Source organism: Silurus aristotelis, assembly GCF_946808225.1.
Source record: "Silurus aristotelis genome assembly, chromosome: 15".
Taxonomy (NCBI): domain Eukaryota; kingdom Metazoa; phylum Chordata; class Actinopteri; order Siluriformes; family Siluridae; genus Silurus; species Silurus aristotelis.
This window is the reverse complement of record NC_139588.1, coordinates 14750515-14886182: the sequence shown is the minus strand read 5'-3', so window position 1 is coordinate 14886182 and position 135668 is coordinate 14750515. Positions and strand designations below refer to the sequence as shown.

Below are 135668 nucleotides of genomic sequence, written 5' to 3'. Positions count from 1 at the left end.
GAAATCCTTTTTACAAAGTATGAAACAATTCTGAAATGGTCAGTCAGAAGGTCTATAGTGATTTCACATGGACTGACCACAAACAAATATCGTGTATACGGCACAATAGGCATCATGCTGCACATTGGCAGCGAAGTCGCTCAGAATGTGAGGATAATGTTGATTACTTTTAGTTAAAATACTGCCAGACTTCTTCTTCTTCTTCTTTCGGCTTTTCCCATTAGGGGTCGCCACAGCGGATCGTCCGTCTCCATACCCCCCTGTCCTCTACATCTGCCTCTTTCAACCAAACTACCTGCATGTCTTCCCTCACCACATCCATAAACCACCTCCTTGCCCTTCCTCTTTTCCTCCTTCCTGGTGGCTCCATCCTCAGCATTCTTCTACCGATATACCCCATGTCCCTCCTCTTCACATGTCCAAACCATCTCAATCTCGTCTCCAAACAACCTACATGCGCTGTCCCTCTGATAAACTCATTTCTAATCCTGTCCATCCTCGTCACTCCTAACGAAAACCTCAACATCTTCAGCTCTGCTACCTCCAGCTCCACCTCCTGTCTTTTACTCAATGCCACTGTCTCTAAACCATACAAACTTTTTCTTTCACTCTTGCAGATACTCTTCTATCACAAATCACTCCTGTCACTCTTCTCCACCCACTCCACCCTGCCTGCACTCTTTTCTTCACTTCCCTAACACACTCTCCATTACTTTGCACTGTTGACCCCCAGGTACCCCCAGGTACTCCTCCACCTTCTCCATCTCTTCTCATTGCAACCACACCACTCCACTGCCCTCCCTCTCATTCACACACATGTACTCTGTCTTACTCCTACTGACTTTCATTCCCCTTCTCTCCAGCATGTACCTCCACCTCTGTAGGCTCTTCTTAACCTGCTCCCACAAATCAAAATATCATCCAGAAACATCATAGTCCATGGAGACTCCTGTCTGACCTCGTCCGTCAACTTGTCCATCACCGCTGCAAACAAGAAAGGGCTCAGAGCCAATCCTTGATGCAGTCCAGCCTCCACCTTGACCCAGTCTGTCGTTCCTACTGCACACTTCACTGCTGTCACACTGTCCTCATACATGTCCTACACCACCCTCACATACTTCTCTTACACACCTGACTTCCTCATACAGTACGACAGCTCCTCTCTCAGCACCCTGTCGTACGCTTTCTCTAAATCCACAAACACACAATGCAATTGTGTCTGACCTTCTCTATACTTCTCCATCAACATTCTTAAAGCAAATAATGCATCTGTGGTGCTCCTCCTTGGCAAGAAACTATACTGTTGCTCACAGATGGTCACCTCTTCTCTCAGCCTGGCTTCTACTACTCTTTCCCATAACTTCATGGTGTGACTGATCAACTTTATTTCCATGTAGTTACTGCAGGTCTGCACATCTCCCTTATAAAAATAAAAAAAAAACAGTACCAGCATACTCCTTCTCCATTCCTCAGGCATCTTCCCACCTTCCAAAATCCTGTTAAACAATCTTGTTAAAAACTCCACTGCCATCTCTCCTAAACATCTTTATGCTTCTACCAGTATGTCATCTGGTCCAACCGACTTTCCACTCTTCATCCTCCTAATTGCTGCTCTTACTTCCTCCTTACTAATCCTATCCACTTCCTGCTTTACCATCTCCACACCATCCAACCTTCTTTCTATCTCATTTTCTTCATTCATCAGCTGCTCAAAATACTCCCTCCATCTTTTCAACACACACTCTTCACTGATCAACACATTTCCATCTTCATCCTTTATTGCTCTAACTTGCAGCACATCCTTCGCAGCTCGGCCCCTCAGCCTGGCTAATCGGTACAAATCCTTTATTCCATCGTTAGTCTCCAACTTCTCATACAGCTCCTCATATGCCTTTTCCTTGACTTTTGCCACATCCCTCTTTACCTGCTGCTGCATCTCCTTGTACTCCTGTGTGCACCTTGCTCCACTCTTATAGGTCACCCTGTGATCCTCCTTCTTCTTTTAGCAAAATCTACCACCATCTGCCCTTCCACATTCCTCTCCTTAAAGCCATATCTACCCATCACCTTCTCATCACCTCTGTTCCCTTCACCTACATGCCCATTTAAATCTGCCCAAATCAGCAATCATTTTGCTTAGAAACCCCTTTCATTCCTAGGTACCCCTTCTACCGCTTCATCTAACTCAATCCAGAATTTTTCCTTCTTCTCCATCTCACAACCCACTTGTGGAGCATAAGCACTTGGTCTCCTGAACACACAACATATCTACCTTTCTCCTCTCCATCATATCAGCTAACTCTCTCCCTTTACCAGTCATAGTATCAACATTTAAAGTACCAACCTGAACCTCCACCCTCCTACACTTCTACTTTCCCTGCCGTCTCTGTAGAAATCTTCCTCCTCTCCTTCTCCTCCTTCGGCCAACAGTAGCCCCATTTCCACAGGTACCCTGTTGGCTAACGATACCTGTGACGGTCGTTGGTAACCCAGGCCTCGACTGATCCGGTATGAAATTCTCTTTTGTGATTCACATATTTGATTTGGCACATGTTTTACACTGGATCCCCTTCTTAACGCAACACTCCCCATTTATCCGGGCTTGGGACCGGCACTAAGAGTGCACTGGTGCAACCCTAAAGGCTGGATTTAAAATGCTGCCAGACTCATATGTAAATATACAGTTTATAAAATATAATTACAATGTTGTAAAACATTATATTAGGTTAATAAACTGAAAAGGTAATATACACAAATATGTTGTTGTTATTTTTTCTTTTTCATTTACTTTTTTATTTATAAAAGGTGAAAAAGTAAAGTCTGAGTAAAGCTTTTGTTTATTTGCTGAAGAAGTCTGTGCTGTGTATGAACATCATCTTGAGGATTGAGAGTTATGTAGCCGATTACATTATGACCCGTCAGGCATCTCTATATGATTTATTCAAGTACTACTAATGAGGATTTCTCTATTACTTCTCCTGTTTGTGTGTACGTGCATGCCCTTAAACCACCACTGAAAAGTGATCAAAACCGAGGCCGACTTGAAAACCCCAGAATTACATAATTGTGAACAAATGTGGTTTGAGCCAGTGAGCATGAGATCGGAGAATGATTAAATATTTAAGCTTCATCAGTGGAGTTCAGAGCATCTATCAGGGCCCACGGGGTAAGATCCGCTGTGCTGTGCTGTGGCTTTTGAGTTTTAAAGCTCTTTCTTTTGTAATTCTTGAGTAGATGAAGTGGTCTTTCTTTTTTTCTTCATTCCTTTATGTGCTGAGATGTTATCTGTGTTAAAGGGGAATTCTGTGAAAGGGAAAAACAAGGCAACTTTAAATGTGTTTTTTACATCTTCCTTAAAAAAAACGCTTCTGGCCTGGTTACTGCTGTCAGCTGGGTTTTCTGCTGTACTGTGTTACATCACACAGAATAAATGGAAAATGAATGGCGGATTGATTTCACATTCTCCTGAAGCCATTTGCTTTTATGAATACCATAATATGCATATAAAAATTATTGTCTCGGATGTACTTGCTATCTGCAAAGTTCCGTTCTGTAGTCTATCTTATCATGCAAGTTATTGAATTCCTACACAGCTGCAGAATTAATCTAATATCTGAAACTATAGTAGGTACAGTATAATAGAACATCTTTGTAATATACAAAAATAGGAACTGCAAATTTAAGTTTAACAAGGAAAACTTTAAAGGTATATATTCAATGGTATTAATGGGTGTTGGCTAAAGATTTCTGGTTTGTAGTTGAATTGAAGTCAATGAAAACACCACCCTATAGTGATCCTTCTTAAACCATATCATGACAAACAAAAGGGTTTATAAGCACACAGTGCTACTTAGCTGTCCTGGTTGTTTAGATTTTCATGGCCAATTTGATGAGTATCTTGCCTCATTTTTAAATTCTTGGGTAACACAGAAATGTCACAGAGGCTTTCTATTGTGAAATGTATTGTCATTTTTAAAATTTTGGAGAGAAAAAACCAATAACAAAAATATCATTATATCACAATTAAAATTAGGAAATTCTGTATTATTTAAAATATAATAGTGCATGTTTAAAATTGTAGATATCAAGGAGTTTTTAAGCAACATGCCCTGCACAATCTGTTCCCTGACCTTCACTATTACATTAAATCTTGTGAGATGAAATAATGATTATCAATTGACAGATGTGAATGCAGTTATAGAATCTTAGCAAAACAGGTGAAAAAAAATCGCTCAAAATCATTCATCAATCAATCATTTCATTGGTTCTGACTAAACCTGGTGACGAGCCCATAGTGCACATCCAGCTGTGGAATCAGAAGAGGTCATTGTGTAGGGTGCCAGATGTGACCACTAACCTGTTCCATCCCTAGACAAGGCTACATGATGCACATGTTAGCAAGCATACACAGAGAGCAGAGCCCCACTTGCTTAGGGCACACACAGGCAATGTGGGACATCATGGCTCTTGAGTTTATTGCATAAGGCATGGCCACAGGTTGGGAATTGGATTATTATCCTCTGGGGGAAGTGGAGCAAATGCAAATGGAACTCATGCTGTTCCTGTTGTGGGAATAGAAGTGTTTCTAATGCACATACTATTACGACCCTCCTGTCTTAACTGGTTGCTACTGAAATAGTACATTGAAGGTTGACATTTTGTTGTTGTTTTCAAGGTTAGATCAGGTCAGCTGTATGTGGTCCTTTCTACTGCCACCTTATTTTCACTGTATATTAAATAATCTAGTTTAAAATGGACTATAGTCCCTCTATCCTTGTTTGACAGGATTGTGTCCATCTGGGTAATTCGATAAGAGCCATTTAGGCCTCACACACAGTCTGTAATGGAACACCTAGGAGACTTGCTGAGGATTCATCCATAGTTATAAGTGGGTCAGACAGAAAGAGAGAGAGAGAGAAAGAGAGAGGGGGGGAGTGAGAGAGGTTGGGTGAAAGAAACAGAAAAATACAGAAAGACACACATTGACATGTTGAAAAAAGGAGAGTCTGCCTGCCTCTGTCTGATGCAGTTCCTGCCCTTTTCCTTCTACTTTTCCTAAACAGGATGCCTGTATTTATTATTCCCACTCACTGACACCCCCCCTAGAAATCCCCTCTTGGTCTGAGCAAGGGTCAAGGGAGGACCATGATAATACATTTCCCTTGCTTAACTTGTGTCAGTGAAGTGTAGATTTCTGAAAATACACAATATTTTTTCCCTTTTCCTTGTTTCTTTTTATATGCATGTACAGATAAACCTTTCCTTTTATAAATATACTTTAGTGATTGATCACAGCATGCAATGCCAGCCCAACTAACCTCCACTCTCAGATCTTCAAGACTGCAGTGCAGCAAATACATACTCATCAAAGACCAGCACTGATCCTAGCTCACCTCAAAAGAGTGTGTTGAGGTCATATATGCTGACCCGTGTTTGGAAAAATAAAAGATTTCCAGCACTCTAAGTAATTAACAGTGACTAGTCAAGTCGTGCCAAATGACAGAATGTTAATTACAGTGTAGTGGAAGAATCTCTCTGCTCCTATCTGTGATCACGGGCAGTTTGCATATTTGCAGTGTACCTGAAACAGCCAAGCAGCAGCTTTCCTTATCACAGACTACTTGGCAAATGAAAGCAACACCAAATTGGAGTTCTGTGCATCTGTTGGATCTGTGTATTAAAGGTTAAGACTGTTAACTCATGTATTCATGTATATGAAATATTATGTAACATAATTACTGTTTAAATACTTATATAGTTTTAGCTTATTTAACAGATTAATATTTGTCAGAATTTTGATGAATATTTAAATTTCAAGTTTACTTATTAACAAAGCCCTGGTAGGATTGCACATTCAAAATTGGTTCAGCAAGATCATCTTTGCCTTTTAGCTTTTTTATTGAATTGAACAAATTAGCTTGAAAAAGAGATTTTTTGTGTTTAAAACAGTATTCTTAGGCACTTAAAAAAATAAAAATAAATACATCCCTCGTTACAAAAGATTTCTTTACATTGACCATTAAATTGCAAAACCGTTTGTATTACAGATCACCTGTCTGAGGGCCTCATCTGGTCTTAGAAGGTACATCATGTTCCCTCAGACAGATCTTCAGCTAAGCAATGCTAGCTAAACGGAACTAACTGTGATTAACATAAAAATGAACACGAGTATGGAAATAATTACACAGCTTTCATGTTCTTTGATTAGGGATCTAATCAGATCATTTTCCAACAGCAAGCTATAAGAACCATACTATGTGGAAAAATGGTGTGATAACATCGGAGAATTCCTCAGGCTTCAATGATTGTGGGCATATATTTAGCTATGCAAAAGCCCTAACAGCCATTTGCTCCATGTGACACTCTATATAAAGTGTTTTTTTTTTTTTTACTTTTACATTCCCTTATAATCAATTGTTGGTTTAATTGGTTACCTTGTCCCTCAGCCACATCTACCATACTAAGGAGATACACGTTTTCCTACAAAAGATCATATAATCATAAGGGACTAACGAGGCGTGCATCAAATCTGGCAGCTCAGTACCCAGAGCAGTAGATTACATTATAAATTATGTATTTTTTGATATCATGGGTTTATTATAATATAAATCAATATACCATTGTATACAGTATGTACTGTATTTCTTGCACAAACTGTACATTATACAAATACAAATGTCTAGTCTGTCTCACACTTGATTTTCAGCAGAGCTTCAGCCAGAGAGAACATTTGGAATGGGATAGGGCAGGTTGTATATGCATGTATTCATCTGTTTTGAAGAAGCTGAAGTTAGACTTGCATTGATGTAGCAGTTTTAATAAGATTAGCAGATTAAAGTGAAAACCCAGAGGTCATGATCCAGAATCAGCTGATCAGCAGCATTGATCCAGTTCTAATCAATGGTGCTTAACTGAATGTGTCCAACAGACGAAGCTCAACTGGACTGTTTGTTCATGTTGTCCTCATCTGGTCTTAGAAGGTACATCATGTTCCCTCCTCAAATGAGCAGACTACCAGCATGTGGGTGGGACAGACAATAGATGGTCAATCACCAATCATTGCAAGAGCCAAATGCAAGAGCTTTCTTTCAGTGTTGTGTGCAAATAATTCAGGGTATCACTTACTAAGCTTTGGGACTCTGAAAAATGGAGCAACTGTCGTGCAAGAAGTGGACTAGAGAAGCTCAGACGGGTATTTGTTCAGTTACTCATATTAACAGGAAGCTGAAACCTAACCTAATGACCTAATGAACCATGTATTCTCAACATTTTTGTAGCCATAGTAATCTAATCATTCCTTAAATATGTGTAAGGCTATTCTGTCTATATTTTGCAGTTAAAGAGCTCAATGCTCCTGTACTTTTTACTGATAAAACACATTATGTATGCATTGACATTATTTGTAGATCAAACAAGCAGCATATTAACTATAAGGCTTTAATGATAAATACATCTTTGGCAATGATTGTGATTGGTTTTCCACCCCCAAGGACCACTGCAATAAACATGCATTCAATAATATTTCCTTGGTAGGTTTATCAGTGTTATGACTTTTGCACTGTGCTATTTTATAACTGTGTGATCTCTGATAATGCAATGATGTAAAAGCTAGTGACTTGCTAGACAGTATTTGAGAATCATGATTCACCTGTTTCCTGAGTACAGATGTTGTGAACAGCGTGTAAGTTTGTTATTATTTTTTTAAACTGACAGACTGATAGGGCATGACTCATTGGCCGTCTGCTCGCGAACATGCCGATTATATCAGTGTGCTCATGCAAAGTGCCCCACGAGCACATAGCACTTTCACACCATCCGTCATGTCCCCGTAGCAACATGATAACTGCATAATGTTACATAAACAACATTGGAGCCAGGCGCTGGTGTGGGAGGCCAGCGGCTATAAAAAGCTTCAATGAGTGATCCACCTTTTAGCACTTGTGTTTCTGGAGACTGGTTATTAGGCGTGGGAATATGTGGGAATTGTGAAATCATGTAATGCCCACCTTCCTGAGTTTATGGTTATTGCTTTGATCATAAAAATAGCTTTTGTTACAGTCACTGATAGTTATTATGTAAGTCTAGGTGCATCTCATTGCCAATATACTGTATACCTGGGCCTTAGAAACCTGATGTGCCTGAGTGTGTGGTGTTGAAGCTTAAGAGATGTGAGAACTGGAAGTGGTCTCGTTGCCTTCTGACAGAAGTATGATGCTGGTTTATGCTCTAAATGCTTAAAAGCATAAACCACTTGACTCATGGATCCAGAACAGCAACATACTGTATGTACTGGATCACTTTTCTGGATTTCATTACTGCCCCCTGCTGGCTGTGGGAGTCCATAAAATGACCTTTGCACATCTTTAAATCATATTTTTTATTCTTTTAAATGCCAATAACACACACAGATAAGAAAATAAGGTTTGTTTTAAATATATATAGTTCCAAATTCTGTATGTATATATATTTTTAACTTATACACCTAATAGGATATTCAGGTAGACAGTAGTGGCTCAGTGTTTAAGATGTTGGACTTCTGATTTGAAGGATATGAGTTCAAGTGCTGAGCCCTTGAACATGGACCTAAACCCACAACTGCTGGGTTGTAAGTTGCTCTGGATAAGGGTGTCTGCCAAATGCTATAAATGTAAATTTAAAAGTAGTAAGACCTGGTATTTCAGAATATTCCTTTCCAACTGCTTGCTTAATAATAGTGTCCCAAAAGCCATAACCCAACAATGGAATCATCTACTAATTCTTTTGGTGCCAGTGTCAGACTGGCATAATTTGTCTTATAGAGATATGTTTATTTTGTTCTTAAAATAAATCTGATTATCATGCCTATACACCACACTCTTTTCCAGCCATATGTGGTTCATTCCCATACAAAGTTGGAGGCACACAATTGTATAGGATGTTTTTGGAAGTGGTAGCATCAAATTATTCCTTCACTTGAACTGTGTGACCTAAACCTGTTCCAACATGACAAAGCCCCTGTGCACAAAGTAAGCTCCATTAATATATTTTTTTTTTTATCAGTTTACATGGGTTAGAGTGAAAAATTTTAAATGGCCGGCTATAGAGCTCTGATCTCAACCCTACTGAACAACTGAATCAGAATGATGACTGTACCCCAGGCCTCCTCACCCTACATCCATATCTGACTATAATAATGCCGCTATGGATGAATGAGCACAAATCTCCAAAAACACATTTCAAAATCTAGGTGAACTTTTCAAAATTGTGAAGGTTATTATAACAGCAAATGGAGACTAAATGTAGAATTGGATGTTATGCACATATGAATCTTATGATCAAGTGTCTACAAACCTTTGTCTGTGTAGTGTACCTCCTACTGTCAGTACATTTACAAAATCAATCTCAGAGTTGGCATCCCACATTGAGATGTGCAAAGCAAAAGCAAATTTAAACCGTATATATGCTGTATTACACTCTCAGTGTTCGTTTGCATGTGTGATGTGGTGCTTACTATCTCTATTAAACCCTTAGGGTGTATCCGAATAACATGAGGGTAGGAAAAGTGATTATCTCCTTGCAGAGCCCCATCATGCAGCACTCATTTTGTCTGAGCCTCTGGAGCTTCCCTTTTTCGTCACACCCCTAATCCAAAAAGCACCTCATGTTATCTGGGGCCCATGTGTTGCCTGGCACTAAAGGACCCTGGGGGGCACCACACCCGTTCTGTCCAGTCCCCAGCGTAAAGGGATCCTCTTGCTTTATCTTTTCATCACTGAGGTTAATGACTTCCCAAAATATTATACGGTATACAGACTCATAAATTCATCATTAAATAAATCAATCTTATTAGAAAGATCTGACAGTATCTTTAGTTCCATAACACTAGAAATTAAAGAAATAAAAGCATTACTCTTGATCCCAGAACTGTTCAGAAGTTTTATCCCATGCTGAAATGGTTAATGAAGCCTGCATACAGAAATAGGGTCAGGCGAGTTGATAAGGAAATTACCTCATCCAAGCTGTGCAGGAGCACTTCCTGGGCTTCACCCTCATCACCGCTATGCCAAAAAGTCTGACTGCATATCACTCCCTACCTAAATGGGTCGTTTTCTTTTTTTTTTCTTTTTTTTTTATTCATTCTCACCATTAGTCATACCTCAAAGAACAGATGTTATTCCAGATGAAAAAATAATGCCTGAATTTGTTTTTCCATTTAACATTCTGAGATGATTAAAAAGCACTTGATCCTCATCTCTGCAGCATGCACACACACACACACACACACACACACACACACACAAGAGCCATGCATCAGCATTAAGAGAGTACAAATAGCAGCATGCTAATGGTTGGGTCCCAGCTGTAGACACCTATAAAATGTTCTTGCGTAATGGACATGAGCCCATAATCGAGCTATCATTAGTCCCATGCTCCTTAAGAAACTCTTTTTCACTCTCACACACACTCACACACACACAGAGAGAAACAGACACTAATGCAGCCAGAAAGAGAGAGACCATGAACCTTTTACCCTTTCACATTTGACGAGACAGATGTCCCATAACCTTAGGATGCAATTCTATTACATTCTAGTCACTGTATGGACTCACTGTGTAAAATAATAATTTAAAGTGCCTTACATTCATTTTTTTTTTCATTTTCATACAATGGAAAGGTCAGGCCAAAATGAATAGAAAAATGAATTCCTGATAGGGTTAATGAGAAAGATAGCAATTGTTCCTCTCATGCATTATCTGTATATGTTTCCAGTGCAGCAGGACGTCTGTGATTCATTTACTGTGAATAAATGTTTTGGATAAAAATCAGAACATCCTAATGTAGCAATCTATGAATAGTTTTACCAACAAAATGGTTTATAATATTACATTGGAATTGATTTCCAAAGAAACTCACCCAATCTATTTTTTTTCTGCAAATGAACTTGTTAAACTACAACATCAGACTTTGAGACTACACAACATTAAACACTCAAATGTACCAGTGTAAGCACTTTAGGTAGTACAATATGTTATGCAATGCATACTGTTTAATAGTACTACACAGTATGTATTGCTTATTTAATATAGTAGAAGTACACTATGTCATATTACAGTAGACGAAAGCTAGGCTTGAGGTGTCAATTACGCTTGAACTATGACAGTTGGAGATTTGAGAAATTTCAGCATCACTAATTGTGAAAGATCATCCACTGTGATCGCTTATGGAGACTTGGTGCCTGTGCCTGTGCCTGTGCCAGTGACTGTGAGTCATCCTGTTCTCTATTCAGTAAACAGTGACTGGCCCTGAAAATAAAGATGTTTTATTAAACGTTAATAATGAGCTATAAAAAGTTTAACAGCATTTCTCTCCTTGAAAACATTTGAATGTTTAAATATCCTCAATTAATAGCTAGCGGGTTAGTTAATCGGGTATCAAAAAAGCTTACTTATACTACAGGTAGAGTGGAATCAGTTTATTACTCAAATTTTTATTTGTATTATTCCAAATTTTAAGTGAATTTTTCAACAGTGCGAACCATATTGATTAATATTAAATGTAGGATTAGATAGCTAGTCAATCTAGCACACATTTGTCACAGAGACAGAGGTTTGAGTTGTTGAGTTGAGTCATGTTATCTGACATGATATGCATCTTTATATTTTAAAAATGTATTTAAAATTTGGCAATTTTAAAAGTTGTCAGGAATACAAATAATATTTGATTTTGCTAACATAGCCATTAATCTGCTAAAAAAGTAGTATGCCTTTGTTTTATTAGAGCACAGTGAAATATCCCTGCATATCCCTGATTGTTAGAAAGCTAGGGTCAGAGCACAGGGTCAGAGCCATGATTAGGTTAAGGGCCTTTCTCAAGGGCCCAACAGTGGCATCTTGGCAGTGCTAGGGGTTGAGCCGCAATATTCTGATTAGTAACCCAGAGTTTTAACCACTGAGCTACCACCTCCCCTAATTCTATTCTATCCCTATCTTATATAGCAGTAGCCAAGCCAGTGAAAATACGGGCTAATAAAATGGAAGCTTAATTTTATTACTAAAATGACCAAGTTTAAGTTGCTACCAAGTTTATTTTTTCAGGTACTATGCCTTAATAATATACATATTAGGCATTGCAGATGCAAATCCATTGAGCCTATTTTACTGAGCTAATAAAAGTCCTCCCCAATAACATTTTTATGGAAGTGATGAGAAAGTCACTGTTATAAATGTGAGACGAGTAATAATCTTATAATCACACTCTTGATATCATCCAAATGATGATGGGCTCCCCTTTTGAGTCTGGTTCCTCTCAAGGTTTCTTCCTCATAACATTTAAGTGAGTTTTTCCTTGCCACAGTCACCATGGCTGCTCATCAGGGATAAATACACATCATTCACCTTAACTGTTAAATTCTGTAAGGCTGCTTTAAAACAATGTCTATTGTTGTCTACTTGACTTAATCTTTGTAATCAAAAGAGCACTTTTTAAACATCACATAAAAAAGTATGTAGTGTGCATAATAGATATTGTAGTTATACAGAATATGCACAAAAATATTTCAACTATATTTCATCATTACATAGACTAAATGTACTCAGTGTAAGTTGTTTCTGTTGCAACAGTGTGACTCATGTGTCTGTAAACTAGTTATTTGAGTGTGTGTGTGCGCATGTGTGACTCTTTACTGAAAGTAAATATTCCCAGTTGTATGTAACATGTATGTCAGCATGGTATTTGGCCTCTCCTCATTAAGGCTGTGCTGGAGAAATAAGCAGCACTAAGATTAATGTGACTACTCTCATTACTGCCTTTAAGCACCCCCTTCCCCAGCTATCCATACACCTTGGATTTCTGAGGCAAATTGTTTAAAATTGTCTCCATGCCATTAAGCATGCCAGACCTTGAAAAAATTGGACACTTGCTTCCTGGAGGGTGAAAAGGGCCGTAGAATAGCATTAAGATGGCCATCAGCTTCAGCCCTCCCACTGTGAGATTATTAAAGTGAGGCTAGAGCTATTTATCTCCCACATTTCAGACCTGCAGGAAAGAAAGCAGACCAGAGCATGCATCAAAACTCTACAGTTCAAGAGAGGGACATATTGTAATATACAGGGGTCAACAGGCAACTGAATGCTTAATTATCTTTACACAGTATATTATCTGAATTATGCTTAGGGGATAATGCATTCCTAACTTTTTATTGTGAAATAAATATTGTGCAATAGCAATATTCCTACCATGTTTATTAGTATACCGTAATGGATCCTGTAAATATTTGGTGAAATAAAGCAAAGATTACTGTGACTTTAGTCTCCTAAAGTGAGAAGATGCACTAGTGCAAGGGTGGACATATTATGTAGGTTTAGCAACCATAAAGCAAAAATAAATATACTCCTTTAAATGTTTCAAATGTATGTACCTCCCATTGGTGACATTTTAGTGCTGTTATTATAGAACAAGCTGATGCTGCATCCCATTAAACATATTTGTCAAGGAGCTATCTGGTTATCTGTAAAATCATTTTTATTTGGATTAATTAGCATTACCCAGAGATGGCAAAAGATCACACATCCTTCACTCAAGTAGAAGTACAGATTCCTATGTTTTAAAAGACTCTGGTAAAAGTACTGACTACACTTTTTCCACTCAAGGTAAAATAAAGAAGTTTGGGCTCTGACATGTACTTACTGTAAGTAAAAAGTAACCATTACTACTACCTGTTTTAGTGTCACGCTGTTAACTGCACCTCACATCATATTAATATATTAATACAAAAGAATTTTAAATGTTGTTATCTCATGAATGTATCCAGGCTGAACAACCACCATATAGAACACAAACAAAGAAAAGATGATGATCAGGAATGTCTCTGTTCTCAGTCATGTTTATATCACAGACTCTCTCTGTCTAATCCACATTAGCCCCAAACTTCTTGTTGCCTTCTGTCTTGCTTGTTGTTAGCTTCATAGGCTAACCTACGTCTGTGGTGCATGATAACCAGGAAATGATACACCAGTGGTTGGTTGAAAAAGCCATGCAATTACAAGAAACAGGTTGATGAGATAAAAAATAGCGATGAAAATCACAAAATAAATTAAAACTAAAGCAACGAGCCTGGTTCAAAAATCTAAGAAGTAGAAAGTACAGATATTTGTGTAAAAAAATTTAATGAGTGAAAGTAAAAGGTAAAAGTGAAGTACGAAAAATCCACTTATGTACTGTAATTAAGTATTTGTACTACGTTACGTCCCTTCTCTGCCATTAAAATATAACTTTTCAGGAGCATGCAGGTATGTGTGAATACTAATCAATCTGAACAAAATAAGCCACCTGTGGACAAGTCTTGACTTATTATTTTCTTTTTTAGCTAATTTCCCACATTTTATTATGTTACAATAGCTACCACTATTAGCCTGGTCAGTTTCTACAGCTAAAAAAAGGGACTAGGCAGCGCAAGGTCGTACTTGCCCTGTAGACAACCTAACATTTATCCACCACTACATTGGTAAAGTATAAACTTGTGGTATTCAACAAAGTCATGGCACTTTAATAGACAGCAGATGAAGGACATTTCTATGGATAGGGATGAATGTAACATAATTGGCAAACTGTTCCCAAATGCACATGCTAACCTAGATTTATTCCTTCTGTTAAAAATATACCCTCATAATCTAAACCCTCTGGCCCTCAAGGAAAATTGCCAATCCTTCATTTCATTAATAGATACAATTTAGCTTACAGGGTTTATTTTTATTGTCTGATCTGTGGTTTGGTAGTCTGATTAAGCAGACAGACTGACTTAACTTTGTGTGTAAATTTAGTCCTTACAAAGTTATTTTGAAAACGGTTCATCAGGTTCAGCATGCACAGCAATGTGTAGTTAGCATGCAACTCTGCAGTTGTCATGACAAGAAAATGTATACAATTACCAGACATAATAATGTATATATACTTCTCTTACTGTAACTGCACTTTTGATATATAGTGATATTCTTGTAGTGTAATTTTGTCCAAACTGATTTCACAACTACAGTTGAGCCCAAAGTGGCCCTTTAGCATGATCCTAAGCAATACCAACAGTAAACTCACATGACTCCATGACAAAGCTCTCCTCCCACTTGATGGTAGCCCATGTGCTCAAAGTGCCTTTAAGCCTGTAACAGTACTCCAAAGTGCAGAAACTTTTCATGTTTTGGTCAGCTTTGCCGTCTGCAATGAAGTTGTCAGTGTTCTCTTGTTTCCATGATCAATAGGTAAGCAGTCAGTTCCCCGAAATGAAGCCACAACTTCCCAACTAGCATCCAAACTGAAGCAGCTACAGACAGATGCACTTCTATTTCTGGAGAGATGATATTGTCCCGTCTGAGTTTTCCATTTATGTCTGGCTCATTAAAACCCAGGGAATATTCATTTCATCCAATTCTTCAGTTTTAGCACAACCAGTCTTTAAATATGGAAACAATTATGGAATCCTGCTAATGGAACTTGAACATAATTAAAGCTTTGAATGTTGTTGTTACATAAGTTTCCTCAATCCCTATTAGCATAGTGTCTCTGTGTCTACAGCACATGAAATTGCCAAGTGGTGGGATTTAACTTAAAAACAATTACACTATATAAAAACAAATTCCACACCAGTATTAAGCGTGTAATTTCTGCCCAACACCTTAAGGTAAGGCAGGCTCCACACACATATTCATAGGCAGGGACTTCACTATATTTAACAGAATTACTGAGGTAAACATGGTGTGTGCAGTCTCAGCAGGGATTTGGGGCTTGGAGTGCTGTAGTTCTCAATATGCCCCTAGAGTAGCACTTCAGGAATCTGGGAAAATGGAGGCAGAAAGACAGAGAAAGAGAATAAATCTTTCAAGTGCCCTGACTTTGCAACCATCTATTTGATTTCATATGATGCAGGCAAAGTATGGAAATAAAGCTGCCTAGAATTGCAAGGCAACAGTTAATACTGGAGGAGAATGGGTTAAGATTTCAAGATTCTGTCTCCCCCTACTGTTGCTTGGGTGCTGAGTGGACTGTCATGCTTTAGGTGTTTCTGAAGTGTTGTTCTCAGTAAAATGGCCTGCCGTCAGTTTAGGCTGCTGGATTTGGTATGCAAATAAAAAAACCAGACACACTTTCCATACACTGCCCTACCTTTTCCACATAAGACCAATGTCAAACTATAACTATAAATAATTAATACTCATTATACACTGTGTGTGTAGATGATCAGTCTGTGGCACTGCTGAGATGGTATGGAAGCCCAAGTTTCTTTAAAAATGACCTTCATTTTGCATTTGCATTTTTTGGTCTCTTGTTTCTTATTTTCCTCTTGATAAAACCATAGTGATAAATAGTGATAAATACAGTACCCCTTGCTGAAAAGCAGCCCCAAACCATGATGCTTCCACCCCCAAACTTAACTGTTGGTATGGTGTTCTTGGGGCAGTGGGCAGTGCCATTTCTTCTCCAAACATGGTGTGTAGAATGACTGCCAAAAAGTTCAATTTTGCTTTCATCTGACCATACTATAGTCTCCCAATAATCCACAGGCTTCTCCAAATGCTCTTTTGCAAACTTTAACCGAGCCTCAACATGCTTTTTGTTCAGCAATGGAGTCTTGAGTGGTGAGCGTGCATGGATGCAATGGCGGTTCAGTGCATTGCTTATCGTTTTCTTTGAAACAACAGTACCTGCTGATGCAAGGTCTTCCTGAAGTTCTGCCTGAGTGGTTCTTGGCTCTTGACGAACTCTCCTGATTATTCTTTGGACTCCTCGGACAAGGATCTTACGTGGAGCACCTGATCCTGGCCGGTTTATGGTGAACTGATGCTCTTTCCATTTCCGGATAATGGCCCCCACAGTGCTCACAGGAACATTCAGCATTCTGGAAATGCACCTATAACCATTCCCATCAAAAAGCTTTTCAACGATAAGATTACGAAGATCTCAAGAGAGAGTTCTTTGCTTTTACCCATGATAAAGTCTTTCCTGTGTGCCTCCTGGGTAATGAAAAGCCTTTATAGGCCATCAATTAGGACTAAAGCAGCTGATATCAATTAGTACTGATAGGGGGCAGGGTTTCCCTCTCAATACTGACAGATTTCAGGTGATCTCCTGGTTTTTTATGCCATTTTGCACCTTGTTATCTTAATGTGTTCAAGACTTATTCCCTGTGTCATTTCACTTTATTTATTATGCCTCAACTTGTATACTTAAATGTTCTGATTTCTTTGTATGAATTCAATATTTGGCTTGATGGCTACATCTGGTGGAAAATTTGTGTCAATAGCCCACTTAGAAATCCCCTTACTGATAAAAATGCTGATGTGTCAAATATGTATATTTTCCATATATATATATATATATATATATATGTGTGTGTGTGTGTGTGTGTGTGTGTGTGTGTGTGTGTGTGTGTGTGTGTGTGTGTGTGTGTGTGTGTGTATGTTTTTTATTATTATTGTTGTTTTACTACCCTGCAAAAGACTGCCATCCCAGCCAGGCTGCCTCACATTAAGTGTTCCTGGGATAAGCTCCAGATCCACCACAAACCTGACCAGGATAAAGTGGTTACCGAAGATCATTAAAGAAGTTCATTCGGTTGTTTATTTATTCATTTTCATTCTTTTTTTAAGGGCAGTAGTTACTCTATGGTTCAGGCTCTGAGTTACAAATCAGAAGACTAGGTCACTGCCAAGTGACCACTGTTGAGCCGTTGAGCAAACACATTAACTAGCTCTGCTCCAGGGGCCATGTATCCTCCTGGCTGGCCCTGTGCTCTTACCCCAACTTCCAAACAAATTGAAATATGCAATGAAAACAATTTAAGCTTGATGTAAAGCATAATTTGACAAATAAATATCTTTATCTATTTTTACTTGCACACTATACTAAACACAACACAACTTACACAACACTAAATCTTGTGCAAAAAAAATAAACTAAAACCATGCGAGGGCAAATGAACTGCAGTCTATAATCTGATTAGACAATCATTTTGCACACAATTTGCTGACTAATGTTTTCTTTTTTACTGTAAAACATATTTATATGGGGCCAAATGTGTGTTTCTTAAATAACCATATAAAATGTATAGACTTCTTCTCCCTTTGTTTACAAAACTTTAGCTTCAAGCTTTTCATGCTGATATTTTCACTAAAGAACATGCCAGTCTTTCTGTTTCTTCTTCTTACTTTCTCTCACATTGTTGGATCATATTGCTGTCTTAAATGGACTGACCCCCAGAGTGACTAGACATTGCACGGAAAAATAGACAGAGAGGAAGAGAGGGAGTGTGCGTTAGAGAGGAACCGGTTGTCTCTCTTTCGAACACTGGCCCTGCAATCTGGGAAACAGTATCCATCACGACCCTGCCCATGCTTTGAAGAGACACCCCTGCTAGTTCTGGCCAAGGGGCACTGCATTAATAATTGAATAGAAGGTATTCGACAATGCCACACTTCCGCTTCTCAGAAGCATGCCGGGACTTCTCAGTTACAGTTTATTAGTGGTGAAAACGGAGATGTGTAGCTGACTCAAGTTAAGGTAACAAAGACATCGAGTTAGCCTGGGGTTCAGTTCATACAGATATAGGAGTGTTGTGTTCTGTTCATAGCTCATGCCTGCAGCAGGCCACTGGGTCTGGCATTGTCTGGTGCTGCTGCCATCGATCAGGAGTCTGAGTTTCTGAATTCCACACTCTGCTTGTCATTACCTGACTCATCCATATTGTTTGGCTTTTGACCATGAGCCAAACCAGAGGCCACCCCTCCAACAAATACAGACGCACACATGGAGTAATAGCCTATTATGTGTCTACTGACCTTGAAAAAGCATGACACTGGTAAAGTCTCAAGGCTCTGAGTAATGAAAATGTGTTCCACGGCCACCGATAGGTCTTTTTATTGAGGGGAAAATGCTTCCATTTATTATTTCCTTAGATTCTTTGTTTTTATATTCAACCTCAAATGTCAACACTACTGTCAAGAGCAGTGCAAATCCGCTCGATAAACTGATTGAATAGTCAAAATCTTTTTTTTTTTGACATTGTGACATTAGAGACGTCAGACATTGTGAGAAGTGGCTGCAAGACAGTGTTTGAATTAAACGTGATAGTTCTTAGCTCGATGCAGCTCAGTCTAGCCCTGAGGTCTTGTGCTTGGTTTGGCTCTGATTTGATGTTGAACTACATGCAAAGAGATGATTGCATGCATTGACTGACAGCCTCTTTATAAGTCTCTGTATTCTCATGCCACTTTTATTGTAAAAGAAACAAAAGATCCATTAACTAACTAAGTGGTTGGAATGAGTAATAGATAATGCATATGATTAGACATAATTAAAGTCAATAATGCTATAGGGTTTTAGAGTCAGATTGGATTAAGTTACAATGTCTACTAAACGAGGAGACACAGAGAGACCCAAGATGACCCGTGCAATTCTTTTTCAATCTCTAAAAAGGGCAGTCAGCCTGCTATGTGAAGCCAAAGTCATGCTGCTATCAGTCCACATTTGCATTAGGAGTCTATAGTGCATGACAAGAGCTTGCCTGCAGTTTCAGTTTTCAGTCACAAATCTCTGCAGTGAAAAAGAGTCGTCTGTGCTGCTCAGTGTCATGCTGCTGCCTCTCTGTCAAAGCCTTGTTAACAGGGAACCCTGCCAGTCTCTTTCAGCTTCTGTCTCCTAGCAATTAAGTGGGGGCACACACACACACACACACACACACACACACACACACACACATATATATACAGTACACATATACGGTGTCTCACAAAAGTGAGTACACCTCTCACATTTCAGCAACCATTTTAGTATTTCTTTTCAAGGGACAATTCATAGAAATAAAACTTATTTTACAGTAGTCAATGTGCAGGTTGTATAGCAGTATAGATTTACTGTCCTCTGAAAATAACTCAACATACAACCTTTGTTGTCAACATAAGTGAGTACACCCTAAATGATAACAGCTGTACATCTTTTAACCGTGCAAAGCCACATGTCCTGTTCATCATGTTCGTGTTTTGTTCTGCTTGACAGGACCATGGAAATGTATGTATCTTGTATTAGAGCAGTTAAAAGTTGGTGCTTTGGGTACAATTCTCTCATACTGAACACTGGATGTTCAACATGGCACCTCATGACAAAGAATTCTCTGAGGATTTAAGAATAAGAATTGTTGCTCTCCACAAAAATAAGAGGATTGGTAACACCCTGAAACTGAGATACTGTACAGTGGCAAGGGTCATACAAAGGTTTTTCAAGACAGGTTTCACTTGGAACACTTTGAACAGAAGTTGAGTCCTTGTGCTGTGTGCAGGTGCAGAAGCTGGCGTCAAAAAACGGACACATGATTGCTGGCAGCTTTGCTTTAGAGGTTGCAGAATCGGAAGGTCCACTTGTTAGTGCTCAGACCAAACACCACACAGTGCAGACACTGGGAGGACAGCCAGTCGGTTTGCATGGCTGTCGTCCCAGAAAGAAGCCTCTTCTGAAGAAAATTGTGTCTTGCCTATAGTTAAGCATGGTGGTGGTAGCATCATGGTCTGGGCTGCATGAGTGCTGCTGGTACTGGGGAGCTGCGGTTCATTGAGGGAAACATGGATTCCAACATTTACTGTGACATTCTATCGCAGAACATGACGTCCTCCCCTCAGAAACTGGGCTGAACGGTGGTTTTCCAGCATAATAATGACCCCAAACACAAAATGCCAAAATGACAACTGCCTTGCTGAGCAAGCTGAAGGTGATAGAGTGGCCAAGTATGTCTTCAGACCTGTGGAGCACCGGTGGGGAATCCTCAAGTGGAAGGTTGAGAAGCACCATGTGTCTAACATTCAGCAGCTCCGTGATGTCATTATGGAGGAGTGGAAGAGGATCCCAGCAACAACCTGTGCAGCTCTGGTGAATTTCATGCCCAGGAGGATTAAGGCAGTGCTACATAGAAATGGTGCTCAGACACAATATTGACACTTTGGACACAGTTTTGACATGTTTTCTAAGGGTGTCTTCACCTTTGTTGGCAGCTATTTTGACAATAATGTCTGTATCTTGAGGTTATTTTCAGAGGAAAGGAAATCTGTACTACTATACAAGCAGCACATTGACTATTATAAACATATCCAAGTTTTATTTCTACAGTATTGTACCTTGAGAATATACAATAAAAAGGTTGCTGAAATCTGAGGGTTGTACTCACTTTTGTGAGATACTGTACATGAACTGAAATAGAGAGAAAGAGAGAGAAAGAGAAACACAGTCATGTGAAAATGAAAGTACACCCTCTGAATTCTATGGTTCTATTTATCAGGACATAATAAAAGGTCTTTGTCAGGTCTTAGGATTAAGAAAATTTGGGACAAACTTATACATTCTTTTATAACCGCTTTATCTCTGGTAAGCTGCTTTGAGACAATGTTCATTATTAAAAGCACTATACAAATTAAAATAAATGTAATTTATTTTAATTGATTATAGCCTCAGATAAACAAAAGCACATAACATATTACACTTTATTTTTTTGTCTTTTTTTTTGTCTTTTTTTTTTTACAAAAATCAAGCAGGAATGGAAAAACTGTGTGTAAAAAGTAAGTACACCTTAAAATTCCAGTAGCTTGTAGAACCACCTTTATCATCAATAACGAATTAATTGTGTTTTGTATGACTTCGTCACTCACATTATTGTGGAGGAATCTTTGGCTCACTCTTCTTGACAAGGTTTGTGTTCATTTGTTTATGCATAGCTCTCTTCAGGTTCTGCCACAGTATTTAATTCAAGTTAAGGTTTGGCCATTACACTTCTTTGATTCTGTTCTTTTTCAGACATTCTTTTGTACATTGGCTGGTGTACTTGGGACCATTGTCCTGTTGCATGACCCAATTTCGGCCAAGCTATAGCTGCGGGACAGATGGCCTCACATTTGACTCTAGAATACTTTGGTAAACAGAGGGGTTCATGGTCAACTTAATGACTGCAAGTTGTCCAGGTCCTGTGGCTAAACACAAGCCCAAATCATCACCCCTTCACCAGCGTGTGTGACACTTGCTATGAAGTGTTTGTGTTTGGTTATTGTCAAGCATGAAGCATAGTATTGTGGTTTGCTCAGATGCAATTTTGAAAACCTGAGCCCTGCTGCCATTGTTTTTTAGAGAAATTATTCTTTCCCCTAGCAACCCTTCCAGACAAGCCTAATTTTTCTAATTTTAGTAACATGGACAGTTAACAGGCTAACTGAGGCTTGTAGAGTCTAAAAGGTAACTCTTGAGAGGTAATTTCTGCAGTTTCACTGAGCATTGCACAATCTGTGTTCCAGTGAAGAAAGATGGATTTAAAATTGTTTGAAAAGGGCCTTATACAACAATTGCTTCTTCAAGATTATTGCGGATGTATTTCCTCCATAGCGTGGTATTAACACGTTGTATTGATCAATGATAAAGAGAATTTGATTAGCAGCACCTGGCTGCTACTTAGCCTCTTAAATTCTATGGAAGCAGTAAAGTACTTAAAACCATAGATTTTAAAGAGAGTGTACTTTCATTTCCACATGACTGTTTAAGGGCAGTCATTAGGAAATTTAATTAAATTCATGAATTCTAACACTATTATTTAAGTACAACATAATTAAATGCTGCTATAAGTGTAATATATATATATATATATATATATATATATATATATATATATATATATATATATATATATATATATATATATATATATATATATACATACACACACACACATGTATTCTTATCGAAAAAGTTTGGTACAAAGGCTTTCAGTTTGCTAAACACATTTACCGAATACGAGCCTTTTTTATGTTTGGAACAAAATACACCCTCACAGATGTATAAAAATGCAGACCGCAAGTTTGTTTAGTCTCCACCTGTCATGCAAGAAACGCGAAGGCGGAAGCCGAAGTACTCGCAAACAATGTTTATTAAAACCAAAGGCAGAGCAAACACAAATACTCGCTATATCGGGGGATAATCAGGTGGTGCGCTCCGGGAGTGCTGCCCACAAAGTCCCGAACTGGCGGGAGGCAGTCCGTAAGGTTATTCCACTGATGCGCGGAGGATCGGGGTAATCCCAGGTGCACTTCGGAAAGGAAGCGCAGCCGTGGAGAGAGTGAGGAGTCCGAGATGGAAGGTACGCAGCTGGATAAGCACACGCGATAACAAAAACCGACATGAACCTATAATAACCGACTGGGAGTGCGGGTGAATGAAGGGTTTATGTAGGGGCTGGCGATGAGCGGGTGAATGAGCCTTAGCTGTGCCCAATGAAGCCAAGAGCTCAGGAGCACGTGAAGGCAGTGACAGCCACCGAAGGTGGCATGGCAGGTGGATTCCTGACACCACCTCGCACTTGAGGCATTTTTTTTTATTCTTTTTAAACTTAAAAAAAATACACAACAATGCCAGGGGTATAAAAAGAAATAGACTAGAGTGTCATTCCGTACCAGAAACATTTGTTCTCCGCATGCATGAAAACACTATCAAGATTTTTTATTTTTCAATTTTTCATTTTACTGTGTTTGTGACAAATAAAAATCATAAATCTTGTTTTTGTTCCATGTCCAGCTTCAAGAATTTCTCTTATAAGGAGAAAATCCTGACAAGTGACTGAACGAAGGATGGACGGAATGAAGACATTTATTAAATGTCACACAAAATACACACACACACACACACACACACACCAATTTTACTGATTACTCAAATTAATCAATATAGTCAAATGTGTATTGCATTAATCTGAGTTATTCTATTTTTATAAAATATTAATTTATTTTAATTTAATTAATTTATTTATTTATTAATTATTTAACCAAGCAAGCATTTTATTTAAAATTGCTTTCAAAATGTAAACTGTTCAAATGTTGACGATCACAAATGTTAATAATAATAAATTACATTATTAAAAAAATGACAAGATAGATAAACCCGAGGTACGTACTGTGAATTTTGTGTACCATTACCTAACCCTATATATATATATATATATATATATATACTGTATATATCACTCTCTTAACGGAATTGGGGTCAGAGAGGACCCCAAGGACTGCAGTGGGGTTTGAACTCTAAACTTTTCAATCAGTAAAAAGCCACTGCTGCCCACAAAGCCATAGAGATATTACAGCATCCCATAGAAAAGGTTATGGGGCGCAACCTTTGTCCATCCATTGTCCAATAACCAATAAACATGTCTACTGCTGTCCCTCTTCTTAAATAACATTGTTCCTTTGCTCTTATAACCTAATCTTTTCATTGTGTACACAGTCAAGCCCTGAATATCCATAGTAAACTGAGCCACAGTTTAGCTGGCCTTAATAAGGAACTGAGCCTTTAGGCAACCACATATGTCCCTGAAACAGATCCAGAGCTTTCACTCTTCCAGCTGCTAATAAAGCCATTTCCAGCTTTAGTGATGAACACAGTCTGACCTCTGTCCTGAGTGGGGGGTCCAGCAGCTGGATGGAGAAAAGCAAGGTACTTTCAGTGCGAAACAAACTCTCACAAACATAGCCTCTCATTCTCTCCCCAGGAGTCTGCCACTGGCTGTGAAATGGTCCACTTCATAAGGCAAATAACTACACTGTAATACACAGGGTGCCTTTGCTGCTGCCACTGCTGCTGCTGAAGTCATTAATTACTCCAAGCCAGAGTCGGGTGCTCAGAGTAGAGACTGTGTGCCACATAAAAACCCTTCAAGCTAAATGAGGTCATGGCTAGGACCTTGTCAATATCCAGTGACACCCATGATGGGCATTCTCACCTTATATGGGTATGCAGGAGCTGGGAACTGGGAATTCCAACAAGAGCGCCCCACTATGCATAGATGCGTAGACGAAATCTTTCAGGTGAAGGGTAATGCTAAAAAAAAAGTAATAAAAGTGTCCTCTGGCCATTGTCTGGCTGTCAGCAGTTGCCTAAGTCTAACTTTTGACCCTAGGGGTTTATTAGTCTGCACCAAGAAAAACATGTAGGGGGTGGGGACTCACGGTGGTCCACTGTCAGGTTCTCTGTAATGGATAGCAGAGCAAAGCTGTCGAGTGCCCTATTGCTGAGCGCCTGTAATGAGACTTCCTCAGATGAGAGGAGGTTTAGGCTCTATTAGTCTGGTGTCAAAGCTCAAAACACCCTCAGGCTCAGAATCTCTGAAAAATTAGTCCATAGTTAGCCACTATGGACAACTCAAGCATTGTAAGAGACTGACTGGATTTTTTTTTTTCAATATAAGGTGCCGTGAGGTCATCCATCTTTTCTGTCTTTCATAAAATTCAATTTAGGTGCTTATTGGACATAGTTTCAAACAAGCCTGAATGTTTTTCAGGCCTTTACCACCCAGGTCCAGAGTTTAAAGAAGAGGCACAGAGGATTTCTGGGTAAATAGGCATCTCCTGTCAACTCAACCATGAATTCAATCTGGATTTAAAAAGATGTATTGATTGAAAGTAATGAAATTGGAATGGGAATGATGCAGGTGCAGACGGTGCAAAGTCTGAGCAGGTTGGACATGTGGACAGCCTGCTGGGACCCTGCATTATAACACCTCTTGTGTTTGTGAATGAGCCCCTGAGCAGAGAAGCTTGGTAGACTTTCCTGGTGCCAGTGGACTTAAACAGATTGTTAGGTGTACATGGTACTGTGTTAAGGTAGCCTAGTTTCATTTGCTTAGAAACTCTTTTTTTTTTTTTTTTTTACTTTACATGCCATAATTTATTGATGTATTGACAGATTAAGTATTGCTTCCCAGACTTTGGTCTAACAGGTTAAAAGACATTTCTTTTTTTTTTCTTTTTTTTTGTGGCTATGAATATAAACTTGAGCTGTAAAACAATGAGCATTTCTTCGAGTTTTTTAAATGTGCTAACTCCCTCTCCCTCTCTCTCTCTCTCTCTCTCTCTCTCTTTCTCTTTAAAATTACTCCTTGCCATCAACTCCAAGCAGGGGAGAGTTTTAACAAGCCTTCCATGAGTCCTGAAAACATTGGACATATGCCTTTCATTATAATATATTAAAAAAATATCCCACATTCTGGAGGGTTTTAATTACATTACCTCCCTTTTAATGAGACATTAGTTCTAGGAGATGGAGTTCGTGCCACTGTAGGGATTGTCTTAGAACTGGAGGTGGCATTTATTTGCTGTAGTGCATGCTATTATGCTGGCAGAACATGAAACCAAGTACAATTCCCAGTCACGTAGGAAATACTGGATGTCATATACTGATCCACTTAAAAATGATGGATGTGAGGTGATTGGCTCTTACTTATTAGATCTTGGCATATAAATTTCCTGTTATGTCATTAAACATGGACACTTCAATGCTGTCATCCATATGCACCAAAGATTACACACAGAGGTTCAGATCAGTGTAATATAGTTTATTAGTTAGTCTACAGCAGAATTGTTGTGTCTCTTTTGTATGTGATGTTGCACTTTGATAACTTACATGATACCGTCCTACTCACAATACTTTACATTAATGACGAATCCAAATTTTAAGACAATGTCTTACTTTTTACACACCTCTGAATTTATAAACTAAGCAAATCTCTGCAGTCTGTCCAGCTTCCACAAACCTCGCCCAAGTGGGATTGTTCCTCAGTAGCAGCACTCATGGGGCCTCCCAGAAAGGCTGCTTGTGTGGGGGTTGGGGCGATAGACATCGGGTAATATGATATCGGACGTGCAGGGACTTATGTAGGAGGAAGGAGCAAAAGAGGACGAAAGTAAAAAGGTGACATGTTAGATTAGTCTGGCAGATGTGTGTACATTTCAAAATAGTTTAACATTTACTTTCTTGCATTACAACCCCAACATAATTTTCCCAAACCAGTTATAACAAAATGGAAACTCAGTTAGGCATGTAGACACAATATACATATTAATATAATCAAATTGTAGGTTTGGAAAGCTATTAGGCCCAGCAGCTGTGTTTTTGTACTGATAAAAACGTGTCCACCCATGAAATATGGAATTTTATAGTTTGCGTTCCACCATATTTATAAAATACATCCAAGCTCAGCATAAATACTTTTAGCAAATTCCCTGTTCAAAATGCATAGATGTGCTAGCAGGCTAAATTACAATACCTAGTTTAATTTATGTTACTTTATTCTAATTTATTTTACTTATTTGATATTTCTGGTTTGAAACAGTCATGGATGAGTTCTTTCTTTGTTATGATTTTGTATTAAATTATATGGTTGTGTAAGTTTTGTTCTCTTATTTAATTCTCTCAACCATTTCACAGCTCTTTTGGCTTATATTCTTAATGACATTACACAAGACATTAGCCAGAGCAGTTCCCCAATATTTTATTTCTGCGACTGTCGCAGGCTGATATCATGTGGTGATAATGTAAATCATAGTATGGCATAGTGATAATAATGATGATGTAACACAATTTCACAGAACTTTACACACAGAGAAATGCTTTCTTTTCACATTTGTAACATACATATGATGTTTCCAGTCCCGGAAACTATACAGTTAATCATTCATGAATATTTTCTTTATTTTGTTTAAAGGCTTTAGTGTGGTTTGTGTTTGTTACTTTAAAAGAAGCAGAATAATGTGAATATAATTTTGGTTGAAAAAACCTCCTAAGAAATAATAAAAAAACATCCAGAGCCCTTACGAATTTATTAAAGTGGAAATATAAACATGAAAATATGTTTTAATATTTAATTTTTTATTATTTAATATTTCAAGTTTTTACATTAGTGTTGATTAAATAATGCAATAAACAGTAACAAGAGTGGTTTAAAAACATAAATAGTTGATCTCGGATGACTAATATTATAATCATACTGTAATTATTTTATTTAATTTTTTTGTCCAAATTGCCATATGGCTCTCCAGATCAAACAGCAAGAAACTTTTATTCATATATATGCAATGATTGAACTGCATGAACCTTGGTTCTGACATGTTCCTCAGCACTGATTATTATTTTCTGGTGTATGATGGTTGACAGGTTAAAAGAAATGCTGGAAAAGAACATGTCATAACATGCCCCAACATGTTGAGTAGCATGTCTGCTCCTGACTAAATAAAGCAAGGCGAGATCTTATTTTCAGAGGAGCATGAAAAGAACGTTACAGTCAAAGCACAATATGCGCATCTTACGGATTATGCTGACATCTGCTGGAGGTCACAGGCATTAACAATATTATTCATCTTTCTCATTCAAAGGTTAGCAATAAAAATATTGATGGTGCTAATAAATATACAAACAATTTACACAATAATATAGTTTAGGAACCCCTAATATATAGGTATTTAAACTGTGACATTATACAACAGTCATACACATTATATTTCCATCTGAATAATAAACATAACAAACTAATTATTTTAGAACATAATTTATCTGAATATATTGTGTATAATGTAACCCGATCATCATCTATTTATGGCATAACTATACAATACACACATACAACTTTTCTACACAACTTTTACACTTTCCTACTGACTACCTTCCTATTAATAGGAGGTTATTCCCAAATCACAAACTTTAGGAGATAAACTCACCTGAATATACTCTAGACAGCTACCTGAGAATGGCACACAATCGTATTATTTGTCACTCAGAAGTGGATGGGTTCTCCATTTAAGTCTGGTTTCTCTCAAGGTTAGTCCTTCATATGAGTTACTTAGCTGCCGTTGTCCCCTTTGGCACTCAGTAAATGCTGATATTCACCTACAAATACATGTCAACAAACAAAAATGATGTGTTGTCTGTTGTTAAAAGCACTATAGAAGTAAAAGTGAATGTTGTTATTATTATTATTATTATTATTATTATTATTATTATTATTATTATTACTTTGATTGGTTATGTCTATTAATAAAAAAAAAAAAAACGAAGTTACATTCAGGTTAGTTTACAAACAACTCAACAGCAGGACAAGGCAAAAGCATAATTGACATTCTTATATTTTCCAGCAGATGTCGCTAAAATACATCGTCTGTGAACTGGTGTGTGTGAGCTGCTTTTTAAATGTCACAAAACGTTCAGTTTTTATTTCTTTTTTCTTTTGTTGGCACTTTGTAATGTCCCAGGATACTGTGGATAAACGTGTACTCTGTGCTGTTGACGGACAGCAGCTGGGTAAATCAGTGATAAAGAGGCAACTCACTTTCCCAGCTTTCCTGTAAGATTTACTTAACATACATTTGTACTTCAGATACACTGCAGTAATGTATCTAAATTACATTGTACAGCAAAATTACATTGTACAGTTATTGTACAAATTAATTTCTTTCCTACATTTTGGATCAATTATCTAGAGTGACTTACAATTATCCTATTTTATTTTATTCTATTATATTTAGAATATATCATAAATATATTCTTATATTATTGAGGAGTTGAGATCCTTGCTCAAAGGCCCAAGACCAGCAGCCTGATGGTGCTAGGATTTAAACTCACAAACTTCTATGGTTATTTCTCAAAAGTAGCCTATTACTGTAGAAACCTGGCTGGTTTAAAATTATTAATAAATTTTGCTTTATTTTATATTAATAACTATAACCTAGGTTTAAAACAGTATATGCCTTTTAAATGCCTCTATTCTTCTGAATGTAGTTAGCATGATTTTATCACATCCGTGTGAAAGTCTATCAGCAGACACAAGCTGCTATGTACTATAGCAAGGACCGGTGTAACTTTATAAAAGTGTCATGTCAGTGGGTCAATAGCTTAAGCTACAGTTACTTAGAGAATGTTAGAGCTTAAGAATGTGTTTAATGTTAGAGCTGGCTAGTTCTCAATAGTCACTCAGACTATTTGCATCCACAAGAACTACTCTTTTAAAGCTGCTGACTTGCAGGGTATTTTCTCTAACATTACATTTTCATTAACTGTTCAGTACATATAAATATATAGAATGGTTTAATTCACGAGAGATTCAAGGCGGTTACTGAAAGGAGACTGAATTGTGTCTACCTTAAACTGTTAAAATGTAATAAGAGTGAGTTAAAAAGTGTTTTGCTTATGTCGAATCTATACAACAAATGCAAATTGGTCAAAAAGGTATCAGATATTCAGAATTACACATCGTTTCCCTTTAGTCATATATTAATTGTTGGGGTCTTTTTAATGTTTATTTTATTTTTATTTAATTTGCCTCTTCTTTAGTAGTATTCAGTAATAGCTGCAAATCCTGTAATCCTGGCCATAAATATAACAAACACAGGTTCCTCTTTTCAGGTAGTTTGAGTTAATAATCTCACACGACAGGAAATATCAAGACAATCACAATACTGTACACCGAACTTCATGTTCCAACTTTACGCATGAAAGATGACAGGCTGCACAGAGAGAGAGAGAGAGAGAGAGAGAGAGAGAGAGAGAGAGAGAGAGAGAGAGAGAGAGAGAACCAGAGACAGAGAAAGAGAGAGAGAGAGAGAGAGAGAGAGAGAGAGAGAGAGAGAGAGAGAGAGAGTAGTAATATTTTGAGGAAATGGATTCAGACAAAGTGGAATTTTGCCTTTATTTGTTTGTTGTTGAACAAGTATGGCATTTTTTTGTTCTATATATAATGGTGGGAAGCTGGTGAGTAATAGTTCTGTGATTGTGCCTCCAGGTAAATAAAAAATAGATGAGCAATAGATGAATAGTTTTAATGAATTGTTTTTAAAAAAAAATGTATTTTTTTTCATTTCAAAGTTAGTTATATTTTTTTATCAGTATTTGTTTGTTATCGATCTCTGTCTTTTGGCAAAATCTGATCATTTTGTTTTCTACAGTAGATTACAGCAGAGTAGCTCCACCCTCTTAAGCAAGAACAGAACGAGTTTTAAGTGAAACTGTAGACTACAGAATCACAGTTACTGTATGAGCACAAACTAGCTGATTATTACTAAATGACAAGCTCTTGCTAAAAGTAAAATATCATTTTATTTATTTATTTATTTATTTATTTATTTATTTATTTATTTATTTATTTATTTATTTATTTATAATTCTAATACACAGTGACTGTTACAGTATCATTGATTATTTTATATGGATTTTCTTTAGTAACAACTTTATCCTGAGTCAGAATCCAGTCCCAGTAACACTGTAAGCAAGGTGAGAATGCCAGCATGTGGAATTTCATCACAGGGCACCAGTCACACCTGGGGCAAATATAGTGCAGCCAGTATGCTTGTTTGCATGTTTTTAGACAGTGGATGGGACCCAAAGAAAACCAACACAAAACACTGAATTCGTGCCAAACTCATTCAGGCAGTAAAAAGTGCTCAGGAACCCTGGAGTTGTGAAGCGATGCAACCCTCTGCATTCTATCAAAGAGGATCACATTTTTAAATCATACATTTATATGCCAGTCTTCAGAAATACAAGCACGGTTAAGTGAGTGTTTGACGAATAACCCCATCCTTCCCCCCGACATGCAGTTTATGTTGGATTTGGATTTGATTCAGGCTTGGACAGGATGGATGGATTTGCCGGCACCTGGTGAAGGGCAGGTACTGTAAAAGATGCATGGCAGTTTGCCAAATGCTTATGTAAAACAGGAAAGTTTTGATTAATGCCATATTGTAATAAGTATAGTATGTATTTTCATGATTAGATCAATTAGACATTAAAAACATCAAATGGGGATAAAAAAGCTTAAAATGAGAACAAGTGATTTTGTAGCTGATTACAACTGTGAATAGTGAATCACAGGTAATTTATGTTTTCATGTGTAAAAAAAATTACAGTAATTGCTGCCAAGCAATAATGGATTAAATGATAATATATAATCAATAATATTTCTGTGGCAGACCATCAGGGCCAGCAAGACCTTCTCTGCTGGCCTAAACTCTATCAGAATCACTGATTTATTTTTTAAGATATTTTTGTCCATGAATATTTATTAAATTGTTTCCAATAGTCTATTTTCATTACATAGCGTTTCTCCTAGGTGTGTGGCTACAAGTAGACATGAAAACATATATATATATGTGTGTGTGTGTGTGTGTGTGTGTGTGTGTGTGTGTGTGTGTGTGTGTGTGTGTGTGTGTGTGTGTAATCATTTGTATTTACCTCCACTTAGCATTATTTTTGGGATGTGAATAAGTTCATTGACTTTTTTGCACTTTGTTGCTGAAGTATAGATCTGCTTTCCAGTGTAATGAAAGTTCGTGGCATTACAATATTTGTAAATATTGACACTTCTGGAAGAGAGTGTTAGTGGAAGCAAAAAAGTGTTACACACAAGTCTCCCAAGAATAGAGGAACTGAGAAAGTGCTGATTTATAACATTACAAAGGCAATATTTAGTGCTAGTCTTGATTTACAGGGCACTGCATGAACTTTATCAGATTTTGATCTACCGTGATATTTGTGGAGGCACAGCATGAGCCATTGAAATCTCAGACTTCTTACATTCAGTAAGTCAGCTCAGATGTATGTTATCCAGCGGTTTTCTGTGGTGTACAGTGGGTTTCTGGATCTTATTAATCAGATCATTTTAAAGATACTTCAGAATATCTGTGAGTCACAATGTAGTAGCAGAGCCTGCTAGTTTCCTTGATTAGGGGCGTATTCATTTTTCTAGTTATGAATGTAGCTTTGTTCCTATTTGAAGTAAATATGCCACACCTGCCTTTTTGTTTGGAAAGCATCACACAAGGCATGTGTAGTTTTAACAGAGTGAAAATGGGCAGCTGAATAGGTAGGTGAATTCTTGTCAATGTTTTCATTGCAAATACAAGATGCCCTTGTGAACATCAGAAATTTGTAGACTGCTTTCTTCAGGTAATGCAACAAATGACTTCCTAATCAAATGCAGTGGCAAGGAGAAGGTTCCAGGTTACTATAATTTGACTTTTGCCTGGCTGGAAATTAAGCAATTACAGTGATTATATTGTCTGTGTGCTTCAGCTCCCCAGATGCAGGCACCATGAACAGCCCGCAATGCAATAGGCATACAGAAACCGTGCTGCCCCGTAAGCTGTGCCTTGTAGACTACCCCTGGAGCAGATGACCACCATGTTGCAGTGCCAGCGTGTTTTCTCCATTGTGGTGAGAAGATCCTTTACACAATGACTGACTTGTATAGATAAGTAGGTGCCAGTGTCCCAATAATAGTCACTCATGAAAATAATTACTTTGTATTGTCATATGTAAGGTTAATTATTAGTAATGTTGATCCATACATTAAAAATGCAGAATACTGAGATAAAATGAGGGTAGTTTTTATAAGGTCAGATTCAGTAGGTTGCCTGGATCATGGAAATAATGGATTCAATTAGTGGTGGGGTTTTTTTTGTTTGTTTGTTTTTTTATGGTTCAAGGCAACCCAAAAATAATTATGCTGTGTTTCAGATGTTTGCAGCAGACCAGAAAACCTGAACCAGGCTTAAAACTTGGAATATGATTATTTCAGTCTTTTTCTCTAAGTCTTTGAGTTCTAAATCTTATAGATGGAAATCCTAACTAGGATTAGGAGTCATTTGTAGAATTCATGTATGATTGGAAGATAGTGAGTTCAAATCCTAGCAGCACCAAACTACCATAGGCTCTTAAACAAGGTCCTTAATCATCAACCAATCAAATTGCATATATGAGATAATGCTATAAAAATATATGTAATATCATTGTGTCATATATAGTTCTATTGATCGCAATGTTGTGTCAAGAGTAACAAACTGGCAAAAACACCCACCAGCTTATCAACATATGTGGGTAAAGGTTTGTGAACACCTGACATCAAGCAAACTGTAATGCGACAACAAACGTGCTACACAATTGTGTGATACCAAAATTGCGGCAAACGTTCGAGGAAGAACTACATACTGTAAAGGTTTATTATTTTAGCTGTCTAACAGTGTGTATTAGACTTAGGTTAGGTTTATGTCTTTTCCTTAGTATTTCACTTCCAAAGAGCTGTCACTGTCACTGGAAAGAGGATGCAACTAAAGGGAACTCTTGAGTCTGGTTCCTTTCAAGGTTTCTTCCTTTTGACATCTCTGGGAGTTTTTCCTTGCCACAGTCGCCACTGGCTTGCTTATCAGGGACAAACTTACATATAAAGAACATATAAATTTTTTATCACCACATTATCTGTGTAAAGCTGCTTTGAGACAATGTTCATTGTTTAAAGCGCTATACTAATAAATACATTGAATTGAATTGAACTGCTAATGATTCGAAGCATACTACTTCACATTAAGTCGTGAGAATGTTTAACTGCCAGTGGACACAGGTGTCTTGTATTTATTAATTACGGGATGAATTCTAAAGTGTATAGGCTTATATTAGCTGCTTAGATTCAGACAAATGCTTCAAAACCCATTGGATGCTGCTTCACAGTCCAGATGGACCACCTGCAGCATACTTCACAAGCCACCCAAGACTTTTTTAAGGCAAAGAAGTGGAATGTTCTGCAGTGGCCAAGTCTGAATCCAATTGAGCATGCATTTTACTTGCTGAAAGCAAAACGCCCTAGGAAGAAGCAGGAAATAGAGACAGCTGCAGTAAAGGCGTTGCAGAGCATCGCTAGGGAAGAAACCTAGCATCTGGTGATGTCTGTGGGTTCCAGACTTCAGGCAGTCATTGACTGTATAGGATTAGCATACCAAGAATTGAAAATGACAATTTAATTTATTACCATGTTAGAGCCTCTATTCATTATTTAATCAATTTCAATTCCACTATCCTGTGGTAAGCAACAACTCATTTATCAAAGTCCAAATAGTTATGTACCTGACTTTACACAAAGTAGAAATTTTCAGCATATGGAGCATATGATATACATGCTTCCCTTAGGAAATATTATTAGAATATATGTCATATATCTCATCAAAACCAGATGAAACATCTCACTTGACCAGGTTACACAGAAGCTATTTTAGACAAGTTGCTATCTAAAATAACTTCCAGGTTTTTTACTGTTAAACTAATAGTTACAGTACATCCTTCTAAATGCAAGTACTGTAACTATTAGTTCAACAGTAAAAAAAAAACCTATTTTAGACAGCAACTTGTCTTGTGAAAATCATATCACCTATATTTCAAAAACAGCCTTCTTTCACCTTAGAAATATTTCTGTATGTCTATATCTGTAGAGAAGCTCGTCCATGAATTAATGATTAATGTGGTTGTCCTGCATCAATAATAAACAAGCTACAGTTAGTTCAGAATGCAGCAGCCAGAATTCTCACAAGGTCGAGAAAATATGACCATATAACCCCAATATTATCATCCCTACACTGGCTACCTGTTAAGTTTCTAATCGACTACAAACTACTGCTACTTACCTACAAAGCCCTTAATGGTTTGGCTTCCATGTATCTATCCAGTCTTCTAACACGTTACAATCCGTCACGCTCTCTGAGATCTCAAAACTCTGGGCTAGTAGTTCCTAGAATAGCAAAGTCCACCAAAAAATGGTAGAGCATTCTCACATTTAGCTCCTAAACTTTGGAATAGTTTTCTTGCCAGTCTTCAGGGTTAAGACACACTCTCCCAGTTTAAGTGCAGATTAAAGACGTATCTTTTTAGCGAGTCCTACACATAACACACATCACATCATAACCTTGTGTTTCAGTACATCTGATCAAATGCTCATGATCAATTTGTGCTTGCTAATATTATGAACAGCAGCTACGCTAATTCCTCCCCACCGCTTCTCTTTCTCTATCCATCCTGAGCCATCCCAAGGTTCTCTCTAGTTGTGTCCCACCTCATAAAGATTTTGGACCTTCAAAGAAGTAAATGCCGCAAACATCCCGACCATTTAGAGACGTACCAGCACCATTTGGATCCCACTTAATGTAGAGTTTTGTATTGGACCTCTTTGAGTGTTTAAAGGCTCTGGCATGAAGAAGCTAGTGTTGGATCTATGATAATCTCAAATGTTGAGCTATTTTATGAGTTGCTCAGTAGCTCCAAAATCAACTGACTGTATAAGACTGTAGAAAGCACATTACTCATAATTACACACTCCGGTACTAATGGTAGTACTCACTCTCCAGTGGTTTGTATTGTTTTAAGATTTATAATCACACTCTTGATATCACCCAAATGAGGATTTTGAATCTGTTTCCTCTCAAGGTTTCTTCCTCATAACATATAGGGAGTTTTTCCTCCCCCCAGGAAGGCCCCAGACTGCTCATCATGGACAAGTACACATAATTCACTTTAGTTCTTAAGTTCTGTAAAGCTGCTTTGAGACAACGTCCATTGTGAAAAGAGCTATAGAAATAAACTTGAACTTAAAGGGGTTTTGCAGACCACCCCACACATACACATGCACACACCTAAAGCACGTGTTAAATAATTCGATCAGCATTTCTGACTATTTGTCAAAACATCATTTGCAGCAGACTTATTTTTTGTATTTTTTTTTTTTTATAAAAGTAGCAAATGAATACAAAATTTATTTCACAGAATTCCTGTAACGTTTATTTTAGTGTGAGCTTCTTCAACAACTGTAGCATGTTGCCTTTGAAAAGTTAAAACACAGGGTCCATTATCACTTCCCTTTCCTGTAGAGCAGATCACACTAATATGACTACAACAAGAAAAAAGTTTTCAGTTTTCAAAAGTTCAGTTAGTCTTCATCTTTGATGGCATAATAATTGTAAAGGATGTTTAACTTTGTGCCAGATCACACAGCAACAGTTTATTTTGCTTTCAGGTGTTAACAGTATTATCTTGTCACTTTAAGTCTGTAACACTCTGGCAGGACACAGGCAAGACATAAGCAATAGTGACATATTGTCTCCTCATGACTCATGATACTCCAAGCTTGTAGCAATTACTGGTTTTGCATAAATTAAACAATGTTATGTTGCATGTTACAATGATGTAATTATATATGCAGTGCAGAGGCATAGTGGGTAACATTGACACCTCATATCTCCAGAGTCCCAGATTAATTTGGAGTTTAGGTTACTAGTTAGTGTATTAGACTGGTCTTGCTCAGTTGTTTTTGTTGTTGTTGTTTTTCAGGATTTCCTAATACACATTTAAAATCTGTTAGTAGGTGGATTGTGATTTAATTTGCTGATAGATGTGAATAAGTATGTAAATGTATGTGTGTATGTGTACAGTGCACTTTTGGGTGCATTCTGAACTTACACAAAGTGTTTCTGGGATAGGATGTCAAACCACAACACCCTTGATCAGGATAAAGCACTTAAAGATGATGAATGAATGAATAAATGAATGAATGAATGAATGAATAAATTAATGAATGAAAGAATGAATGAATGAACGAACGAACAAATGAATATAGACAGAAACAGAAGCATTGTTATCATTAAAGCAGGATTCTGAAACTGTTTTCTGTCTCTGAAAGTTGTGACCAGATTGTGTGTAAGAACTATAAGCATGCCTTCTACTGTACTGCCTGGAGTAGCTGTATGTAAAACACACTGACTAACAATCACATTCACAAGGTTCTGTGTTATACACTAATGCTTCATTTTATTAGATATACCCTTCAAAGCCTTCTCTGCTGGCCTAAACACTATCAGAAGCACTGCCCCTCATTTACAACCTAAATTCTAATATTTGTTCCAAGAAACTGTATTAATTGATTTCTAACAGTTTATTCTCTTCATTTTGTAGCGTTTCTCTTGGTTGCACTGCTTCCAGTACATGTATGTGGATGTTAGAGCTTTTGTCCAATCAGATTTCACCCTCTATGTGCTGCCATGTCAATCTAATCTGCACAGGGCCTTCAAAGTCTGTACTGCTGGCCCTTTTACCATAGTCTCCTCAAGAAATAGCTCTGTTTCTTTATCCAATCTGATTTTAAATTCGTCTCACAGAATAGTGTCAGCATTTTTCCGTCCTCTGATTGGTTGGTCAGAGGGAAACTGTTACAGCCAAGTTCGACTGTGTGTAGCGCTCTTCACACATTAATACATCTTAGTTAGACTTTTTGATGCCCACGGAGGAAGAGAAATTGAATTGGTCTCGGACATACTTAAAAATCCAGTTTCAAGAAAAGCTAGACATCGTGAGGAGGTCGGCCAAACCCAAAGCTAGCAAGCTTGTCTCAGCCCGGGAAAGGGTTTGTTCACCACTTCCAGACCAGTAAATACGAGCAATTCCACTGGCTTACAGCCTCTGTAGAGTGGTGCAAATTATGAGTATTATTATAAATTATGTATATAAATTATGAGTAGGTTGTATTTTATAAAAAATTTTGTTTTTGTCATGTTATTAGAAAAATATTGATTCTGAACTGCTCCAGATGATGTAGGTGCACAGTTGCGGTTGTAATGTAGAGGTTTGGAGCTTGCTTTAGTAAAATGGTATTCACCTTCTATATGTGAAATGCGTCTCTCTCTGTAATGCCACACGTTGTTATATTGTGTGTTGTGTAGTATTAATGGTTTCTATAATTGCGGCGTGATGGTGGTATTAAGAGGTGGATTAAGTCGGGTAAGTCCTCACTGAAGGCCCAGGTACCAAATGCAAGAACCGCCACTGTATTATACTCAGGCTTAACATGAAAAATTCCAGGAGCAATATGTAAGCATGTGAAATTTCCAGCATATTTTATTATTTTTTTTATTATTTACTCCATTGCATTCACTGCAACACATTTTTTACACATCTGTACTTAAGCTCTGTAAATTCTGCATGTCATTCTAAGTGTACAATGTGTATAAATCATTCATTCTTATCTTTTTAATTTCATTATTTGTTTTTCCTAGAAGTATCTTTCAACAAAAAAAAAATCATTGTGAGAGCACACCTGGCAAGAAAATCCTTTCTGATTCTGATTGATGTTAAAATACTCACGACATTCTAAGTCATTCAGTGAAATCATTTTCCGAACCAGCATACTGCCAACATAGTAAATATATGCTGTTCACATCAAATTTATTGTGGCCAGTGGAAAGGTTTCTTGTTCTTTGCCAATAATGACAATTAATAACAGGACAGTTAATAACAGGGTTGACAGGCACACTAAATTGGACTAGTGTAAAAATCCTTTGTGGCTGCCAAGATCTTAATTTACATCAAATAATCTAATACATTTTGGCAAAGCTAAAGTGTAAGTGCAGTGTATCTATTGAAGAAGCATCTCTATTATAAGATATATTACCTCAATTTGGAGAGGGAAAGTGGGATTATGCAGTGGAGCAGAAATGTGTGTGCCCAAGCAGAAAGAGAGAATAATATGTCCCAATTTCTAATAATCAGATTTAGGGGGTTGTTTTAGAGGCTCTGGCGTTATTGAGGTTGTCCTACTTCAGCTAAATCTATAGTGACAGTATGCTTCTTTACAGTATACATATATTCTGGATATACATGACTGTTAACATTTCTTCATTTATTATTATTATTATTATAAATGTTTTCTTTTTCTTCCAGGATGACTTATTGATTCACTATGATAAGGGACCATGTCAGAGTAAACTGCGTCATTCCAGACACTGCACACAGGTATGTGGGGTGCATGGGCACACAACTGTGTAAATGGCTCTGCATGATTCCTTTACTGGCCAATGCTTTAATTATCGAAAGTAGAAAATATATAATTCTTTTAATCTTGGCTAAAGAAGGCTCGGTTAATAAGATTGATAGCGGAAATGGAAGACAGGTTTTTATACCGGTTTTGCAGCTTAATCCCCTTCTAGTCACCTAGCTGTCTAAAATAAGCCTTATCATGTGTGTCTAATAGTTTTTAGACAGTATTTAGATCCATTCCATTTCAGTTATTGGACACAATGTGAAAACACTGCCAAGAAAAATCAAGCAAGAGGTTTACAGAGTCAAGAGGGTCTTTTGTGCTAGCCCCCTTGTGGTACGTCATGTTCTTGTCTGGTAGTTATATACATTTCTATCTGTGTATACTGTTCTTAAACAAATGCTAACAAACCATTTCCCCAAATGCTGGTAAAGTAAAAAAGGTAAAGTAGCTGTGTTAAATTCTGACCTATTATTAAACACAATAATATATTTTTTAATATAATTTTTATAGTTTACATATAGTTTTTACTGTTTGTTTAAAAATATTTACAATTTCTTAAAATCCTTTTTACTTAAACATAAAAGACTAATTCTCCAACATTATCTCTGGTTATGGAGCTTCAGTAATGTTTAAGGATTGTTCTTCCCCTTTTGCTCTCCATGTACACTCTCATCAGGAACATGAGAACATGCTGTTAAAGAGGAGTCAAAAACTTCTATCACAGGCAGAATGGAAATGTGAGGGTGAATCTCTTTTTCTTTTTAGAAGACACTGTATTCTAGGAGAACTGGAGCTCCTGTTGACTTACATTATGCCTTAGTGTCTAAGGTTACTTCAGCAAGCTTAAATGGCTGAAAATTAAAAAAAAAAAAATTGTTTTCATTTGCTCCTCAGTTTCTTTTTTCACATGTTAAATGTGAGTTTGAGTACAGTCTTTGGTAAGAATCAGAAGGATCAGAAGTTTAGTCAGTTTGATTTTCATTCCCAATTGTCACAATAATCTACATTTTTACAGTTAAATATGCTTATTTATTCTATCATCAATATAATACCATTATGCTAACTAATATTGGTATATAAGTGTTAGAGTTGTTTATATATTCACATGTTCCTGCAATTAGGGTTTGCTGAAAGGTGAATATCATTCAGGTTATAAGGTAGAATGTTTAACATTTCTGTCAGGCTGGACTTTTTCATGAGTACTGGTTTACTCTTGAAGACTAATTAGAAGAATAATTTGAAATGAAACTAAATGAAACTCAGTGGATAAGTGAACTATAGTACTTACCAAACAAACATTTTACTGCTTGTCTTAAATTCAACCAAATAACAGAATTTGATTTGCTCAGTTAGTTTAGTTTGACAAAAGCGTGTAAATAAAATCCAGAATACTGAATAAAAAGTGATTTCTTTTTTTTTTAATTCCTAGTTCTGGCAGCTCTTTAGACTTGAAATAGGAGGTTTGGGAGCTGCATCATGGGGAGCATGTGGCTGAGATGTGCTACAGCAGCAGCTGGCTGTACCGTAAGGGCTCATGGCTGCCCGCTCAATAGGCCTCTCATGGGGCCAGTGGGCATCTGCCTCGACCCGCACCGCTTCACCCTACAGCATCAGAAATTCATGTGCTGCTCCACCCAGGCCATCTGCGTCTGCAGTCACCATAAGTTTAGCAAACCCCAATGGTCACTCGCAAGAGATGCCGGGGCCTCTAAGGTCAGGCAGCGCTGACACTCTGAGCTTATTCACTCCAGACCAAAAGTGAATATCTGGCTCTAAATCTTTCAGTGTTAACCAACTAGGTCAGGGGGAGAAACTGTAGGAGATGGGGTTAACCACACTGATAGAGGAAAGGGTACTGCCCCTGAAGCTATGCTACAAAAAAAAAAAGAACAGATGAATGTCAACTTCAAGAACAGATAAATCAGGCTTTTTTAATTGCAATTTCCAAGTTTATGCCAAGCTACACTACAGAGATTATATTCTAGGGATCATATATCATGCCCATCATATTTACCCAGTGATGTTCTTTTTTTTTTTTCAAGTCACCATTAGAGACCCAGTCACCATTAAAAACCTAATTACAAGTACAACAATGTAGTACAACTAATTTCAGCTGTTTTTCAGAAAGATTATTTGAACTTAACACAATCATCTAATAAATAAGCAGACTATGCAGATCAATAAAGTCAGTCATGAATTACAGATTCTTGGTCAAGTTGTTTCTATACGATCATAATGGTGAACATTCAGTGTTACCCAGATGGGGATGGGTTCCCTTTTGAGTCTGGTTCCACTTATGGTTTCTTCCCATTTCAGGGAGATTTTCATTGATACTATCACCACTTGTGTAAAGTTGCTTTCGGACAATGTTTGCTGTTAAAAGCACTGTACAAATGCATTTGAATTGAATAGAAGGGGCTTTTCCTGCAGTACCAAAATGCAGGCACTAGAGGGAACACCTGCTGCATTATTCTGTAAACTTGGGGTTATTAAAAATCGTAGACTGTGTAACGATTGTTCCTGGAGATTTGATGAGCATGTGATGACATACCTAAGAAGGGAAGTTCATGCTTGTGAAAGCTAAAGTATGCATGTCCAAATTGCATCAGGTCACCTGTTCATACTGTAACAGTATGAAAGATTTTGCATGTGCTCGAACGCTGTGTGTCCGTCTGTCGTCGTGGTCGTCCGTCGTCCCTGCCCCTCTCTCTTTTTGCAGGCAGTGTGGGCCCGGCTGTGGCCCAGCGGCTCACTGGCAGGTGTTGATGGCGCTGTTGGCCGAGGCCAAGGGAGCTGTGCTGGCTCTCGGCTCTCGCTGCAGTCTGCCTCTGCCTGCCCGGGCAGTCCCACTAGCAGCTGGCATCACGCTGTGGGCATCTCTCCCAACTATAATTACCAACTCCAGCTGCAGATGGAGACAAGCAGGCGCACCAGCCCCTGCATCCTCCACGGCCTTCAGCCACCTCCACATTCCACCCCACAAAAAAACCTAAACACACCCCATGCTAGGACCCGCTCATACATCTAACTAGCTACTACCAAAAGCATTATGAGGAGTCTACACACTCCTATACATGTCGGCTTGTGTCCGTTAAATCTCTGTTATGTAAATGTGTCGGAATCATTTTCTCAGCAGTCCTACATGGTGCTCTGTCAAAGTGTGCATTTGTCAAATCAAGAAAAAAAATCTGTTCTCTCACATCTTTCACACATCCCCTCACTCAACCTGTAGATATGTGTATTAGCTCACAGATCTGCAGACATTAAAAACCGAGTATTTAAAACACCACCAACCTAGAAATTATAAATATCTTTTTAAAGAAACGCTAGAAAATCCCAAAAGAAATTTCAGTCCACTGCATCATCACTGTGTATTACCATTTATCTGAGCACCATGAAAAAGAATCTAAACAGGTAACACATTTACAACCTTTATTTCCATCAGAAATCATAAAAAAAGAATATGTCATACCAAAGCTAATCTTATTTAGTGTTATCTTCTTAATGGTTGTTTTAAGTGAATTTTTGTTAGCAGTAAGTTTGAATAAACAGGTTTTCAGATCAATTCATCTAAAAACAGACCATTTGTGCAATGCTGATGGTACATATAAATGAAAAGTGCTGTTGGAAAAAATTATTTTAAAAATGGGTAAAACTGAGTTTAGCATATTTAACATTCAGCAGGATGTTGCATCACCTTTATTTTCTCATGGTCATGGAAAGTAGAAAAGTAAGTACTTTTCATTCTTATTTTTTATATCATGTTATTAACTGATAAAAATCCCGAACAGTGGAATCTTTTATCCAAATTATAGATAGAAAGCAAAAGATTAATTTGTTTGAATAGATCATTAGAATGTCCCCATTCCATTAGCATGGATGCTAGTTATTAACGACATTTTGTACTAATTTAATGCTAAAATAAACTCAACCCTGTTACTTATTGCAGAATGAAATGGTGTGTTTAGATTGTGTTGCTTGAGATGAGCTACACAATTTTGAATGGTGAAATGCAAGTTCATTGATGAAAAAGGATTTTTTTTTCATGGGTTTAAAGAGACTTATCTTCATTACATTTGTGCCACCAACCTGTTAATTAATATACTAAGATTAAACAAAACATTATGATCAGTCTTCTATGTTTCTCCACTGTTGTGCTTGACCACAAAAAAAGAAATCATCCAAAATGTTTGGTTCCCTATAATAAGTACATGTGCGTGCGTGTGTGTGTGTGTGTGTGTGTGTGTGTGTGTGTGCCTGTTTGGTGTGTTCAAACTGGGTTTGTTCCTGGGCCCATGCATCTTCTGATTCAGACATGGTGTTGCAGTGACAGATGGGAACTCCAGGGAGACATAAATAAATAAATAAATAAATAAATAAATAAATAAATAAATAAATAAATAAATAAATAACCCCTCACATAGCCAATGTTTTCTCCACGTTTACACTGAAACCCTTTCCAATATACAATAAATATATCCACTGTTCAAAACTATTTAGCTCTAATCTTGCTCACTCTAAGCACAAGCGTGTTGCATACATGTGATTACCGCAGACCAAATAATTCTACACATTTCCCTCCAATGAGGAATAATCAGTGGACAACTGCAATTTGCAAAAACAGCAAAAAAAAAAAAAAAACACCTTCATATGTCCCATGTCTCATTAAAACAAATTCTATCTGGGAAAAACTTGGCAGTAATAAAGCCAACATTTATTGAGAATCATTTTTTTAAATATTAGATAATGCTAAATTACTGTTTTGTGGAGGAAAGAACTATTTTACTGGCAACTAACTGGGTAGCAGCTACACTGTTAATGCTAACAAGAGTTACACAAGTGAAAAATATGAGACGTCTTGCACCTTTACGCTGTGCTTTGTATTGGCTTTGACCTTGAATGGTCCTCTCACACCGTTTTTTCCTCATGAAGTCTGTTCCCTCTGGCTTGTTCATTAAGGATTCTAATTCTACATCTGGATTTTTGCAATAAAGGATATTGTGGTGGACATCTCCCAGGTTGTCCTCTTTCTTATAAAACTGGTACGTGTAATCTGTGAATTGGCTGTTCTAAAATTGTGTGTGTGTGTGTGTGTGTGTGTGTGTGTGTGTGTGTGTGTGTGTGTGTGTGTGTGTGTGTGTGCGTGTGCACGCAAAATCAGGAGCTGGGCAGCTTTTAAAAGAGAGGTGACCTTGTTACTGTATCACTTGGGGCTGGTCAGGTTGGTGCAGTAGGAGGTATGTGTCCATGGGGAAAATCAGACAGATGCTGCTTCTCTCGCGTTCTCGCTGTCTCTTTCCCTGTGGGTGAGATGCTGCAGTGTCGTCGGTGCAGCTGCCACCCTCACCATCAGGCAGCACAAGAGTGCGCACTTGCTAGCGCTCTTCTGTGACCTCCACTACCTTCGCAAAACTTTATTCAGACAGCTGTAGAACACACACGCAAAGCCAGTGCATCTATGACTGACCTGCGTACCAAGATGCAGTCAACTGTCTAAACGTTTTATTTTTGTTTATTATGACACTGTGTCAGTGTGTGTTTGTGTGAGGATGTACGTATATACATTTCTGTTAAGTTTGTGTGTGTGCACGCACAAGTGGAGAGAGGAATAAGGGGACAAAAAAAGCGGAGGCTTCACACCAGCTGCCGAACATGACATTTTCTGGCTGGGCCAGCACACCCCAGCAGGAGCAACATCTGTGTTCCTGCCTTTCATCCCCCCTCCGCTCCCCAGGCATTATGGCTTAGATATCTGCAGCCTAAGAACCACAGACAAACAGCCATTTTCCACCAACAAGATGCAAGTGCTGCTGTCTAATCTCAAACCGTTTCACACCTTCCACCTCAACAGAGAAGGAGACAGCTCTTACCGAAATCATACTAGCCCAGAACCAAAATGTGGGAAGGTCAGGAGCTTGACATCATTACAGCAGGGTTTGGTTTTCATAACAGCAACAGGAGCAGCTCCATTCATTCATCTTCAGAAACCACTTTATCTTTGTCAGGGTTATGGCAGTTCCACCGCCAATATTGGAAACTACAGTAAAGTCACTAAAGTCAGGAGAATTCACCACAGATCACAGAGCAGTACTATAACTATAACCATGATGATAGCTAGATAGATAGATAGATAGATAGATAGATAGATAGATAGATAGATAGATAGATGGATAGATGGATAGATGGATAGATGGATACATTTTCTTTGTTCATCACAGAGGTAAATTCACATATCCCAGCAGCATAGAGAATTAGACATGTGATGTGGGGTTGTAAACATTGCTGATACAAGAGCAAACCTAAGGTGAATTATAGTGGCAGTTCAATGCAAACATAAAGTTTTGTTTAAACGGTGTACTAAAAAAAATGTGAAAAATGTTTTATTTTGTGAATAGAATATTTATTTTCGAGATTTGCAAATAATTGCATTCTGTTTTTATTTACATTTTAGACAGTGTTGCAACTTTTTTTAATTGCCGTTGTTCGAATTGGCGTACATTGTTGGAGAAATTTACAAAATTGAGAACAGTATTGCATATAATGATCTGCATTGCTAAGATTAATGCTAACAATAACAATTTTACCCTGTACTTTAAAGAGCTACACTCTCAAAATAATAAGAACTAAAACTACCTCACTTGTAATTGTATTCCTTTGCAATATTCCCATGGATGGATTAATGTAGTTTTGAAATCTTAAATGTGTTTTTGAAATCAGAAGACACTGTGGCAGTGGAAAAAAGGTTACATACAGCACCATACTGTAGAATACTCTAGAATTAGAAACACACAGCAATATGGTTCTTGTAGCCCAGAGACACCAAGGTTTCCAAACTGCAGAATCAGACCTGCAAGTCCAATACAAACAGTACATAATGCTCACTACACACTCAGAATTAACTGCACAAGAACACACACACACACACACACACACACACACACACAGAGAGAGAGAAAGTTCCAAAACATTGGAGAAAAGGAGTGTTTTGCTAAAAAATTTTGTTCCTAGAAGGAGATTTATTGGTGGAGTTGAACAATAGGAATGGAATGGAAACAGAGATGTGTATAAACTAATTAAAATGTTGGTATGGGTTTTTCCAGGAAACGTCAACCAAATCTCCAAAATGGTTGGATATCCACAAAGCATTCAAAGTAACTGGCAAACCTGGGAAAAGAAATGGATCAGTGATTGGATGCATAAGTAAAACAACAGCAAAATTAAATTTGTAATACTTAGACGGATACTCCAATCATTTTTATACTTAAATGTGTATGATAACAATAGACAAGATATATACGGAAAATGGAAGGCAAAACGTTTTTAATCAAACCAGGATAAAAGTATAAAAACATGTTTATACCAATAAATGTAATGCCAGCTGATGAACAGTATTCAGTCAAACTGAAAACATATGCTTTGCTAAAGGGTTTGTACTAAAACCTTCCCTTTGAAGAAAGTATTTCTATCACTAAATAAAGCTTATATGCTTAATACTTATGACACTTTATACAAAAATCCATAAGCATCTATTTAATGCTCTAAACATTTCTTTTTTTTTTTAAGTAAACAAGAAGATTAAGTTCTCTTCTCTTTAACAGACATCATTTTCCAGCATGCCTGAAAACAACTGCCAAGGTTCAGCTGGTTTCCCATTTTACACAAGATTACATGTAAATACAAACCATAGATTTGATTAGAACAGGCTCGTGTTACGAAATCTGATTGACTTGATCTGATGAGTCATACAGATGCATGGCTCTGACAGTATTTATTTCTACAGATCGGACATACCAGTAAACCACAAATTGTGCACTGCCAATGTTAGTGAATATGAATATATTTTGCAGATTGAGTAGATATTGTGATCTTAGGGAGCACAAATTATTAAATGAAGAAGCATATTATTTAGAGATTAGAGATGTATGTCAAGACTGGGCTCTCCCAGACAACAAAAAAACAAAAAGGTTATACAAAAGTGGGAGGTTTTTCTTTCATGTATGTGTGAACAGCTTGTTAGATATGACGCTCAAATATAGACCGCGGTCATTATCATGAATGAGTGGAGGTCCTTAGTAACTGCATGGTTGCTTACTTTCTTTATATTTAGGCAAATGGAGGCAACTAAACTAGATAGACAATATTGCAGATCTGAAACAAAAAATAATATGCCCAACTGGTATGAGATAGGAGTACCGTCCCAGAAAACTATTCACACCAAACAGCACAGGTATTTCTTTCTTTCTTTATTTTTTTTTTTTACAGTTTTCGGTTTGTAAATATACAGGTGCATCTCAATAAATTAGAATATCATTAAAAAGTTGATTTATTTTAGTAATTCGATACAAAAAGTGAAACTCGTATATTATAAAGACTGATATATTTCAAGTGTTTATTACTTTTAATTTAGATGATTATGGCTCACAGCTAATGAAAACCAAAAATTCACTACCTCAGAAAATTTTTAAACTGTGAAAAAGTTCAATAATGGAGACTCCTGGTGTCACACTCTAATCAGCTAGTTAAATCCAAACACCTGCAAATGTTTCCTGATCCTATAAATGGTGTCTCAGTCTGGTTCAGGCTACACAATCATGGGGAAGACTGCTGACTTGACAGTTGGCCAGAAGACGATCGTTGACACCTTGCACATGGAGGGAAAGACACAAAAGGTCATCGCTAAGAAGCCGGCTGTTCACAGAGTGTTGTATCCGAGCACATTAATTGAACGTTTAATGGAAGGAAATAGGAAGGATTAATTGCCTCCATGCCACGCTGCATTGCTGCAGTAATTTATGCAATACTGAGTATTGAGTTCTGTACATACATGTTCATACTTTTCAGTAGTCCAACATTTCTTTGTTAAAAATCTTTTTTTATTATTAATTTTTGTTATTAGTCTTAAGTAATAAAAAATAATTTGTACAGTAAGTATTATTAAGTAATAATTTTCTGAGATACTGAATTTTGGGTTTTCATTAGCTGTAAGCCGTAATCATCAAAATTAAAAGAAATAAACACATGAAATATATCAGTCTGTGTGTGATTCTATATAATATACAAGTTTCACTTTTTGTATTGAATTACAAAAATAAATCAACTTTTTAATGATATTCTATTTTATTGAGATGCACCTGTAAATATCGATACAAATATTTAGACTTGTAATGCAGACATTACTAATGGAACTGCTCAAATCTTCTGTGTGTCCTTGCTTAATCATCGTGTCCTGATTATGGAGGACGTCTGCAAAACAAAAAGTGATTACTTATTATGCCAAAAATGTGAAGCTGACACTTTCTCATAGCGCATACATGTGACGCTGCATCCAAAAACAACTCCACATTCCCTGTGGTCACTCACATATCAAAGCCACATGATAAGATCTGGACGGTGTTGTTCACAGAAGCTGCCAATACAAAGCCATTACCAGCGGAGAACATTCAGCTACTGGACTGTTCGCTCTAATTCAGATTGCTGCCGGCATATTACTCTACATGTCTCTCATAGGCGAAGCCATTTACAACCCATGCAAGCACTTTGATTACCTCAGCCAAGACTAGTGCCTTCTCTCTGTGACTTTGTGGAGCAAGCCAATAGCCCGTTCTTAATGGAGGCGTTTATGCGTCTCTGTTCTCCTTTGAGCTATGATTGCATCCTCATTAACCCTGCAGTTTATTCATCTTCTGAATGGAATTCTGTCCTAACCGTCACTATAAGGCATTTACAGGGCTGTAAAAATTGATGTTGCAGCTTGGGAAGAACAGATTTCCCCGTGTCACACGTCGAAGAATAAAGCGAACTTGGCAGGAAGTAACAGAATAGAATAGTGCGGCGATGTCAGCCGAATCTGCGGCCTGTGAAGAGCAGGCACTCAGCCAGGTCCTTTTATGAGCCACAGGGACATATTTATGCTCTACTTCCACTAATGGAAGCAGATTGAGGAGGAGGACACTCACCAGATTAGGGCCGTGTTCCCTTTTTCCTTCAAGACTCTGGTAAAAGTTTTGATTTGTATTAACTTTTAACATGTTAGGTGGAATAAACCATAGATTTTTTCCTTTAATAAGTACATTATTCAGCTTTTCAGTTGGCTAAGGTTTTTCAGTTTTTCACAGCACATTGAATATTAACCAGTTCAATAAAACTTTATTTTCAATCACATGCATACTTCATTCCTTTTATTATTAGTATTAACATGGGCCTTTTAGATGCATGCTAGATTATATAGTCATGTAAAATGTATGGATAATTTATGCATATTATTTATTATGAAGCTCTGAATTATTTGTTCAAATCTCTTTCATGAACATTGGAGGTTTGCTTTGTTACCCAAAGTGCTGGAAACTTTGCTAAAATTTTACCTAAAAAGACAAATGTTCTTAAATCTTTCAGTCTTCCCAGTTCTCTCCCCTACTCCTCTGCACACTCTGATTTTTCCAAAGCTTTAACTTTCATGCTAATGCCATCAACAGCATCATGCTAATCATCATGTAGCTAAATCCGGTCTCTGCTGTATTTTTTTTACTTTGAGTCCACTGTCTCCTCTCTTTTGCTGTTATATGAAGTATCTCTTGATCGTTTGTGTTTTATGAGATATCACTGAAAAACTGAAAATTATACCTTACATGTGAGATATTATATATATATATTGCTTTTTTAGTGCACATCACTGAAGATTTGCAAGCAAAATCCCACTATGACATAACTTCTAGTGTTGTTGTATTCGAGAAAACTAAAAACAATGGTCTCTGTTTAGCCATAAACTCAGGTAAACTTTACTCACCTTTGTCTCAACCTCTGCCTACAAAGTGTCAAAAATGTTTATTTTTGACCCTAACATTATTTCAATGAGCAAAAACCACATATGTATACTGTAACAAAAAAAAATAATAAACAGCTGTTCCAATATTTTAGTCCATAAAGTGTTTCAAAGTCCTTTATATCTTACTTTATGTTAGAAAATAATACAGCACAAGTACTTCTAGTGCACAGCAGTACTGTATTTGGCATCTGAAAACTGTATGAGGAAGAAATTGATTTTACATTTACATGCTGTGTGCTTAAATCAAAGGAAATGTGCTTTCGATTTGCAAATCTTTACATCTGCTGTACCAGTTCCTGCTGCCTTGTATAACAGATAAAAAACCATGTATAAACAGCAAACTCTGTGTCATTTTATTTACCTCACACAAGCTCCCTAACCACCACACCAAGTGTGCTTTATGTAGTAATTAAAATTTCAATGCACCACTTGTTAGGACAGTTGTCTGTATGTAATATTTAATTTGTGCTTATTTCTAGAAAATGTTAGTAGAGTACGGTAGAAATTAGAATAACTAGCAAGTATAGTAGTATAACTAGCAAATTAAGTCTTAACATTTATGTGATTTTGGTTTTGTCTTGGTCTTGCCCTCTTCTCAAACTCAATTTTGAATCTTGACTCTGACTCCACTATGGTCTTGTTCTTGACGTCTCACAGGAATAATAATAAAAAAAAAAAGCACAGAAGCAAAATATCAAATATAACACTAAACCTGATACAACTATTTCAATACATACATTAATGTTGACAAAAGTTTTTTTTTTTTATCAGTAGTGAGAGTGGAGTGAGAATTCTTGTAATGGGTGGGTGTTCTTTACAAAATGATTCACGAATCTACCTCAGCACACCTCATGACCTCTTCATTTTTGCACCATTTTCCTACTTTTTCAGTTCTACAGAAACATGAGTGTGTTAATGACCTGCTCACTTGGATCCAATCCAAGTTCTCAGCTGCTCGTTCCACATTTATCGGACACATGAATGAAAAGCTTTGAACACCTGCTTTTGCAGTTTTAGGCAAAGGAGCTCAAACATTTACCTAATGAGCGAGTTGCACCTGTTAGACAATGAGACTTCGCTTGTGAGCAGCCCTGTTTGCATGTTATCCCATGTATCTGCCCTCCCAGCTACACACAGAACCTGCTCTATGGTCTACTGGCACGCACACATGCAAAACATTGCTTACTGTCTGTAGATCTCAGTTGCAGCTCCTGCTCAGGGTGTTTCCAAACACACACATGGGCAGGGGGATATTCAAATGTGCAGATAATCTGTAATGGTAAGCAACACAATGTTGTACAGTTAGGAGCCATAAAAAGGTCTTGCTGTGCATATTTAACAGGAGACGTTCAAGCAACAGACACCAGTATTGTTGTTGGTTATGCAAATTATGAAACTCCAGCCATCACATTGAACAGTATAACAGTATCATACTTCAAAGCTTTATAGGCACAGGTTTACAAGGGGGGAACAAAAGAAAATTGACCAGGTGAACTTCAACCATTCAGTTACAGTGATCTTGTGTCCACTGATGCCTCAGATTCTTGTTACTTGCTGACAGAAAAAGGAACCCAAACGCTGCTGTCATTCTGACATGTTTTGTTGTTTGTGTTTTTGATATCTTTCTATTAACTTCAGCTATTCTCCTCAAATTTCTCCTACCAAAAATATTTTTTACACTCTTAGAACTTCCACTGTAGATACTGTTGATGGACATGGAATTTGTATGGCCAGCAGCTTCTTAACCATCTCACCTGTCGCAACCGTGCCGTGGTTTAAATCACAGATATATTTTTGCCACCACTGATATTTAATGTTAAAATTAACAGAAACTTGAACTGCACCTGCGTAATGCATTTGTATGCAGTATTTTAAATTAAATGTCACAAAAATCCTAATTTGTCAGTTATCTTTAATTAAATATTGATCTAATTAATCCTCTTCCTCACAACATGAAAAGAATATTTGAGACTGTTAATCTTTTCAGCTTTTAAATTAGTTTATACATTAAAATTATGCCTAACAGATCAAATTAAGCTGTTGTTTTTTATGTAATATTAATGTGATGTTAAAAAATATAATATAAAATGTTTAATTCACATTTATCTATGAAACCGATATGACAGAGTGATATAAAACTGAAAAAGACTGTATTGGTCTATTTTTGAATGTTATTGTGAATTTCTTATTTGAATGCCGCAGTACAACATGATGTTTTGCGGATCTGTTTCTGATTACTTATAGGAATATTCCACAAAATTAAAACAGATTGTTTACTCTGGAGGAACAGCAGTTACTCATGAGAGCCAACAATCATTATACCTTTTGAACAAAACAAGCTTTGGTAGTGGTTTTGGCATTACAGAACTGAGCGCTGCTATGTAAAAAAAAAAAATCACAGTACACTCAAGCATATAGTGCTCTATGACCATATAACTCGTATGTTGCTTTCTGCAGAGTTTCTTTTGTTTGGCATATTTCATATGGAATGCATTCTTCTTTCTATCCTCAAGTCAGCTTTGGAAAGCCACAGGATGTGAGAAGAATTATAGGAATTCCTCCAAACACACATAAAAATGACAAGGCTCTGTAATTAAAATGACAGGTTTTGCACATAATACATACTACAGTGTTTTTTTCAAAGGTACACCCATATCTGTTTATCTTCTAAAAACCAAAATCAAATGTTTGCTTTGGGCTAGGACCAAATATCCAGACCTGAAACACAACCTCCAATGTCTATTGTAGGAAAAATGTTCCCTGTTTTGGGTTTAAAACACCAGCAATGTTTGTCTGAAAATCAACACCAACACCGGCTGCAAATGGCGCAGTGCACTGGGACCTTTACACGCAAACAAACATTGATCTTTCTTCAGTCCTGGCTTATCTTGTCTCTGTTTGCTGCTGATGGCAAGGAGAAGATGGCTCCAGCGGCCCACTACAGCAGCTATAATTAACCAGAAACAGATGATATCTAAGGTCTCTGGAGGACAGTGGAACACTTTCCCCATACAAAACTCCCCAAAGACAATGTGTTGCCATTTAGCAAGGCACCGAGCCCAATTGCTTTTGTGTTTTTTTGCCATTAATTGTTTCTGGCATGCTTGCTGTGGGAGTGCATTCTGTAATTAAACATAATTGCATAAGTGAGCTTGAAACATTATCTCCCATTTGCTGGAGCTAGATCAGTTTTGCCAAAGCAAGGATAAAAGCACAAACAAGTTCAGTGGAGTGGTGATTTTAGCATTCATACATTAAAGAGGCCTTTTATAACACAGGAAAACATTCAGGTGATCCTATTTAGGTTATAGAGACCGCTTTTACATGATGGAAAGCTCCGGTGCCAGCTGTGGTCATGAGGACTGGAATACAAACAGAGAAAAACCACATGAAACTTAAAAAATCACAAACAAGACCAAAATTGAGGTAAAAAAAAAAAATGATGCCGTGTTAAATTATAAATAAATAGGTCTAAAAATAAATAAAGTAATAAAAGCTGTGAAAATATTTTTTAAAAACATGGAGTGCATAGAACATTCACTTTGAAATAAAAGATTATCATAGAGAGCAGTTGTGCTGCATGCCACTATACCATGTAAATTCAGGGTTGAAATTAGAAATTAGAACTTCATTTAGAGTGTTATATAATTATTTTGCCAAAATTGCAAGCACACAAAAATCAACAAGACCACAAAGCTAGAGAATAAGAAGCCTTTGACTTTGTTTAATTTAGTTTGCCTGCTCAGATCTTCATTTTGAAGCTAGCCTGAGAGGCTGTTTTAGCACTCATTGTTTTGTATCTGTTAATTCTAGTTATGTCTATAAAATATATGTTAATATAATATAATTATCACTATAATAATGAGTTGGTTAAGTGTTTTGTAGATTTACAGCGAAATAAATTCATAGACAAAAGTGCATAATTTATGTGAAAGTGCTCACCTACTGCACTGACCCTGTCACAGCAATGTCCATAGCAGCTCTTTTTTTTTTCTTGGGTTTGTGGCATGATCTTCATGATAAAAAAAAACAAAAACAAAAAAAAACAGCTCTGATTTTAAATGTGCATTAGGTAAGATAGATTCAAATAAAGTTTGTGCTAAACTGAGTCTGGATTTTTTTTTTTACTTCTTGGGAAAGACCTTATTCTAGCACATATACATAAATCTCTACCTTAAGATCAGTGGTTTAGCTTGAGCAAAGATTATTAGGATGTCACTTTCAAGTAAAATGTGGTATAACTAACTAAAACTCTAAAATGAGCTTTAAAAGCTTTTCAACCAAAAATACACTGCAGTTTAAACATGTTACCATTCATGAGGTTCCATGGGTCTGTTTTGTGTGTTTTGTATTTTGTGTGTATATTAATTCTTTGCCGAATCACTTATTCCAGACCTCCAGTCCTAAACCTCTTCAGACTAGTAATGCTGCTCTGCCCCCAAAGATGACAACTGATAACAGTACATAGACAACAGCTTGCTTTGTCATGTTCTGTTGTGAATTTGCAGTTTTGTTTTCCTTAATATCCTGGATTTGAACTGTGGCCAACCTACAGCAACATTCAGACTGATCTCTTCTTTTTAATTTCTAGTTCACCAGATTGTAAATAAGGACTCTTTTTGTAAATACAGTAATCCTCCGTTTATCGTAGTGGTTACGTTCCAAAACCGCCCACGATAAACGGACGACACTCCAAAAAAGCTATTTTATGTGTACAGTACTGTACTCTATTAACATTTTACTTCATTTTAGAATTGATATATATATTTTTATTAATAGATTTCGTTATTTTAACATGAAAATCATTCAAAACAATTCTCTATAAGTTTTTTGGTCTATCGTGCTCTCCGCGAGAGACCGGGAAAATCAGCCAAACTGATTCATTATGTTAATTAGTTACTGTATATGTATATATTTGGATTCACCGGTTGTTGGGGTATGACTGGATTTTATGTTAAATGTGGATTTGTCCTTGTTTTTGAGTTAGGGTCGATAACAAAGTATGCCTTTTATTTATGTGTAATTCTTGTAAGTAGTTTAGTTTTTTAAAAAAAGGTTTTGTTTGTTGTTTTGTCAATATACACCATTAATTTTATCCGCTTGCACTCATATGCAAATATTTGTATATTACTCCAATATATCACATTATCACCTCTGTGCCTTGTTCCTCATTTTAGAGTACCATATCCTTTATCTGTCTGCTCTACATACTACCCTATGTCTCAAATTATTTACAGCTATTAGCATCAATAATTCAGTGAAAACCCATGGTCAAATAAACAGTTTGGTTTTAAGGTGAGCTTTGAACATATTCAAATGCATGTAAATGTGTTCCTCCATCGTATCCCAAGTTCTTTTCCTGTGAGTGTCTCCCAAAGCAATGTGGGGCAAATATTGTCTCAATATGTTATTTCAGGCTTTCTAATGAACATTTTTTTACAACGTTTCCATTTATTACACGGATATTCATAACAGGTTTCTCGAATATTACGACACATGCAGGTTTCACATGTTTTACACACATATTTGTTACACGATTCACATATATTACAAAAGCAAACAAATGGCGTATAACCAGAATCTCAAGATTAAATGACTGTTTTAAGTTAAATTACTGTTTCGCATCATGCTTATTGAAGGATGTCAGAGGGCTCAGGATTTATCACAAGAAACACAGGTAACATGGAGACCTCCTGTTTGAGCTCAATAATAAAAGCCGGTGGTGGTGGCTGTATGGTTTGTGTAATGTTTTAGCACTGAATTGAATCTGAACAACATTACTAATCCTTCAAATCTACAATTTACTCATACCCAGGATTATAATAATACATTACAATTATCCTCATTGAATGCTTTCAGTGTATTATTATAGTTCAATAAAGATGAAAAGCATCTTTTATAAACTATGTCCTGATGAATATCTTGAATTGTGTACCTCATGTCTTTCACAAAGTAACTTCAGCAGAGAAGAGAAGATTTGGGGAAAAAAAGGCAAACTACAGCTCACAATAGGGATGAAATGCAGGTCCCTACCATGCTTCCCATAAAAACACAGGTTTGGCAGACAGCTTACTTTATCATGTCTGGTCACCTTCTCTTGTCATCCATTTCCCCCACAGGCTAAGTGAAGAGATGCATGTGGTTGTCTGATGGGAAGCTGCTGAGATATGCAGTCCCTGCAAATCCCACCAACACACAGAGGCGTGAAAGTGGGAACGTGCTGGTGCTGACCAACTGAGATTACACAGGCCGGGAGAGGAAGGAGCGAGAGTTTTTTTAACAGAGCCTCTGTTCATAGGGAGAAAGAGATTATCTGTTTTCACTTTCTATTTTTACTTCAGTTGTTATTGTAGTGGGTATACCACAGACTGACAGAAAAACTAAAATTTACTGTGTGCATGCTATTTTCAGCATAAACAAAGTGAGCACTGGCAGACATGAAGAGCATATCAGAGTGTAAAGAAACACCCTGGGATGGAGACCTCCCCTCCTTTACAGATTAGATTATCAGTATCTGGGTATGCTGTACACACACATATGCGGATGTCCTTGCCCAGGGAAATGAACACACCATTCCAGGGTGGAGGTCCAATTGTCTTGGAAATAAAAATACAATCGGGTGTTCTGGCCATTTTCAGTGTGAATTGAAGCTGTCCTGAAATCATCAGAATTGCAAAATCTCGGTAAAAAAAAAAATGTCTTATTCAACAATGCATGTAATGAAATCAGAACCAAAGTGATAGCTAAATTATCCAAATGACATCCGAACACCTTTTTTTTTTTAAGTAGCCATGGGCAGTACAAAGCTGCATTTCAAATTATGCTTCGCCTATCTTTAGACTGCGTAATCAGTGATTACTGGTGATTTTCATCAAGGTTCAAGTGGCTCTTGAGAGCCCTGGAGCGCAGAGAAATGACCACCTCCACATCAGAGGTTGTTGATTACTGCATTCTCCAGCTGTTTCAGTAAGGGTCTACTGCTGAATCGCAGCTATTGTCTGCTCTCGGCACAAGATTCGCCCCCATCTTCACATAAAGTTTAAACCCTGAAACGCTGTCGCTCTCATTTCATCTAATCACTCACAATGCCACTTTTGTCTCTGGTATGTATTCTGATTTTATGCATATTTGGCATTTCATCTTTTGTCCTCGCGAAATTAAAAGTCAACTTGGTGTCTATTTTATCCCATGCTTATAGCAGACTCTAAACCTATAACAGTGTGGCATAACCTGAATGACACTAGTGTCTGCATAATAGCACTGGGACAGACCTGATTCTTTGGCAAACACTTGGTGAGATAAAGGGCTTTGGTGATTAATAACACCATGTCTTAAGTCATGAATAAAAGAAAAAGAGGGGGAGGACAATTTAGACACTTTGTTGAAGAGATAACAGAGTGCTTTTTAGTGAATCCATTTAAGATTCTTTTAGCATTGTGTCATAGTTTAGAAATGATAGCACTTTGTGTGTGGGTGCTAATTATACATGAGAAATGCAGCAAGCGTGAAGTCAGAAAATGTCATATTTTTTTAAAGTGTTATTGCATGGTCTCAATGGCTTTAGTGTTTGCTTTTAGGAAGGGGATGATGCATGTGAGGGAGGTACTAAAGCATGGCCTTGATTTGTGAGAGCTGAAAAAGGAGGTCTGCTGCTCGGCTATGAGAGGACAGATGGCTCGTGATGGCTCTTTTAGCTCAGCGCGAGAGTCCGCCGCTCCATCATCATCATCTCCACAAGCATTAACAGATGATTGGACTGGATAAAGCGTTACAGCCCCTTACCAGGGTAAAGATCTGAGAATATTTGTTTTAATAAAACAAGGTAATGGGTGCAATCAAATCAGACCATGAGTAAGATTCGGTTAAAATTGAAAATGATCGATACTGATGAAAAAGTTTATGCTTCATGAAAATGCTTTAGGTGCTCATTAAAACCCCTTCAATTTACTAGATATGTTTTTGTTTAGCTGATTAAATAAATAATTAAACCAGTTTGTTATTATTTACTAATCATTATGAGTATATTCAGGAGAATCATCTATATTGTTACTGATGATCTGAAACCTGTGCTCTAGCCTGGAAGGGACGTTGCAGAGACATTGCACCCTAGAGTGGAAGAGGAAATGTCATGGTAACGGTAATGAGAAAAATTACTGCGTCTATATATCATGACCAGCTGCAGGTGATCACTACTCAAGGACCGATCCAGTGTAAAAAGGGCTTCCTAGCTTCCTAACACATTCATTAAATGAATTTCCTACAAATAATTATACCGCTGTCATGCTCCTTAAAAGCCTTGTTTTGATTTTTTTTTACCAGCAAAACAGTGACTTACAGGCTGGGGATGGTTTAATGGGTTATTGCCTTCTCCAAAATACACTCAAGGGGCCATGTTTGAGCCTGAGCCCTTTGTAATATCAGTTTTATTGTTTCCAGCTGCTGGAATGATGAGTGAATGTCAGAGAGATGCCACATATTCCCCCCGAGTTTGACGTTAATGGTGTCTCGGCAATCATTTCTGTTTATGAACTTGGTACTGCAGGCTGTGAGACACCACTATTCTGCCAATCTGTCCCTCCTACCTGGTTATTAAAGGAATGGTTTAAGAAAATATCAGGTTTATGAATTCAACTCAGCATCAACTCAGCAAGTAACTTAATTTGACACAGAATTTAAGCTTTCATTGCTTGTTAGCTACTTTGTCTCATGGCTACCAGACAAAGATAGAGAAGCAAGATTTGGACCACGGACAAGTAGGAAATGATTGACTACATTTAAGATAAGTAGGATGTTTGTGTAAATTCTGAGTTTTCTACAAATCGTTCCTGAAATCCTGTTTAGCTCGAAGAGAAGTGGTGCAGCTGCTCAAAGTACACTCTGCTGCTTTGTCCCTCCCAGCTGCAAATTTCAGTCCTTTTTGTGAAACATCTTTTGCTGTAGGTTGATTTGAAGCCTTGCAGAGAGGTGATGAGTGGCACCGGGATTGTAAATGGCAGCCGTGAACTGAGGTGTGTGTGGCAGGGCATTGGTGAATGCTTCGGAGACCAGCTTGCTGCAAAGCTTTCACTTCAAATACCCAGGTTCAACAATTCAAGGTGGATGCCCATCTGTTCAGTGACCTCTGCTGCAAGTGCTGAAGGTGAACAAAGCCATTGTGTGTGTGTGTGTGTGTGTGTGTGTGTGTGTGTGTGTGTGTGTGTGTGTGTGTGTGTGTGTGTGTGTGTGTGTGTGTGTGTGTGCATGCATGTGCACACAGATGCTGCTATTCCTGATGACTGTTTAAAAGTGTATTACACTTCTTATGTCAAGCAAGAAAAAAAAAAAAACATTAGACGGGTGCACACTGTCTTGCCTCAACAGGCCGGTCTTTAATTACACATCTTTAGCCTTCCGCTGACCCTGTGAGACTGCATTATTCCCCAGCATGTGGACGGTGGCCAGACTGAGGTGACCCCTATCTGCCAGCACTATACTGCAGCAAATGCTGCTTCCATCAAAGCCACTATTGTATCTACCATTTGGAGGGATCGGATGATGCTCCTTTTCCCTCTTACTCTCTTTCTTTCTTTCATTCTTTCTCGCTCTCTCTTTCTCTCTCTCTCTTTCTTTCTCTCTCTCAGTCTCTCTCGCTCTCTCTCTCTCTCTCTCTTTCACACACACACACACACACACACACACACACACACACACACACACACACACACACACACACACACTTCCTGCTGGCAATCAAATCATCAAAGCTTCTTGCTATATTTCCTGCAGGTGAGTGAATACAAAAGAAACATAGTAGTCACCCTGCAACAAACATGGCTAACTTTCAAACAGCAATTTTTAACATGTGAAATAATCCACGAGAAATGATCTAGCAGTACTACAGGTACAAAGATGATTTAAAGAGCTTACAGTATGTAGGGAAAGGCAAAAATAAATAGGCTTACACCTATTTTAATACATACAATTACTGAGCACTGTATTAGGAACATTTGTATACCTACTTATTTTAATAGTTATCTAATCAGCCAAACATGTGACAGAGGAACAATGCATAAAATTGTAAATATAAGCCGTTGTGCACATCAACCAGCAGAAGGGGTAATCGCAGTGATTTTAATTGTGGCATGATTGCTGACTTTTCTGTTTAATAAAGAAAAAAAAACTCCAGTGTGCGGCAGTTGTATGGAACGAAAGGTTTTGTTAATGGAAGCTGATAGAAAGAATATAATAACTCAATTGTGGTGAGCAGAAAAAAAAAAGATTTCAGAATGTATAAAGTGTTTAATCTTAATGAGGATAGGCTCAACAATAAAAGATACATCAGCCAATCTAATGAATCTCAATTTCTGTTGAGGTATTCAGATGGTAGAGATGATGCCTCTAGCAGCATGAATCTCTTGACCCAACCTACCTTGTGTCAACAATTCCGGTGGTGGAGGTGGTATAATGGTGTGTACATACAGTCAACCCCCCATAATTAGCAGTTTGGAATTTGCGGCTCGGAGAATTTGCGGGTTCTCATTTGAAACCTAAATAACAGCAAGTTGCGGATTATCTTAAAATTCACAGGAATCCGCAGCAGGGACCGAATGTTTAGGAATGTCAGAAATAACATTTTAATCTATGTTTTCACTAACAAATTAAATTTTTTTTTTTTAAAACAACATTATTGTATTAAAGTGACATAATGTCTAAATGAATTCACTAAGGGGCTGCAGGGGTGCATTTTAGAATGAAACCCCCAAGAGTTTCTGCTGACCACTGTACATTGTTTCCTTGGCACAATTCGGGCACATCAATACCAATCATTCATCACTTGAACACAACACAGGTTAACCATCTTTGACTGGCTACTTTCACCACCTTGCCTTTTGTTGTCTCAAGTTGTCTCAAACTGTTTAACAATGAGTTCAATGTTCCTCATTGGCCTTTCCAGCCACCAGACCTGAATCTAATAGATCATCTTTGGGATGCAGGTGGAGATTAGCAGCATGAAGTCCAGCAAATTGCACAATACAATCATGTGAACTTGGACCAGACTCTAATATAAATGTTTCCAACAATCTATGCTACAAAGTAGTGAGGTTGATTTGAGAGCAAATGAGACTACAGTACTACAGCAGCATTAGTATAGTTAATATGTGTATGAGTAAATGAGTTTAGGAAAAAAAGTTATCTTTTCTCTATATATCATATACAGTAAGTGTCAAAACAATTGTTTACTGTAATCAAACATGCTACAGATGTGTTCAATTAAGACCAGGTTGAAACCCACTGGTGTATTCCTTTAAGTGGGTGTGATGAGTAGTGGTGGTGTTGTGCACCTGCATTTCCTTTCAGGCAGTGATGTAAAATCAATTACATACAAAGCGCCATGTGACCTTTTTTATATAGCATACGTATTGCATTTAGAACTACATTCTTGTATTCCATGTTGCAAAAATGATAAAGCAAACCCGAGTAATTAATTTTTCAAACTGCATGAGAACATGGAGAGCCTGGCTGATAATGGACAGACCGTGGTGTTAGAGACAGGCCCCATAAATGAGGTCAGAGCTGTGCAGTAAGGGGCCTGAAGCCATGACAGCTCCATTACCCAGAGGTGGGCAGATGCCTGGCAGCCTGCAGCCAAGGCAGGTGGAAGAGGAGTTGGGCAAGGGTGAGCAGGTGTTCTCCCTGTGGGCACCACACTCCCCCATCCAACACCCCCAGCCATGCACACTCCCCTTGACACATACATACGCTCTTCCCACCTGGCCACTCACACTGCAGCCGTTAGCTATGCACAGCTCTGTATTACAGGCACTGTATATGACAGGAGAGCATAAAGGACAGAAGGCAATACCCTTCATTTCTAAACAGAATTGACCTGAGATGACAGCAGCAGTGTGAAAAGGGTAATGTGAACTGTCTCTTTGGAAAGTGGGCTAGGATGGTCAGAAATGCAAGGCAGTCACAATTTGTTTTGTGGTTGGTGCTGACATGGTGGGGAAGCCCAAAAGCTCCAGGTGAAACTAGCATTATGTTGCAGAAGGCACCAGTGTGTGTGTGTGTGTGTGTGTGTGTGTGCGTGCGTGCGTGCGTGCGTGCGTGCGTGCGTGCGTGCGTGCGTGCGTGCGTGTGTGTGTGCGTGTGTATGCGCTCATTCTACAGAAATACCATGCAACACAAATCTGCAGGACCTCTAACAGACTGGTGCAACCTTTTCTATTTCCACACAAAGTTCTCTGAGCAAACTGAGTTTCTGTCCTCCTCACACATCCTCAGTGTGTTTTAAACACCTAGGAGCCAGAAGCAGGACTGAAGCCAGACCAGACGCACTGTCCAATTCTCACTGCTTCCAGCCTTTGATGTTTCAGCACTGCTATGAGGCCGTGCAGCTAACAGCACCTGTCCTGTGAAGTCATGCCTCAGGCATCTCTCACACTGCAAGCGAGCGAGTATGCAAGCCGCAGGCCAGCAATGTCGGTGGGATTCAATATGTTGGCGTTACAGATGTGTAACTGCCTCACAAGTCTGCCAGCTCCCCTGCTTGAGTCAATATGACTCTCTAAAAGAATGCATAAGCACACAGGCAAAATTTACCACTAAACAAGAGACTATATGATTATATGTCTAAGTTCTTAAAGTGTAAACACAATACCAATGTTCACTATGGATGCAGAGAAATGTTAATCCAATGTGGGTTGAGACACCAGAACAGGTGAAAGTATTTTGTTTGAGTATTTCTCTCATCTAAAATATAACAAGATTTTTTTTAACCCTTTCTGTAATGTTTACATTAATGCAACCCAAAATGTACTAATATATTCATCTAAACCCTAGCTAAAGTAGATTTTTTTTTTTAAACCAAATAAAACAAACAGCACAAAGTGATTGTAGTAAATGGAGCAAAACTGCCCAAATATCTTCGTTGGGATTATTTTATAATCATTATAAAGTGTTGTCCCTTTGGTCTTGAGTGTGTCATGCTTCATTAAAGGATATTTCTATGAACCTTTGAAACATTAGTTATCAGTCCTTACCAGGCCTTAAAATCTTATAAACGCATTTGTACCGAACCACAGTAATGCAGATGATTTGCAAATGAAGGAAATTCAGCACCACAATTATTTTGCCAAAAAGTGAAGTAAACTTTTGGGTTTATGTTCGGCAAACGTCAAAGACTACATTCCAACATGCAAAAAGTGGCAAGCATATGAAGCAAGGTGGTGGATGTTTAATTGGTGAGAGCTGCTTTGCTGCTTTTACTGATGGGACACTAAATTTTGGATTGTACCAAATAATTCTACAGGAGAATGTCAGGGTTTTGGTTTGGAAAGCTTAACTATAAGTGGGCCATCCAGACAACTATATAAAGCACTCAAGAAGGTCTACAAAGATGGTTAAAGCAGAAACAAAATTACAATTTTAGACTGCCAACTCAAAGTTTAGACCTTAACCCAGTAGAAATGTTGTTACTGGACCTAAAATTAAACACTACATACAGGGAAGCCCAACAAAATCATCGAGTTGTAGCAGTTCTGAAAAGTTACTGAAAGAAACTTTTCCTTTACTTTAGATTTTTCATGAATTATATTTAATGTTGGATAAATACATCTAAAAACTGTAATGTTTTTAAGTCATCCGTTTAAATTTTTTATTTTTGTGTAGTTTGGGGCTTGGATTAAAATCTGATCACATCAGGACAACTATATACAGAAATACAGAAATTTGTAAAGGATTCACACTTTCTAGACTGTTAATTCTAAGTCTAGAAGATTAGTGTGAGTGAAGATCAAATTTGAGACGAGTCTACAAAGTCTATAAAATTTTTTTATAGTTATTATTTCAGAATGTAAATACCGTTACGAATGGAGACTTATAATGAGGCTGAGATTCATGATAGAGTTCTGCCCCACCTGCTGCTATGGACAATCCACCACTGATATAATAAAGATTATACAAAATAAATAAACGTAGAGTACCCTTCAGCATGGGAAATATGCTCTAGTGCCCACATGTTTTCCGGAAAGGAGTATTTTAGGAGCTTTCCCCTATGTAGAGTTAAACAGAGGATCTGGCAACATGTTCTGGGTGGCAAAGCTTGCACTTCGTGAGCCTGGCTACAGGAAAAAAAAAGGTGTTCTCCTTCTCACACCTCTCAGAAACAGCTGAGAATAAAGTCTATTATCCTGAAACCTTACACTATTTGGCCCATGTTTCATTCAATATGGAGCACAGAGGGAACACCTGAGAGACTCGAGTTTCATATGATGGTTCAAGGGATGCTATTGAATCGTGTTAGGTTTCACAATGTCCTTTTGTTTTCCAACATTTCAAGAAGAAAAGGTCAGGAGGCACTCGATAAAACATTGTGTAACAAGGGAAAACCTGCAGTTGTATTGCAGAATCTGCAAATGCTTTACGCTATTATACAGTATGGTATCATGCATCATCACAAATCCAAAACAATATCTATACTTTTTAGTGACAAAATACAGAGGGGCACATTTTGGGGTGTATAGTACAAGCCACAGCACATTTAAAACTAACCACTTCTAAAAGTAGAGTGCAACATTGTCATGGCTATAGTCACCTTGAACTCTATTATTGTACTAAACAGTAGGCTACCTTGATGTGCTTCTTAGAAATAAAACACAGTATAATAGTGTACTGATTGGGATGCAAAAACATGTTTTGGTGAAGACTACATGTCCCCTCAAGGATAGCAATATCAGGTTATACAGGGAATTGTCAGGATATTTGACAAAGTCCCTAAAATTAATGAATAAATTCATTCATTCATTCATTCATTCATTAATGATAGATAGATAGATAGATAGATAGATAGATAGATAGATAGATAGATAGATAGATAGATAGATAGATAGATAGATAGATAGATAGATAGATAGATAGATAGATAGATAGATAGATAGATAGATAGATAGATAGATAGATAGATAGTGTCCCAGCCTTTAGAAGTATTTCATTTATTCACTTTTCAGCTTGATTACTTGAACTAAGAAAACTCAAAACCCAAAAATAATAGTACAAATTGTTTAAAACACAGACATAAGAAATGTCAAAATGTATACAATCAAAACTTTGTACAAGTGGAAGCTATTTTTAGCAACAAAAATTTTACACTAGACATACTTCAAAATAGATGCAAGTTAATAAAATATCGCAGCTCTAGTATTACTCTGCACAGCATGCCGCCCAGGCTCCTACTGAACTTATGTGCTGTTATGTTAAGTGTCTGACATTACTATGCCTCCTTATAGCTGTTTATCAGGGTTCTGTATATCAATACGTCATACTATGTTACACATGTGCACGTAACATAGCATAAAGCTATTTTCCATTTTTTACAGACTGCTATACAAATGATATCTACAAGTAGTTGAAACAACCCAAAATAAATTAGCAAATTAAATGTGCACAAAGGTGTACTTTTACATGCTCTGACAGCAGGGCCATTACACTTTTTTTTCCACCATCATTGAACATTCGCTCAGTAGCTCCTGGTTCCACAACACCAACTGACTGTATAAGACTGTAGAAAGGGCATTACTCATAATCAAACACTCCAGTGCTCATGGTTTTTCTCACTCTCTGGTGTTTTGTATTGTTTTTATGATTTATGATTACACTCTTGATATCACCCAAATGAGGATAGGTTCCTCTTTTGAGTTTGGTTCCTCTCAAGGTATCTTCCTCATTCCTACTAAAAGGGTTTTTTCCTTGCAATGTCTAAAAGGATGGCTTATCCCTAATGAGTGGAGAAATAAGAAATGAAAAACTCCCTGAGATTTTGTAAGAAACCTTGAGAGGAACCAGATTCAAATGGACACCGAATGTCCATTCGTTACAGTTTCATCATTGTTGAAGCGTACTTGCGCTCGAATCGCAATAGTTTGGGAAGAGAGTACGGTATTCATTGAAAAAAATAGTTTTTATTGTACAATACTCTCATGAACATCCGTGAGTCGTCCTGTTGTGGTAAGCCATCCTTTTAGACACTAGGAAGAGGGAAGGGTTTCTGATTTGTTCACTGAAGTCATTGAAGCCTAAACATGGAGGTGCCTCATTTTTTATCATGTCTGTCAAAACCTTTCTTCTAAAACCTGGACATTGTCTCAATGCAGTTTTACAAAATGTAAAATTTAGATCTAAGTGAATTACGTGTGTTTATCTCTGATGAGCAAGACAACTTATCAGTTAACTGTGGCAAGGAAAAACTCCCTTAGATGGAATGAGGAAGGTGTTCATGGGAGTATTATACAATAAAGCTTTTAAAAACTTGCCCTTTTCAATGAATACCTTACTGTCTCCCCAAACAATTGCGATTTGACCGCAAGCACACTTTAACAATGATGGAACTGTAACGAATGGACATTCTGTGTCAGCCAGATGAGGATGAGTTCGCTTTTGAATCTGGTTCCCCTCAAGGTTTCTTACACCATCTCAGGGAGTTTTTCATTTCTACTTTCTCCACTCATTAGGGATAAAGTTCTAGGGTTAACCTGATTGGCACTAACATATAAATTTTTATACATACAATACATATTTTGTGTACTTCTGGAAAGCTGTGTCCAATGTTAACAGTGAACTATTTTCATGTCGTGAAGTGAAATTTTTGTCTGTAATGTTACTAATGATAAAAAATAATGTGTTAGTTACGGCTGGAGATTATGTGAGAGAGACATTCTTTATCTTTCAGAGGTTTTCTTTTGCTTGTTCCCAGATTTTGGGTTGTGTGTGAGCACTTGTTGACTAACACCGGAAGGTGTGTGTGTAACACTCCGCGCTGTTTCAGTGCTCAGCCGCTTCATCAGCACGAGGAAAGCACGCAGGAGATTGTGGGCGGGGTTTCAGGGACTACAGGTGTCGCCGATGTGGACGCACGTGACCGCATGGACCAATCCGGTTCAGATTATATTCTCCCGCATCAGTAGGCCGTCCGTTCACTGATATATAACCTGACACACGGCTCGCTCTGGAGTAGATCTGTGAGGCGGCGTGTAACGGTTTAATAAGCGAGCCGGAAACAGAAAGCACGCGACTATGAAGGCGATCAGCCCGGTGCTTCCCATGCGAAGGACTCACGTCAGCTCTCACGCGCCGGACCTCGGGATCTGGAGAAGTAAGAGCGCGTGGGACGAGCCGCTCGGTGTGTTGTGCGATATGAACGACTGCTACAGCCGCCTGAAGGAGCTGGTGCCCAGCCTGCCGCAGGACCGGAGCGTCAGTAAGATGGAGATCCTGCAGCATGTTATCGATTATATCCTGGACCTTCAGATCGCGCTGGACTCCAGCGCTGTAAACGCGAGTCCACAAGCTCAGCGGTGTCCTGCTCAAGCAGGAGTTTCCTCCAGCAGCACTGATTCTGAGATCAGCTCCTTACAGGTAAAGACACTGATCACTTTTAAGGGATTCCCACTCACCACTTCCTGCTCGCATGTAGGCAGTTGTGCAAGACTTTCAATGCAGAGCAAGATTTGATGTGCACTTTGTAAAAATGTCTACAAACAAAACTGCTGCTTTGTACAAGTGAAAAAGCTTCCACAACGAAAAAAAAACTAAAATTACACCAGACGTGCTTGAACAATATGTATAAGATAAAAATGTAAGCAATCGCAGTTTCAGTGACGTAATAATAGTTGTTTATCAGGTTTTAGGATATTAATACGTCATAATGTGTTAACTATAAACTTATGGGGGAAATGTTTACAAAAGATATCAAAAGTGTGGATGGACCTAAATGCAGGAGAGGGCACAAGTGGCATATAAACAATTTATTTCTGCTTTTTCTCCTCAGATAAGTCATTTTGCAAGAGAAACGATCACGGATGAGCAGATAACAATCTGAAGAGGTAAGACTTGCCTTCTCACTTATTGTTGTCAATGCTGTGTCCATGACATCACCTTTCAAATAGTTTGTAATGAAATATAAAATGGTGTAGAAAGGTGTAGAAACCATATAGCATTTTAGATCATTTATGGTGATTGGTGTGCACATGCATGGGGAGAAACTTGGAAGGACCCATTGTGTTTATTTCGAAGAGTTAATACATGCATAGATTTCCAATTTATTATGTCAGGATGTCCTAAAAATAAGAATGGTGGAGTACTATGGGATTTCTCAGTGTTTAAAACTGGTGGGGGTGAGCACCACAGCTTCCTCTGCAGCGACAGTAGGTCCGGATCTCTGCCTCCTCCTTTTTTAAACACTTTCTCACTCTCTCTCAATATTTTGCAGGTGTTTCTTTGGAGCAAAAACAGGACCACCTTCTTTTTTTTTTTTTTTTTTCTTTTTTTTTTGTTGTTATCCTTCCGTGTACTTTCGCCTGGACTGGACTTCGTCTTGACTGACACGGATTTCCCTCAGAGATAAACCATTCTGTATGTCTGATTTATATTTATCTGCAGGCCATACAAGACCTTTCTTCCAAAGGAAGACCTCGTTTCGGGACTGAGAGAACCAGTTGTTTAGAAAAGAAACGCCTTTTGTGAAGGTGTCAAACTGCAGGCTCGGTGTGATCAGAGAGCTCAGATGATCAGCAGCACTGAGGGACTAACGGATCATATTTGGCAGTTACATTTACAATAACACTCAAAGCGTCGCCTTCATTTCAGTGGGGTTTTTTTTTGTTTTGTTTTTTTACTCAGTCTCTAGACCTTTTTATTGAGAAGCCATTCCTGAGCCAATAGACCGTGATTTCTCTGACCTATTGCTCTACTCCATTCAGACATTAAGCTGAAGGCCTAGGTGTTTGGTTTTTTTTTTTGTTTGTTTGTTTTTTTAATATATATTCTACACCATATTGTGACTTTTAGAAATAAGTTGGTTTTATCATGCTATTAAAATATTCTATTAATATAGCCTTCCAATGCCATTATTATAATTGTACATTCCAGCCATTTACCCCCTAATGGATTAATCCCTGATACAGGAATAAATATTAGGATTTTTATCAATCCTTCCCAGCACTGATGATCCTTCCCCACATGGGCATGACATGAACTGTGTGTGAATGAAGGAATTAATGAATTAATGTTAAAGCAGGAAGAACAGTCAAGGTTCATTGTGCCATTCCTGTACAGTGCATCAATGTATTTTTCTTTTAATTCTGCTGGAATGTGGTGTTAGTAATGCCAAATGACTTTTCTATAAATAATGTAAATTGCACTTTTTTTATGAAATAAATTATGTAGACTTAAAAGGATCGTGTCTTTATATTGATTTAAAAAGCATACAACTTTATTTTAGAAGAGTTTAAATAACTGAAATCGCCAGCCTATTCGCACCGCACCCTTCACACACTCCTTCATACCCAGGGGCAATTCATCATAGCCAATCCATCTAGTGGCATGATTTGTGAGGTAACGAAGTTCAGGATCAAATCAAGAAGATACATTTTCAAAAATGTCATTGATGCATGCAGCAAAAAAAAAACGATACATAAATCGAAAAAGCTCTCATTATATAGTTTCATTTTTCTTTGTGTTCTAGACAGTTCAGTTCTCACGTACACGTATTTGCCGGTGACCACTAATACAACAAGTAAACAGACAATTACAGCTTAGCATGCAACGTCTTCTGATGTTTGACATTTAATGCAGTGAGACACATGCATGATACTGCTCCTAATGTTTTTTTTTTTTCTTAAACTTTCTAAACTCTAGGTCAGAGAGAAACTTCAGAGGAAGAACTTTTCTTGACTTTAAGCAAAACTTCTCATTTTTGAGCGGAAGCATGCAACTGACACGACAAGTGTTTCATAACTGAGTAAGCAATCAGCATAATGGTCAGATTATTGGAAACTGTGTAGCTGATGTTTGTTTATAGGCCATGTGTTATTTTAGTAAATGGTCAATTTAAACTATCCAAAAAATATTTGTAAGCAGTAATACTGTTAAGTGTATATTTCACAAAGAGGACAATTAAATAAATGTAATGCTGATTCTAAAAAGCAATGATAAAACATGAACATAGGCAGCATTTAATAAGTAAACTACAGTGGACAAAATACCACTACTCAATACTGAAACACAGTGATGTCACTGAGCCATCCGCAGAACACATTCCACTGAGCATGCATCACAACAGCAAACATCTAAATCTCGAGTGCAGAACCGCGTGTCTAAAACACGAGAGGGGGATTTGCCAGGACCAGGGTCCAGGTTCTCACAGGATGCTCTCACGCTCCTCGCTGAAGACCACTGTGTCTGAGGTCACAGTGCAGATCTCAGGTGGGTCTCCAGGGTTCAGGCCTCTCTTCAAGTGCACTACACGTACATTTTCATTCTGGGTGGTGGATGTGAAGGTTGTGGTGGTGGTGCTGGACCCAGGAGTTACAATAACTTCACTGCCAGTGGTGGTGGAACTTTCATTTGGCTGGCGTGGGCGGTTCCCCTGCTGGGCGTTGGTGTTGTTGTTGAGGGTGTTGTTGCTGGGAGTGCGGTTGAGGTTATAGCTTCTAGATGAAGGCCAGCTTTCTTCAGGGCTACTGGCCAGGAGGCTGCACTGGTCTTCGGAGCAGATGGACATGCGTACAACTGCTGGATCCTGGAGACCACTCAAACTATTAGGCAGGCCTCTCTTGCGTGCAAGGCTCTCTTCATCTAGCTCTATAAGGTTGGTCCCCTCTGACTGAGATAGGTCAGCTTCCTCGTCTTGCAGAGAATGATTGGGTGAGCTTTCGTTAGACCGGACACCTGAATCAGACGAGTCCTTCTTATCAAGCATACCATCAGAGAGATACTCCTTTCCATTTGCTAAAGATGAATCCTTATTCTCACTGCGCTTGGGTTCTACTTTCTTGCCATCCTTGATCATGGGGGTGTTATCAGACTCCTCTGATTCTTCATCATCACTGGTCAGTTTCTGGTATCGTAGCCCTCCTGCAGCCTTAAGCTTTAGGTCAGCACTCTGGAAGATCCCCAGCTTCTCTGCAGAGGACTTGCGCCCAAGCAGGGACTTGGAAGAGCCGTGGTCAAACTTCTCATCTTCCTCGCTGATGGGGTCTAGAGTGGCAGCTTCAGTGGAAGCATAGTCAGTTGCATCCACCGCAGGCTTTCCACCAGCTCGCTTAGAGTAGGATTTACGTCCATCTTGGTCACAACCATCTTTATTCTTATCATCCGAGCCGGAGTGCATAAACTGGCCTGGATGGGGTTGCACAGGCTTTTCCATCCCACTCTCAATCTGAGCCATTGAAGCAATGTACTCCTGGTAGGCATTGCGATACTCAGCCTGTTGCTTGTCAGTTAGTTTGCAGATCTCATTGGAGGACTCCTGAGAGTTTAGACTGGACATGCTGGGAGTGCGGTGTGTAGTGTTCTGCAAAATTAATTTGATTTAGAAGAATTAATTTGATCAAGCATTAAATGAAAGCACGAACAGGATCTTCTATAGCAACAGAAGTAGACTCACCATCCATGGAGGGTTGGGATTCCTCTGAAGCTCATCCAGGCCCACATTGGAGAGCTCCTCAAAGCTAAGGCTGAAGTTGTACATGGGTGAGGTATCGTTATTAGCGAGCCCTCCATTGCTCAAAGTTCCGCGATTCCTACCAGTCTCTCCATGACCCCCCATGCTACTGCCTTGCTCGCTGGGGGCCTCTTCGTGCAGAACTTGACTCTCAACCTGACGCAAATCCATCACCTGCACACATCAGGGTATCATTAGACAGAGTGCATTCCTGTGGCATGAAGAAAATAAGCATTTTCTGTTTTGTTCAATAGTCTTGTGCTGCTTATAAAGCATTAAACCAATTTTAATCCAAATAAATACAAAATCTACAGAATATATCATCTGCCATGGGAGGGCTCAGGGCAATGGGGGCCCTACCCGACTTGCACAGTTTCCAGATAGGAAGGACAAGCACAGATTAAAGCTTTGCCTCCATACACCTGCAGCTGGCAAAAGGCTTTGGCATCAATGCCTTACCTTCTGGGATCATTAACGAAAACATAATTTGGCAGAATTTGGATCAGTTTCCTTTTTCCAAACATGATGTTTTTTTATTTCTTTGAACATTTATGTTTTGGTTTTTTTTATAAGCAAACAAATAGCTATGTTCAAAGAGAAATTTAGATGAACTCACAATTCCTCTAAAGAGCTGCCAGTCTCCAAAGTTCATGTTCATCTCTTTCTTCAGCTCATCCAGGTTACACTGGGATAAAACCCGTCCATTCACATTGGCCTGTGACAAATAGATCGATTAGGAGCAGCACAAACCTCACTTTGCAAAAAAAAAGTGAGCATTACATTTCTCTCTCTCTCTCTCTCTCTCTCTCTCTCTCTCTCTCTCTCTCTCTTTCTCACACACACACACACACACACACACACACACACACACCTTCTTAACGGTGGCAGTGTATTGGGCCAGCATGCCTTGGTCAATGCCTTCCATCAATCTGAGACGCTCACACACCATGTCTGTATTCATGGAGCTGAGCAGCACAGATGGGGTTCCTGACACCACAGAAGCAGTGCCCTGGTGAATACAGCATACAGGCACAGAGAAAATAATCAGCTCCTGCACATTATTACCACCGCCATATTTATGACAAGATTTGCGAGACCCTCAAAACAAAGGTAGCCAAAGCAAATTGGGCAAAAATTGAAATAGCATGCTTGCTGTTAGTATGCAATCCAAGCTTTCCAGAGAATAGTAGAAGAGCTTTCATTTGAATTCTAGTGAAGAAAAGCATTATACTGCAATGAAGGATTGTAGAAACGAGAAAGAACAGTTCTTTGAAATTCTAATAAGCTACAAATGGTTACTAATCAATGCACTGTAATGCAATTTGTAGTTATTAAAAACAGGCGGTTCTCAGTCTGTTAGTATTGGAATTCTTTTCAAAATCAGTGAAAATTACATCTAATGTATTGTCTGTAATCTATACTTAATCCTATGCTATAATCAAAATACTGGTTTTGCCCTTTAAGGGAAATGCAGCACAGTGCATGTTTCGCATTGCATGTTTCAAACCAGAATACTATACAAGGTTTATTTAAATTCCATGACATGTTTAATGGAACGTTATTGTTCTAGGTCAGTGTTAGAGGCAACGTTCAATGATATCTTGGCTATAGATATATTTTCGGTAAGCTATATAAAACAACACTTCAGAGGAAGGAGTTAATGTTACCTGCTTAAAATTGTAGGGTATTTAGGGAATGAACTAAAACATGCTGCTAAATAAACCAGGCTTCTTTATTATTACTCAAGTTTAACGCCCTAGTTCCTCCTTCCCAAAAGGCATGCTGGGAGTGTTTGGTGCAGAAGTAGTGTGTATCAAAGCCAGGAGAGAGAGTGAAAAGGCATTTTGAATGATAGGCAGCATGGACAGGGCAGCAGGGCAGCAGAGCAGCAGGGTTTAGCCAAGTCTAGAGGAATTCAGTACCTGCTTCTTTTTCAAAGACGCTACCTTACACTGCTCAAAAAGAGGAAAGGGAAAAGACAGAGGAGGTGAAGAAAGTGAGGAAACCACATATAGGCCATTTGCAATGAAACAGGAAAAAAAAGGTGTATCAAGGGAGCAGGTATGTTTTTCGCAAAGCAGGTGGAGTTTCTATTCCACTATGGGCTTCAGTGAGCATTAGACAGCTGGTGGTTGACGTCACTGACACTGTGTGCATGTGTGTGAACAGACGGCAGGAACGTAACTTAACACACACACACACACAAAACAAAGTACTCTGTGTAAATGTTAAAATTGTTGAGAGTTTGGCATTAAACAGACAAAAAGGACAAAAGTATAATTGTGCATCATATGATTATTTGGTATAAATAAAACCTCTGATACTACACCAAGACACTACTAAGCAGAAATGCATCCTGTTGGAGGCAGAGTAAGTGTTAGCACTGAATAAAAAGCAGGTATATGAGTAAAAGAGCTGCAAATGAAACACGGTATATATGAAGACAGTAAAATCGGAGGCAGTCTAGGTCTTAGGGTCGTTAGGGTCCAGTACTTACGATTGCAGAGCTATTCTCCCTGGGATGAGTCGCTTTAATGAGTGGGCGAGGTGGTGCAGGGATGTGAGTGGAATGAGAGCTGCCAGTGTACTGCCGGGGCAGCACATAAACATAGTGGGGAAAATAAGGCTGGGAGAGGGAATTTTGGAGAAGAAAACAAATTTAGAAAATAAAAATAAAAACACAAACGCAACAATAAGGGGGTTCTGCTCTCTCTCTCTCTCACACACACACACACACATACACACACACACACACACACACACACACACACACACACATACACATACACATACACATACACAGTCTTCTCTGAATATGTGGAGATTCTCACATGCTGGACACATACATAAAAAAAAAATAAATAAAAAAAAAGCTTCAAATAAATAAATAATAAAACCAAGAGGAATGTTTAAATGAAATCTGACAATGGCCTCTCACCAAGGAGATGATAAATGGGAAAAAAGTTCATAGACCAGAGAAAGTAAGTATATATCTAGAGCTAAAGCTGGAATCTGAGGTGTGGACTCGTCCACAAGATCTCCCAGATCCATTAGATGAACAGACTGTGACCAATAAAGTTAGGTAATTTTTCCATCTGCACATCCAAAAACAAGAGCTGGTCCAAAAACAGGAACCAATTATTTTGCCACTAACATAAGAGACAGCTGAAATGGTCCAAGTGAAGACATCATGAATATACAATATGAAATATGTTACTTTAAACTGATTGGCCATTACACAATGGCCAATGTTGCCACAATGTTGCTTTTGAATACATACCCAGCACCATCAAGCCAAAGTATTCAGTGGTGTTTCTGTATATTTAACCAGTGCTTCACTGTTTTGTATTCAAATATATGTACTTGTGTTAGCTCTACCCCAAATAACATTCAGTCTAGTGGTTAAAATCCACTGAATCCTTTGATAGCAAAGATTTCAGCTTCTGGTGCTAAAATATTTGATACAGTGAAATGACTTTCATTTTCAAATAAACATCCCCATTCTTTTTCTGATGATCCCAAGAAATTACAACTTTCTACTATCCTATTGAACTGAAACAGCCATAACATATAAATCAAAAAACATATCAGAGGAAGCTTTGAATCGGATATAAACCACATTAAGAAGAAACCTGACACTAGACTGCTGTAACATCTCATCTGCAATGCTGCCTGAAAGCTGAAGGAAGCCTTAGTAGAGAACTTACCCGGTTGTAATAAGGGTGCTGAGGGCCAGCTATTCCACTGTAGAAGGCGCTGTGGGGCTGAGGGGACACACCAGGTGCAGTGTATGGCCCATTGTATGATGCGGTGGGTGAGCAGGCTGAGGAATGCTGACTGTAGATGGAAGTAGGGCGAATAGAAGGGTCCTGCAACGGTAGTGTGGGATACGTAACCCCACCCATGTTCATCTGCTCTCGAGCAGCACGGACATCTGAGGAGGCAGCAATCAGAGCAGCTACAGTCTACTATAAGTACTAGCAATAGAGAAACACAAAATGTTTTCCAGTCTATTAACCCTTATGCTCTGTTACTTACTTGGCAATAGACACACTGGCTGACCTGGACCATTGTGCATTTAAAAAATCATCTCAATTTTCTTTAGTTATTTAAGATATTTCCATATAATAATAAATTAGGATTATAAGTGACAGGAATAAATGCTCAACCCTTAATTCTTTTGCATACTCTGGAAGTGCAGTTATTTAAACAATTTATTTTCAGCTAAACAGAACATTAGGGTTAAACCTCAGTCCTGATGTTCAGTCCTCATGAATCAGAAGGCCAGCTGCAGTTTTCTCACCTGCTATAATCTCTCTTAGTTTAGGGTCCAGGTTGACGGTGCAAGGGAGGAATGTGCGGATGTCTCGAGCAGTCAGCACTGGAGTGCGAGAGGAGAGGAACACCTCGAAACTTCGCACGTCTCCATCTATCTCCAGCAAGGGCTCCACATCTTTAGTGGTGGGAATGTTCTTGGAAATTCTGTCATGCAGAAAAATAGAAACATACATACCTGTTAAAACCTGTAAAGGTCTAAACTAGCTAAATCTTACGAAATATAACCTTTCTAGGCCATGTTTTTACATAAATCTGCTGAAATATTACAGGCCTCTGTGCATCCTTTTAACCCCTGCAGTAACACACAGTGGGGGAAATTATGTCATCTTTATTGGAAACCCAAACCTAATCAAAATGAGGCACATACAGTTTAACTGGAACAATTGTAACATATTAATATTTTTTTTTTTTTTTAGAAACCAAACTGAAAGATGTAACAGTATGTAGATACGTAGTTTGTCAACACAATATACTGTTTTTCAAGAAGGCAAACTGTTGATTATAGACATAAAATGTTAGATGTTTTAATTTTCAGTAATAAAATCCTAAGCCAGTGAACACATGTCCCTAAATACTGAAGTTTAATGTCATACCTAAAGGCCCAAAACAAGGTTTTTCACTTTTCTCTATCCAATTTTAGCATTTCACAAAGTGTGAGTGCACCTTAATTGTAAAGCATGGCTACTGAATTGCCTTATCGCTCTTGACCTGAGCCAGTATGATTTTATGCATTGCACTGCTGCTAGTATTCAGACTCGACTAAAATACACCAAATTGGGGAGTCCCCCAGTCCCAATCTTATTAGACTAGACACAATATAGAAACGTGCTGTATTGTCGGTATTACATAACGCAATTCAAAATACCTGACAGACCAAAAACCAAACCATTAAGCACAATGAACTCTCCGTAAAGCCCTGTGATCAAATTTGATAGAAACTTACAGTAGATTGGGGAACAGGTATAACCCACTAAAACTTTATGTTCCCATGAGCGCAGCAGGCTTTATTGTTGTGAAATGTAAGATGTTTGGAATCACCAGGACTTTTCCTACACACTGAGGGAGGTGACCAAGAACCCATTGACCTCTAACAAAGCTCCAAACGTCCTCTGCAGCAATGTGAAATCTGACCTAATACAACCATTCCATCAGTCATGTCTTTAGAGTGAAGTGGGTACACAGTAGCCACTCCTAAGTAAAATGCAAGTGACAATCAGAGGAAAGAATAGAAAGATGTTTCTAAGCGTTCTTAAAGAAAATATGCTATAGACTGTACACGACGTCAGACTGGGACAAAAGGTTTCACCTTCGGTACAACAACATATACAAAAGACAATGGTGGAGTCACTTTAAATCCTTCAGTAACACAGCAAAAGCCCAGACCGCACAGAAAATGCCAGCTCCTCATCCATTCTGACCAAGATCAAGAGGATCTGCTAAGAAGAATGAGAATTTACCATAAAGTTGTAAATGCTAATTGTACAGTAATTGAATACTTACCTAGAGTTTTATGATTTTTTATTAGTTTTAAAAAGCTTTAGAAATGTTGCTACTTATTGCATAGAGAGAAATGTAAGAAAACTATTTAATCCATATAAATTACAAACTACAACACAAATAACATATTCAAAAGCTTCCTAAACCCAATATTTTTCCTGTCAGTAGATTGCAGTAGACCTTTCATAGATGGTTTTGAGTGTGGCCTGTTCAGGAATTCCTTCAGTCTCCTCCAGGAATAAGATCAGCCATGATGTGCGGTAGGGCCACTGCTCAGTCAGGTTGATCCAGGATGCCAGTCGATCCCAGTTAAAAGTGATCTGGTTGGCTCTCAATAATCGACCTGTGGAAACGATGCACAGGTTTGAAGTACCATCTAGAAGTTTATATATTATTGAACACACAAGAAACAATCTGGTGGTAGATGTTACCTGTGACAGACACAATGTTGAGCAGTCTCCTCATGGTCTGAGGGCTGATGTCACTGAACCAGTCTTCGGTCACCAGCAACTTAGACAGGTCGAAGGACATCTGACGTGTGACTGACCTCTGCATCTGACGACGCCGGTACGTGTCCTAAAGAGAGAAAAACACTAATAATTCTCCACTAATAATATGATTATAGATATGATTGTATAAAGCAGTGGTGGATGAAGTGCAAAAATAAATCTAGATACAGAAGGTAAAATATTACTTCAGTAAAAAGGCTTCCTTTAAACTTTCACTTGAGTAAAAGTACAAAAGAATTTGCCTTCAAAATGTAGTTAAGTATTCAAAGTACTATGATTTATTATGACTATAATGTTCCTATTATCCTTTTTGGCACAAGACTCTTTGCTTAATCAACTCAGTTTATGTGAATAGATGCTAATGTTACTCTTAACACACTGATCTATTAATAAAATGATGTTAACGAGTTAAACACTGATTGATATCTATTACAGTTATCATGAGCCCAAAACCTTCTTTTTAACCACTTAAAAAAAATTGCACAAATAAATCCACGGGTGTTGTGGCAAGTTAACATCAGGAGATTCTACCATCATTTATTCATCTCAAAATGTTCTACTATTTACAGTAACGATTTACATTTACTTCGTTTCTGTCCCCCACTGGTATAAAGATCATAATTATAAATAAGTATAAGTTATTATAAATGTCTTCATGATATAGGCATGGCTGTTACCCATGTTCATACCTAATACAGAATTATTGTCTTTAATGCAAACTGCTTTGAAAAATAATTGATGACCATATACAAGTGTTCTGTAAAGTTCTTTTGAACTTCACCTGTAGTTCATTGTTCAGCAGGCTAAACATATACTCGGAACATGTTGTTTGAGTTCACATGCTGCAAGAGGACTTTAATAAGCTCACCCTGCGATTCAAAGCAGTCTTACTGCCCAGCTTAGCCATTTCACCAAGACTGTTTTGCGATAACTTCCTGTCCAGCTCCTCATGCCAACCTGCAAACAGGAAGCATAAAAAAGAACAGCTCAGAAACAGGAGACCTAAAATGCAAAAAAAAAAAAAAAAAAAAGAATGGTATATAAAATGTAAGCCAAAGCCACAGTGGGCTAAAAAAAAAAAAAAAAAAAGGCTACAGCATCTGCATTACACAGTTAAAGCAACATTTTCCATGAGGTGAAACAGAGCATGAACAATCATTAATGCTTTACGTACACTTTAACACTCTGCAGTGGTTCTGAAAAGTGAGCTATGACCTGTGTTTGTGCTCTGTGATTGGGTTCAGTGAAGATCAGTAATGGGGGAATTCATTTTAATTTAATTAATTTTCTACCCGAAGCGTCTCTATTTTTTGGCTCTATATCAGGTCACCTGACTCACCCTCTGAATTGCCTGTGTCTCCGTTGGCTGGGGCTGGTGCACACATCTTCCTAGCACTGCTGAGGCCTCGGCTGTTGAGAAACACGGGCAGGTGTACGATGTTGCGCATGTAATCGTGGCCGTTGATGTTGGAATCACGCAATACACTGTTCAGATTCTGGTTGATGGCTTTAATGATAATGTGAGGGTCACTGGCAAATATGGAGATAAATGGACCTTTGGAGAAAAGCACCCTGACCTGCAGATCAAAATGATTACCAGCGTTAAATGTTTTGCTTGAATGCTCAGTGATGATATGCTTTTGATGCAACATGCATAAACCATTAAACATTTTAGCATGTTTCTGTTTCTTGTACAGACTTCAGTTATTATTGACCATGAAGCCACTTGTGCACAAATGCTCAGGAGTGTCATGAATTGCTGCAACAATTTCATAAATGTTTAATTTAATTCGGAATGAAATGCTAACAAAGTCATCTGTTTGTTGAAAAAAAAATAATAATAATTATAATAAAGTGATACAGCAGAGACCTCTGCTGGTTGATAAATGTTCTCACCGTATCCAACATTTGCAAGACTTTATCTTGCTCACAGGAATCCAGACCATCTATGATGACAACTAAACGTGTTTGATTCTGGGTGAAGCTGTCGATAGTCTTCGCCATTTTAGCCATAAGTTCCACCTCACTTTTCAACACCTGTAAGATGAAACAGATAACAGAGTTAGACTCCACTATGTGAAATACAGTAAGAATACATGTAATGAGCACATCTATAATGTATATATATTGCACATATAACAGACTACTTTAATCTGTTGTGCTAATTATATTAAAACAATGTCTCATTATACACAGACTGAAAAATCTGAGAACGACCCCATCCTAAACAATATGTTTGTGATTGCATGAACCAACCTTCATGAAGCCTTCGCTCTTAAGTTTTTGCATCTTGTTAGCAGCACTGTGCAGTCTCTTCCTCTGGGAATTCAGGACTGAATCAGTCACCTGCCACCAGGTCTTGCAATTTAAAAGAAGAGCCAGGCCCACCACACTCGCCATGGCAACCAGCACGGCATTCACAGTTTGGTTCTCGGTGTCTACCTTAAAGACAGCCAGCAGGGCCATTCCCGTGATCAGGCAACCCAGGATAAAAAGGAAGATCACAAAGGATGGGATGCAGCAGGTGTTCTTCCATTTCTTTTTGCCTGGTGTTGATCACAACATTGTGAGTCATTATGAATGTCTGGTCATCTTAAAATTCTATTTAAAAAAAAGCATTTTCTGTGCAACAGGACCTTTACCTTGAGTGTCCTCCGTCTTAAAGACACGAAAGAGCCTGGAGGCCATGAAACCAAACTCCCTTTCACAAGCGTCAGAGAGCGTGGCGATCATTTCTGCCATGGAGGTCTCTCCACCAACACTGGACAGTCTGTTATAATCTGTAAACAGGAACCTGAGAACAAACATATTGATAGTAAAGACATTTTTAAAGCACTATGCTACTAGTAAACAGGATGATTGTTACACAGTGTTGCCCATTTTGTTTTGTTTAGTTGTCAAAAGTTTGAATAATTGAATTGAAAAAAAGATAAGATAAAAAAATTATTAAGATTATTATTTATTGATTCATTTTGGTCAACTGTAACGTAAATAATGATAATAAAATAATTAATAATAATAATAATAATATTAATAAGTTTAAAAAGTTAAGACTAACATATTAAGAAGTTTTAAATACCTGACAGGAAGTGCCCGTGTGGTCTGCTCAGGCAGTTCTGGAGGATTAACAAACATGAGTTTGAGCAGTAGTTCCAGGTAGCCAATGTGGCGAGCGAGCCGAGTGCTGAGAACCCAAGCCCAGTTCCAACTTTCACCTTCACGCCTACTCCCAAAATACACAACCACTGAGGAAGAAGGGAGAAAAAAACGCAAAAGTAATGCATTAATGCAATATCAACATATAAATAGCTAAATAAATAAATGAATAAATAAAATTTTTAATTTTTAAGCCTACACTGCCCTCTTGTGTAACAATTAGGCACATCATTTTCAACAGCAAGAAACAATCACAAATACATTACATTTTTTTTTTTTTTTTTTTTTTTTACCAAAGAACAAGTAGAGCAGAGCTAGAAGGCTGAGGGAGACAGCAATGGCCAGGTTGTGGTCTACAGTAAACCCGAGGATTAGAGCAACAGAGCCACACAGCAAGAGTGACAAGAACACCACCAGCCAAGAGAACTGGAACAGGGGCTCAATCTGCTGCCCTGCAAATGTCTTCATTTCATCTGTTACAGAATTTCAAAAGAATTACATATAACTACTGATTGCTTTTTATTTAAAAAAAAAATTAGGAACAGAACAACTGAAAAATGAATAGAAATCAGTGTTGCTAAGTTTTATTACAGAAGTCACACACAGTTCAATAATGTAATCTGGCATGGTAATTGTGTAACTGTACTTGTTAGCCCTAACACTCACCTTCTAATTTTTTGAGCAGGAAAGACTTGCCACTGCCCCATTGAGCATACAGGCCTACACAGATAGGAGGCTGCATGGTGGGTTCACTCAGGATGTCAGCCAGAGCACTGCTGTACAGGTCATAGCCCAGCATGTCACCGTCTGTCTCAGTTGGGGACAGGTGTCCTGAGGGAAAAATACAAGATCATCTTATAATTGTATTGATGTCATCATCAGCTCTCACAAAAACACGGAAGAGAGGAAAAATCCGTGGATTTATTTGGATTAAAACAAAAGATCTTATTAACAACTAAGCAGGACTCACGGGCGCCAAAAATTTGAGTAAGAATGCTTTTCTGGTGGCTGCAGTCAATGTTGTATGGTGTCTCTCCTGCTTTATTGGGCTTGTACAGCAGGCGGCCATCTTTAGGGTTGCGCAGGAGTAGCTCAGCCAGCCTGCGGCTCCTCCCGCGTATGGCAATGTGAAGAGGTGTGTCTCCTCTCTGACAAGAAAAGACAGTCAGAATGACTGCCATGCAAAAATTTACCTTCATTTATGGTACATGTATGGCTCAGTCTTACCTTATCCACGGCTGACACTTTTGCCCCTTTGTCCAGGAGAAGCTCTACAATTTCAATGTTTCTCATCTTGGTAGCTTTGATCAGCGGGGTCTCAGAATCCTGAAACCACACAGGCATGTTAGTATCCGCCTCTTTATCCAGCTATAAAGACAACTGCTTTTAAATACCATTGTACCTTGGTAGTGGTCTCTGTGTCAGGGTTACACTGCAGGATGTCTCTGACCATGGTGGCATTGCCCTTCTCCACAGCCCAATACAAAGCTGTCTTATTGTCCTGGTGCAAACAATTATTATTAAACAGTTATTATTATGTATAATTGTAAGAATTAGTTATAATACAAGAAATATGATATATCTAATATGTTTTATATGACAAATGCTCTGCTGATTAGTGTGATATGGGTTGTTACCTGTCCCCTGATGTCGATGTCAGCATACTTATGCAACAGGGCTCTTACAATTTCTACATGGCCACCCCTTACAGCTCCAATCAGCACTGTGTCACCACTCTGAACATTTCATATAAAGACAAACAAATATAAACAAGATCACACAGAAATTAGTCTCAATAAAAATTCTAATTGTGCAAATTTCCCCCTTTAAATACCAGAATTAGAAAAATAAAACAGATATTTAAAGAATTAAATGAGATTCAGTAGAGGCAATGTGACAATTTACTTATGTACACTGCATGACATTAACTGAACGTTTAGCAATCTGTGCTTACACATTAACGACTTTAACTCTGTTGCACCAAATCAAAACAGAAGCAAACTTTGGACACCAAAAGTCCAACACATGCACACAACTGATGTTGGACTCACCCTGTCAGGGATGTTAACGTAGGTCCCAGCGTCCAGCAGATCCTGCACAATCTCAGTGTACCCCTCCTTGGCTGCGATCATCAAAGCTGTGTTGACATCTTTATCAGTCATGTTCACGTTGGGGTTCCTCTTCAGCAGCTCTTTCACGACCTCAGTGTAGCCGCCTTTTACAGCCACGATCAGAGCAGTCATTGAATTCTGAACACAACATACCAGTTTTAAATCAATGCTGGATGAGCTTCAAATCAAACAACAAAATTACAAAATTAATATTGCAACTATAATAATTAAGCCTTAAGAAAAGCAATGCACTTACTGCCCCCTCCTGGTCAACATCGGCACCGTTCTCCAGCAGGTGCATCACGCAGTCGTAGTGGCCCTTCCTGGCAGCCCAGATCAAGGGAGTAGTACCATACTGAGGGCAGAAAAATACCAAAATATACAGATAAACAGATTAACGATGTAAAGCAGTCATAAAGTTAAAGTTCTTCTAGTTAAAGCCAGGGAATTTCACCTTATCAGAACAGTTGACTTTTGCCCCTTCATCCAACAGGAGTTTGACTATTTCAGAATGACCTCTGCCAGCAGCCCAGATGATGGGATATACGCTGTACTGCTAAAGAATAGCACAGAGTTGTAGGAATTCAAAAAAATACATGTAACGGTAATTTTCTTCAGCATAGAATGGTGACTTATTCATTAGGAATTTATTAAATCCTTCTCTTAAATCCATAAAGCAAAGAGGTTTTACTACTTTACCTGTCCTGTGGTATTAGGATTGGCTCCATTCTCCAAGAGAACCTTTGCAACCTCCACACGACCTTTATATGCAGCCCACATAAGAGCAGTCCAGCCTCCCTGAAACATTTCACACAAGATCTCTTAACATGCATCCATATTTGTGTTTATTTGATATCTAAATATTTATTTTAATAAGCTCTTTTAATACTATGGTACTAAATATATCAAACACAGATTTATAATATGCATCTATCACTGTTGAATCTGTGTAAGAACATTATAATTAGTGTAAATGTAATATAGTTCCTGTGGTTTCATATTCAAGATGAAGCTCTTAAAAAGATTCATTCGCAACACTAACATTATTATTATTAGTCAGCGTTTTTGTTCCAAACCATTACTTAAACATATAATATGCATGCATCAGATATATTGAGTAGAGTAAAATAAATGTATGATTTTTTTTTTTTATTATTACTAATAAAAAACTAAATCATAATAAATGCATAATGACTAATTGTATAAGCCCTCATACATCTGCAGAATTTTCTGCTGACTGCTTTTGTGTTCTGTTCAGTGCCACCTTGGGCAAATTGTGCACATTTCCTCTCATGTTTTAGTGATTCAGGCATGAAGTCCACTCTTCATGTGGGAGAACAGTTTGAGTTAAGTGTTAGCGCTCTCCTTTCCCCTGCTCACGATGACGTGTGAACTGGTGTGCAACCGTTGGCTTCATAATAGCTTAATCAAGTGAAAAATAACATGTATGTCTTATAGCTGTCCATATATAATAATGAATTGTTTGAGAGAATGAAACTGAATGCAGAATGAAATGCTTGCAGCGCTCCATTCTGTATTTATGTTCATGGGCGGGTCTCACCATGTCTCTGTGCTCAATATAGGCGCTGTTCTCCAGCAGCTCTTTCACCACCTCCACATGCCCCTCTTTGGCTGCAGAGATCAAAGCAGACCAGCAGTCCTATGGGAGAAAAGCAGAGCGGTCGGTCACCATGGAAACTGCAAAGTTGGCCACTGTTGCTATGGTAACAGGGGGAAAAGCAGGCAAGGGATGGAATGCTCCAACGGCAAAATGTGTGTGTGTGTGTGTGTGTGTGTGTGTGTGTGTGTGTGTGTGTTTACACGAGCTGCATACCTCTTCCGGAGAGATTTAATAAAGGTGACCTAGTCATGCATGTGGTGCATGGGCAATATTTCTAACGCAGTGCTACGTGAACTTCTGCTTACCACATCATCCAGGTTTACATTAGCACCTCTTCTAATAAGCTCTTGGACAATCTCCAAACTGCCCTGTTCTGCAGCCAGCATTAGAGGAGTCTGCCCGTTCTAAGAGAGAGATATTCAGACAATCACAATACAACCCTACACAATGGATTATTCCTATTTTTTTTTTTCATTTTTGGGGGTTATATAGGTCAGGCATAGATTTATTTATCACATAATATAAATGTAATTATTTCAACATTAGGAGGATTAAAGGAAAAGCTTCTAGTAGCTAAAACGTATCCGGTTTACTCAAGCCAACCCAGTAAAACAATTTGTACACTGTCACTACTTGATAAACACAAGTGGTAATACAAGGCCTATTTAGAATTATGTTCTGCGATACAATTAGATGTGGTGATAATTAAATACATCAGAGACCCAAAAAAATGTAACCTATTCAGAGATATTTTTACTTACGTCACTGCGGCCGTCCACCTCTTTGAACTTGTCCAGGTGGGCCTTAAGGGCAGTCAGGTTCTCCTCCTCCACATAGCTGAAAAGATTCTGGATAGCTATAGTGGTCATCTTTATAGACGTGGTGGTGTCCATGATTGCTGCTTAGCACAACGGCACCCTGGAGCAACAACAAAAGCAAAAGGCAAGCCTAAAAATACTGTGTGTATATACAGAGGTAATAGCCACATATTCGGATTTAACTCATTCAGCACACAGTTTAAGTGAGAGCTGGCATCTGAGCGTTTTTATTCCCAGTATGATACATGACCTACATTTGAAATATCATGAGTATAGAGGTCGATCTAAAAGCAGGCAGCTCTAACACGGTTATAACAAGCAGGTCTGGTCTTTCAGTGCCTGGATAAGATAACAGCAGGTCTGCTTCCCTTTGCATGTCCTCAGTCTCCTGCTCTAACAAGTTCTATCCCACATCTCCTGCTTTTCAAAACACACAGCTCATCCAAGACAGAGCCTTACGTAGGACCGAGGAAGCTGATATTAAATGCAAGGAAAACACGACAAACAAGCCTTAATAATAGCCTCGATCTCCAGCCAACAGCCAGACAGTAGCTCGATTCATCTTTCTCCCAAAGAGGAACAGGAGATTTCATGAAACATATATTTTCAGAACAAAACCCATTTTAAACATATACAAAAAAACAGTCCATCATCCATGTCCCTGGAACACAGACAGGTGTAACTTATAACACTGCTAATTAATAAGGAATTATTTGCGGACACTTTTAACATACAAAAGAATAAGTCTGACATCCGAGACTATAAAAGGCGACACCAATTGAACCGCAAACATAAAATTAGGCGCACGATGTGGGGGAAAAACAGGCTACACCCTTCATCGCTCTACATGAAAACATTCTGCAAGGGCAAAGCAATCCCTTATCTATGGATAGAAAAGGAATTAAATACAAAAATAATATATAAACGTTAATTTTTACATTTAAGCCGATAGTTTGTCACGCACAGAACACAAATAACAGACGAGCATGAAACGACAAAGACACAACGATGGCTGACGTTGACAGGAAGGCAACAATACTCTCTTATGACTGGCGGCTGGAGTACGCGTCTGTCCTTATAAGAGAAAAACCGAACACCTTACCCACAGTGCAAGCCTTTGTCCCTCTATATTTAAGACACTGTCGCTTTTCTCTCGACACCTATGCGGTTTGAGGTGTGTTTGCCGAGCGTGCTGTGTGTGTATGTGCTGCTCCTACAGAATGGCATCATGTGTTATTCATGACCACTAGGCTTGGAGAACGCATGGCACACATTCAGTTACACAGAGATGCTGTCCGAATATTGCGAAGCCATTGTTCCAAGCCTTTGCTCAATGTATCTGTTTTTTTTTTTTTTTTACAATGTTGGTCTGTTCTCCATGCTTAAACGAGGTAGTGGCAGGATTTCGGGGGTCATCAAGATGAATGAATTTTACAGATCTTCACTGCCTCAAGTGCAACATGTCATGAGAATATGTAAAGCAAGATGGGGCACAATACTGAACCATACCTTCACATGGCATACAACCAGTCCAGGATTGATGTTAATAGAGAATTATCATGGGTAGATTATAATATGATAAATACATTGTAATACAAGTCTGGTTTTTTTTGTCCTAGATATATAACAAGTCTAGTTTTCAATAATGTTTTCAATAGAGTTATAATGCAATATGGCTCATTTACATACATAATCAATATAGGGTCAGTTTGGATGTGGTGATTTTCATTGCGTTATAGGAAGTGACATTAGGAAATATAAAAATAAGCATTTTGTACATGTATTTAGTTAATATGGCACACAATAATCCATTTCTGAAATAGGATATAAACAGAACGGCTTTACAAACAAGACACCGTCAATGTAATTTACGAGAAAGACGCTAACTGGCTAACAATGGCCCCAATTCGTTGTGGGTTTTATCTTTTTGTATTAAAAGATTGTATATTATTTTAACACAAAACAATACAGAACAAAAAACAGTTCATATCCGGATAGACCCTCATTCCCTTTAGCTGCCGTTGGGGAACCGATGCGATGTCGCCGTCAACAGATACCGAGGAAACGCCGGCGGTTATAACTTCAACCCTCACCTCAAAACAGAGAAATGTTTCCACGACCCGCGTCGAGGTTATCCTTTTCCAGGTGTCCCTTTATTTATAATTGTTTTATTATTGTTGTTGTCATTTTCTACTCCTCCTCATCACACCAGCCATTGGTAAGTGAGAGCGGAGGCAGGAAGCTCTGAGGTCGTTAGCGTTAGCTTCGCTCAGCTTGTTGTTCAGCCAATGGCGACTGTGACGTCAGCGCCTCCGTGGGAAACAATGCAAATGGAGAAGCAGACTGGAGGCTGTGTCTTCAACACAAGCACAGTCAGGATCACACCATTTACAATTACATTTACGCCATTTTGCAGTCGCTCTTATCCACTTACATTTTGTCATTTTATACAACTGAGCAGTTGGGGGGTTAAGGGCCTTGCTCAGGGGCCCAGCAGTGGCAGCTTGCTGGTCAGAAGTCAACAATTCGTAATCTTTTTCCATTATTGTGTGTTTCTGTCATGAATATTAATACTATATATTTTTGTGGTGCACAGTAAAGTCATTACATTCAAATAGATGCTTAATGTGTGACTGGAATCAGCACAGTTGAAGCAGCGACGAGCAGAACATATCAAGAGGGGTGATTTGTCAAAGATAGGCATTGCACAGATGGCTGACAAGGGTATATCAAGACTTCCACCATCTGAGAGGATTAGGAGGAACATCTTCCCCCCAAGCTTTCAAACTGCTCAATGCAAGCAAGGCCATCTACACTATCCCATAAGTCTCTTATGCTCAGTTCTCCCTTCACCATATTCGTGTTCCTTCTGCGTTTGCACACAGCACCTTACATTGTCATAATCGTTACTGTTTTCTGTTTGTTATACCATTTTGTACTTTCATTTTGCACATCTCAATGTATTTGCACTATTTTCTTTTTTAAATACCACTGAAAACAGAGAAAAACAGAAAAGAAAAAATATTTATCATGTCACCAAATAGATGAAAACTAAAAAAACATTTAGAGAGAAAGTAAAAAGTTAACAAATAAAGAATTAAGTAAAGTACTGACGCTAGAAAAATCTACTTAAGTACAGTAACAAAATGAGACGAGAGTCATAGTCATAGTCATAGCCATAGTTGGTTGCCACCATATATTACTTCAGTTACCACAGGAGCCAATGTGGTAGCACAGAATAATGGAAAACTAAGAAACTTTAGAAAAAAAAAAATCCAGAACACCCATTTTATGTGAAAATCCAGTTCATTTGATTGAAATGTTTACAAGCAGTGCTATAATACAGCAGCAGATAAAACAGAACCTGACCTAAACACCCTCTTCTGTAACTTCATCAATCACTTTCTGAAATACTACATCTAATCAGGATCAGTAACACAACCTCGACCTCCAGAGGTAATGCATCAGTGCTTTCTGGGGCCATGTGGTTTTCTCTCTGCTGATTCATTACCGCAAAGCCCAAATCTATACACCTTATAAAGTTCACCTTTTACAAGTCTGCATACAAAGAAGAGGCAGAGCAGTTTGCCGACTAGTGAAGAAACCATAATCTCTCTCTTAATGTCAACAAAACAAGAGATGGTTATTGACTTAAGGAGGATCCACTATAATTCTTCTTCTATACACATCAGCTTTTTGTGAAGTAGAGCAGAACTCTTCTACCTTTCCTATTATATTCTTTAGAGATGTTAGATTGGTTATCACTGTAAGGTCCTTTGGTAAGGTGCTTTTAAGAAATGTTTAACTAACGAGCAATTTATTACAGTGACAGCACAGCACATTTCAAATTCATTACAAGAGAGCAACTAGACATGTTTAAAGTACACCTTAGCAATGTTTTCCCAAAGAGAAAACGTGTCTGAAGAATTCAGAATGCTGTCTCACTAAGGGCATTAAAACACATATTGCTAATCCCTTTTCAACTAAACATAGTTTAAAAAGGAATTGAGTAAAATGGTCATTTAGGCCTTCCTGTTTCACTTTTATAACCATGTGTCTACATAAAATGTCCTGAGCAGCTGGTGTGGGATTTCCATCTCCACAGAACTCAAGACTCTAGAGCAAAAACAGATGAGAACATCACAGGTATCTCTGTACTGGGCATCTCTAATTGCAGTAATTCAGGACCAGTCCTTAATACAATTTGTTCCCTGTTTTTTATTATTTATTTTTTTTTTTGCAAGTTCTCCCACTTAGAAATCATGGAGGAGTCTGAAATTGTCATCGTAGGTGCATGTCCACTGTGAGAGACATAATCTAAAAAAAAAAATGCAGAAATCACAATGTATGATTTTTTAACTATTTATTTGTATGATGCAGCTGCAAATAAGTATTTGAACACCTGTTTATCAGCTAGAATTCTGACCCTCAAAGACCTGTTAGTCTGCCTTTAAAATGTCCACCTCCACTACATTTATTATCCTAGATTAGATGCACCTGTTTGAGGTCGTTAGCTGCATAAAGACACCTGTCCACCCCATACAATCAGTAAGAATCCAACTACTAACATGGCCAAGACCAAAGCGCTGTCCAAAGACACTAGAGACAAAATTGTACACCTCCACAAGGCTGGAAAGGGCTACGGGCAGCTTGGTGAAAAAAAGGTCCACTGTTAGAGCAATCATTAGAAAATGAAAGAAGCTAAACATGACTGTCAATCTCCCTCGGACTGGGGCTCCATGCAAGATCTCACCTCGTGGGGTCTCAATGATCCTAAGGAAGGTGAGAAATCAGCCCAGAACTACATGGGAGGAGCTGGTCAATGACCTGAAAAGAGCTGGGACCACCGTTTCCAAGGTTACTCTTGGTAATACACTAAGACGTCATGGTTTGAAATCATGCATGGCACAGAAGGTTCCCCTGCTTAAACCAGCACATGTCCAGGCACGTCTTAAGTTTGCCAATGACCATTTGGATGATCCAGAGGAGTCATGGGAGAAAGTCATGTGGTCAGATGAGACCAAAATAGAACTTTTGGGTCATAATTCCACTAAACGTGTTTGGAGTGATGAGTACCATCTCAAGAACACCATCCCTACTGTGAAGCATGGGGGTGGTAGCATCATGCTTTGGGGGTGTTTTTCTGCACATGGGACAGGGCGACTGCACTGTATTAAGGAGAGGATGACGGGGGCCATGTATTGCGGGATTTTGGGGAACAACCTCCTTCCCTCAGTTAGAGCATTGAAGATGGGTCGAGGCTGGGTCTTCCAACATGACAATGACCTGAAGCACACAGCCAGGATAACCAAGGAGTGGCTCTGTAAGAAGCATATCAAGGTTCTGACGTGGCTTAGCCAGTCTCCAGACCTAAAACCAATAGAGAATCTTTGGAGGGAGCTCAAACTCCGTGTTTCTCAGCGACAGGCCAGAAACCTGTCTGATCTAGAGAAGATCTGTGTGGAGGAGTGGGCCAAAATCCCTCCTGCAGTGTGTGCAAACCTGGTGAAAAACTACAGGAAACGTTTGACCTCTGTAATTGCAAACAAAGGCTACTGTACCAAATATTAACATTGACTTTCTCAGGTGTTCAAATACTTATTTGCAGCTGTATCATACAAATAAATAGTTAAAAAATCATACATTGTGATTTCTGGATTTTTTTTTTTAGATTATGTCTCTCACAGTGGACATGCACCTACGATGACAATTTCAGACCCCTCCATGATTTCTAAGTGGGAGAACTTGCAAAATAGCAGGGTGTTCAAATACTTATTTTCCTCACTGTATATATATATATATATATATATATATATATATATATATATATATATATATATATATATATATATGTGTGTATAGTGGATTGGTTTATTCAGCTTGCACATTTTTTAAATGCCATAACCTTATAACCTTCTACTTCTGTACTTTTTTTTTTTTTAATGCCATAGCCTAAGAACTATTTACCTGTACTTCTCAACCATGTTCACACATCTCTGCACTGCCATAGCCTTTATATTTATTCACTGTACATATGTTTACATATATGTTACATGCTGTACATATGCTACATATTTATCTGCATTTCTGGTAGATGCCAAACTGCATTTCATTGCTGTGTACCTGTACTATGCAATGACTGACTCTCTATCTATCTATATCTTTTCCAGAGCCATGGTCCTGGGAACAATAACATGCAAAGCAGGAAAACACCCTGGATGGAAAACCCTATCCATCAAGGGACCATGTATGCACACACACAATTCACACAGTGGTTCACACCTAGGACCAATTTTAAATTGCAATTCCAAATATTTATAGAGGTGGGAGGAAATGAAAACCATAAGTTGAGGAAGGTTCTATTAGAATATATATATATTTTTTTCCACTTTAGTCTTTAGGATCCTCTTCTTCCCTGTATTTTGTGTGTTGTGTCTAGGTCCTGTGGGATTATTTGTTCTACTTTATGCATGTCAAGTAACAATGACAACAATAAAGTACTTTTGATTTCCTCTTGTTTTTTACTTAGCATAGTTGATTAATGATTTGTCGTAGCAAAATCTCATTCCTCACTACATTTTCTCAGGCATGCATTTTAGCTTCTATCCTTAAACAGATGATGGCAGGATAATATATTGCAATGAATAAACAGCAGTGCACTTTTTACAGGGATTAATTTAATATTAGAATCAGAGCTTTCAGTGATTATTGGGGATTTAATTTCTAGCAATGTGTTTGGTTGCTTGCTACTGTAGGTTAATGACTTGCCCATAAGCAGAATGTGCACTGCTATAATGGATTGTTTAATGCCACATAGTTTATGAAGAGTAAAAGGGCTGATGCTGAAAACTGCTCTGATAAGTGTAACTAGATTTGGTATCCTGCACGATGTATTATGTTGTAATAATAAATCATAAAAGATTTGTCAATCAACAAAAGATAAGATTACTACCTAGAATCCTCACTCATGCTAAAGGTTCAGCACACATTACACCCTTACTCCAACAGAACTGCACTGGCTGCTCATTTTTCACAAAGAAACAAACAATATGTTGTTCTACTCTTTTTAGATGCTCGTTCCCAATAATTTTCTACTGGTCCTGCCTAACACCAGACCAATATCAATGCCATAATCCCCAAACTTTAGAATGCTACACGTTTATTACTGCACTATCTACTTCCATTTTCAGATTCAAATTAAAACATACCCATTTCTCCCTCCTGCTACTGTTTTCTGTACAGACAGCTTGCTTTTTAGACAGATATGTAACATTGTTATTGTTATAATTATTAGACATTATCATCTTTAAGATGAACTGAGATGAAATGCAATTCAATAGACACACCACATGTAGTGTTACAAAAAGTTCTTTTTTAATCACCACATTTACAAAGTTGGGCTTCGCATCACTGGGCAAACATTTCTTATGTTTTCATTGCTAACTCTGATATTTTACTGATGTTCTTTAGAAAGTGTCTTTCTAACACACATTTAAAATGGAACGTGTCAAGAATGTCTTAAAGCTTCATGAGGAACAATGAGGCTGCAGTGAACTGTTTAATGTTTTGCAACAAGGAAAAACTTGAAGAAATGCAACCTCATGCATCAAAAGATACGGCATACTAAACTAAAGATAACATGCCATGGCCTGAACGAACCTCATTAGAAGATGGGTTAAAATCTCCGATTCAACTTCTACGGTGTCCTTGGCTTGTCTTCTGAGGAGCCTAACTCAAGATAGTAAAAGATGAATTGGAAAATGACGACTATTTGCAAACTGGGATAGGTGCAGTGTTAACCTGTTGTCCGAAATGGTAATGCTTTTTTTCTTTTCAAACCCTTTCAATCATTTTTTAATAATCGTCTTACAACTCTCCAAGTGTTCATTCATTTTGCTTTCTAGTAACAGTGGCACGGTCTCCTGCACAACGATGCAGCCTGCATGTCACAACATCAACTCCTAAAGTAATGATAGGGAATCTAAAGGAAAATATGCAAAATTCAATACATCAGAGTTTCCTTAGTGTCCCATCCTAACACCACAAGTCACATTTCAACCCATCCCCTGTAGCCAATCAATTCTGGTACCAGTGTTTTGAGCCCAGATTAGTTTGACAACGCACTGGATGAGTCCAGACAGGGGCTAGTTTGTATGTTTGTTGGTTTATAAGTTTCATTTGCTGACTCTCCAGATGTGTAGTTTTACAGTAGGAGTGTCGGCCTTCGAGTGTGCTGAATCGGGGTCTGGCTTCTTGGCTCATGTGGTTTTGGGTTTCTGGCTGTCTGAAGAGGCGGTGCTGGTGGAAACAGAGCTATGCTGCTCCTTCAGCCTCAGGTGCCGAGGTTTCACCGGCAGAGCTATGGCCAATAATACACAGCCTATATGGATGGAACAATACCAAGACCTGAAAGCAAAAGAAAGAAATAGAGAAGGAATAGAGGGTAAGACCAAGAGAAAGTAAGGCTGTTACTTACAAAGCATTTAATAGATTAGTAAGGACATGTCTGTTTCATATTCAACAGTCTGTAAACGATTGCATGCCTTTAAAACAAAATAAAGATAGGGAAAGTGGCACATTATATTATTGTATTAGGATCTATTATTACTATTATTATTAACACAAATAGGATCTATCATTGTAATCATAACACAATACAAGAACAAAATGGGAGACATTGTATATTTTTGGTATGTTTATGACCGATGTTTGGGATTGATTGTAAATGGTAGGTTTGTGGTTAGGAATGATGCTGAGATATTCCCTCAGATCTGCTCCCCTCCTCTCTTGTAAACAACATGCAGAATTAAAACAGTTTTCATTTCATTCACTATATTTTATATGAAAATGTTAGTGGGAGTGCCATAGTTTTGGATTACTAGAGCACATGTATTTATTTTAAATGTACAATAAATGTGTGTACAGACGCTCCCCACATTCATTTGACAAACTTTCGCGGATACGAACAAACCTGTCCTCAAAGTGAAATTTGTTCGGAGTCGGAGGAATTAAAAACGGAGGAGAGTCGCCGCTAGCTAGTCGTTGACCATAACGAGTCTACATGATGCAGACTGGAGTAGGGAGAATTTATTTCTTTAAGCAAATTTCTTTATTATTATTATTAATTTAAATTATAATTTTTTTATTACTTATTGCAAAATATTGTATACAGTATTTCGATTATTTGATTTGTTTCAGTATATTTTATTATTTTATTATATTTATTTGATTGTATTTATAGCTCTTACCTCATTAGGAGATATGCGTAGTCAATAACCAACACAGTAACAACTTACGAACAAATTCATGGTACGAAAATTCGTTCGGAGCGTAACTCGTTCGTAAGGAGGGGAGCGTCGGTACTCATTTGAAATTGTAAAATTCTACAGCAATTATTAAAACCACTTCAAGGTGTGAAATATAAAGGTTTCACACCAATACGAAAATCATACAGCATTAAAGAGGATGACACAGAAGCTCAATATCAAATGCAGGCAAAAAAAAAAAAAAAAAAAAAAAAGTAGTGTTTTATGAGATATGAAAACTTATAAGCACATCAATTTTGGAAAAAAACAACATTTTATTTCATCTCACTTTTATAGATTTTTAATTAGGTGAATTAAGTGAATAGCAGGAATTAGTAAATAGCCTATTAATTAAGTCTTATTATTAAATCCTACTTGGTCAAAATCTAACAGCGACACATTAAAAAAAAAAATATTTCTACAAATGTTTCTCTTTTTTATTAAATAGAAAATTGATACATAAAATAAATTAAATTAAAAAAAAGCATCCCACCTCACAGGATAATCAAACCCTTTTCCTGAGAGCTGAGAACAGTTTTATATATACAGGGCTATGTAGTATGAGGAAGTAATGGATCTTTCAGAAATTTTTCTTTAGATTTAGATTTCTTTAGAGATTACAGTATGTTTTGTGTATTTTTTTTTTTTACAAAAGATTAAAACACAAATGTAAATAAAAATGAAATAAAAAAATGATTAAATGGCTTTCTAGAAGCTAAAAGTATGAATTTTTTAGACAGTTGTCCGTTCTTATTTTTCTTTTACTAGACGTTTAGAGGTACATATTTATTTAGTAAATACATATGTATTTGAATGCCGTTATCCATTTATTTTGTTGAGTGATGAATATATTTTTGCTAAAAATAACATTTAAACCATGAGCTTGTCAGATTAAATCAACATCTGTTCCTGTACTTACAGATCCGTGTCAGTGTATAATCGTACCTGTAGAATTTGAGTGAAGGACCTACAGACAGCAGCACAAAGGGCACCACAGTGTAACAAATAGCTATCTGTGTGCTCGCCCACGTGATGACATCATACACCTGCTTGTGCACTGGAGAACCCAAAAAGTACGGCCTCACGTTGTGTCTCACCTAAACAAAGAGGGATGGGAAGCATGAACAGAGAATGTAAAAAAGAATAACAGAGTTGGATGGGGCACATATTAAAAAAAATAAAAAAAAAAAAAAAACAATCACCAGACCTCTTTAGAAATTATTAATTAAAGCTGTAAACTTGTAACATTTGATTGAATTTCTAGATATATTGTAATCAAATATGTTTACATAAAAACACTAGGATTTTTATATCATCTGAAGTTTTAGTTTACATTTTCTGGGCCTGAATTTAAGGATGAGCATTTCAGGTTAAAATGTAGGTACCATTCGAACAAGTAATTGTAGCTATTGTTGTTGGAACGAAACAAAAAATAAAAACAGACCAAGAAATAACTAATACTCAAAAACATGTATTAAGATTCGGTGTTTTTTCATAGTAATTCTCTTTGCATGCAGCAAACCAAGCCATCTATCCATCTTACTTAATTGTTAACCGCCTGACAGGCTCCACAGTAACTGATTACTTAAGCGGATCAATCTCCTTCCTGAACTGTGTCTGCAATAACTCACTGAAGTCCGATCTCCTCCATGTAGAGGAAGAAATACAGACTGTAGTCTGTTATTTGATTAGCTTAAAGTTTAAAAAGATTTGACTTTAGCCGACAACAGCTAACGTGTGTAGTATTTATGCAAATATAAAAACTCTCTAAATCCCAATTATTTTATTTGTTTCAACACTAAACATTACTACTGAATTTCTACTATATAGTCAAACAAAATCAATGGCATCAATCTTACTCAAAAAAAAAAAAAAAAAAAAAAATATATATATATATATATATATATATATATATATATATATATATATATATATATATATCATTGAATATACACTAAATAGACAAAGATAAAACCACTTTTCCACCCATATGTGCTTTTTCCTCAAACTCTCCCAAAGTTGGAAGCACACAATTGTATAAAATGTCGTTGGATGTGGCAATAAAATGATCCTTCAATTAAACTAGGAGAGCCAAACCTGTTCCAGTATGACAATGTCCCTTGCACATTGAGCTACATGAAGATATGGTTGAAATTGGTTCGAGAGGAATATCTTGAGGGGCCTGCTATAGAGCTCTGATCTCAACCCTACTGAACACCATTGGGATGATGTCATCCTACATCAGTACCTGACTCTCCACAACCACAATCCAAAGTCTAGTGAAATATCTTAATGTGGAGGTTATTATAACAGCTAATGGGGACTAATTGCAGAATGGGGTTTTCAAAAAGCGCATAGGATCTTATATGGTCAAGTGTTCACAAACCTTTGTACATACACTGTGTATCAGTGGGAAAACAATCAGGAACACCAATCTGTACACACCATCACTGATCTCTTAATGATACACTGCATTATAACAGGAACAGAGTGGACTTGTACTGCCATACCATACAGCTAAAACTTATACTTTCACTAAAACATTCACTCACATACATATCTAGACACACGTGCACACACATTCACTTTTCTTTTTGCACTTGTTCAGAACTTTTATTTAATGCCATGCTACATCTAAACTTATCCCTCAATGTTTTGCTTTTGTTAAATAAAAGTTTTTTATTGCTTGTATTTAATTAAACTACTGTATTGGAGTTTCTGGCTGTCACATATGCATTTGTTCGTTATCTCCCTCTTAACAGAACTTCGTGACTTTGCCTCAAAAACTTCCCCAGGAAGCGCCCAAACTGATGTGATATGAAATATAGACCATAGTATTGATTCACTTAAGGTACTGTTGCCAAAAGAAATAAAGTGTGATTAGTTTCTTGTGTTGAAATGTAAAATCTGATCAATGTCAGCATTCTGTTTTTGGGTCATGAAAAGGATCCTCACCGCCCTGGCTGCCAGCGTGACCACGATGCCAGTGAGAAAGGTGAGGTAGTAGCCTGGGTAAGCTCCGTGCCACATTGCTGAAAGCAGGAAGGTGGCAGCTGTAGGATTGTAGGGACATCTCTCGTAACACACCCTGCACAGGAAATACAACAAGCTTGCTACAACAGACATATGAACAACAGACATTATAAAACTATGCAGAAGGCGATAATTACCCTTCAATTTACACAGAGTACCATAGTAATGTGTTTACTTGTGTATATACTGCACACAGTCTGCCTTAAAAATAGTGCTCACCTAAACACCCTTCTCATAAATGTGAACCAAGAAATAGTGTCAATATTTGCCTCCTCAGTAATATTTATTAGCTCTGATCATTGCACATTTTAGCAAACAACTCCCAGGCATATCATTTCACATTTTGATAAGACCATGCTGCAATAGCAATGCTAATTCCCACCAGGAGGTGGCACTCTCCAAAACAAATTATCATTCTGTGCCTTCACATCTTTGTTCAACTCTAGATTTACATGCTAATGTGAGTAAAGTATTGTGTTAAACATGCAAAGTTTGTATGTGGAAATCTAGAAAAAACATTTAGTAATACATACTATGGGGGTTCAAAAGTGACTGAAAATCAGGGGTTTTATTTTTCATTTAATATTAGCTGGAACTAAACAGAAAGTGATGATGACCATGAGTCTATGATGGTAGCTGTCTTTATATCCTTTGTACAAAAGACCAGTTTTTTCAAGACTCTCATTCCTTCCAATGCAGCATATTTTTACACAGATTTGTTGTCATTTTGCCACACTGTCATTAAGGTAAAAGAACATAAATGCTTTTTTTTTCCACTCAAAGTTTCCACTTTTATCCCACTTTATTGCTGGTAATATATTTTGCAAAAAAACTAAAAACTGTATTAAATTGAAAAATTGGAAACATAAATTTTTATAAACAACCCCAGACCCCTGAAACTTGCATGTGTTCTTGTACTGAATGATGTTTCTCTTTTGTCTGCATTCCACTCACAAGCAGCATTGCATTTGAAAATTAAGTTACCTTCAAAAGCAATGAGACACAACAGCAGTCAGATTGTGGTGCAGCAACACCAGAGACATTTTGCCAGCTGGTATCTAATTACAAACTGAATCAGTTCTGTCTGTTTCACTATGGCACAGAGCCACACATCCAACAACATAAAATCACAGTTAGGTACCAATATGGTGGAAAACTTTAGGTTTTTGCACACCAACATTTTAGCAGGCAGACAATAAGTCTAGACAATAACAAACATTGTTGTTCAAATGAAATGTATGATAATATATAGTGAATAGATGAAATGATATGATTTTTAAAGAAAAGATGACAAAAAATATTTTTGGCGGAAAATCGGTCTCTTAATATTTTGGATGTTTGGAACAATTTACCCAATATCTGACCAGTTTCCCTAACAACTGTACCACACAAGTATCATGACTAATATAGAATGTTAAAAAGCTTAATCTTAAAGCTTGACTTAAGTCACTCTCACCTTTTGAGCCAGTGGGCAGTCTGAATATTCCAGTTATCAAGGAACACTTTAAAACTGGTTGCGAACTGAAAGAAGAACATATGAAAAATGAAACCTTTCATACATGTTTGATTCATAAACAAAGAAACATTGGTAATGGGTATAGACTGACCTCTATATTCATTATCCTCAGGTTTGAGATAAGATCCCATCGAGGCATTCCGTCACTGTCATAGCCATTAAAGCCAAAGCCGGCTGCGTTGTTGATTGCATCAGCTGTTCAGATCACACACAGGATATGATAAGTAGTAAAGGCATTTCAGGTTACCCTATTTACAGATCCTGTGTTTTAGTCCCTTGTGATGCAGTGACATGACAAAAGACTTCCCCAACAGGGTAAGACTTTTCTAGCCTGTATTGTCTGACTTTAGCTAAAAGTATAAAGGGCTACACATTTCCACATGTCAGCTCAGCATGCGACACATGGCAATGCCAGAAAAAAGATATCGAGGCTATTTGTGATCATCTTACATGATTATATAATATATACTGCACTCACTGGAAGGGAGAAGGTGATGAAATGCAAATGAATACAGCAAAAGGCTGCAAATACGTCGTGTATGGAAAGACACGGAAAACCGAGACAGAGATAGCCAGCGACACGCACCGAGAGTCCAAACAAAGTAGTATTTCGGCCGAGTGGTCAGCATGGACAGATAGAGGTAGACCCCCTGGGCGTAGAAGGGAGTGGTGGCAATGAAGTCATCATCGACATTTCGTTCCACGGGAAAAACTTTACAGACCGAGAGGAAGACTAGCAGAGAGAGGAAGCAGGTGGAAAGCTTACGAATAACCTCCATCTGCAAATGGTACAAAAAAAACAAGTCAGTTCCTTTTATCACTTACAATATAGCAGCTGCATTACCAATGTAATTCATACAAAAGTAAATCAGCCTCTCCTTTCTCTCACTCCTAAGTGAATAATATATATTTATTTTAAATGCAAAACTAAATCATCTTCACTCATGATTTAAAATGCATAATTATTTCCAAAATTATATAAACAAAAGTTAGTTTTGGACAAAAAATAATAATTTTTAGGTGATTATCAATTGGGAGTACAAAATCATATCGGTATGGATGATCAGGCTATTAATATAAGGTCCAATTAAATATAAATAAACTTTTGCTAAATGCATCTTTATTCTGTGAGAGCTGCCTGTGTATATTTATAGCATCCGAGTACTTAAACGCTGATAAATAGTTGATATTCTTATATATTCAATGAAGGTTCAATATAATATTAATTGTTTTTGTCTGTACTAATAAATGCTATACCTCAATTCAGGCCTTACATTAGGTGAAGGGTCATTTAGCCTGGTCTTTCCCTGTAGTCTGCCGTTGCTCTCTTGCTCTCTGTGGCGGAAGGGCTTTCCCTCGATGAAGGCGATGTAGTCCTTGTAGGAACAGGTGGGACCGGCCAGGATGCCCATGAAGTTACAGTTATAGCTGAAGTATTCAAGAAGACTGGGCATCCGCCTGAAAACACAACCAGAGGGAAAATATAAAATAAATAAATATATCATAACGCAAAGAGCTACAGTCATCTGGAGAACTCAACAAAGGTCATATGGTCCTCGCAAGGAGCCTACTTACAGCGGTTAGACTGCATTTTAAATGACTATAACCACCCTGCTTGGTTGATTTCTAGCCTATTATAAAAAAAAAAAGCTAGAGAAGGCTACTCCTTAAAGGGTATTTTCATAATATAAGTGCAATGTGTAATGCTCTATTTCGTGCATTGAACATGACAAACATGAAAACATATACTTATTACAAGATGTATACAATCCTATGTTAAAAATGTCCGAGACAGCAGCTACAACTACATGCTTTAGATGGTAATTTGTCCTGGATTGTCCTTCAGGTATTCAAATAACAAAACCGACAATAATCCTGGGATCTTACAGAATTTCTTGTTCATAAGCAAACCTTCATATCAAAACAAGCATGGCAGACAACAATTCAGCTCAGTGTTTTTTCAGGCACGATGTTAAGTGTTTTTACAAGGGACAGTTGACATTCTGCCACATTATAGGAGGTCAAGAATTTCCGTAAGACAGTCTGATTAGCCTCTAGCACAGTGAGGATTTAAAAAGGTATGAATGCTAGAAAACATGGCCAATAGCACATTAAAGACCGATTTCATCCAAAAAATAAATAAATAAATAAAAATAAATCTCCTTAATCCCATAAAAAGGCCATTATTTTCTTTGCTTTTATTTTACATACCTGATGGCCAGCAGCTTTTGACTCTGATTAAGCTGATCTTCTTTTCGAGCCATTCCTGTGAACAAACAGAAAGGAAAAACATCCATATACTGTTTAGAGTAAACCCTTGCTGTTGTTTTGTCTACTAATAATCAGTCAATCAGCATTTAAAGGAAAACTGGATCCTTTAAATCTTTTCTTTTAGAAACAGCAGGCTGTACCCCCAGGATTTAGTGAATGTAACACACTGAAATCAGGTTCAACATTCATGTATGATAATATTGTTTACTGTGATAAATATGCTAATATGCTAATCACTGCACATATTAATCAGCACATTGCAGCTATGCATTCGAACCCAGCATCAATATTGTTTGAATATTGCATAAATGTGGAAAAATGTATACTGGTGATCACTAAGAATAGACATGCATTTTAATACAGTGGAACCCGGTTATGTCGATGTCCTAGGGGGTCGCCAAAAAGCATCGAGGTAACCGATCATCGAGATAAACGAAAATCAAAATGGCGGCAGTATATTAACGTGCTTGAACTTTCTTTATGTACATGATGTGCGTTAATAAATGAGAATGTGCATGCACGTGTTTTTAAAGGTTTTTTTTACACAACAGCGTTGCCGCGATTTGTCTGATGAAGGCATGTTATAAAAACACACACAGTACATGCTTATCTGTCACGAATCCGAGACAGGTCCGGGAGCTTCAGAGAAAGCGGCCGAGAAAGCACCTGCCACGCTGAAGGGGGATGAAGGGGGCGTGTCAGGTGTTTTCTCGGCCGCTTTCTCTGAAGCTCCCGGCTTCAATCGCGCACATATGGTGCTCGTTTATCATCATCACCAGCTCCTATTTAAACTTCCACACTCTCACTGTCCGTTATTGTTGGTATATGTTGGTTCACGGCGGTCTTTGTTATCGCTAATGCGTTTCCCGGTACGTGTCTTCCCACCGGCACTCTCTCAACGGCTGCTCTTTTCTTCCCAAAGCCGCGCCGCGCCCCTACTAACACTACGAACACTAGCACTAACTAACAGCAGAGATTCACCAGTATACAATACAACACCTGTAGCATCTGTAAGGTTTGATTTTTCCGCCACTTCCGCGAGTTCTTTTGCGGCTGCACCGAGATAACCGACGTTAAATGGCAAATTCCCCCCCCCCCCCCTTGTGCTCGAGATATCAGGGTTCGGCGACATAACCGATAAAAAATGCTTAGAAAAAGCGAGAATTTGGCGGTTCCACTTCAAAAACGTCGACTTAATAGGGTTGTCGAGGTAACCGAGGGCGAGATAACCGGGTTCCACTGTATATACATTTTGAGGCAAAGAAAAAAAAAAAACATGCACATCTAAATAAAAAGGTGGTGGTGTGGCTCAGGTGGTGGTTAAGACATTGCACTTCTGATCAAACAGCAGTGAACTGCAATTGTTGGGCCCTTAAGCAAGGCTTTTATAAGGCTTAAGCAAGGCTCAGTTATACAAACAAGATAACTGTAATTCACTCTGAATAATTTCATAAATGTAAATTAAAATGTGTACTGCTGTCATGTTTTCATGTAACCTTTACCCTGAGACAAGTGTGTGAAAATCAGAGAGACGTTTGAGTGCAGACTTTACCACTCATTATGAAAAGACATCAAACAACGAAGAAATTGTGTTGCAGCCAAAAGTATGTGTACACCTTACCATCACACTTGTGTATGACTCTTCCCCAATATATTGTCACAATTTCAGCACACATTTGGAACGATTGTATTTTATATTTACATTTTCCCCATCACTGGATTTAAACATGTTCCAACATGACAATACTCCTGTGCACAAATTAAAGTCCACATAGACATGGTTTGATAAGGCTGTTGTGGAAGAACTCGAGTGTCCTGCAGAGTCCTGACCTCAACCCCAATGAACACCTTAAGGATGAACTGGAACACCGACTAGGAACAAAGCCTCTTCAAAAAACATGACTGCCTGACCTCGCTAATGCGCCTGCAGCTGAACGAACACAATTCCCTTCAACCAGGTTCCAAAATCTAGCCTTCGCAGAAGAATAACAGCACTGGGGGACTTAACCTGTAACAAGATGTTCAAAAACCCATCTGAGTGTTGTCAGCTATAAAGTATACCTGAACAAGATGGGTAACCTGGTTTAGCACACATACTTAGGTTTGGTACGACTACTCAGCAGTGGAAACAACACAATTCAGAATGCTGCTTAATTTGTTGAGCCATAAGTAAGTAGCAGATTAGGGGAGAAAGAGGATAACCAATGTTAATGTGGATTGAAAATGAAAGCACAGGAGTCCATCATTATAGGAAATAAAGGATGTTAAGTCATAAAAGATAAAAACCCTTGTAAATCAAAAGCCTTTTAAGGTTTATAGGAAGTTACTTGTTATCCTTGATAAGATTAGAGTGCACTGAAAAAAGCAGCAAGAACAAGGTTTTCTTTAAACACCCAGCACACAGGCTGACGAATGAAACTAATTAGAAACTAAGGCAGCATGCTGTAAATTCACTCCCTCCTAGTTTATGCCGTAGCGACAGGTGAATTTCATCAGTGTTTTGCTGCTTGAGGAGGGGAGATGAATCAGAGGAAGAGGTTCACACAAAATCCTTGCGTTATTGCTGCCGTGTTGATGAGATTAACCTGATCGGCCCACATTCAGCTAAAGTCTAGCTCATGATGAAGTGACAAATGGCAGAAATAATTCCTTAATTAGAAGCAGTCTGAAAAAGGCAATTAGTTTGGGAAATGCACACTTCACTTCCACTATATGGACAAAAGTATTGGGACGCCTGTCTTTTCCAGCCATTTGTGGTTCCTCACCAAACTGCTACCATTAAAAAGGTTACACTATTGCATTGAATGTCTTTGGATGTGGTAACATTACATGTTTCATTGACTTCAACAAGAAGACCCAAACCTGTTCCAGCACGACAATGACCCTGTGCACAAAATCAGCCTCATTAAAAAATACAGTTAGAGTAGAAGGTCTTCAGTGGCCTGCTAAAGAGGTCTAACCTTAAACCCACTGAACACATCTGGGTTGCCCTGGAACACAGATTGCAACCCAGGCCTTTGCCGCACAATAATCCAACATCTGGTGGAACATCTTTCTAGAAGACTGGATGATATTATAACAACAAATGGGAACTAAATGTGAAATAGACTTTCCAAAAATCACATTGAATCATATATGGTCAGGCCATTGAAAATGTATAAAGTTAATTATTTGAATATACATAATGATTTTGGGCATGTTCCTGGACAGTAACCAAAGTATTTGATGAGTAATAACTAATACACTAAGATGCAGTTTGTCGTTTTCCCTTTTCAATAAATGATTTCTGATTTGAAAGTTCTGCCGCTTTTCCTTTAAAATCAATTTAGGAAGGAGGAAGACAGTGAACAATGACTTTCTTGGTAGGCTACTGTTCAGATACAAGCCGTGTTACAGTCACTGTCTTTCGTTAAAGCCTGTGTAAAATTCATTAGTTTCAGTATAGTTACCTGCGGCTTATAGACAGGTGCCACTTATTCATGTTCAAAATAAACATCTTTGTAAAAATCAGTGGGTGCGGCTTATATTTGGGTGCGCTAAATAGTCCGGAAATTACGGTAGTGGTGAGCTCCCTGAGAGTGTTCCTATCTAACATTGGTTTAGCTTTTAGTCCCTGACCTATATGTACTAGCATGCAGATGATTTTTCATTGAGACAGAGCCCCCTTTTAAAGTCAATTTAGATAAAAAAAAATGTCTGATAAATGCTGAAATTTTTAAATCCAATTCCCCTTTCATTCAGTAAAGAAAACAACAAACGGTTTCTTTAAGTTGGAGACCACAGCTGGTCTAACAGAGGCAGGAAAGAATGTAAAAGATTGAAGCCACTGTAAATTATTAATATAAGTCAGATAAAGATGTATAGTATGAGACCAACATGACGCAGGTCATTGCTCATTCTGTGCTGGAAAGAAGAGGACAGAAGGTCCTGCTGCGGTAATTTCAGCCCTCCTCCATCATTCATCCCCCTGTGCTTTAATTAGCTTCGCCAAGCTTTTGGCAGCGGAGGCCCGATGAACACCTGCATTTTTCAAATAAAGCACAGCACCTATATATTTTTTTTTGCTGTGTGTGCTGAACTAAATATGCATGCAAGTGAAGAGAATGAATGAATCTATATTAGCAATATATTCTGAGTAAGTGAATGAAATAAATGAATCTGAAAGGAATATAAGCTGCAATTCAATCACATGGTATGAATGAATACATACAGGCCCTTTTTGACATTTGAACTGATACAAAGCTCACCGTCATGAATCTCAAAGGCCATACTGGTGATCTTCTGTGTGATGACCATCATTGGCCTGGAACCATAACAAGACAGGAAGAAGAAAAAAACAGTTAATACGGGTACACTTTTGTGGAACGTATTAAAAAAACGCAATAAAAATGTATGTCTTAAAAAGCAACCAACAGTTGAAACAATTGACAATATAGTCTGACATGCAGCATTCTTACCCTGTGAAATCAGCTGAGTACATGCCATAGTCGAAGACATACACTCGTGTGATCTGACAGAAACTGAGGTATGCCAGGGCAAACACCAAACAGTATCTGAAACAAATCAATGCTTCAGACATTATTGTTAATCAAGATTGGAGACTTGAGATCGGAACCGCCTACTACAAATATGTACTACAGTGCAACCTCGATACTCGCAGGGGGTTACGTTATATGACCCTTCGCGAGTAACAAAAAAATCGCAAGGTTTTGACTTTCTTCTTTTGATGGTTCCTTTTTCAAGGGGAATTGTGCATGTACTGTAAACTCAACAAAAATTGTGAATTACTTGTCATCAATGTTTCATTTACTACTTTAAATGAATAATACAATAAAGATTTTAATGTAATTTATGAGTACAAACTCTGTTTTGAAATGTTACTCTGAACTTTCGGGGCTGCTCGCGGCTTCTCGCGAAATATCCGATTTTTCGCAAGTTACTCTTACTCCGGTTCCAAATGAAAAGGTCCTGAGTGTCAAGGTCGTGGGTATTGAGGTTTCAGTGTATATTAAAAGAGTGAATTCAAGTAAACAAGGAGATTAATACAACTGATAAGCAATAAAATCCTCAATATGTTTAACCCTAATAAAAATGCCCTTTACTGCATAACCAAAGAACAAACACTATGTAATGATACACTAAGTAATGCCACAATTCTAAACCAGTCTTACATTATTATACAGGTGATAGAAAGAAAAGATATTTATAATATATATATATATATATATATATATATATATATATACACCTGGCAACCTGACTATGTGCCTCCTTTATATTTGCTTTTGGGAGGTGAACAAACTTTTGCCTTCTATGTTATATAGCTGTCTCATTATTGTCGTTTAATCACAAAGTATTCCATTAAAAACACTCATTCACTGCTATAAAGCAAATAACAAATACATAAAGTCTCACATTAATGCAGTGTACATCTTTAGCAATTTGTGCTGCTTTTCATGACAAAGTTGTGCATCACTTTGCAATGCTATACGTGTCTGCCTCGACATCACTGCCTTTCCACTTATACAAGAGGTTTAACATCGTCGTTAAATGGGTGAAGAATGTAATCATGGATTAATGCAGTGCATGAATTAATGTAAAGTAGCTTAGAAAGGAATGTTGGTCCCTGCTTTAACACAGCAACCAATATGTGTGTGTGTGTGTGGTGACGGGACATTGTTTTCAATAAAGATAAATTGCTAAATCTCTAATCTGCATTCCTTTGAAATCCAAACCTATCCCACAGGAAGCTTAATACACTTACTGTTAGTCCTGCATAGGTGTTTCATTATCACTGAATCTCAGTGGGATAACAGTGTGTGGTTGCATGTTTTTGAAAATGACTGACTGACACTGGTGTTGCCAACAGACACCGGTGTTTCTTCAGAATCGAGGGCGGCTTGACACAACCTTCTCACACCTTCCGGTACATAACACCTCATTATAGATTTTAGCCAATTTAAGGCTCATTATGGAATTACCCTAAAAACCCAGCACAGCGTTTCTTTGGGTACTGATTACATAACACAGCAAATGTTATGATGTTTAGTGAAACAGAAATCCCCTAAAATTCTTTACTCATATTTAGTATTAAAATGTTCAGCTCTATACATGAAGTATGTTTGTTTTTATATGTATTCAACCACTCTCGCCTTTTTTTTTTCCTAGAGAAACGGACTCTTGCTACCTCACAGCTTATTATTTTGCTCACATGGAAGGTAAAACACGGCTGGTGACGCACATGGCACAGGTCCCTCAGGACTGCAGCTGAGAACACCAAGCATAATAGGTAGGAAGGTATAAAAGTAAGCATGTGTGAGCGTTTGTGTGTGGCCGGCATTTTCCATTCAGTAGATCCAATGCGTGAAAATGTTTATGACCTTGGAGGCCTCACCTCTTCTGAACATTGATTACTCATAACACCTATAACCATACAGTAACTCTTTACACTAAGGTTCCCTTAACTTACAATATTATATTAAAATGACAAAACCACGAATCAAGTAATTAAATACAACACAAACATGCCATCTGGTTATAGAAACAAGGAGGTTACGTGGCCCAACGTGGCCTAAAATTAATTAATTAAATAAATAAATAAATAAATAAAAAAACAAGCCCCCCCTAAAGTGTTTTGTTCATCTTGTCTTGCAGCAATTTGCATACAGTTTTATTACTTTTTGAGCTTTATTAAATGTTAGGGAGGTTTCTAAAAAACAACTTCCTGTCATCGATTACACTGTAGCAGCTATAAACAGTCAGTCTTCCACAAACCTCTTAGAGTTTCTCTTTCTTTCAGTTAATATGTGATAAAATCCTCTGATGTGGCAGAAAAAAATGCTAATAGACTGTTCTCCAAGTAACATCTTACAGAAAGCTTCACTATGGAAGCATGTTCAGTAAGGTGATGGTCCATATTGCTTTTTATGGACTTAATTTGACTTATAGATGGCATCACCACTGGTTAATTCATTCAGTAATTTCTTTTTGGTTTGTTATAATTACAATTATAATATACAATACAATATACAATGCAATAAAATACAATACTAATATATATATATATATTTATGTAATATATATATTAGTACAGATTTAAATGTACAGATTTAAAAAAAAAAATTGTGAAAGAGGATATTTTTGGTTCTAAATAAATAAAAACATTAAAACAAAATTTGTAATAGTGTCATAATGTACCATCACCCTCAGCCGGAAACCTGATGTATTTTTGGAATTAGTATTATTTTTTATTCCCTGTTCACATGATAAAATTCCCTTATTTGCCACATACAAGAAGACAATAAGACTAGCTAGCCACTTGCACATGTTCCACACTGTCTCCAAAAACAAGTCGACAAATCTGATCCATTTATCATTATCACACTCCAACAGTCTGCACACGACTGTGAACAAATGTAATATAGCTCCATCCATGTAAGTATAAAGTATTATTTCGAGTCAAAAGAAGTAAAAAGCTCACCCCCACCCCCACCCCCACCCCACCCAACTTCTTTGACTAACTTGAGGCACAGCTGTTAAAGTAGGAAACCAAAAGCAAGGCTGGTTTTGCTGACTCACTTGTGCATGTGTTCGACTCCTGCCAAGATCATGATGCCATAAGTGATGCCGCTTTGCACCAGGAAATGGAGCGCGTACCTGCCGCAAAAAGAAAAACAAATGCTACAGCATATCACAAGCAGACAGATGTAAAGAGTTAAATATCAACACAGATGTGTACAAACAACTGCTGGTAACTGGCACCTTAATAGTAATATAATAATCTCTCTCTCTCTCTCTCTCTCTCTCTCACAGTAAATTTTGTGATATAGTTTAACGAGGAAATGTTCTTCCTGTAAACAGTTCAGTTATATTCATACATACACACATATATATATATATACACATATACAAATATACATACATACACAGTACAGACCAAAAGTTTGGACACACCTTCTCATTCAAAGAGTTTTCTTTATTTTCATGACTATGAAAATTGTAGAGTCACACTGAAGGCATCAAGGGCTATTTGACCAAGAAGGAGAGTGATGGGGTGCTGCGCCAGATGACCTGGCCTCCACAGTCACCGGACCTGAACCCAATCGAGATGGTTTAGGGGTGAGCTGGACTGCAGAGTGAAGGCAAAAGGGCCAACAAGTGCCAAGCATCTCTCGGGGAACTCCTTCAAGACTGTTGGAAGACCATTTCAGGTGACTACCTCTTGAAGCTCATCAAGAGAATGCCAAGAGTGTGCAAAGCAGTAATCAAAGCAAAAGGTGGCTACTTTGAAGAACCTAGAATATGACATTTTTCAGTTGTTTCACACTTTTTTGTTATGTATATAATTCCATATATAATTCCACATCTGTTAATTCATAGTTTTGATGCCTTCAGTGTGAATCTACAATTTTCATAGTCATGAAAATAAAGAAAACTCTTCGAATGAGAAGGTGTGTCCAAACTTTTGGTCTGTACTGTATATATATGCGCTTGTCTCTATCCCCTTTCATCAACCCTTACAAACACCCCTCTCCATCTGTCTTTTTCTCTTTCCATGTACAAAAAAAACAAGAAACCAGGTCAAATGACCTTGCTAAAGTCCTTCACTATGACTAAATCATTAAAGCCCAGTCAATAGTCAACATGCCTGTCAATACTTGTCAATACAGTCAAATTGTGTGGATATATTCAAAAATAACTGACAGCCATGACAGCCATGACACACACACACACACACACACACACACACACACACCAAAATTAATGCAAATTCATTTTAACGGATTTTATTAACGCACGATTAATGCATCGTGCATTTCAGTTTGACCATTTTTATAAAAAATATCAATAAATAAATATATATGAGGCGAAATTAAAACCTTCAATGCAACAAAAATTTATTCACGACATCCTTTCTTTACTCAGCTATAAAAAAAAATTAAACACCACCGAAAAAATGTTTTTCATCACCAAACATTTGTTTTACTGATGTGCCAAGTCAAAAATGAAGCACCAAAACCAGCCATAGTGCACACATCTGGTAATTCAATCCGTCTTTGTGGAAACATAGCAAAAGTTCAGTTTGGTGTCCTGATGATTTACGTAATTTAAAACACCATTTTCTTCTTCTTCTTTTCGTTTTCCATACTACTCTGTCCTCTACATCTTCCTCTTTCAAACCAACTACCTGCATGTCTTCCCTCACCCTATGCATAAACCTCATCCTTGGTCTTCCTCTTTTCCTCCTTCCTGGTGGCTCCATCCTCAGCATTCTCCTACCAATATACCCCATGTCCCTTCTCTGAACATGTCCAAACCATCTCAATCTTGTCTCCCTCACCTTGTCTCCAAAACATCCTACATGCGCCGTCCCTCTAATAAACTCATTTCTAATCCTGTCCATCGTCGTCACTCCCAACGAAAACCTCAACATCTTCAGCTCGCATAATTGAAAACATCATGATTACTTTAAAACATTTACGAGCATTTTTGTCTTCATGCTCAACATTGATTTTGGTTTCACTAATAATAAATATACATTTGCATAAAGCCTCAATATTTGTACACGGCCATGTTAAAAAAAGCATTCAAAACATTATATATATATATATATATATATATATATATATATATATATATATATATATATATATATATATATATATATATATATATATATATATATATGTGTGTGTGTATGTATATAGCAATATGTATTACCTAATGTCAACTGTATACATAAAACAAAATTGGGGTGGCGTCTATTTATCACGGTTTTTCCTTTATCGCGGGCGGTTTTGGACCGTAACCACCACGATAAACGGAGGATTTTTAGGGTATTTATGTATAAAAGTGTACTTAAAAAAAAAAAAATGCAAAAGCCAGATATGAAGTTTAACTATCTTTAATTTGAACATTATAAAGCTTATAGCGGATGCTGGTTGAGGAGTGCATGGGGGATTTCTCCTGTGAACAAATTCACTCATGCTGTGTTGTTTCAACAAACAAAACAAAAAACCAAACAAACAAAAAAAAATCAATCATTTAAGTATAAAGTTGCAGATGGCAAGTTGACAACCATGCTAAAAAAAACACAGACATTTTGTGTAGTTAAGCATTTAGAATATATAATGAATGTAATTTTGTATAATTATTAAATGATATATGCATAAATTCAATATACAAACATTGAAAACAAGCAAGTGAACGTAGTAAAGCCGCAGTAAATCACGTCTGAAAACAGATAAATTACTGTTGTAGCAGACAAATTCTATTAAAAGAGAATGAAACTGAGAAACGCAGAAAGATTGCTGATTACGCAACCTGATGCTCGCGGGTCACAACAGAACAGATCCAGTGCGACTGTCTCGAAGTTACAAACAGTTTACACAACAGCACTTCATTAAACTACACCATTTTCACATGATGAGAATTATACAGTTTCTGCCCACCGTGCAGATGTTACCTTCATCCATCACACCAGTGTTTTCTGCTGCTGGTTGACCCTGTTACTCGCTGCCTTTTTCAAGCGGCTGTATTATCTTACCGTCACACTACGCTGTTACTTGAGCAGCCCAACTAATCGATAACGGCCTTCGTTGCCAACAAATGTAATTATCGATAAATTGTTGCAGCCCTAATAATAATAATAATGTATGTATGTATGTATGTATGTATGTATATATATATATATATATATATATATATACACACACATACATACATACACACACACACAGTTGTGTAAAAACAGTTTTTATTTTTGTGCATAAAACATTTTAATGTTTCAGATCATTAAACTAATTTAAATATTGGTAAAAGATAACAAAAGTGAACACAACATGTAGTTTTTAAATTAAGTTTTTTATTATTGAGGGAAAACAAAATCCAAAACTAAATAGCCCTGTGTGAAAAAAGTGTTTGCCCCCTAAACCTAATAACTGGTTGGGCCAGTCTGTAACAGCGATGTGGAGGATTCGCTTCAGTTTGAGGTCACGAACAAATGGCCCGACATCCTCCTTCAAGGTTTTTTGGTAAACAGCAGAATTCATGGTTCCATTTATCACAACAAGATCCAGATCCTGAAGCAGCAAAACAGCCCCAGACCATCACACTACCACCACCATATTTTACTGTTGGTATGATGTTCTTTTTCTGAAATGCGGTGTTACCTTTAAGCCAGACGTAATAGGACGTACACCGTCCAAAAAGTTAAACTTTTGGGAAAATACTTAGTGGGCTGATAAAACAAAAGTCTTGGGGATCATCAAGATGTTTTCTGGCAAAACTAATACGAGCCTTTATGTTCTTTTTGCTCAGCAGCGGGTTTTGTCTTGGAACACTGCCAAGAAAACCATTTTTGCCCAGTCTCTTTCTAATGGTGGAGTCATGAACACTGACCTTAACTGAGGCAAATGAGGCCTGCAGTTCTTTGGATGTTGTTGTGGGGTCTTTTGTGACCTCTTGGATAAGTTGTCGCTGTGCTCTTGGGGTAATTTTGGTTGGCCGGCTACTTGCTATTTGTGAATAATGGCTCTCACTGTGGTTCACTGGAGTACCAAAGCTTTAGAAATGGCTTTATAACCTTTTCCAGACTGATAGATCTCAATAACTTTCTTTCTCATTTGTTTCTGAATTTCTTTGGATCTCTGCATGATGAGTAGCTTTTAAGGATCTTTTGGTCTACCTCACTTTGTCAGGCAGGTCCTATTTAAGAGATTTCTTGATTATGAACAAGTGTGGCAGTAATCAGACCTGGGTGTGGCTAGAGAAATTTAACTCAGGTGTGATAAACCCAGTTTTAACAGGGGGGCAAACAGTTTTTCACACAGGGCCATGTAGTTTTGGATTTTGTTTTCCCTCAATAATAAAAACCTTCACTTAAAAACTGCATGTTGTGTTCATTCTTGTTATTTTGTCCTAATATTCAAATTAGTTTGATGATTTGAAAAATGTATGTGTTTCAAACATGCAAAAAAAATAAGAAATCAGTTATATACTTACATACACATACATATATTATATATACACACACACAAATATATATATATATATAAACACACACAGTGTATATAATTTTTTTCTTTATTTTTGGCTAGTTAATTCGTTATTCTACTAAACAGCACTGAGGTTTGCATTTGAAATCTGATTACACTTTTCAACTCATATTGTCAAATTTTCTGAATTATTTTCAATTTTATTTTTTGTGGAATTAAGAATGGGCTTCGATATTAAACTCTCCCTCCACAGAAGGGTATAACTATGTACAGACATAACTATCTTAAAAACTGTGTGGCAACTTAACGAGCTTGTGCCTGTAAACACGTCACCAACAGGTCCAGACTGCTGCAGGTCTGAGAATTCACCCGTTGCTTATTAGCCACTGTCTGGTGTTTACTAATAAATTGAACGTATTAACAAGACAAATATTTTTGCTGATGCTCCAACCTCAAAACTGTCCTGTTCTGTATTTATTGAATGCTACATACATAGTTTTTCTTTGCTTTGTAAATAACACTTGGCTGTAGAATGGCTCTGGTTTAAAGAGCTCCTGCAAAAGCAATCAGTAAACGTGATCTACAGCTACACGTTAATTTGAAAGAGAAGAGGAGGATAGTGACGACTCATGCTATGTGCCAATAAAACTAATTCATATTTATATTTGTATATTCGCATTTCAGAAAAGCAAGAACGGAATTCACAAATAAAAAAAACCAACTCAAATCTATGCCTAATTCAATTATTTCATTTTCAGAGACCTGTTTTATGCAGGTCCGTGCCATAGTGGATCCGGATCCTGCAAACACTGGGTAGGAGACAGGAATACACCCTGGATTAGATGCCAGTCAATCACAAGACTATTTTGGTAAGTTTTAAGCAGAGGTGTGGCCGTTTCTGCAAAACCCGAAACAAGCTATTTTCTAGCTCCCATGTAGATGTAACTCATGCAGACTTAATCATTCATATCTAGCACATGATATAAAATAAAAAATCACTGTACATGTAGGTGTTTTATTTCAGAACTATAGATCTCATAACTATAAAATAAATTAGCTAATATATATATATATATATATATATATATATATATATATATATATATATATATATATTTTTTTTTTTTTTTTTTTTTTTTTTTGATATTCTTCAACTTCTGCAAAAATCATCCTAAACGATTTTGTTGCTGTGTTTTGCTTTCACAGAGAATAGAGAAAGAGACGAAAAATTCCCACATCCCCAGTGGCTCACCAGCCGAAGCAGAAGAGGGCGAAGTAGAAGCCGAGCAGCGTGGCCACCACATGCCTCACAAATGGACTCGTCTTACTGGGATGTAGGTAAAGCCGGAAACAGAAGGCAGAGAGGAGCGCACAAAGCTGACATGCCACAAAATTCACCTGAAACAAAGGAGGGTTCTAAATTACTTCACTTACAAAATGATATCATGGTGTGTTTCAGGATGACGATGTATTCACTACATACAGATTTAGCCCATATGGAATGAAAAAAAGATCCGAAAATCCAGTTCTGAAAATATATATACACATACATACATACATACATACACACACACACACACATATATACACACATACATTCATACATACTGTATATAAAATAATAATTTGTGAGCTTGTTGTCATTACGTGAATTAACTACATTTCTAACTAACTAATTGCTCATCTACACTAATAAAGAAGACTATGGGGTAGTTTTGATGATGAGGTATAAATGTTTTTGACGTTTCTATTTATAGTCTTTATATTCTATTTATTATATAACCTTTCTCTTATTGCTGATTATCTGATTTATCAACCATTCAATTTTGGCTTTTATTGCAATCTAGAGAAACAAAGTCCATATGGGACATAAAGCAAAAAAACTAATAATAATAATAATAATACTGGGGTCTGTTGTTTTAAAATCTGTTAAATTCGCCACAAAACAGCTATAAGTTGGATGTTAAGATATTAGTCTCAGAGGAAGTAGACTTGCACTTCTGTTTTCCCGAAGTCTTTCTGTGAGGAATGATTCAGCACTTTTTCCAACAGCACAATGTCTGGTTAAAGCAGTAGAATTTCTTTAGTACTTCATTACCCAGAATGCCTTTTGCCCTAGATAAAGCACAGTGCCTTCGCTTCCTGTCCTGTTCTTTAAATCCTGGTACTGCAGTACAGTGCTTGAGACTAGAGAACGCTTTGATTATCCCAGTTAATGATGCTACATAGTTTCCGTCCATCCTTCTATTATTTCTTGAGACACAACGTCACTCCTCAAACATCCCAATCTTAAAAGAGGAAAACAACAAAGTATTAACCCATTATTGTGCCAATTACATTTACAGTATAATTGAAGCCAAACTCTTGAAGGTTATAATATGCAATACGACTAAATTAAAACAGGGACGTTTTCTACATTACATGCGATTGTATATGGATATAGGAACAAAGCCTTAGTCTGTATTAGATCTAAATCAGAAAGGCAAGAAATAGAAAACTGGACAAATGCAAATACATTGAAATGAAGAATTTTTTAGCACTTTGTCCTATGAAAATAGCAGCCAATATCAGTAGCAAGATAACATTTACAACCTATTGTGAATGTATAAAAATTAAAGTGCTGTGTTTATCTAAAAAAAATTTATAATTATTACAGTAGAATGAAGACCCTCACTATCTGTTTAGCTGCCTGTCTACAATCTGCTCGTTTGCAGCTGCACTTCAAAAACCCACAACAAAACGCTTGTTCTGCGACACTCAATACATCTGTCACAGAGCCCAGCTGGACCCATACACTAGGCAAAAGGGATTATGGGAGATTCTTGGCAGCATGATATACAGCCCCCTAACTTGCCTAGCAAAAGAAAGAAATAAAGCTAGAGAGAGAGAGAGAGAGAGAGAGGGAGAGAGGGAGGGAGAGAGAGAGCGCAGATTTTTCAAGTCTGTTTTGTTAAGAAAGAAAGATTGAGCAGTTGAAGTGGAGGGGTTGAAGTGCATTTCACTGCTCCATTCACATGTACTTTAGCAGGATTGGAATCTTTATAGAGCCCAGGTTATGCACTTGTTTTAATCAGCACTGAAGCTAATTTACAATTCAATGTGCAGTCAGGAACATGCTAATGACTGTGTCCATTATAGCTTATAATAAATGATAGCTGGAAAAACATGGCAATTTAGGAATGTAATACATTCACACATCGCATTAAAAAAAAAAAAACTGTTGCCATAAATACCATACTAATAATCATTACCGTATTTTTCGGACTATAAGCCGCTACTTTTTTCCCACGTTTTGAACCCCGCGGCTTAAACAACGAAGTGGCTAATTTATGGATTTTTCCTGGGTTTTTCCCGGTTTCACAAACTTCAAGCCAAAAAAACTGAGCGACATAACATTAGACCAATAAAATTTCCGAACGGAAACGAAAAAAACGCACTTCACCTGTGTTCTGAGCTGCACGGCATCGGGAGAAAAACTTTCACCGGTGGTGATTTTTAAACGCACGACGATGCCAAAAGATAAACTCTCGAGAGAAATACAGTGGTACCTTGACCTACGAGTTTAATTCGTTCCGTGGACGAGCTGGTATCTCAATTTGCTCGCACATCAAATCAGTTTTCCATATTAAAAATAAAAAATGACATTAATCCGTTCCAACCCTCAAAATGACACCCCGTTTTTATGTTTCATGTTATTAAATTGAAAAATACATTTCTAAATAACAAATCTTGTATAAAAACATAATAGAAAAAGAATGTAAAGATATAATAAGGTTTTATTCAGTGTATTTTCCTTGGAAATGAGACGACTTAAGCTAACGAAAACGCCGGTGGGGTACGTGTGTGGAGGGGGTAGAGGCGATAAGCGGAGGCGGAGGAAAAACTCGTGTTTTACTATCACTCCTGTACACTATGTATACCTAAACTTTAAAATTTTAACTTTTTCTTCTTTGCTTATCTTAATTTTCGTCACAATCTTCGCTTTCTGGCTTCGGTTCGCCATCTAGCAGCGGCGTCTCGAGCTCGTCCCTCAATTTTTTGCTCGCGTAACAAAGCAAAAAAATCGACTGAGTGACCACTCGTACCTCGGAAAACTCGTACATTAATGCACTCGTAGGTCAAGTTACCACTGTAATTGTGAAAGGAAGGAGGAAGACAGCGAACAATGACTTTCTTGGTCGGCTACTGTTTGGATACAAGCCGTTGTAACGCGTTGAGTCTGGGTGAAGGGAGAGCTCGCTAACTCCAGTTGCAACAGAAATCATATAAGCACAGACAGGTTTCCAAAACTCATGCTTTTTTATTTTTCTTGGCAACAGCGTTATGGGTTAGTCAAAGAAACATAGAAACGAGCATCAGAAAATAATGAGCTCATAATCCTCAGTCTCACACGCACGCAGTAATACCGAAAGAATGCAGTGACGTGCTGTTCCCAAAATGCCGCTCTGCTCTTAAAGGAGCCACAACATATTTCACCTGTTACACCGTGTAACAGATACTCTCTTTCGGTAAAGCCTGTGTAAAGTTAATTAGTTTTACTGTAGACAGGCTTATACACAGGTGCGGCTTATTTATGTTAAAAATAAAAATTGCCTGTTCCTTGTGCAACCGGTCTTGGAAAACCTCTGTATGACCCTGGCCACTGTACTGTAACTCACTGTTAGAGGGTGATCTTTTAAATGCCTAGGGCATCTTTGTGGAGAGCAACAATTCTAATTCTCAAATCCACAGAGAGTTCTTTGCCATGAGATGCCATCCAGTGTTCAGTTTGAGAGAACTGTACTCAAAGCACCAAATTTTAACTGCTCTAATACATGATGCAAGCAGACAAAAACATGAAGATGATGAATAGGCAGAGGTGGTACAAATACTTTACTGTATTTAAGTAGATTTTTCTGGTATCAGTAGATCACTATTTATTTTTCAGACAACTTTTTACACAAATATCTGTACTTTCTACTTCTTACATTTTCAAACCAGCCTTGTTACTTTAGTTTTAATGTATTTGGTTAAATGTCAAATTTCTTTCTTCTCATTGTGTGCCGTTTTTAGCACATCAACCTATTTCCTGTCATTGCGCAGCTTTTTCAATCTACCGCTGGTGTATCATTTCCTGGCTCTCACACACCACAGATGTAGACTAGTTTATGAAGCAAACAACGTGCAAGACAGAAGCCAACAAGAAGTCTGGGGTTTATGTGGATGAGACAGAGGGAGTCTGTGATGTAAAGATGATTGAGAACAGACATTCTTGATCATCATCTTTTCTCTGCTTGTGTTCTATATCATGGTTGTTCAGCCTGGATACATTCATTAGTTAACAAAATAAAAATTTATTTTGTATTAATATATTAATTAGGGCTGTCAAAATTAACACGTTAACGCAAATTCATTTTAACGGCACTAATTTTATTAACGCGCGATTAATGCAGCGCGCATTTCTTTTTGGACCTTTTTTTTTTATAAATAAATATAGAAGAATAAACTCCACCGAAAAATTCACCATTTGTTTTACTGATGCGCCTCAAAATCACTCAAAAGACTTAAATTAGCACCAAAATCCGCCATAATGCACAATGAACCCTATGGGGGTCAACAAACGCACTGGCGAGTGTGGCATTTTTCCTCATAACACCAAAACTAACTTAAATTTATCTGTGCCTTTTTGGATGGTACAGATAAAAGCAATACATCATTTGAATCTGTAAAGGGGTCTACTTTCATTCGTACACACTCATAATAACAAAATGCTGCGCTTTAAGAATACAGTACGAATACAGAAAAGGGACATGGTGGGCTTGCTCATCTCTTCAACACGAATAAAACAACCTGAAGCTCAGTGAATATTTGCCTCACAAACATAATAATAATACTTTTAAATAAATGAATTCACATCGAAAACAAATGTTCTCTGATTATGTAATCTGCATGAAAGTTAGAAGAGGTACAGTGTCTTCGGTATCACCTCATTAGCCGTCCGTGTGGAAACATAGCAAAGATTCCGTTTGGTGTCCTGATGATTTACATAATTTTAACTCCATAATCAAATTTCAACATTTACAAGAATATTTTGTCTTAATGCTCCATGTTAAGTTTGGTTTCACTATTAATAAACATGCATTTGCATAAAGCATCCATATTTGTCCATGTCTATTTTGATTAGAGTATTAAAAACTTGAAAAGTATTAATTTAAGGTAGATTAAGAACAGATAATGTGTGATCAAGATGAGATTAATCTTGAGTTAACTATTAAACCGCAATTAAATATTTTTATCGATTGACAGGCCAAATTTTTATATGATGTGAGGTCCAGTTATAAGCGTGACACTGAAACAGGTAGTAGTAATGGCTACTTTTAACTTAAGTACATGTCAGAGCCCAATCTTCTTCACTTTAACTTGAGTAAAAAGGTATAGTCAGTACTTCAACTTTTAAAACATAAGTATCTGGACTTCTACTTAAGTGAAGGATGTGTGTCCTTTTGCCACCTCTGTAAATAGGACATGGTGCTTTGCATAGATACACAACATACAGCTGTTATCACTTAGTGTGTTCTCACTTTTGTTGCCAGATATTTGGACAATAATGGATGTATATTATTTTTAGGGGACAGAAAATCTGTACAGCTGTACAAGCTGCACATTGACTATAGTATTGCCCCTCGAGAAACTATGCAGACGCTCCCCACCTCGCAAAACGAGTTACATTCCTAACGACCGTTCGTACCATGAATTTGTTCGTAAGTTGTTACTGTGTTCTTTATTGACTATGCATATCTCATAATGATGCAAGAACTATAAATACTATAAAAAATACTATAAAATGAAATAAAAAAAAAATTAATTCACCCTAGTCTAGTGCGCATCATGTAGACTCGTTATGGTCGACGAATAGCTAGCGGCGACTCTCCTCCGTTTTGAATTTTTCCGACTCCAGACAGGTTTGTTCGTAAAATGAATGTTCGTAAAGTGGGGAGCGTCTGTACTAAAATGGTTGCTGGAATGTGAGGGGTGTACTCACTTTTGTGAGATACTTTATATATATATATATATATTAGGGCTGACAAAATTCATTATTTTAACGGCACTAATTGTATTAACGCGTTTAAACATTTTGAGCATTGAACATTTTTATAAAAAATATAAATGAATAAATATAAAACCAAAATAAACCTTTATTAATATATATATATATATATTATTATATATATATATATTTTTTTTTTCCTTCTTTTTTTTTTTTTTACACGTATAATTTTAATTTATTTTAAAACCATGGCTACAAATTCATGCAATGGAATAGTTTCAGCTAAATGTAACTGCAAAATCTACAAATATAACTAAAGGCATAAACAGACTGAAGTTGCACATTTTTCAGTCCATGCTGTTACATTTATACATTCAAATCTGCATTTTTGGGACAATTAAATATGTTTTAACAAGAAAACCTAAACTGAATCCAGGATGCACGTAATGGACTATCGCAGTGTGCAGCATGACTTCATTCATTACACTAAAAGCATTTTGTGTTTAGCACTGTACACTACTGAATCCATTAAAGCATTAACCAAATGTCTCTTTCCTTTTTTTCCCCATTTTCCCATATTTATGACCTAGTTTTGAATGCAAATGGGGGATTTTATAATCTTTATATTTTAGAAAGTCTTTTAGTGGGTTGCATTTGTGTTCATTTTTACACTGACTTGTTAGTGAGGTCTAAAGAGTTTTCATATGTTCTCCACATTTGTTAGTTTAAAGCTGTCGATTCTTGCAAGATGTCCTTAACAATTTGATCAAAAACAACATTCTTAACAAAAAAAAGTAGCAACATTCATTTTATTGTGTACATTCACACTTAAGTCTCGAGGGATTACTAGGTGTAATACAATGCTGATTCAACAACACTGTTAAGAAACTAAAAAAAAAAATGCTGCATGAAATTGGAGCCAACATAAAATTTTAATAACCAGTCAAAGAACTCTTGTCAGAGTTTGTGAGAGAAATTAATACAACTTCATAGACCTCAGATACTAGGAAGAGTACATGCATAGTTTGCCAATAAATAATTAATATCAGACGAAGAAGGCAAAAATGCATGGTGTATAAACCCAGCAATGTGGGGTTTTTTAATTGAAAATTGAAAATCCCATGGGGATAAACAAACTGAGTGGTTTCCCTTCAGGAGACCAAAGTTAGAGACTAATTACTACTGCAGATCAAATGTACAGCAAAATGTTCTCCTTTAAATTCAACACATACCACCCATATAAGAAGACTACAGACTTAGAAAAGCACAGATTGTAATGAATAAACAATATAGTGACAAAAAAACATTTAAAACTAATAGAAATAGGAAATAATAGCTCAGTGGTCTTCTAATCAGACGAAGTGAGTTCAAATCCCAGCATCACCAAGCTGCCACCACCGGGCCCTTGAGCAAGTCCCTTAACCCTCAACTGTTCAGTTGAATAAATGAAATAACTAAGTTACACTGGTAAAATGGCATCAGCTCAATGCCACAAATGTAAATGTAATGAGTATAATGTCTGAGGCAATACTACACTATGGGTTCACATCACACAATTCGCAGGTTACAGTTCAGTGTTTTAAGCAAATCACAAGAAAGCAACTTCATAAAGTTATTATAAACATTTATTGTTACAGATTTACTTTCGTTTAATTACAGCAAAGTTTTCTTGTCATTAAGTTTGACGTTTCTTCATGCTATTCACCAACCAATAAAAACCAGCCCTTTTTGCTAATTTTATATATATATATACACTCATAATATATATATATATATATATATATATATATATATATATATATATATATATATATATATATATATATATATATATATATATATATATATATTACACACACACATACACACAAAAAAAGTTTTTCTTATTCAGGCCCTCACTGCATACAGTAAATGCTCCCTAACAAATAATAGCCTAGCAAGAAAAAGAAAAAAAAAAAAAACATACTAACACAATTTTCAGGGCACAATGTTTTTACAATTGCAACATCAAGGACTTCACAACGCCAAGGTGATGCTCAAGCCTGATATAGCCATATTAGCTTTTGTAAGATGAACATTACTTAGCTAAAATTGAACTAGCTGTCTAGCATAATTTATTTTTTTTCTGTATTCTGATGTTTGTTGTGAACGTCATCTGAAGCTCTTGACCCGTTTATGCATTACTCTCCTGCCACATGATTGGCTGATAAGATACTTGTGTGCAGCAGGTGTTCCCAATAAAGTTGTCTGAGTGTATGAACTACTATACAATATTTGACCCTCCAAAAAAATAGTATAACTGCAGTAATAAAAAGCCCTAGACAGCTCTCAATGGTCTGTGTATCTGCTCAATAAAAAGGCAGGAAACAAAACAGGAAGAGACACTTATTTTATAGGACAACTGCCCATCCTTGACTGTTTAAAAAAAGAAAAAAGAAAAAAGAAAGGTAGTTTGCCACACTGTAAAAGCCAAGGGAGAGCTGGCAAGAAAACGAAATACTTGTGGTCAAAAGGATCAAATGAATCAATTAAATAAAGTGCTGAGTTCAGGAGTTCAGGGGCATGGCACCATATTTATAATCTGCCTGCTTTAAATCTGACCTCGATTATGCAGACAAGAAGTCCAATGTGAGGTGTGTATTAGCACCAAGATTCTGTGAGATCCAACAGAAAGACTTCAAAATGGTCTGGGTTTTTTTAATAATTATTCTTCATGCAGACATAAGCAAGCAGTTAAAATTATTTAAAACCATTTTTGTCTATATTTTGGGAAACATAATCTCTTTTTAATAAGAAAGAATGAGTTGGGCGAACAAAAATAATAGCTGGGAGATGGGCGTGACCGAGACTGATCAGTGTGTTTGCTCTGAGCAGACAGTATTTGTCAGAATTCCTTTCGGAAGTGAGCGGAAACACATTTCCAGGCAGGCCTCTATTGTGATGTGGTATCTGACACACTGAGAAACCTTTATCTTGCCTCGATTTGTCATATGTTTCACTCAGGAAGGAAAAACACCACATGACTTAAAGATAAGGTCCAAAATATAACTCAAACAAAAATATAACCGTCATTCACATTTTAATTTAGACACTTATGAATTAGTCCCTAGAGTTTACAAAGAATGGCGAATAAAACAGAAAACATCCAGTAAGTAGTGGTTGTAGGTAAAAAAAAAAAAAAAAAAAAAAAAAAAACCCTGATATAAATCTGCCTGAAAAAGTAGTGCATACATAAAAATAACAGAGGGGCAAACGCTTTCACACAAACCTATAGTATTTATAGAAAAAAAAAAGTTAATGTAAAATTCAATAGTAAATAAATAAATAAATAAATACTTGGAGTTTCTTCTAAGGCGACAACAGCATAAGGCAAAATAAGGCGACATTAGATCAAATTGAATAAAAAATGAAGTAAAATAAAGAAAGTGAGGAGAAGATGGTATGAAATATTACAACTAAGAGGATCCAGAAGCTGCTCAGGGATACATTCCAAACACTGCTTTTTGTCACTTGTAAAAGGGACATATGCAAATACACTAAGTTACTTGATTTCCCCGTTCAGTACAGAAACTTTTGCATTTCCTTGAACGTATTCATTGCACAACAGAATTGTCTTTAAAAAAGGGCTAAAACGTGGCTTACTGTAAAACAATACAGCTCCTATGTAACGCACCGCTCTGAGAAGCCACCTATGTGTTATTAATTTCTCATGACAGCTCAGTGAGACGAGCTTGAGTGTCGCCACACCTGTTACGAGCTCACTCACCCTCACCTGCAGTAACTGTGCTCTGTAATTCATGGCTCTCGATGCCTCTTGTTACAGGATGGGTCATGTCTCGCTCTAGTGATTCTCATCTTCAGAATCGGAGAAGAGGAACCTGAGAACTGCTCTTCACTTTAGAACGGAGAAGACATACAGCATGTGCATGCGAAGGTGTCGACTGGTCAGGCTGCAGATAAATCACATTTTCTGCCTGAACAACTCGAAGCAGTGCCTGACTAATGGGGCAAAAGATGTGGGGCAGGTGGGCAGAGTCAGAATCGTTTAAGTGAGCACTAATACCGGTCCCAAACCTCTATTGTAACAAATGACTTTAACAAGGTAATTAAACGAAAACTGATTTAAAAACCTAGAGAGAGGGCTGTTCTGAATGTAGAACTATAATTGTACTTATTTTTATTGTACAACACCGAAAGTTTAATCGAAAGCATTTCCATAGATCATTTGCAAAAGCAGCAAACAAGCTAAACAAGCTGAACTAAATTATAAGCCCAAAGCCTGAACACAGGGCGGATAATGTTATGTTAGCGGTATCAAGAATGTAAAAAGAAAATGCTAGCATTTTAAATTTTCTGAGGAAAAAAGTACATAATTTCACAAATGAAAACAATAGAAATGTCAGATATTTTTGTCCTACAGCTCCTCGTCAACAGCAAAGCATTTCAAGGCCCCTCTAAACACTAACAGAGGGAATCCTGAAGAGCCTTGTTGCTAGGACACCCTGTACTGTTCATATGCAGAAAGAAATCCTGAGTGAGTGTGTATGTTTTCTCTGTTTTGTGTGTCTCTTGTCAGGCATCAGAAGCGACACACACCTGCGTGATCATCGGCTCAATCAAACAACGGCTTTCAGTACACCAGCTTTTGTCAATTCTGCTGTTGCCAGATTTCCCAAAAAGAACGTCAATTCAAAAAACAGCACCAAAATAACTAGTCTCTCAAACTCAAATTAATGTGTGTACATATTTTTTTGCCAGACATCATTTCCTGAGTAAACCATTTGGAGAAGATTGTGGTGTTTTTGTTGCATTTCTGGTGTGTTGTCAACCACATAAATGCCAATCAGCTCTCAACCAAACACGGAAGTGAAAGCAAAGTAAAAGGTGAGACTAATGTAGCTACTGTTCAGCAAAAGGCTGCTGTCAGTTTTCAGGCATTTTTCTTGCATGTCTAAAGTGCAACTCTCACACATAGCGCTAATAAACTCGAGCCCAGTGCACAAGGCTATAATGTTACTATTATTGTAAGTGTTTAACATTCTTAATGTTGTTTTGTACAAATCTCTTATATGATTTTGGAGACATGTCTCATTAATCTGTAAAAAAAAAATAAAAAAAGGGCTCACATTTCATATAGTCTGTAGCTAGAGCCCTTTCAGCTCACTCCATGCCTTTATCATAAAATCCTTCAGCAATACTATTTAACGATATCATAGTGTTTCCTAGAACAATGATATCCAATGCCTGTAAACACATGCCCCTTTTTAAACGTGGCACGCTGTTTTATTTTAAAAACATGCAATTTTCTGATATATATATAAATCTCCCGCATTACTGCGGTTTGAATCTTTAACCCGGGTTTATCGCGGAATTGCATTTGCCACATAATTAATTAGTTTGTCTGATTTTCCCGGTCTCTCGCGGATAGCACGATAGACCAATGTTTTATGTTGAAATAATGAAATGTATTAATATAAATATAATTAATAATTGTAAATTCAAAATGAAGTAAAATATTAAAACAGTACAGTACTGTATACATGAAATACCATTTTTGGGGTGGCGTCCGTTTATCGGGGTTTTTCGTTTATCGCGGTTTTGGAACGTAACCACCGCGATAAACAGGGGATTACTGTAGTGTTTCTTCAAGCTGCTAACATTATCTTGGTAGCCTACACTGACCAGACATAGCTTTATAGCCATTTACCAGGAACAACTTTATGGTCACCAATCAGGCATAACATTATGACTACCTGCCTATTATTGTAACTTAGTAACTCGTCTGTTGGATCGGACCACACGTCCAGCCTTCGCTCACCACATGCATCAATAAGCCTCGGCCACCTATGAACCTGTTGTCGAAACTTTCCCAGGACAACTTTTAATAGATAGCTGCAGTTTTGGAGATGCTCTGACCCAGTCGTCTAGACATCACAATCTGGCCCCTTGTCAAACTCAAATCTTTACACTTGCCCATTTTTCCTGCTTCCTACACATCAACTTTGATAACAAAATGTTCACTTGCTGCCTAATAACATCCCACCCACTACCAGGTGCCATGATGAAGAGATAATCAGTATTATTAACTTCACCTGTCATAATGTTATATGGTCATAAGGTTATGCCTGTTCAGTGTATATGCAATATATAGTAAATAAAAAACTAATCATCCTGAAAAAACACAAACGCATTCACGCAGTATTATGCAGAGCTCTCTGGTAGGAAGTGCAAGCTGTAAATCCCTACAGAAATACATTTGTGTAGTATTTGCACAGTCCTCAACCCATAGTCAGTCAGGTGCATTAGGCACTTGTGTCGTTTAGCTGTGCTTTTAAAAGGCTAGCTTGTTTCTGTGTGAAAATGGTACACTTATGACTTCAATGTTGTCCAGGATGAAGCAAAACAAAACAGCATTTTAAAAAAAAACAGCAAATGTGATATGGCCTCGTTGTGCCCTCACTTTAAAGCCCAGTTCTTATACACAACAAATGCCCTTGACCTCTGTACAGAAAATAAGTTACCAAATAATTACCCCATGATTAAATACCTCTTATGGACCAAGAGCGTTCTCATATCAGTATATATTATACTCAATTATTGATGTCCGAGCAGAAGTACTATCCCCTGCACTCTCTGCACTCAACCCTCAGCCAACCACAGACAGCTAAACAAGTGTGAAGATGCATTATATTGAGAAAGAAACTAGGAAAGGAAAAAAAAAAAAAAAAAAAGTTACTGGCAAGTCTGGAGTATATTTATTGTAAATAGGCATTAGTTATATTTCTAAACAAATAAGTCATTTACATTCATATATTTGACAAACTGTGACTCCACTGCAAGACTGATATCAGTCCAATCGCAACACAACAGAGAGTTAAGAGATCTTTTCCAAACACTTCAGTGTGATTGCAGTAGCTGTCAACTGGTTGCTTTCTACATTACCAACATTTCTACTAGATTGAATGGATACTTAAATGTTACTAGGATACTTATGATTTAAATGATCATTAACTATAGCAAAGAAAGAACGGGTTTTACAAAGTGATGTTTGAAACATGATGCTGTGAACTTTGTTTAATCTAGTGACTATACCTTAGGAGACATACTGTAACAAAAGGACCTATTAGGGATATAAACAAACGAGCATTCGTAACAGTTCCGCCTGTTTTTAAGGTCTTGACAGAAACACATAAATGTTCATAAATGTAAAACTTTTTCCAAGTAGCTTAATAACTAAAACTAAGTTGCAAGAGCACCAGTACGAAATCAGGGTTGATCTTTAGTGCCTCCTATCCTGATTGCTACATGTTTCCCATAAGAGCCATGTTCTCTCTGGAGTGTTTAGCAGAGGACACACAAGACTGGTTTCTTCCCTCAGGAGACAGCTACAAGGTTCCTACATCCCCCAACAACTATAAACTCAGTGTTTATAATTAACTGTGTCAGCCTCCCATTAGAGCCATGCAAGCCAACTGAGTGCAGACCTGCACCGCAATAATCAGGCCCATATGTATGCTAATAAATTATGGACAATGATCAGCTTATTAACAGGTTCACCTTGTTGCCTGGCCTGAAGCAGAGCCATATGTGCAGCCATATGCCCTTATTGTATAGCCGGTAAATAAGGTTATCTCTCTTACAAAAAAGAATATACTAGAAAGCGGATGCTTGATGCATGTTGAAAGCTGGGAGACTGCTGAGGGAAAAAACATTGTGACCCTACAATTAATCTCTGCAGTTTAAACATATGTGATATAGAAGTTGTCTGATAAGATTCAGCAAATGATTGATTATCTTGCTTGCCAATTTAAATCACTATATATTTACTAAAGCTTGTATGTTTATCTGAGCCATGCAGCTTGTGCAGCTTACGACATATTGTACAATTCCCTATTTCTGTACCATATTTAGGAAACCGTCTTTAGTCAATTCCTGAATTTGAGAATTTGAGCTCTACATTATCCTTACTCCATATACACCCAATACATACACACAATTTTTACTATACCTGGCATGTAGCCTGATATTTTATAGTCTGTCTCTACTAAGACCAGATTGTAGGCTACTTGGACAGACAAAGCGAATTAATTCCCTTGTTGAAAGCAGCCAAATAAAAGAGGGGAAAAAAGAGGTTTTATGTACATACAATTCTGCTACTTTCTATCTCTGATCATGCATTTCGGAAAGCATTTACATACTCAAAGTTGAGATTGTAAGTAAAAAAAAACATGCCCAATATCCCAATAAAAAAAAGAGACCTCTAAATTAACTGCCATTACTTGTGGACGATTTTAGGGGTATAATTCCCTCCACCCACACAGCAAGTTCAAGTCCTCACTTTCAGTAGAGCTTTTAATAGACATCCTGGAGCTTTTCACCAGTAAACATGGCCAAGAACCACCCTCTTTCACAGGAAGAGGCGTGTGAATGCCACTGCAAACAGCCAATCACATTCACTCACCCTCGAAAACATTCAGATGGACCACTTTTTTTTTTTTAAATGTCAAAATACAACGTGTAAATGATTTTTATTCTGGTTATATGTTCATCATAATCATGATGTGACCATATCACAGCATTCAAAAGTTCTCCTATTTAGAACCTGATGTATGGCTGTGTGTAGGTAGGCGAATTTCAGATAACCAATCAGACTGCATGTTTCTGGATTCAGATCAAATGCTCGGTAAAGAAATTTGTAAGCTAAAACTAGTTTGGAGAAATGGATGACCCAGACACCAACATGTGTGAAACTGCAAAAAGATATGACTGGGCACTTTCTCATCCAGACACAACTCTGTAACAGGAGTACAGTGTCTACAACTAGAGTGTGAAAGAGCCAGAGATGACTGTAAAATGAAGACCTGCTGATCACATTACAATCCACCTCGTAACTTCAGCAGGTTTTCTTCGCAAACAAATTCAGTGACACCTCCACTGGATAATTTCTTGCATCATTAAAAAAATACATATGGCCAGCTCTCGTAAAAAAAAATCTACACTTGTCTGTGACTGAGGTATTGACCATAAACTCAGTAATTGTGGTATAAAATGGAGCAGCACAGGTGGAATTCTTTGCTATAAATCAGAAAAGAAAAAACCTGCAGTAAATGATTGCGTATGATCGGTGATTGTAAATCATTCCAGTTGTTTGCCACATGATCCCCTGAGTCACAGAATGGGTTTGAAAACCTGGAGACTATATTCAAAATATAATAAGGCATGACATATTGTCTGCTCTCCAAACATCTCCAGGTTCATCGTTCAGAGCCCATCTCAGGTTACTTCTGGGCTACCGCTGGGTTCCCTGGTTTTCTCCTACCACCTACCTACCAATCAAAATTGACATTATAAAGACAAAGACTCAAATGGAAACCCATTCACATAGAATAGCCTGTATTTGTCACATATACATTACAGTGAAATTTGTTCTTCGCATATCCCAGCTTGCTCAGAAGCTGGGGTCAGAGCGCTGGGTCGGCCATGATACGGCACCCCTGGAGCACGGAGGGTTAAGGGCCTTGCTCAAGGGCCCAAGAGTGGCAGCTTGGGCGATACTGAAGCTTCAACCCCCAACCTTCCCGATCAGTAACCCAGCACCTTAACCACTGAGCTTCCACTTCACCACTGAGCTACCACTCCAGGGTGACAACGAACGTCCAACCATTATAGTTTTGTCCATTTTAAACAGTGAAATTCTTCACATATACCAGTTTATTAGGAAACTGGGGTCAGAGCACAGGGTCAGCCATGATACAATGCCCCTGGTGAGGAAAGGTTCAAGGGCCATTTGAGTCTAAGTCACTGAGTCACCACTTCCACATTGTACCGCTGGGTTCCCTGGTTTTCTCCTACCTCAAAATTGACATTATAAAGACATGTGAGTGCACATAGGGGGGGGGGGGGGGGGGGGTGGTTGGGGCATGGACTATATCCAGAATAAATATCTAAATATGAATCTGTAGCCCAACTTAAGTCTCTCTGGTCTCTCTGTGCAGTTGCAGCTGAGAGCAATATACGGTCTTGTGTCTCGTATTTAGCATCCTAATGAACCCAAAGTGACCAATTATCCATAGACTGGAACAAATGACTTAAATGTAGATTCTGTTCTCTGATATTTATTTGTATATAATGGTGTTTTCGGCATACAATTTCCCAAACCTATCAAACTTCAAATCAAATATTTTATAAAATATTTTCATTTGCATAAAATGTTTACAGCATGGTCACGGGTGCTGATATCACGTCCGTACCGTTATCCAACTCGGTTCAAATCTATCTGGTTTATATAAAAATATGAATCCCTTCTGGATACAGTATGTCTCAAAGATTTTGCAACCTTTGACTCCTGGTCCTCCTCTAATCATAATACAATATTGAAAAGCCTTCAGCTGCATGTTATGTTGCTGCTATTGCTGCCTGTCCTGGTGTGTCTCCAACATCAGCATACTGTATAAGACAGCTATCAAATGCACATGTTCAGAGCAGCACCTTTTCCTTACAGGACACCAAAACAAACATATAGACAGAAGACTAGACCTGTATCCCTCTACCATGTTGTATCTAACAAAAGGTTGAGGTTATGAGTCCAGTCCTGACGTTTTGTGAAGATTTTCATGTTAGAAATAAGGTTATGTTTAGGGTTAAGTGTTACGTTCGTGGTTGAGATTCTATGATTGAGGTTAGCTCTTAAGTTGAAGGTGTAAATTTTGAGGTGTAGGTTTAGGCCTCAGCCACAAGGTTAGGACTGTGTGTGTTAGGTTTAGGAATCTGGACACAAAACATCACCGGCATGTGGGTGTTAAACAATCTATTAATACCCTAAGATCGTAAAATTGTGATGTTTAGGATCGAGTATCACACAATCCTAATAACCACATGTGATTTTTTTTTTTCTATGCCTCATTTAAAAGCTCACATCATCTTTCACCAGACAGGGTTCAATCTAAGTCCTGGTCCTCGTTTCAGATCTGCAGTAAATGAAGCATCATTGTGGGCATGATTTGAGCTTCACTCCACAAGAACTTCAGGGCCTCAAGATGATGATGATGATAATGATGATGACGATGATGATGCGTGATCAAATGCAACAAGGCTGACATTTTGAGAAAATGGCATGGCACTGAATCTGCACTCTAAGCCATTCTAAGCCTCTAATAAAACATAAGATTTTTTTTTTTGTCTAGAACTGCGGTCTCTTCATGTCGCTGTCCACTGCACCATAGGAAATGGACACATTAGATGGAGAAATGGTCCATTTTAGAGGCTCATCAATGAGGGAAAAGCACGTCTTTGGATAAACACAATGTCAGTGGGTAAACAATCCGTCGTGAAAAGCGCTTGTGTTGATTGAAAACAGGATGTTTCTTTTTTTTTTTTCATCGCAGCACCGGTTTCGGGATGGTAACTGTACCCAGCGGAGGAATGTCTCATCTCCTAAACATCAGCGCAGAACAAAAGGAGCCGTGTGAAGGTGTTACCTGGTCTAGCGGCAGGTTGATGATCTCGCTGATCGGCTGCAGCAGGTTGGATCCAGTGCAAGCTGATATGGTGTCGGTAGCCATGATTCAGAGCGGTTTCAGCCTGTTGTGCTTCTGCTATGGACGGCGACGGCAAACACAAACCCTCTCCTCCTCGTTGTCCCTCCTCCTCGTCCTCGTCGTCCTCCTCCTCCTCCTTCTCGTCCATCACCGCTCCTGCTGCTGCTCAGGCTCACTAATGCAACCTAGTGTCCTCACTGTGCACTACACCATGTAATAGATTCCACCAGTTGTTCTGCTCCTATGGATGATCACATCTCCATCCTGTTTATTACATTAACATGTGTCTGTTCATCTCTTCTAATCATAGGAATTGTCACAAAGCAGCTTCACGGAAATAAATAGACTAAAGAATGATTTTTTGTTTAATAAATGTGTCCCTCTATCTCTGGTGGACACAGTGGTGTCCCTGATGAAGAACACTTGAGAGAGACTGAACTCAAATGGAAACCCATTCACATAGAATAGCCTGTATTTGTCACATATACATTACAGTGAAATTCGTTCTTCGTATATTCCAGCTTGGGGTCAGAACGCTGGGTCGGCCATGATACGGCACCCCTGGAGCACAAAGGGTTAAGGGCCTTGCTCAAGGGCCCAAGAGTGGCAGCTTTGGCAATACCAGGACTTGAACCCCCAACCTTCCGATCAGTAACCCAGCACCTTAACCACTGAGCTTCCACTCCACCACTGAGCTACCACTCCAGGGTGACAACGAACGTCCAACCATTATAGTTTTGTCCATTTTTAACAGTGAAATTCTTCACATATCCCATCTTATTAGGAAACTGGGATCAGAGCACAGGGTCAGCCATGATACAATGCCCCTGGTGAGGAAAGGTTCAAGGGCCATTTGAGTCTAAGTCACTGAGTCACCACTTCCACATTGTACTCATTGTTATCAGCTGTTCACTGATGGCACATAAATGCAAAACTATACAAGGCAATTGTAGTCTTAAGACATTCGAGGATCAAAAATATGTAATCTGTATTCCATCCAGTTTTTGAAGAGCTTTAATTAGACAGAGGATAAAAGATATTCATGGCCATCCATTATATAATTAAATACACATGCACTCCCACTTATCCTGCAATTATTTAATCAGTAAAACATGTAAGAGCAAAGCACTGAACAAAATCATTTAGATAATCCATAGGAATTAAGAAAATATACAATCTCAGTGCTTTTGACTTAATACAAAACAGTGTCTACTCAGATTGGTGCACATTCAGTTCTGTGGACAGAAACCCCCTGTCGATGAGAGAGAACAACAGAGAAAGGCCATACTGGTTCAAGGTGACAAAAAGGCTACAGTCATTTTGATAAGCACTCTGCACAAATGTGGTGAGAAGAAAAGTATGTCCAAATGCACATGTCAAAGTTCGATGGGCTACAAACAGCAAAGGTCCTTGTTAGGTTCCACTTCAGTCAGTGCACCTGAAACATAGACCAGAATCTTAAAAAGAAAGAAAAAAAATTGCACCATTTTGAAGTGCAAAGTGCAAAGATAGAGCCTCCACATAATTAATATGATGTCATAAATACAGTGTTTCATGATCGAAATGGGGAAAGGTTTGTGGACACCTGAACATCACACTTCTATGTTTTTCTTGCCCAAACTTTTGCTGCAAAGTTGAAAACATAAATGTCTAGGATGTCTGTATCTGCTGTATTTCCCTTCACTGGAACTAAGGCAAACATGTCAAACCCAAGGCCCCCGGCCCACTTCCGGCCCATGGATACATTACATCTGGCCCACGATGTTAAATCATATTTCTATAATAATGGGCCAAGTTTGACTCTGAGGGTGCTTATGAAGATGTTCAAAAGCACACACAGAAGTTGCCTTACTAACATCTTCACTGTATCCTGACTGTAACCCAAACATTAATGAACTGACAGTCAAGAAAAGATGCCAAGCATCCTGATCAGGCAAATATACATAATAGCAGAATTTACTGCTTTTAATTACTGTTTTATTTTCACCTATATTTCCGTATCCTGACTGTCTTACCATTCATTAAATATTGAGAGTTTGGCCCTCTGCTTAGACGCAGTATTTCATTTTGACCCCCTCTATGGTTGAGTTTGAAACATACACACCAGTAGCCTGCTGGCAATGATTCTTCTCCTGCTCTTTAACAGCCCTGTCCAGCTCTCCTCATGCAACATCCCATCTCCTGGTATCTCATCCCCGTCCTTGAAACATCAAACCTCCTTGCAAAAACATGTATGGATGTGCCATCCTGGAGGAGCTGTGCAACCTGTATGGGTTGCAAGTACTGCTTCATGATTTTAAATATTGACTAGGACCCTAACAAAACACAAAACTTGAAACAAATCAGTCAGAAAGGAGAAGGAAGAAAGCACTTGTCTGTGGCCACTACCCACAAACACATTCCATTTTTTGTGGTTGTCTTGCTGTTCCAATGCAGCTATAGTTGCTTTAATTTCTTCATCACTTATTTATTTCAGTACTTATGCTTCCTAACTGGACAGACTGACCTGGAGTTATACTTTAATGGTTAAGCGTTCCCTTACTTCTGTTAAGCAGTGGATATCAATCAAGATTTATTAGAACCAATTTTACCTTAATGCAGTTACTTAATTAGCCAAACATGTGACAACTGCACAATGAAACTTTGATTTAAAAAAAAAGGATTGTTTTTTTATAGACTCCATTGACTTTGACCATGCTATTGTTGTTGGCACCAGATGGTTTGCTGATGTCCTGTTAATTTAACACACAACAGTATCTATAATTATATAGTCTTTGGCTGTCCAGTTTCAGTGAATCTGTGAGCCCATAGCCTCTAATACTTCTTCTTTGCTGACAGAAGTAGAATCTAATGGGGTCTTCTGCTGTTGTAGTGCATCCACCTGAAGGTTCAATGTATGTGTTGTGCTTGCCAACATATTACCCTGTGTGTAATAATTGATTATTTTAAGTAAGTCTAGTCTAATATACACGTTCTATGGATTTCTCTCATCAACAAGCCATTTTGGCCTGAAGACCCTTCTGCAAAACTCAAGAAATTGTTGTGTGCAAATATCCAAGAAGTGTCCTAAGGGATCACACAGTTTTTTATACTCATGATTGTCTGCACTGTGCTGCTCTCACACGATTGACTAGTTAGAGTTATCTGCATGAACATCTAGGTATACCGGTGTTCCTAATAAAGTGTGCGGTGAGTGTATCTCA

The 135668-nt window shown here is 37.7% G+C and overlaps 3 protein-coding genes and 1 long non-coding RNA gene across 22 annotated transcripts; 1 reads left to right on the top strand and 3 right to left on the bottom strand.

Moving 5' to 3' along the window:
- The first annotated feature begins 67048 nt into the window (after nucleotides 1–67048).
- On the top strand, nucleotides 67049–76166 carry id2b (inhibitor of DNA binding 2b). 3 transcript variants are annotated; one of them, XM_083562363.1, is made up of 3 exons: nucleotides 67049–67643; nucleotides 68056–68110; nucleotides 76053–76166. In XM_083562363.1, exons 1-2 carry the CDS (start codon nucleotides 67302–67304, stop codon nucleotides 68104–68106), a joined length of 393 nt encoding a protein of 130 aa, XP_083418489.1. In that variant the 5' UTR covers nucleotides 67049–67301; the 3' UTR covers nucleotides 68107–68110; nucleotides 76053–76166. The 3 variants fall into 3 exon arrangements, with proteins under 3 accessions (XP_083418489.1, XP_083418490.1, XP_083418488.1); XM_083562364.1 differs by lacking the exon at nucleotides 76053–76166 and adding an exon at nucleotides 68667–69460; XM_083562362.1 differs by lacking the exon at nucleotides 76053–76166 and adding an exon at nucleotides 68497–69460.
- Nucleotides 69709–88321, bottom strand: kidins220b (kinase D-interacting substrate 220b). Of its 16 annotated transcripts, none has more exons than XM_083562201.1 (30): nucleotides 87874–88188; nucleotides 85724–85880; nucleotides 85268–85366; nucleotides 84903–85001; nucleotides 84041–84139; nucleotides 83796–83894; nucleotides 83598–83696; nucleotides 83282–83479; nucleotides 82868–82966; nucleotides 82633–82731; nucleotides 82458–82556; nucleotides 82201–82378; nucleotides 81897–82061; nucleotides 81524–81703; nucleotides 81154–81319; nucleotides 80717–80868; nucleotides 80331–80620; nucleotides 79971–80111; nucleotides 79414–79651; nucleotides 78943–79031; nucleotides 77997–78141; nucleotides 77746–77908; nucleotides 76034–76212; nucleotides 75438–75664; nucleotides 74228–74356; nucleotides 73653–73682; nucleotides 72602–72739; nucleotides 72347–72445; nucleotides 71674–71904; nucleotides 69709–71580 (listed from the first exon to the last, which is right to left on the bottom strand). In XM_083562201.1, exons 2-30 carry the CDS (start codon nucleotides 85853–85855, stop codon nucleotides 70426–70428), a joined length of 5217 nt encoding a protein of 1738 aa, XP_083418327.1. In that variant the 5' UTR covers nucleotides 85856–85880; nucleotides 87874–88188; the 3' UTR covers nucleotides 69709–70425. The 16 variants fall into 16 exon arrangements, with proteins under 16 accessions (XP_083418327.1, XP_083418318.1, XP_083418326.1 ...); XM_083562192.1 differs by having other exon boundaries at nucleotides 83796–83897; nucleotides 87874–88098; XM_083562200.1 differs by lacking the exon at nucleotides 87874–88188 and adding an exon at nucleotides 86883–87041 and having other exon boundaries at nucleotides 83796–83897.
- Nucleotides 76280–77735, bottom strand: LOC310737776. The gene is made up of 2 exons (XR_014536897.1): nucleotides 77651–77735; nucleotides 76280–77620 (listed from the first exon to the last, which is right to left on the bottom strand). It is a non-coding gene; the product is annotated as an uncharacterized lncRNA (long non-coding RNA).
- A 4811-nt stretch (nucleotides 88322–93132) lies between the features above and the next one.
- mboat2b (membrane bound O-acyltransferase domain containing 2b) lies at nucleotides 93133–132653 on the bottom strand. Of its 2 annotated transcripts, XM_083562318.1 has the most exons (13): nucleotides 132406–132653; nucleotides 115154–115299; nucleotides 109484–109561; nucleotides 106363–106458; nucleotides 106153–106208; nucleotides 101846–101900; nucleotides 100909–101092; nucleotides 100221–100413; nucleotides 99726–99829; nucleotides 99575–99639; nucleotides 98041–98173; nucleotides 96031–96182; nucleotides 93133–94186 (listed from the first exon to the last, which is right to left on the bottom strand). In XM_083562318.1, exons 1-13 carry the CDS (start codon nucleotides 132487–132489, stop codon nucleotides 94039–94041), a joined length of 1494 nt encoding a protein of 497 aa, XP_083418444.1. In that variant the 5' UTR covers nucleotides 132490–132653; the 3' UTR covers nucleotides 93133–94038. The 2 variants fall into 2 exon arrangements, with proteins under 2 accessions (XP_083418444.1, XP_083418445.1); XM_083562319.1 differs by lacking the exon at nucleotides 115154–115299 and having other exon boundaries at nucleotides 132406–132644.
- Nucleotides 132654–135668: the final 3015 nt, after the last annotated feature.

Coding starts and splice junctions, on each gene's coding strand:
- id2b (XM_083562363.1), top strand. CDS start 67,302: ATGAAGGCGATCAGCCCGGTGCTTCCCATGCGAAGGACTCACGTCAGC. Junction 67,644..68,055: donor CTGAGATCAGCTCCTTACAG/GTAAAGACACTG, acceptor TTTTCTCCTCAG/ATAAGTCATTTTGCAAGAGA.
- kidins220b (XM_083562192.1), bottom strand. CDS start 85,855: ATGGACACCACCACGTCTATAAAGATGACCACTATAGCTATCCAGAAT. Junction 83,480..83,597: donor ATGTTGACCAGGAGGGGGCA/GTAAGTGCATTG, acceptor TGTTGTGTTCAG/AATTCAATGACTGCTCTGAT. Junction 82,967..83,281: donor ACGTTAACATCCCTGACAGG/GTGAGTCCAACA, acceptor TGAAATGTTCAG/AGTGGTGACACAGTGCTGAT.
- mboat2b (XM_083562318.1), bottom strand. CDS start 132,489: ATGGCTACCGACACCATATCAGCTTGCACTGGATCCAACCTGCTGCAG. Junction 101,901..106,152: donor GGCCTTTGAGATTCATGACG/GTGAGCTTTGTA, acceptor GTTTGTTCACAG/GAATGGCTCGAAAAGAAGAT. Junction 101,093..101,845: donor CAAAAGCTGCTGGCCATCAG/GTATGTAAAATA, acceptor TTGTGTTTTCAG/GCGGATGCCCAGTCTTCTTG.